This window comes from Onychostoma macrolepis, chromosome 02 (genome assembly GCF_012432095.1).
Source record: "Onychostoma macrolepis isolate SWU-2019 chromosome 02, ASM1243209v1, whole genome shotgun sequence".
NCBI classification, from domain to species: domain Eukaryota; kingdom Metazoa; phylum Chordata; class Actinopteri; order Cypriniformes; family Cyprinidae; genus Onychostoma; species Onychostoma macrolepis.
Genome location: NC_081156.1, coordinates 16,298,082 through 16,442,260, shown reverse-complemented (window position 1 = coordinate 16,442,260; position 144,179 = coordinate 16,298,082). Strand labels below are relative to the sequence as shown.

The window sequence follows — 144,179 nt, the reverse complement described above, 5'->3', positions numbered from 1 at the left end:
AAAGAAACCTCCACAAATCAGAATAGCAACAAGCAAACCATGCCAAAAAAAAACCTTAGTGTCTATCCATTCCCATTAAGTTTTTTTGACTAAACATAAAAAATATTGTTTCTCTATATAATCAACATTTTTAAATTGATACTTTTATATTTCTGCATAGGTTTTAATTTCATTGTCTTTTGCAGTGCTTCATGGCATTGTAGTTTTTCCCCCTCATCGAAGCCGTTTTCTCTTTTTCCTTTATTTTCAAATATAATTTTTTGCTTCAAATCAATGTTTGTCATGTAATCATCTCGTAGCTGGTTGGTTTGGTTCATGGCTTATATCTCCTAAACAAAGACTTAAAAAAAAAAAAAAAAGAAAAAAAAAGATAAAATCCCTATGGAAAAAAAATAATTAATGGGGACATGTCAATCTAGTATCTAGGCAACTTTTTAGGTCTACAGCTTATTTCTTTGTGTTAATAATATCTAGACTCACTGTACATATGTATATTATTATATTGCCATATAATTATTACGATGCTTATTTGCCTTTGAGATATTTGTTGACCGAAATCATTGAATATTCTCTTGTGTGTTTCCTCAGAGGCTCGGCTGGATACTGTTTTGTGGAGCTGGCAGACGAGGCCAGTGTTGACCGTTGTGTGCAGAGGCTTAATGGGAAGCTGGTTCCAGGATCTAATCCGGTAAGATGCCAAACATTTACCAATTAGATTGTGTAGTTTTGGCATCTATATTTGATTTCAATACATTCATATCTATAGATTATTATAGGAAGGCATAACCAGCATGGCCCCCACCTGATATGAGACATTTTAATTATTACTCCATATATTACTAGTGATGGGCGAGTTACAGAGCTCAATTTCTTCCCTAAGGAAGGTGGTTGAGGCTGTTTTTAAAATGACTTTGTTTGAAGCTGGTGAATAAACTCTGTTAGGAACTAGCTGACGAATGGGATAAAGCCAGTACTGATTGGTGGAGGTATGTGGAAATAATAGCTTCCTTACTCAAATAATATAACTCTATTTGTCAGCGAATTGTCTCCATACTACAGGCACAGTATCATTTGATTTGCTCAATGGTTGTATTTTGTATGCATTTCAGCCCAGGAAGTTCAAGCTAAACTATGCAACATATGGGAAAAGGCCAGAGCCTGGGTAAGCGCACCATGTACTGAAAAACATTTTAGTTGCTGATCTCTTGTTGAGGAACCAAAAAGAAAGTAGCTGCTGAAAGTTAAATATTACATTTTACAAACTGTGGAGGTTTCTTTCACTTTACACTTTCACTTTCTTCCTCAGCCCAGAATTTTCAGTCTTTGTTGGAGATCTCACATCAGAAGTGGATGACTACCAGCTTCATCAGTTCTTTCTGAAAAAATTCCCTTCATGCAAAGGAGCCAAAGTTGTCACTGATCCCTATGGGAACTCCAGGTATGACATTTTTCAGCCACCAGCTCTGTACTGCATAACCTTACTTGGCTTTCTCTGACAGTTTGACCTACTGATGTTGACCAAAGATGAGGTAGTTGAACTAGAAGAGGTCTCCTTTACCTTTTTATTTTGTATTTTTTAAAAGCTTATTTTCAGTCAAAACTCTTTACCCTCCCTCTCCTAAAAAGGGCCAGACAATACATGGATGTGATTTGCCGTTGTTACAAATCTGCTAAAACTATTGTTTTCCCCATATAGGGTAAGCAAGAGCAACTCACAATTGAAGTGATGCTACTTCATGTTAAAAGTAAAAGAGAAGTTTCAGTTCTACCATCAAATTAATTATTACTTTCTGAATACATATTGAAATATGCATATACTGCATGATGAGGCGCATGAAGCATGAGGGAGCGGGTGCTGATAATCTAGGTTTTTCACATGTACAGGGGTTATGGCTTCGTGAAGTTTAGTGACGAGAATGAACAGAAGAAAGCCCTTGAGGAGTTTCAGAATGCATCAGGCCTGGGAGGAAAACCCATCAGGATAAGCATTGCCGTCAACAAAGGGTACATTTCATTTAAGTTTTATGTGGTCAGTGAGACTTAATCCTGATATTTAAACAAATTTTACAAATCCATATGAAATCTCACCATATTCTTTCTTTTTTCATTTTAGCAATAAACCAAGCAGTTACCACAACCAGAATAACAGCTACAACACCAACTATCAACAGCAGTACTATCAACAGCCTTACAACAATTACTATCCACAGTGGGGTTATGATCAGTACAGCAATTATAACTACGGCTACAACCCATATGCTACCCCACCTCCAGTTCCACACGGGATGATGGGACCACCCCCACCCATGGGGATGCCCCCCATGCCCCCTGACATGCAGGGATCCACAGAGGTATTTTTAATAGTGATTGATGAAGTTTAATGGTGTTTTTTAAAAATATGAATTTAATCCATTTCTGTTCTGCAATTGACTTTTTTTTTTTTTTTTTTTGTATTGCTTCGGCAGTCACATGATGGCACAGAGGATGTTGAGGAGGACCCTGCTGAAGGTAATATTTTGTAACATTTCATTTGGCTCTTTAATTGACCAAATTGTTGATTAGAGCAAGATCACACATTAGTAATAACTCGCTATCTTTCTTCTCCCTCAGACCCAAACCCACAGGTGGATGTGGAGGCATTAAATAAGCAATACATGGAGCGCAGTGAGGAGCTCTACGATTCGCTTATGGATTGCCTCTGGCAGCCTTTGGACAGTGTCACATCTGAAATTCCTATGATGAACGGTTCCTGACTGTCTGAACCAACCACCATCCGGGATTATTATACTTTGTGAAGGAACATGCCTTTTTATAATGCTCTGAGTTGTTCAGAGAATGTTTTTCTCCTTTTCAGCCTTTTATTTGGAGCTTTATTTGAGCAGGCAAGATGTTTTCTTCATGTGTGTCCATCACCTTTTTTTCAAAGTTAGGTAGTTATGGTTTTGTTGTACAGATTTTTTTTAAAAGATGGATTGGAAAGAATCTCCTTCAGTACTATTGTCATTTTTAACCAGGAACTATTCCCACTCTTGCCTTATTAAACTTTTTCATTAGAACTTTGAAGCATGATTTGTTGTAGGTACAAATCTTGTGTGGTTCAAATAAGCATCTCTTATACCTTTTTTGTCTGTTTTGAGGCTTCTGATGGTTTTTCATTTGTGAAAGCTTTGTTCAAGAGGTGGTTCATGATTAGAGATGTTTGCAATATGAGACAACTGCATAAAAATTTATACCAACCACACTGACCCAGAATTAATTTTCTCTGTCTTTAAATTACATATGCATTTGGGCATAAATGAATCACAAGTTTCTTATTTAAGGCTGAGCTTTCCAGAAATTCTGAATATTTTTGTAATAAAAATTAAATTGAGATTGTCAAGGAAGAATCTAATAAATCAATATGATGTCTCAATTGTGTCTTCATTTGTTCTGTAATCATGGTTTTATGTGTGAAACCAGTTCTGTGCAAATGTTCAAACTATTGCCAAATATATTTAAACTTGAACCTGACAAATTTTGAAATAATTAAACATACAGTTCACCCTAAAATGGAAATTCTGTCACCATTTACTCAACCACATGTTGTTCCAAACCTGTATAACATTCTTTCCTCTGTGGAACACAAAAGAAGATATTTAGAAAGTCGGTAAAATCCAAAAAACAGTCATACAGCTTTGAAGGACATTTTTAGGTGAAGTACCTTCTTGACCATGTTATTCAATTTGAGTGAGGATTTAGTAAGCACACATTAATAAAATATATAAAGACCAGCAATTTTGATAAATAATTTATCAAATATACATTCATCTTTTATTGGTAGAGATTTGGCTGGATATTCTGCAGTTTTCACAGGTATACTGCAGCACCACTATGTGTAGTTAGTCCAAATTCTACCAAGTGAATTGCTCAAGCCTTCTCTAGTTGATCTCTTTTGCATTACTTTCACACACTGACTCCGATGTCTCTTTCTGTTCGCTCTGTGTAGACAAAAGTCCCACCCCTGGCCTCCCAGGGCAGTACCAACTAGGTCCAAGTCGGTACCAGCCCTGATACAGCGCTCTCCAGCTCAAACAACCCAGGGCACCTCCCAAAAGCTGAGTAGGAAACTGTGGGAAGTAAGCCAGCAGGCAGAGCAGCAGGAACACCCAGAGACTCAACAGCAGGACGCAGAACAGGAAGAGGATGCGCAGCGGGGCTCCAGAGGGTCCACCCAGGCTCAGGTAGGGTCCAAACACTGCAGTCTCCTCAGCTAGAAGCAGGCAGCACAAACACAATAGGAGGGCATCTTCGGATACTTCATAGCCACGCCACAACATGCCAGAGCGGACACAGGCCTCCTTTGTTTCACCTTCTCGTAAAAGCAGTAAAGGTTGATCTCCATTGGTCCCTGAAGCCAACTCAAGAGTGGACCTGAGGGGCTCATAGCAGCTCCCAGTGGCATTTTCCAACAGACAAAGCAGTTTGCGAAAGCCCAGCCACAGTCCACCTGCCACAACTAGCCGAGAAAGGTGTCGCAAGGAAAGTGTGAGTGAGCGACGAACTGAGAAAGACAGGACGAAGACAAAAGAGCCAACAAAGATGCAGGTCCAGCCCCAACCTGAGCGCAGGAATACCCTAAAAATGAATGGTGAATGACATATTACTGTATTAATATTAAGCACAGTGTATCCTATATATTTTTTGCACTCAATTGCAAGTATACTGTGGCTGCATCCAAATATGCATACTTTCCTTATATACAGAGGAGAAAACCAGTATGTGAAAAGAGTAGTATGTCCAATTTTACAGTATTCATAAAACAGTAAGCGAAAAGTATCTGGTGAGATTTTGAAGTGCACAACTAATGGACACTTTACTATTGCATGAGGTCAAGGCAGATGATTTGTAGATCACATGACAATGAAAACATGACCATTGTCATGGCCACACACTGGATTTGGTTTGTTCTACAGGTATTGACATTATTGCCTCTAAAGGCTGACATAGGTATCTCTGATCATAAACTGATTGAATTTTCTTGTAATTTGTATACTCCAAAATCTGTTGCTAAATCTCCGATTGTTTATCGTGCTTGGAAGTTGGTTGATCCTCTGCTGCTCTTAGTGATTCCCCCCTTTCTGGTTGCTATAGTCTTTCCAGTGCTGAAGACATTGTTAATCTCTATGATGAAAGTATTTCTACTATTTTGAATCAATTTGCACCCTTAAAATTTAGACAGGTCCTTCCTCGCGCTGCTCCCTTGGTTCAATACTGAGCTTAGGGCAATAAAACCAAAGGCCGGCTAGAAAGGCTTTATAAGAAAACTGGCCTTGTTGTTCACTCCTTGGCTTATACTGAACACATTAAGCAGTACAGGAATGCTCTTAATGCAGCCCGTTCATCTTATTTCTCCACTTTTATTAATAAGTCCGTAAAAACAGGCCTAGAACATTATTTACTTCAATTAAAAAGTTAATTCAGCCTCCTTCACGGTCTCTAGAAAGCTCTGATCAAATGTGTGATGCTTTCCTGAACTTTTTTCAGAGTAAAACATCTTATACCTGTCTACACCCTACCTCTGCTCCCACTACTGAACTTCTCTCTTCAAGCCACGCTCATAGTCTCCCTAGTTTTGACTCTATCGCCCCCACAGTGGTTGATGAGATGATCAGGCTGTCTAACTCCTCTACTAGTCTTCTTGATCCTGCACCTACCCTCTTACTAAAGAATTGCTTGCCTGCCCTGTCAATACCCATCACTCATTTCATTAACACGTCAATGTCATCCGGAACTGTACCTTCCAAGCTTAAGATTGCTGCTGTCACTCCAGTTCTTAAAAAGCATGGTCTCGAACCATCTTCCCTAAGTAGCTATAGGCCTATTTCTAACTTATCCTTTCTCTCTAAGATATTAGAAAAGTTGTTGCCTCCCAGTTACAGACCTACTTAACTGAACACAACCTCTATGAGCCCTTCCAGTCTGGTTTTCGCCCATTACACAGTACGGAAACAGCCCTGGTTAAGGTTATCAATGATCTTCTTTTAGCTTCTAATTCTGGTGCTTTTAGCACTCTCCTTCTATTAGACCTCAGCTCAGCTTTTGACACTGTTTCTCATGAGATACTCCTTTCACAACTTTCAGAAATTGGAATTACTGGCACAGCCCTTGATTGGTTTTCCTCCTATTTGACTGGGAGGCAACAATTTGTTATATACCAGAATCACAGATCATCTACCAAATTCATCAGCTCTGGTGTACCTCAGGGTTCTGTTTTTGGCCCTCTCCTCTTCACCATTTATATGCTACCTATTGGACAAATAATTAAGCAATATGGGTTTAACTTCCACTGCTACGCAGATGACATTCAGATTTATTTTAGTACACCTTCCACTTCAGTGTTTCCTCCGCCTTCATTAACAAATTGCATCAAGGAACTCAAGCTTTGGCTAGAGGCAAATTACCTTAGATTTAACTCTGATAAAACTGAGATAATTCTGATTGGCTCTAAAGCTGTTGTATCAAAGCATTCTAGTCAACTGCTGGATCTGGATGGTGATCTGATTATGCCCTCCACTAAAGTTTGCAATCTTGGTGTTCTCATTGATTCTACTCTTTCATTCAATGATCATATTGGTAAAGTGGTTAAGACAGCTTTTTTCCATCTACGTAATATCTCACATATTCGATCCTCTCTCAGTCAGCAGGATGTTGAAACTGTTATACATGCCTTTGTTACATCCCAATTAGATTATTGCAATTCACTTTTTTGTGGCATCTCAACTAATAATATCAAACGACTACAGTATGTTCAAAACTCTGCTGCTCGCTTGATTACTCACACTAGAAAGAACGATCACATTACCCCTATCCTTTATCATCTTCATTGGCTTTCGGTTTCCTTGCGTATAAACTTCAAGATACTAATTCTCACTTATAAAGCCCACCATAACATTGCTCCTTCTTATTTATCTGATTTACTTCTGCCATATGTTCCTGCGCGTTCATTAAGATCTTCTAGTGAGGGATTGTTAGTCACCCCTAAGTTTCGTCTGGTGACAATGGGAGCTAGGGCCTTCAGTGTTGTTGCTCCCAGATTGTGGAATGCTCTTCCCCAAACCATCCGTCAGGCATCCTCCCTTCTCTCCTTTAAAAACCTCTTAAAAAAACATTTTTTTTCCTGACTATTACTCTTCAAGTCATTGACTGTGAACTGTACCCTGTTATGGATGTTTCTCTTCATTCTTTTTTTTTTTTGTGTGTATTGATGTCTATTGTCTCTGTTCCTTAAGCCTGATTTGTAAAGTGACCTTGAGTGCTAGAAAGGCGCTATATAAATAAAAATGATTAATTATTAATTGTATGTCCGGATTACATTCATACTACTGGCGTCGACCATTTTTATTTGGGCACAAGTCCCATGAATCACTGTTGATCTAATCCAGGGGTTATCAAACCTGTCCTGGAGGCCCCTCAGCACTACACTGATCTAATCTGTGAGAAAAGCCCCGATACTATATAGAATTTACTTTTTAACGGTAAATATGTAAATGACTGAGAAGCAGCCTGTAAATTCAGAGATAATACTCTTTTCAAATACAGTTTTTTTGCCTATTTTCAGCCACAATCTTTATGAGTGAGTCATTGTATCATTCACTCAACTGATTAGTTCAAAAACTCTGATTTATTTAGGAACGCTATAGACCTTAGTCAGGTTAGACTGTATTTTGAATTTAATGTGGAAGAAAACAACACTGAGGGATAGACTTATAGTGTTTACAATGACATGCACTGTATAAAGGCCTTAGATCACATACTTTTCACAACTTACAACTTTAGTCTACTAAAAGTTTATTCTGGAAAGATGTTTTGTCAGCTGAACAATTTATGTTGTTAAACGATAGTACAATCCACTGAATGAACTACGCCTATCCCTCACAGCCTTGTTTTCATTTGTCAAAACGTAAATATGGCGTTATCCTGACTAAGTTTATTTTGTGTTTAACAGAGATGCGAATGTTTGATTCTGCTTTGACTTTGTTTGGAATTTTTTTCTTTTTTCTTTGGTGGAGCAAAATTAGACAAAAGAACTGTCAATATTGTCTAAAATGTATTCAGTATTAACTTATTGGACTGTTTTATAAAGCACTGTCACACTCACTGCTGTTGTAATTACCTGCAAAACAGCAGCACTGGTGTGGTATTACTTAATTGAATATTCAATTGCACAGATATGATTTTTTGTGTCTTACCTGTAGAGAAAGTGAGTCCTCTTTGCAAAGACACTATAATGGGAAACCCATAGGCTCAGGAGGGGCCCAAACAAAAGCAATGCTGACAGCAACAAATGAAAATGACGTCGAAATGATGCATTGCCAAGAAGTCCAGCTGCCAGGTCAGTAATGACCACAAGGATAGAGATTAGAAACATTTGTATCGTTTCCTTGACTACACCAGCAAATTACAGATAATATAGATTGGTTGCTGTTAAAGTCCAGTCTCTTTCAGAATCCAACAAAACTTCCTCAGTGACTGCTGCAGTGTGTTGGTGTTGTAAAATTCCCCTGATGTAAATGTAAAAAAAATTCACAATTTATGTAAGCTTGTCCAATGACCAATGCAAGTGTGTTTTTCAGTTAACTGTTCGAAAAAGGGTGTTCTCATTCACTGGAATCACTTTTCTGGCAATGTATGTTGTAGATATGCTTCTGTAATTACAGTCACATATATTGTTGCATTCAATCCAGGTATAAAATTGGCATGTGCTACTTTAGTAGTTTCCGTTTCTTACACTCTGTGTCCTTCAAGAGTTTTTCACGGCCTAGCTCTCCTCTGATCTGTATCTTTCCGGGATCTGCACTCCGCCTTTATGTTCTCACAGCCAACAACTTCCGTTTACTCCTTGCATCCAAGAGAAAGAAAATCCTGTTCATTCCTGATTTCCATGTTCTTTGTATCCGTGGGTCTCTTTCACATTTCTCTAGCAGCACAACTGCTCTAACAGAGGGTCTCTTGCACCTTTCACATGGCCCAGTCGCTCCCCACCCCCTCAGAACAGAAAAAGAAATGTTGTCGCCTTCTGTATGTTGGTGTTGGCGGGTGTCATGTTGCAATTAGACAGTTGTGTGTGAAAACACAGTAACTGTATTGTCGCTGATGGACCAAATGACCACTGTTCAAAAAACTGGACAAAAATGACAAGTGCATACACGTTCACAACAGCTAATATGAATTTCATTCATTCTTAAACCTCTAGATAATGACACATTTTGTTTGTCTTTTCAGTGGATGAACAGAAAGCACTGCTAGTAAAATGTCAGTGGTTCACTGCTGTATAAATGTCACTAAATGCTGTGTACAGTTACTGGGGTGCTTTTCAATTCAGCCATATTTAGCTCTAACCTTTGTACTGTATCTTCATTCCTCTCTGCTGCGTTCTCCATTCTTAGATTCAGCTGTTGGTGCTGCCTGTCTCTGTCAATCACGGAGTCCCTCTATGGTCTCCACTGTCTGCACCAACTACGTTATCTTTTCTGTCTCTTATAAACACCAGTCTGCTCTCTCTCCTTGCTGTCTTTAATTAGCTCCATATTAAGATAAATATAGTGTATTTGGTATGTGTTATATGAGCATGTAATGTGATGTATTCCTGTAAATAAATGTCCCTGTCCTATTGTTCTTGTTGTAAAATTCAAGACACTTCTATAATTCCTCAACTAAAAGATTCCAAGTGATCATGGAGTATTTTTAGTATCAAAATGAAAAGTAACCTAAAGGCCTAGACCAGGGATGTCCAATCTCGGTCCTGAGGGGCTACTGTAATTTAGCTCCAACACAACTGATTGGAAGTTTCTAGTATGCCTTTTCTAGCATGCCTGGTAAGACCTTGATTAGCTGGTTCAGGTGTGTTTAATTGGGGTGAGAGTTAAACTTTACAGCACACCAGAACTCCAGGAGCAGGATTGGTCACCCCTGGCCTAGACTTTAGTCCAGGGGTGTCCAAACTTGGTCCTGGAGGGCTACTATCCTGAAGAGTTTAGCTCCAACTTGCTTCAACACACCTTCTTGGAAGTTTCTAGTTTGCTTAAGACCTTGATTAGATGGTGCAGGTGTGTTTAATTGGGATTGGAACGAACTCTGCAGGAGCTGAATTTGGACATCCCTGCTTGAAATCTTTACAACGGCATGTACTGTATGAAGGTCCAACATCATATGTAATTGTAACAACTGACCACTGTTTTACTGAGTTTCTGTCCATTGAAAGTCTTTACTAAAGATGTTTCATCAGCCGAACAATTGCCACGTATCTCTGTCTCTCACAGCCTTGTTTTCATTCCTGTTAAATATTAAAATTGGCTCTACCCTGACTGAATCTCTAGTTCCTGTTATTGAAAGCATAATGAACATGTTTAGTAAGAAATTTGACCTCTTTAATAATGCAGTGACTACAAAACATTGAAATCTTCAAAATGATGATCAAATTGACATCATTACGTAGGTTATTACACACACACACACACACACACAAACATTTCAGTATATTAGTACATTGATTTTATTTCAGGTTAATGATATTTTCTATGCCGTAACCCAAGACCTACCCCTAAACCTACCCATCACCGAAATGTGCAAAACACTAGATTTAAATAAAACCATGTTTTGTCCCATTTTAAAGCCTTTTTAACTATCAAGGACCAGTAAAATGTCCTCACTAGTGAGTTCTCACAATTCAGTATATAAGTGAGCACATTTGGCCCTCACAGGTATGGTTAAACAAGTACACACACACACACACACACAATTTTTAATGTGTATGAGTTTTTGTAGGACAGATTTACCTCCAAGAAGCTGTGCACACCGAGTCATGGCTACAGTACCCAGTATAAGGTACTGCTTGTGTTCAATGTGTTCAACTGTTTACCAGAAGGGGGCGCTTTAAAGGGGTTTAAAAATAACTCTCTTCAACCAATTAGCTACTCCTTTGGTATCTTATCCAATGACGCCCCCTGGTGCTTGAGTTGAGGATTCATGGATATCATGTTAAATTTGAAGTTGCACTGTATAAAGGCTTAAATAAAATCTTTTAAGAAAAGTTTTTTTTTTCTTTTTCTCTCAGAGAAATTGTAATTGATGTGTACACAAATTCTTCATCTGTAAGATCTGATGAGATCAGTAAATACATTCATTTAGCAGATATTTCATGCTTGCACAGGAAGAACAATAGGATACTTATACAGAAAGTAATTAATTTGATTAAATTGACTGTCATATTTCTTTTAGGTTAATAAATATATAAACCAAAAGGTTATATATATATATATATATATATATATATATGTATGTATGTATATATGTATGTATGTATATGTATGTATTATGTATATACTATGTATGTGTGTGTGTGTGTGTGTGTGTGTGTGTGTGTGTGTGTGTGTGAATGTCAGAATGTATTTGCCATGAACAAATAATGACACTGATAGGAATACGTCCCAGGCGTTGACTGACTCTTAAAATGGGCTCTTGGGAATGACCGGAGTCACAGTGTCATTCTCATAGAATGAACAGCATGTCTGCGGTTTATCAGCTGTCTTTATGTTTTTAAATAGCCACACAATAGAACCTTTTAAAACATCCTGTAGTTCTACAATATACAACAACCCATCACACATTCTAATGCTCATTTATGACACATTAAAAGTAAATTTTACCTTTATTGCCTTTATATAATATTCCTAGCCTGTGACCTTTTTATAATCAATACAGGCAACATTTTAATCATTACAATAATAGTTCTACTATAACTGGCCTGTTTTCATAGTAAATGCTCCACTGTTGATCACTACTTACATTGCAAATCTCGAGGCTCAAATCATTAACAGGATGATTGGAGGCCATTTTGCTTCATAACTACATCTAACCTTTTAATAGGTTCTTATGATACCCAGATAAAATATGCTTTCTGTTCTCTTGACTGAAGAGCACAGACATCCCTGGCACTTATCATTAATCCTCTGCTAAAGCTTTGATTGACATCCAGGGCAGCTGCACGACTGGGTGTGCTTCATCCCGCCACTGGGCTAAAATAACTGCTAAATCCATCCAGTCCAGTACACTTAAAGGCATTGTCTCAAATACTAAACTTTCGAGATGAAAGGATCCAATGATGTAGTTTAATTTGGTTCATTAAAAATAGTATTGACAATGAATCAAAGCTAAATAAATCTGGCGATGCGCTAAGGCCACTTTTATTATATTTATATGCAACGTAAATTAGTATATATTTAAAAGAGTAAAAAAAGCCTACCTCACTGCTAAAAGTTCTTGACCTCAGATGCCACTTTTCATTAAAAGAACCTGTAGATCTGTAGTTTATTTAGATCTTTACTAAGAGTTCAGGCAACGTGCTAATAAGAGACATTCACACTATTCAAGCGCTGCTCTTTGTGCTCTCAGACATCCTGTTTATTAAATGGGGGGTGGGTTGACATTGTTATGACAACCTGTTATCCTGTTACTTTTTGTTTGGAAATAAACATTAGGACTGTTCGACGGCCATATATTAGTAGTCTATTGTGTCTATGTGCTGTTCGAGGAATGGTGTGACTGTGAGACCTCTCAGGAATGAGGAATGCACAATACTCCAATGGCTAATAGCCACCAAATATATGTTACATCTAGTACCTAGTTATCCCCTACCTAATGCTGTCAGAAACCTTTCAATAACTACTTTTATCACAGCTGTCTCTTGTTGAAGCTGGAATGATGGATGCCCTTACATGTTGTGACTCCTTTTAAGAAAACAGGTAGGCCTTTTTTTTTTTTTTTTTTTTTTTTGATTTAGTAAAACTTAAAGTTGTACAGATTAACATTAGTTAATAAAATAGTTAATATGTTCTAATTTAATAATACTAATAATGGTCAATACTTTTACAGCATTTATAAGTGTTAAAATGATTTATTAATTATTATAGTGATGTATTATATTTAATATCTTGGTTAATGTTCATTTCTACATATACTAATACATTTATAACATTTACAGTTATAGATGTTGTATATACAGTAACAATAACATGTATATTTATAAATTATAGAGAAAAAAAAAAGCATTATAAAAAGGTTTAAAAATACCTTCTTTACGGCCTTAATCTTATTGTAAAGTGTTATTCAGTTTTGAAACGTTTTATCTGCATAAGAGTTGGTTCAGATGGATTTCCAGTATTGGTTGTATTATTCTAACTGTATTATTACAAATTCTGTCTTATAGTCAACAGATTCATCCCACAGTTTGCTGATATGAGTTTAGCCATAATAAATGTCATTACCTCTGCTCTGGAGTGACAGGAACATCAACAAGGTGTTGAAAAGTCTCTCAGGTGAACATACCAAGCTGGCTGGGAATCTGCTGCATTAGTGACGTCTTCTGATAATGTCCTCTGCTAACAAGAACCATCAGCACCCCTGCCTGCCGCCATATCCCTGGAACTATACCATAGCCTCCAATGAAGCCTTTCTATTTTAAAATTCACATACTTTCCAGTATCAATACAAAACAATGCAAAAGGCAATGGTATTGCTGTTTAGGATGCTGGATTTTGTCATGTCAAAACAGAATCTTATGTTTGTTATCTTAAAGAAATTTAGTGCTTGCATTACCATATATAAAAGTTTGGGGTAAGATTTCTTGTTTTGTTTTAAAGTTTCTTGTGCTCACCAGGGCATTTATTTGATCAAAAATATAGTAAAACAGTAATATTGTGAAATATAGAAAAAATAAATAAAAAAACTGAATTTTCAGCTGCCATCATTGTAGTCTTCAGTGTCACATGATTCTTCAGAAATCATTCTAATATGCTAATTTGGTGCTCAAGAAACATTTTTTATTATTATCAATGTTGACGATATTTATAATGCTTGATTTCTTTTTCAGGAGACTTTGATTAACAGAAATTTTAAAAGAGCAGCACTTATTTGAAATAGAAATCTTGGTAACACTTTATAATAACTGCACGCTATGAATCATTAGTTAAGCATTAGTAAATAGTCAATTGATCCTTTATAAAGCATTGTCCCAACATTAATAGGCATTAGTAAGCAGTTTATAAATACAGCTATAAATGCCTTGTTCTTGAGCATATCTATAATGTTTAATAATTGTATTTTCATACTTTATTAACGATCAGTTTATCATTTCTAAATTAAGTATTACATTATTAAATAAACCAGTTATTTAGGAGTTGTCAATGGTCCATAAGATCATTTAGAAAGTGTAAGTAAATGATTAATAAACTATTTAAATGTACATTTATAAATCTTATTATTTAGACACATGACAATAGTTGCTCAGTGTGTTAATAAATGCTTTATTAACACATACCTGCTGTGATTCATTATTAAGTCAGCTAGTTATAAAACATTTAGTAGTTGCCAGTCATCTGTTTTTGTGAGCTCAAAGTGAGGACAATTTATGCCTTGTAAAGCATTTACAAAGGAGATCTTCCAAACAGACACAAACAAACACAACACAGAGGGATACAGAACACAGAAATGTTTTTCAAGATGCAAAAAATGAAACTGTACAACTGTACACTTGATAAAAAAAATGAAAAATAAACCTCTGCAATGTCATAGAAAAAAAAATCAAGTGTTGTACAGTTTCATGTTTTTGTATTCTGTATCCATCTGTGTTGTGTTCGTTAATTTTTTCTCTTTGGAAGATAACTGAGCCTTTAAATCTCCTTTGTAAGAGATTTGCTTATAAATCAAGAACAAGGCATTTATAGCTGTATTTATAAACTGCTTAATAATGACTATTAATGTTGGATGAACTGACTATTTACTAATGCTTACCTAATGATTCATAGCGTGCAGTTATTATAAAGTGTTACCGAAATCTTTTGTAACTTATAAATGTCTTGACTGTCACTGATCAATTTAATGCATCCTTCCTGAATGAAATAAAATAAAATAAAAGTACTGACCTCAGACTTTTCAACAATAGTGTACACTCGTGATTTGATATGTATATCTAATGAAAATTTTAAATTAAGATGGTTATTGGTCATCATTTACTTACCTTCTTGTTCAAAATGTGTATGACTGACTTTCTTCTGCAGAACACACACTCAGATTCTGAATTTTGCACAGTCTTGCTGTGTAGTACCATATAATGTTAAGTAATTTGGCATATTATGGCTGTAGCTGTATTGCGCTGTAAATAGAGCAGTAAACGTGACCTTGGACATTGCGGTATACGTGCTTGGATGTGTCCATGTGAGCTTGAGTTCTCTGGAGTACAGCAGTCTAAAGCTGATGCTGGGCCTGTTCAGCTGACAGGGTGAGGCACAAGAGGAGAGAGACAAAAATGAAAAAGACTAAAGCACTTGGCTTGATTTAACCACAGTATCAGCATAGTGCATACTGAACCTGAGGAAAGGCCAGACCCCCACACCTCCGAAACACAGTGTCCTGGTCTGGACCATAACAAAACTACAGATAAGAGAGGGGCCTAGATAAATAAATGAGTGAGTGATAGGTGAAGGGCCAAAGAATCAGAGATGGAGAATAATTATTCCTGTGACTCACATGAAAGATATTCAGCACTCCTGGCCATCAGCCCGAAACCTCACAATGGTGCACCTCTAAGTGCCAGGGCACCTAAAGATTGGCTTGTTTTAGTGTGTTTGATGTGCTTACGCCAGGAGGGGGGCTCACAGGTCAGCTGTCCTTGGCCTTATAGGGTTAGGGCAATCGAGGTTATAAATCCCATCGCTGCTGTTTGTGCTGAATCTCAGCATCCTGTCCATTGGTCCCAGTGGTTTTTTTTTTTGTGTGTACGTACTTTCCTAGAACTATTGTGCTATTGCTGTAATGTTTCTAAGCTATATTCATCATTACATATAGTTTATAGGTGTATTTTCTTTGAATTTTAGGTGGAATCACAAAGACCTGGAGCCTCCATTAGCGTCTGCTATCTGTCAATAACGTAATTGGTAATTTATGTTAGTGATGCAAGCACTGGGTAAGACTGAAATTGATTTAATCTGCATTCTTACAAGTTCTTGTTTTTTCAAATTGAAGGTTAACTATGGGTGATGCTGAAATGGCGGTTTTTGGGGCTGCAGCCCCTTACTTGCGGAAGTCTGAAAGGGAGCGTCTAGAGGCGCAAACTAAACTCTTTGACTTAAAGAAGGAATGCTTTGTTCCGGATCCAGTGGAAGAGTTTGTTAAAGCCACCATCACAAGTCGAGAGGGTGACAAAGTCACTGTGGAGACACAAGGAGGGAAGGTCAGTGCAAAAAGAACACAATTTTCAATCTGTTATGAACTTGTGAAAAAAGTCAACACCAAAGTTTCTGTGAAAGTTTGATCAGCAACTATATAATTTAGATATTGTAATATGATCTGAGATCATTACTGATATGAACTACTTATACAAAGATATAAAACATTTAATATGTTTACATTTAAAACCATTGAATGTGGTTGCATTTTTAAGGAGTCTTCAATTCTCGAATTCTTAAAATAGGCTACATTATTATCAAGGCATTGAACAGATTAACAGTATACTAACTTTATGCTGAACATTGTACATTTAATTAAAGAACAATCTAAACCAGATTTTTTTTGACAAACCTTGTTGTTAGTTAAAGCTTCTGAGAAAGTAAATGAGTAAGCAACACCAACTTATGAATAATTTTCATATTAATATGATTAAATTTTATTAAATATTTAATTCTTATTTTTTAATTAATTTAACATCATCTCATGTTATTTGAAAGCAATTGAAACTATCTTTAATCAGATCAAATGTTTTGATTTTTATACATTTATGTTTATTAAAAATATATACATTTTCATTCAGTTTAATTTGCCATTGACAATTTTACAGTCCTGCAATTCTCTTTGGTTGTTCAGTTTAAAAACCTGCTTTACACCGTTTCCTTTATTTGTACAGACTATCACTGTCAAAGAGAGCGATGCTGTGCAGCAGAATCCCCCCAAATTTGATAAAATTGAGGACATGGCAATGCTGACCTTTCTCCATGAGCCAGCTGTGCTGTATAATCTCAAAGAGCGCTATGCAGCATGGATGATCTATGTGAGTATACAGGAGTCTCAGCTTCTTCTTTGAAACCAAACCTTTAATTGAAAACTCTACAAATGTTTCTGTTCTACAGACCTACTCCGGGCTGTTCTGTGTCACTGTCAACCCTTACAAGTGGCTACCAGTGTACAATCAGGAGGTGGTTATAGCTTATAGAGGGAAGAAGAGGAGTGAAGCTCCTCCGCACATCTATTCTATCTCTGATAACGCCTACCAGTACATGTTGGCAGGTGATACTCACAAAAATAACCAAACCAAACAAAAATGATAAAATACAAAAATAATGAAATAAACACTGATAAATAAAACCGTATATTTCTGTTATTCCGTACAGACAGAGAAAACCAGTCTATTCTTATCACGTAAGTGACAAAACATACAGCATGCAAAACATTATTACTACTTTTGAATTTCTGAGTAAATTTACAGAGATATAGTAGTCTTTTGACAATGTATTAAAGGGATAGTTTGCCCAAAATAAAAATTGAGAAATTTACTCACCTACTTGTCATTGAAACCCATATGGCTACTACTTCTGCGAAGACATCTTGTAGAAAGTCTAGGTGTCTCTTGTCCATACAATGAAAGTGGACTCTAAAACTGTTATATAACTATATCACAAATGTAACAAAAATAAAATTGACCTCTACACCCTGCAAATTTAGAACACATTCATATGGACATTGTGGTCATGTCATCCATTTCTCACCATAATACTGTTTTTATTACTTTAGTGGAGAGTCTGGAGCTGGGAAGACTGTGAACACTAAAAGAGTCATTCAGTACTTTGCCAGCATTGCAGCAAGTGGGGGGAAGAAGGACGCATCTGCTCAGAATAAGGTTGCACGTTAATGAAGGGACAAATATAAATGCGTTGAATAAGCTTTTCAACCTGTTTTAAAAATGTTTCACTTTCTTTTGTGATTTGATCTTCTCATCTAGGGGACCCTGGAGGATCAAATCATCCAGGCTAACCCTGCCTTGGAGGCCTTTGGTAATGCTAAGACCATCAGAAATGACAACTCCTCAAGATTTGTAAGTGAATGTGTAATAAATCTAAATTGCTGAGCATAGTCAATTTTATGCAACATGATGTAAGATGGCTAAGATGGCTCTTCTATAAATCTTTTTAGGGAAAATTTATTCGAATTCACTTTGATACAAGGGGGAAACTGGCATCTGCTGACATTGAAACATGTATGTCTTTGCTCTATCTTCACAAACAATCTTAAATGATTATTTAAAGGGGTCATCGGATGCAAAATTCACTTTTCAAGTTGTTTGAACATAAATGTGTGTTGGAAGTGTGTGTACACATCCATCCTATAATGATAAAAATCCACCCAGTGTTTTTTTTTTTTTAAATCCCTGTTTTAAAATCCCCTTTCTCAAATCAGGCTGTTTTGAGATTCCTGTCAGAATGACGTAGTTCTGTACAGGCCCCTCCCACAATAGTTGATTGACACGGCTGTTTTACCTTAGACCCGCCCTGAGTGAGCTGTCATCCGTCCACCATTGTGTCGACTCCGGTGTGGGGGAAGACACAAATGTCTCCAGTTGAGCGATTGAGGTGTTTTGTTGTTCGATGTAATCAGGGTGCGATTTGTGAAAAATCCAGAGTTGGGGGATGATTTAGAAAACTTTTTATAGGCGTAGGCTATAAAACTATAGGAGTCGGAGGTTGACCCAACTACACTGCTTTTAATACGACGGAAACTGTTTTAACGTGATCACAGTTTAGTAAAAACTGTACGTTATTCAAACAATTAACAAATTATATAGAGAAAGCGAGCAAAGAACAGTATCAACGGAGCTCAGTTAAACTCCAAATCAGTTAAACCATTGCGTCGCAAAATGATTCACTGTTTCGAAGTGCTCCAATTGGATCGCATATGGCAAATGATTTGATTCAGATCGGGACTTCAAAGCGTGAATCATTTGATTCAAATCGGGATTTCAAAGCACTTATCGCGAATCATTTGATTTAGATCGGGATGTCGGAAAGGGTGGGCGGGATGTTTTTATCCTCCCGGGCAGGAGGCAGGGATGCATAGACCAGAGACCAGACATCCCCCTCTACAAATCACACCCTGGATGTAATAATGAATAAAGCAGTCATCATTTAATCTCGACATCTAAGCCGCTGAAGACGCAGAGGATTAATGTTACTTTCGTTACTTTGAAGTGAATGCGCCGATCCCCGATCTACATAAATGCGTCTATGTTCGCGCAAATCATTGGTGATCCAGCTTAATCTACAAAAGTGAGTATAATGTTTTTTGCAAATCGCCTTTCCTAATAACCTGCTAGTTAGCCAGTTTCGCAGCTAAAGTAAACAGTACTGCTTGTAATTCCACAGAAGAGAGGGGCAGGGCGAGCAGAGCTCATTAGCATTTAAAGCAACATGGACTAAAAAAAAACGGCTTGATGAAAACAGAGCTGATTTTGACAGGGTGAAGAAGGTGTTTTTTACACTACCATTGAAAAATTTTAACCAAAGTATGTTATAGACTTTTCATTAAGACCTTAAAGAATCATATCAGCTTGTGTAAATGGGCATCCGATGACCCCTTTAATAAGTGAAAATGTAAATAATAGATTAAAGTGTACTACTTCATAAAACTATGTTCTTTCTATCTGTATAGATCTCCTGGAGAAGTCCCGTGTGACCTTTCAGTTAAAGGCTGAGAGAGACTATCACATCTTCTATCAAATGTTATCCAACAAAAAACCTGAGATCCTTGGTGAGCAAATTAAGCAACCTCAGATACTCAAATTCAAAACAGATAGACTTGTAATCTTTCACTCTTTCTCTTCTACTGAAACGGTATAAACAGAGATGTTACTAGTAACATCAAACCCCTATGACTACGCATTCATCTCTCAGGGAGAGACAACGGTTGCTTCCATTGATGATGCTGAGGAGTTAATGGCAACCGATGTGAGTAACTGGTTAAAAACCGTGATGATATTTGGCCACATAATAGTAATGTCATGCTTTAAAGCAGTCAAATACCCAAGTTTTCTACTTTCACAGAGTGCCTTTGATATATTGGGCTTCACGCAAGAAGAAAAGAACTCTGTGTACAAGCTGACTGGAGCCATTATGCACTACGGCAACATGAAGTTTAAGCAGAAGCAGCGTGAGGAACAAGCAGAAGCTGATGGGACTGAAGGTAAGGAATGGAAGCTTGCAGGAAATTCAAATGGCATCACCTTTGTGAATAGCTGTATTTCAGTCATGCTTTATGTAAGGAATCTTGATTTACAGATGCTGACAAATCAGCATATCTAATGGGTCTGAATTCTGCTGACCTCATCAAGGGTCTATGTCATCCAAGGGTCAAAGTTGGAAATGAGTGGGTCACCAAGGGACAAAATGTCCAGCAGGTAGTCACAATTCAAGCTGACAACAATGAGAGAATGAAAAAGCAATCAAACAAAACTTTCATGAGTTGATTATTGCAGGTATACTATGCTGTTGGTGCCTTATCAAAAGCAGTGTATGAGAAAATGTTCCTCTGGATGGTGGTGAGAATCAATCAGACTCTGGAGACAAAGCAGCCTCGCCAATACTTCATTGGAGTACTGGACATTGCTGGCTTTGAGATTTTTGAAGTGAGAACTGAATGCTTAACTTAACACACAATACATTACACCTCAGCATTTCAAGTATCTATATTTTTCCATGCATAAAACTGATGCTTTTACAAATTCATTTACAGTACAACACCTTTGAGCAACTCTGCATCAACTTTACCAATGAGAAACTGCAACAGTTTTTCAACCACCACATGTTTGTGTTGGAACAAGAGGAGTACAAGAAAGAAGGGATTGAATGGGTATTCATTGACTTCGGTATGGATTTGCAGGCCTGCATCGATCTCATTGAGAAAGTGAGTAGGCAAAATTTTACAACAAGCATTACAATTAAATTATATATGCGTTTCTTTGACTTCATCATTTCTCCATATTCCTGATTCCTTCAGCCTATGGGCATCATGTCCATCCTTGAAGAGGAGTGCATGTTTCCTAAAGCTAGTGATGCAACCTTTAAAGCAAAGCTTTATGACAACCACCTTGGGAAATCAAGCAACTTCCAGAAACCAAGGATAGTGAAAGGGAAGCCAGAGGCTCATTTTGCCCTGGCTCACTACGCTGGTGTAGTGGACTACAACATCAACAACTGGCTAGTGAAGAATAAGGACCCCCTTAATGAAACTGTGGTTGGACTGTACCAGAAATCTTCAATGAAGTTGTTGTCTAATCTGTTTGTCAACTATGCAAGTGCAGAGTCAGGTGCGCATTTAATGTCTTTACAAAAAATGACACGAATTAATGTGAGGTCAATGTGTGCGTCAAAATCAAGCTATAAAGCAATAGTGTCAATACTGTGTCATAGAAATCTTTACATTTTAGCTCTATCGTTAAACCTTTATGAATAACTCCTAATTTACAAAAATTCAAACCTTTGATTTATATTTTGTCAAGCCACAGGGGACAGTGCAAGCGGGAAAAAAGAAAAGAAGAAGAAAGGGTCATCATTCCAGACAGTGTCTGCACTTCACAGGGTATGTCAAAGCCTGCCAATACCTAAAATGTCTAAAAACTCTTTGATCTGTGTAATATATCTTGATAGGAGGGAAATTAGGGAAGAGGAACGACAGACACACGCTCTATATGCTTACTTGCTTTTACTGAGACTCACGCAAGAGAAACACCACTCACGTACATACCAATGGGGGCGTGGTTTAACAATTCTCACTCAGAACATCTATTACAATCTGTCATAGTCAAATGTGCTAACAAGTGTTTCTTTACAGGAGAATCTCAACAAGCTAATGACAAACCTGAGATCAACTCATCCTCACTTTGTACGGTGCATCATCCCCAATGAGACAAAGACTCCTGGGGTGATGGAGAACCCTTTGGTCATGCATCAACTGCGCTGTAATGGTGTACTGGAGGGCATCAGAATTTGCAGAAAAGGATTCCCCAACAGAATCCTGTATGGAGACTTCAAACAGAGGTACCAAGAAAAAAAAAGAAAGAAAAAATGACTAGAACCCATAGGAAAAATGTATTGCTCAGTGGTTGCTTTTCCTAAGCTCAGGAGACTTAAATGAGATTCTCATATATCTCTCATTTTACACTGAACAAAATTATAAACGCAACACTTTTGTTTTTGCCCCAATTTTTCATGAGTTGAACTCAAAGATCTAAGACTTTTTCTATGTACACAAAAGGCCTATTTCTCTCAAATATTGTTCACAAATCTGTCTAAATCTGTGTTAGTGAGCTCTTCTCCTTTGCCGAGATACTCCATCCACCTCAGAGGTGTGGCATATCAAGATGCTGATTAGACAGCATGATTATTGCACAGGTGTGCCTTAGGCTGGCCACAATAAATGTGCAATTTTACTGTATTCGGAGGGTCCGAAAATCAGTCAGTGTCTGGTGTGACCACAATTTGTCTCTCGCAGTGCAACACATCTCCTTTGCATAGAGTTGATCAGGTTGTTGATTGTGGCCTGTGGAATGTTGGTCCACTCCTCTTCAATGGCTATGCGAAGTTGCTGGATATTGGCAGGAACTGGAACACGCTGTCGTATACGGCGATCCAGAGCATCCCAAACATGCTCAATGGGTGACATGTCCGGTGAATATGCTGGCCATGCAAGAACAGGGATGTTTTCAGCTTCCAGGAATTGTGTACAGATCCTTGCAACATGGGGGCGTGCATGAGGTGATGGTGGTGGATGAATGGCACAACAATGGGCCTCAGGATCTTGTCAAGGTATCTCTGGCATTCAAAATGTCATCAATAAAATGCACCTGTGTTTGTTGTCCATAACATACGCCTGTCCATATCATAACCCCACCGCCACCATGAGCCACTTGATCCACAACGTTGACATCAGCAAACCGCTCACCCACATGACGCCATACACGCTGTCTGCCATCTGCCCTGTACAGTGAAAACCGGGATTCATCCGTGAAGAGAACACCTCTCCAAAGTGCCAGACGCCATCGAATGTGAGCATTTGCCCACTCAAGCCGGTTACGACGACGAACTGCAGTCAGGTCGAGACCCCGATGAGGATGACGAGCAGATGAGCTTCCCTGAGACGGTTTCTAACAGTTTGTGCAGAAATTCTTTGGTTATGCAAACCGATTGTTGCAGTAGCTGTCCGGGTGGCTGGTCTCAGACGATCTTGGAGGTGAAGATGCTGGATGTGGAGGTCCTGGGCTGGTGTGGTTACACATGGTCTGCGGTTGCGAGGCTGGTTGGATGTACTGCCAAATTCTCTGAAACACCTTTGGAGACGGCTTATGGTAGAAAAATGAACATTCAATTCATGGGCAACAGCTCTGGTGGACATTCCTGCAAGTCAGCATGCCAATTGCACGCTCCCTCAAAACTTGAGACATCTGTGGCATTGATAAAAACTGCACATTTTAGAGTGGCCTTTTATTGTGGCCAGCCTAAAGCATACCTGTGCAATAATCATGCTGTCTAATCAGCATCTTGATATGCCACACCTGTGAGGTGGATGGATTATCTCGGCAAAGGAGAAGTGCTCACTAACACAGATTTAGACAGATTTGTGAACAATATTTGAGAGAAATAGGCCTTTTGTGTACATAGAAAAAGTCTTAGATCTTTGAGTTCAGCTCATGAAAAAAGGGGGCAAAAACAAAAGTGTTGCATTTATAATTTGTTTCAGTGTAGTACCAACAGCATTTCAGATGTTTCTCCTAAAATTCCTTAGGAGAAGTAGAAGTAGACACAACTGAGACATGAGAAAGTTCTGAAAGAAAGGAATCCAAAATAACAATGGGAGAGAAACGTGTGAGAAACATGGGAGATCTCTTTACTTTCTTGCTGTAATCTCTTGCAAGACTCCATTATAAAAATGTTTTACTCTTAAGAAGTTCCTTTCTTTTTGACTGCAATGTGGTTTTTCACCTTCAATGGTCAGGACAGTAGGAGTAGAGACAGGAAACAATTGGACTGGTGAGAAATGAACAGGAGAAGGAAAGTACCTTTAGCTGGGATTTGAGGTGATTGATTTCTGAGGTGCAGTTGTGCCTTCACGTCGATGTGCTGCCCACAAGGCAATGGCTCTGACAGAGGGTACCCTACACTCAGGATACTAAGGGGTGGTTCTCTTATATGTCTCATTACATGTCTTCAGTTTTATTTTAGGAGAAACGTTAAACTTTTACTAATATTGTAAATACTAAAACTATCATTTAAATAGCATTAAACATTTCAGAATATCAAGGGTTACTAGTTTAAATGTTTAAATTTATCTTCAGTGTCCAACATTGTATATACACCACATTTTCCAAACACACTAGAAAGGACTTACAAGTGCAAGATGTTTAGTATATGTGCAATACCTTTTTTTTTTTTTAACAAATGTAACACTAGTGTACCAGTGTTTGTTTATTTTTTGTTTGCTTTTTTGCTTTGTTTAGTATAAAATTTTGTCTTGTACAGCCCATTTTTGCATGTATATAAATATAGGTTATGGTTTCCTCTTTTAAATCATTGTGCAATAAAACACTGTCTACATAAAACAACTTCAAATATGACAATGCATGTATTGTCTTTGATTGAAATGGTGTGGATAAATAACATTGAAGCTAACCAGAGGGAAGAAAAATAAAATAAAAAAGAGATCTTTTTAACATTTCAAATATTTCTCCTAGACAGAAATAAGGTTACTTTAAGATTGAATGGAAACTTTTGCTTGAGTCTCCTGCTTTTCAAACTTGTCTTCTGAGATGAAAACTCTCACAATGGTCTCCTTTAAAGCTTTAGAAGAGATCTCAACAACTTTACACATTGTGTTTAGATTTTTCTCCTACACTAAAGACTCGGGAGCTCTCACATTTGTCTCCTCTAAATTTCAGAAGTGATCTCAATAACTTTACAAAGTGTGCACCAAGTCGAATGCCTCAATATGAGCCCCCTAAGCACAGTGTGTGAATAAGAATAAGTTAACGTACTTGCACAGTTACTTACAGTCAATAGAGTTTCTGTTGGGACACCATCACAATAAAGAGTTAGCAGATATGAAGCAGACAGTCTACTAATATTCTAATGAGAGTTAGTTGACATGCAGTTGCAGCATTACTTAGTGTCAACAGAATGTTCAAAAGGGACCATCAAAATAAAGTGTTACCAAGTTTTTGTCTCAGGAGACAAGTTTGAGAAGCAGGAGACTCAAGCAAAAATCTCCATTTGATCTCATTTCTGTCTAGGAGAAATATTTGAGATGTCAAAGAGATCTCACTTTTGATTTTTCTTTCCTATGGGAAGTTACTGCAAAACCTGCTTGTTTTATTTTTAAATACTTCTTTCTGTGATTCTGCAGATATCGGATCTTAAACCCTGCAACTATCCCTGAGGGACAGTTCATAGACAGCAAGAAAGGAGCAGAAAAACTGCTTGGTTCTCTTGAGATAGACCACCAGCAATACAGGTTTGGACACACTAAGGTAAGTCTCGTAAGGCCACCTTCTGGGAATGTGCAAAATGCTGTGAAAGAAAAAGGTTGTGAACTTAATGTCCATTATTATTCCAGGTATTTTTTAAAGCTGGTCTTTTAGGCCAACTGGAGGAGATGAGAGATGAGCGTCTATCAAAAATAATCACTGGAATTCAAGCTAGATCTCGAGGTCTTCTTTCAAGGGCTGAATACCTAAAGATGGTAGAACGCAGGTAACAATTATCCCATACATTACTTTTACGTAATCTAGCAATGTGTTTATGTTCTGCAGAAATGTTCTGTTGAATTTTAAAAGGCATTTGATTGTATTTTTTATGTATTCTCCACAAATAAAAAAGGGATGCCTTGCTTGTGATTCAATGGAATGTACGTGCATTCATGAGTGTCAAGAATTGGCCCTGGATGAAACTCTTCTTTAAAATTAAACCATTACTGAGATCTGCTGAAGCAGAAAAGGAAATGGCAAATATGAAAGAGGAATTCTTGAAGCTTAAGGAAGCCTATGCAAAGTCTGAGGCTCGTAGAAAAGAACTTGAGGAAAAAATGGTTACTCTTCTTCAAGAAAAGAATGACCTCCAACTTCAAGTGCAGGCGGTATGTTTGTAAAACTTGGAATAGATTGGAATAGACAGTGATATGTATCCTTTTTTGCATGCATCTTTTGAACCTTTTCAATGCAAACAGGAACAAGATAATCTCTGTGATGCTGAAGAGAGGTGTGAAGGTCTGATCAAAAACAAGATCCAGCTTGAGGCAAAAGCCAAAGAGCTCACAGAACGACTTGAGGATGAGGAGGAGATGAACGCAGAGCTGACAGCTAAGAAGAGAAAGCTGGAGGATGAGTGCTCTGAGCTGAAGAAAGATATTGATGATCTGGAGCTGACTCTGGCTAAAGTGGAGAAAGAAAAACATGCCACTGAGAACAAGGTTTAATACAAACTGCAATTAAATGTGAAAAGGAATGTCTATCTCTCATAAAACGTTTAACTAATATTAGCTTTATATACACAGGTAAAGAACCTGACAGAGGAAATGGCAGCTTTAGATGATATTATTGCCAAGCTAACAAAAGAGAAAAAGGCCTTGCAAGAAGCTCATCAGCAGACACTGGATGACTTGCAAAGTGAGGAGGACAAAGTCAACACCCTCACCAAAGCAAAAGTAAAGCTAGAGCAGCAGGTGGATGATGTAAGTAATTATTATTATTACTATTATTATTAAGTAAAATGCTGTTGTTGTTGGAGCATATTTGTTGCAGTAGATTAAGCTTTTTTGTTAAATCTGTTAGCTTGAGGGATCTCTAGAGCAAGAAAAGAAAATCCGAATGGATCTAGAAAGAGCCAAGAGGAAACTTGAAGGAGATTTGAAGTTAACACAGGAAAGCTTAATGGACCTGGAGAATGACAAACAGCAACTGGAAGAACGAATGAAGAAGTAAGACCAACTACTTTATTAGCATATTACTGTTGTTTTAGATGTTTGAATATCCTAATGATAAAGGCCATCATTTCTTTTTCAGAAAAGACTTTGAAATCAGTCAGCTCAACAGTAAAATTGACGATGAGCAAAACATAATTATACAACTACAAAAGAAACTCAAGGAGCTGCAGGTATTTTATATGACCATAATTAATGATCTCTTCTGTTGATCAATGCACTGTGCATTTTAGAGTGAAAAAAACCCTCAACTTCTGTTTTGTGCTAGGCTCGAGTTGAGGAGCTAGAAGAAGAGCTTGAGGCAGAAAGAGCTGCCAGAGCCAAGGTGGAGAAACAAAGAGCAGATTTGGCCAGAGAGCTGGAGGAGATCAGTGAGAGACTGGAGGAGGCTGGAGGAGCTACAGCTGCTCAGATTGAGATGAACAAGAAACGAGAAACTGAGTTTCAGAAACTTCGCAGAGACCTTGAAGAGGCCACTCTACAACACGAGGCCACTGCCGCCACACTGAGGAAGAAACAAGCTGACAGTGTGGCTGAACTTGGAGAGCAGATAGACAATCTGCAGAGAGTCAAGCAAAAACTTGAAAAGGAAAAAAGTGAACTCAGACTGGAGTTGGATGATGTGGTCTCCAGCATGGAGCATATTGTCAAGTCCAAGGTGAAAAAACAAGGTTTCTCTTTTTTTTTTTTTTTTAAACCTCTGTCTTACGACTATACTAATGCAATTTATTTATATAGACCAACATGGAGAAAGTTAACAGAACTCTGGAAGATCAAATGAATGAATTCCGAAACAAGTGTGAGGAAACTCAAAGGTCCCTCAATGACTTTACAACCCAGAAGGCAAAGCTTCAGGCAGAAAATGGTAAATGAACAATTTTGTTGTAACTATAAAAGGGTGACAAATGTATGATAACAACAAATTTTTTATTTTTTTTGCCTGTTTCTTTCAATACATAAGATGAATATGCAAGACAATTAGAAGAGAAGGAATCATTAATCTCCCAGCTGACAAGGGGTAAGAACTCCTTTAGTCAACAACTGGAGGACCTGAAAAGGCAGTTAGATGAGGAAATTAAGGTAACAGATACTTGTCCACGTCTCCTATATTTCTACTACTGCTTGTACATCAAGTAATTTATAATCTTAAATAACAAAGTAATCGAACTAACCTTTTTTCAGGCGAAGAATGCTCTCGCCCATGCACTGCAGTCAGCTCGACATGATACAGATCTGCTCAGAGAGCAGTATGAGGAGGAGCAAGAGGCCAAAGCAGAGCTACAGAGAAGCATGTCTAAAGCTAATACTGAGGTGGCTCAGTGGAGAACCAAGTATGAAACTGATGCCATACAGAGGACTGAGGAACTGGAGGAAGCCAAGTAAGATATGAAACCATTACATCTCTATGGACATGATAGAGATGTAATGGATATTGGGACCCACTCAGAAAGACCCAGCATTGACTGCCCCATCCTACTTCTGTTTCCTGTGTTGATCTATACAAAGAAGTGAAGGCTCAGTGCATTTTATCTGCTCTGCCATGTTTTCGTGAACTTCAAGTTCTACTTTTCAAAAGTCTGTTCTTTTAATTACTTCTATACAGGAAGAAACTAGCTCAGCGTTTGCAGGAGGCTGAGGAGGCTGTGGAGGCAATAAATGCTAAATGTTCTTCCCTTGAAAAGACTAAACACAGACTTCAGAATGAAATTGAAGATTTGATGGTGGATGTGGAGAGAGCCAACATTGCTGCTGCAGCTTTAGACAAGAAACAAAGAAACTTTGACAAGGTAGTATTTAAATGAGACTAAGAAAACATTTAGACAAGATTGATAATTGTATGAATTTATCCATATAAAGAGATAGAAAGAGATTTCAGAATATATACCAGTCAAAAGTTTGAACCTACTTACTCATTATTTATTTTATTATTACATATATATATATATATATATATATATATATATATATATATATATATATATATATTACACTTTTAGATTAATAGTAAAATCATCAGAATTATGAAACAAAACAAATGGATTTTTTGACTTATTAAAAAAACATTAATTATAAAAATGAAATTTAACAAAAAAATTATTTTTAGGTCTTATCTGAATGGAAGCAGAAGTATGAGGAGTCTCAATGTGAACTGGAGAGCTCTCAGAAGGAAGCCAGATCTTTGAGCACAGAACTGTTCAAGCTGAAGAACTCCTATGAAGAATCTCTGGATCACCTGGAGACCATGAAGAGAGAGAACAAGATTCTGCAAGGTTTCTTCAATGCTATTTTGCATACTTGCACAAATTACAACTATGTATGATGATGTCGAAATGGTAATGTTATTTTTTCTTATAGAGGAGATCTCTGACCTGACTGAACAGCTTGGTGAGAGTGGAAAGACAATCCATGAGTTGGAGAAGGTCCGTAAGCAGCTGGAACAAGAAAAGGCTGAGATACAAGCTGCTCTGGAAGAGGCTGAGGTAGGAGTGTGGCCACAAAAATTAGATGAAAATAAGTGCAATGATGACACGAGTAAGCTTATTCTGTTTATTACAGGGCTCTCTGGAGCACGAGGAGGGTAAAATCCTTAGGACCCAGCTAGAATTTAACCAAATAAAGACTGACATTGAGCGCAAGCTGACTGAGAAAGATGAAGAAATGGAGCAAACTAAGAGAAACCTACAGAGGACCATAGACACCTTGCAAAGTGCTTTGGAGTCTGAAACTCGTAGCAGGAATGAAGCTCTCAGGATAAAGAAGAAGATGGAAGGAGATCTAAATGAAATGGAGATCCAGTTGAGCCAGGCTAACAGACAGGCAGCCGAGGCTCAAAAACAACTCAAGTCTGTTCAGGCCCATCTAAAGGTAAAACAAATGTGTTACTATTTCATAATTAACTTTGTGTGTCTATATATACAGTATATATAACCCTGACTTCCCTTAATGAAAAATTTTGTAGGACTCCCAGCTTCAGCTGGATGATTCTCTTCGGGCCAATGATGATCTGAAGGAGAACAGTGCCATTGTAGAGAGACGTAATACCTTGCTTCAGGCTGAACTGGAAGAGCTTAGGGCTGTTCTGGAACAAACAGAGCGTGGGCGCAAACTTTCTGAGCAAGAGCTGCTGGATGTCACAGAGAGAGTACAGCTTTTGCATTCTCAGGTAAATCATGAAGAGTCTTTATGGATATTTGTTGTAAGGTTACATTATAAAAGGTCCATGTAACACAAACTTACAAAATTTCATATATAGAACACCAGTCTCATAAACCAGAAGAAGAAGCTGGAGACTGACATATCCCAGCTTCAGAGTGAGGTGGAAGAGGCAGTGCAAGAATGCAGGAATGCAGAGGAAAAGGCTAAGAAAGCCATAACCGATGCTGCCATGATGGCCGAGGAGCTGAAGAAGGAGCAGGACACAAGTGCTCACCTGGAGCGTATGAAGAAGAACATGGAGCAGACCATTAAGGACCTTCAGCACCGCCTGGATGAAGCAGAACAAATTGCTATGAAAGGAGGAAAGAAACAAGTCCAGAAACTGGAGGCTAGGGTGAGTTCACAGTCCACTTGCTCATTTAAGACAGCATAAATGAAACAATGTCTAATGCACTTCTACTGTATCACTCCTAGGTAAGAGAGCTGGAATGTGAAGTTGAAGCTGAACAGAAGAAAAGCAGTGAATCTATTAAGGGAATCCGTAAATATGAACGCCGCATCAAGGAACTTACGTATCAGGTGGGATTGGATGATTTAGACCACATGAGCAAGTGTTTAAGTCTAATAAAGATCAGAATAAATAATGTACACTGAATTAATCTTTAGTTCTATGAACCTAGACTGAAGAGGACCGTAAAAACTTAGCCCGTCTTCAGGATTTGGTTGACAAGCTGCAACTAAAAGTCAAAGCTTACAAAAGAGCTGCAGAGGAAGCTGTAAGTGATGTTGAAGTTCAGAGATATACTAGACAGTCGGTGTGGATTGTATTGTCTAAAGTATATGGGTAACTTATGTGTCATGCTTGCCTCCTGTAATAGGAAGAACAGGCAAATACTCACCTTGGCAAATTCCGTAAGCTGCAGCATGAACTAGATGAAGCAGAGGAAAGGGCTGATATTGCTGAATCTCAAGTGAACAAACTACGTGCCAAAAGTCGTGATGTGGGCCCAAAGGTACAGTGGACACAATTAATTAATCATTAATTAAAATGTTAAAAAGCTCATGATAAAGTTGCTTGATTTCGGTTTGCATGGAACATATCCCACTCTTTTAATAGCCAATGTGTCAGACAGGCACCGTGATTTGCTACTTGCTAGGCAGTGGTAGACATTTATTACAGGGAGGGGCAATCTCATTCTAGAGAGCATCTGACTGGGCACAAATCTTTTAACTACAGATTAAGTCATATTTGGTTTATTAAAAGAGAATTAAGTATTTCATAATACCTTTCCTTTTCTCTCACAGAAAGGGTTTGATGAAGAATGAAGTCCTGAAAATCCTCTGAAATCACCTTTCCTTGCTTGCCTTTCTCTACACTATTGTGTTCCCTCACTTTCATGAAATAAAGTCACTCTGCATTTAATCTGTTGTCTTGTGTGTATGGAAATTACTGTGCTATTTTTATTTGGTCCAAGTTACCACATCATATACAGTTGTGATCAGAATTATTGCTACCCTTGGTAAATAGGATCAAAAAAGGCTGAGAAAATAAATCTGCATTATTTATCCATTTGATCTTTCATTTTAAAAATGTGAAAGATCTAACTTTTCATTGGTGAATAAGAATTTATTTAATAAGTAGTGTCTGGCAAATTAATATGTTGGAGTTTGTTTTTGGTTGAGAGCATTTTTTACTTAATTTTTTCTTGAAACCCTCCCAAACAACTTGTGATGATGTAGGTGCTGTTTGAAATTAGTTTTAGGCTTTCCAACCCCAAGACTCAACTATTTTCTGCAATTCTCCAGCTGTGATCCTTGGAGAGTCTTTGGCCACTCAAACTCACCTCCTTCATTTGCATTAAGACATAGACACAAGTCCTCTTCCAGGCAGATTTGTAATATTTTCTGTTGATTGGAATTTTTTTTAAATTATTGCCCTGATGGTGTAAACTGGGATTTTCAATGCTTTAGCTATTATCTTACAGCCACCTAATTTGTGAAGCTTAACAATCTTTTACTGCACATCAAAACTATATTCTTTGGTTTTTCTCATTGTGATGAATGATTACGGGAATTTGTCCTTCGTATTACCTCATATTCCTGAGAAATAGTAAAGTCATGGCTGGATAATTTCATGTTCCTAGTCACCCTGGTGTGCTAAAATAAATAAATAAATATGAAAGAAAATATACGTTATAGTTATTTTACTCATAAGAATTTCTAAGGATAACAATAATTGTGGCCGTTGTGTATTAGAGAAAATTATTTATTTCATAATTTATCTCATTATAAATTATTTTATTTTATTGAAATCAAATGGTCAATAAACAATGCAGATTTATTTTCACAGCCTTTTTTGATCATATTTACCAAGGGTACCAACAATTCTGACCAGGACTGTAGAAGAGTATTTTGAGAGTAAGCTATTTTTAAGACAAGGTATATTTCATATTTTATATTGGTTTATTGGTACAGTTTCAGTGGTACAAGTGGTCACTTAAAACATGAGAAATAATTTGTAATAATTTTGAAAACTTGGTAGAATCCAAGCTAAGTGCTCTTTTCGAAATTTAATTTCACGTAAGTTAAGTAACAATTAAGCATTATTAATCTGATCACACATTATATAAAAAATTCATACCCCCCCGAGATATATTTGATCAAAAACTTTATAGGTTCTATTTATCAAAAGATACACAGTGATGCTTCAGTGTATGAGAGTTTCTCAGGCTCTTTTGTAGCTGTGCCTCAAACATATATCACTTTGGGCTCTAATACTAAACATCTCCTGTGGAAAGTGTAAATAATAAATCACAACCCTTGGTTTTCAATGTGTTTCTTAAATTGCCTCATTGAGAGATATGATTATATAGAATTCTAAATCGAGAAGCAATGTAACTGCAATGTAACTTTTTTATGTTGTAATTTTCATATGTTGTATTTTTAAAGGTAAATAATGAGCATCATGAACTCAATGTACTGAGCAGAACTTCACTGCACATGCTACATCACAACAGGGATTGAGGGTTTTATGTGTCGGATAGAGAAGCGCTATATGTATAAAATGGAAAGACATATAACAAAGCCTTGGGTTCTCAAAATAGATTGGACAGAAAGAGGAAAGCAACTCTGAAGCACGTATGCATATAACCACAGACAGCTGCACTGATACTTCAGTGTGCCAGACCATCTTAGATGCATTTCACGTACAGATATTACAAAAATGTGCACAAACTACCAAGGGCTATCATGCTATAAAACAGAAACACAAAAGCTAAAGAAAAATTACTTCTTATATAATGTAAAAGGATAGTTTTATATATATATATATATATATATATATATATATATATATATATATATATATATATCATTTTATATCACTTCAATTTTATATTGAACATATTAAATACACAAGTTGCATATGTATTCATAATTCTTGATAACATGGTCAATAATGTCACATTAAATTATAAAACTGGCAACACAGTTTGGGGATATCTGTGTAATCCCATGACAAGTGTAATTAAGCAGCCAGCTATTATAGTTACACATTCACAGACAGTGGTGATTTCATTTAATGACCAGTGACAACAAAATGAATTTTAAAGCACATACCTGTAAGTCAGAATGACGTTCCTATTGTCAAGTGCTGCTCTGACTTTGGAAAAGAGAGGTCATCGTTATCTTTACTGAGTCTTCAGCAATGGCTTGGCATTTCTCACTTCCTTTTGCACTTTGACGCCAGTCATCGTTTAAAAGATGTGGCTGGGTGTCAGAATAGAACAGTCTTATCACTTGTCATAGGCACTTAACTCCTTGTTTATCTGTTGACCCTTTCTGTGTGGTAACTGTCAAGGGTACTCACCTTCAGTTATGTCTGCCAGTTGTATCCAATCATACTCAGTTGTATTCAAGTACTAAATGGACAAACAGTTAGAGAAAAAATAAACCATTTTGATGACAGTAACTTGACAATATTATTATAATTATGTACTTTTGTACTTGCATTTAAACACAATTTCAGTGTTTCTGTCTGCATTCATTTGTACTATATGAACAGAATGTCCATCCATGAGGCCTATGGATTAGTTCCCCTTTCATCATTTGCAACAAATTCCAAGGACATCGGCATGGAAATACCAACTTGTGTACCCTCAAAAAAAGAATTAACATGAGTACAGGACTCTATACCATTACAAGAATTTTAGCATACCATAAAATATTGATGGGTCTCTATGTAGACCTGTCACTTGGTTTTATTTATGAGGAAAGACACCTAAAATGGCCAGGTGACGGGCTATAGTTGATCCCAGGCAGAGACATAAAGTAAGGTCCAAAGGCTCACAGTATGATGTGGTTTCACTCCTCAATCAGTGAGATCCACTCTGCAGGAATTTCACAGGGTTATCTTTGTCCTCAAAGAAACAATGGGTTGTCAACAGTACGGGTTGTTGTGGGAGACACTTGCTGGTGGTGGATGATAATGAAGGATGGCACGGCAATAACCTCAGTCTACACTGTTCTCTACCCAGGGGACTCCAGTTTTTATCTTTTTTTTACTGAATTTGAGGTATGACACCTGTGAAAGACCACTGTGTGTGCTGTTCAACACTTGTCGCCTGGATAATCTCACAGACTAAGATGCTTAATATAGATGCAGACTCAGAGGGGATCTGATATTGTTGTTTGCGTCTCTGCAAAGACTGACAAAAAACACAATGTTGCATATTAACCCCCCATAAGCTCTCTGGGTAATTGAGAGCCCACATGGCATGCAGTTCAAATGTATCACTTTACTGAAATCTGATACCTTCTCCTGAGTATTCTAAACAATGTTGGATGATAAATATAGAATTCCATCTAAAGTTTGTTAAGACATCCAGCATTTGAATCCCTTTGTTGCCAGTTAAAGCCTCGAGTGGCACTAAAGTAATGCATTGATGGCTTACCACAAGAACAGACAAATGGAATTTTCTATAAATATCTTGCTCCTTTGTCCCAAGTTTTGGAGTAATATTCACCTCAGATGTCTATTCTTCAATGTACAACTTCGTCTGGCTTTAATCATTCACATTTCATTTAAGTGCAAACCACTTAACTCTTTTAGCTGACCTAAATTAGTGCTCTGCTATCAACGAGAACCTAATATGGAGCACTAACAAATCTAACAAAGATAAGACTTAACTCACCTAGCAGGTTCTTGTTTCTCCCTAATACCCATAACTACCCTCGTTGCACCCTAACAGTGCTCAGACGCAATAGCATTCCTGCCTTGTGGGATGCCTTCCCCAAATTTGGGAGGGTGACTTCCTTTATAAAGAGATCTCATGGTTGGTCTCCAGACAAGTCAGAGGTTTTATCTGAGGGTAAGATTTGAACCATAACTGCATGATGTTACATTTAATAGAAAATGATACAAATTTGTTCTAAAATCTGTTTTACTTCTTATTGTGTTGCTTTCTTCTGATTACATCTTTTAAGTAATGGGTTGTTTAGTGATGTAACAAAGTTTAAAACATTAAGGAGTAATAATGAAACAATATTTACATTGACAGGTTCTTCTTTAGCCGCCACACCTGGTGCACATCAGGTAAGAGTCATGCATATTTTCTATGTTTAAGAACCTTTTCTAGATTTATATTTAAAAGCTGGTTTTTATATGATCATATGGTAGCAAACTGTAAGGAAATGTTCAGCTATCATAAATACAACTGCTTGATCATAGCAAAATTGTAAAAACATGGACTTAACCTACCTTATTATCTCCAGACAAGGCAATCATGGCGGACGCTCAGATGGCAGAGTTTGGAGCAGCGGCTTCTTACCTGCGGAAGTCAGATCGAGAGCGTTTGGAAGCACAAACTCGTCCATTTGATATGAAAAAGGAGTGTTTTGTGCCTGATCCAGATGAAGAGTATGTGAAAGCTTCAGTCATCAGTCGTGAAGGTGACAAAGTCACTGTAGTGACTGAGAAAAGAAAGGTAGGTTCAAATAATTGAATAAACATGATCTGAAGAAGCATTTTGAGAGTAAGCTATTTTTAAGACAAGAGATATTTCATATTTTATATTGGTTTATATATATTGGTACATTTTCAGTGGTACAAGTGGTCACTTAAAACATGAGCAATAATTTGTAATAATTTTGAAACTTCTAATAACCTGACAATAAAATAAATAAAGGTCTAAATCAAAATGTTAGCTTCAAAATTATTTGATTTTGGAGCAATGTTACAATTGTAAATTTGATGCCACTTTTGCATGAAAGTATTATTCTAATTCTTTTTTTCTGCTTCTAACAGACTGTCACTGTAAAGGACGCTGACATTCATCCCCAGAACCCACCAAAGTTTGATAAAATCGAAGACATGGCAATGTTCACCTTCCTTCATGAGCCAGCTGTGCTGTTCAACCTCAAAGAGCGCTATGCAGCATGGATGATCTACGTAAGAGCAGACCAGTTCAGTGTCACTTGAGAATATATCCTAATTAGCTTCAATTACTGAACTTTACTTGTCCCTTTCCCACAGACCTACTCCGGGCTGTTCTGTGTCACAGTCAACCCTTACAAGTGGCTACCAGTGTACAATCAGGAGGTGGTTATAGCCTATAGAGGGAAAAAGAGGAGTGAAGCTCCTCCCCACATCTTTTCCATCTCTGATAATGCCTACCAGTACATGCTGACAGGTATGGACAAAGTCACAAATCTGCTCTGCTCTGTAGATCTGAGAGTACTTGTATTCTAGCTGAAAGCATTATCAAATTAGGCAAGGGAGGTGTAGACTTTTGTGAAGGTTTTTTAATTCTGCACTAATCTCTGGATGAGCATTATCCTAGTAAAGATCGACAATATAGAAGTCATAACTCAAGAATTAGTAACGTTATAGTCTTCTCCATTTCAGACAGGGAAAACCAGTCAATTCTGATCACGTAAGTAAAATTGCTTATCTTTTAATGTCATTCCTTAGTTAATTAAATATTTCTTGTCATGCTAAAGGTTTAAACTATTTATTTTTATGTTCTATGTTACTGTAGTGGAGAATCTGGTGCAGGAAAGACTGTAAACACAAAGAGAGTCATTCAATATTTTGCAAGTATTGCAGCTGGAGGCTCAGCAAAGAAAGATGGGTCAGAAAAAAAGGTAAGTGTCATTTTCATAACTGTCATCTGTTTCTACATTCATTGAAAATAAACTGATTGAAAAGACAACTAAACATTTGCTGTTTCATTACAGGGAACCTTGGAGGATCAAATCATCCAGGCTAATCCTGCTTTGGAAGCATTTGGTAATGCGAAGACCATCAGAAATGACAACTCCTCAAGATTTGTAAGCTTCAGCATTGAACATTTATGTAAAACTTGTAGTGAACATGTAAATAGTTGTCCAATTTCAGCTAATGTACAGCATGCATGTCACAATGCTATCACATATATAGTGTGAGAATACCCTCTGCTGGATAAACCAAAATGATATAAAGAGAACATAGGGTTGGCAGATGGAAGACTGCACCCTGAGCCATCATAAATGTGATAGTATATCTTTAGTATTTATATAATTATGATATAAAACATTCAAATCAGCAAAAAAAAAAAAAAAGCCTTAGTATCAGATGTTACTGCAGTTAAAGTTATTTGAATCGAGTACTGAGTGTCTCTCAACAAATTTTAGGCATTAGGTACTTATAAGACATACTGATTCATTTTCAGTAGCTTATACAATTATTAATTCATTCATTGTTTAATTTCATAATATTATAATTTTCAATTCTCTTAGGGAAAATTTATCCGAATTCATTTTGGTGCCAGTGGCAAGCTGGCCTCTGCTGACATTGAGACATGTAAGAATTCAGTCAATTTTTTTTGGTGTTACAAAAAACAGAAGATCAAAAACTAACATTTAATTATTTTTTATATTAAATATCAGATCTTCTGGAGAAGTCAAGGGTGACATTCCAGCTTAAAGCTGAAAGGGACTATCACATTTTCTACCAAATCCTTTCTCAGAAGAAACCTGAGCTGCTGGGTATGACGCAGTATATATCCTGTAATTAAAGGCCTTTACAAAGTTTTACAAACTGACGGTTCTTTTTCTCTCTTAAAATAGAGATGATGCTCATCACCAATAACCCCTATGACTACGCTTACATCTCTCAAGGAGAAACAACTGTAGCCTCAATTAATGATGGCGAAGAACTACTCGCCACTGATGTAAGAATGAATTGATTTACCTCCTTTTTTTCTGTTATTGTGAAGCTCTCATATGACACCTCCAATTCTGTAAACTTTAGGAAGCGTTTGATGTGCTAGGCTTTACTCAGGAGGAGAAAAATGGCATCTATAAACTGATTGGAGCAATTATGCATTATGGCAATATGAAGTTCAAACAAAAGCAGAGGGAGGAGCAAGCAGAGGCTGATGGGACTGAAGGTATGTAGAGTATAATTAGAAAGTAGCAAACTAAATTCAAACATATCTGATTAAAATCTTAATAATTTTACAGATGCAGACAAAGTTGCATATCTGATGGGCCTCAACTCTGCTGACCTAATCAAAGGTTTATGCCATCCAAGAGTGAAAGTAGGAAATGAGTGGGTTACCAAAGGGCAAAATGTCCAGCAGGTGAGTTGGAGTGTCAGTATTGAAAGGATGCCCATTTATCCATGTAATAGAAAACCATACAAATGCTTCTCTGTGCTCAGGTGTACTACGCTATTGGTGCACTGTCCAAATCAGTGTATGAAAAAATGTTCCTTTGGATGGTTGTAAGAATCAACCAGTCTCTGGACACTAAACAACCTCGTCAATACTTCATTGGAGTACTGGATATTGCTGGTTTTGAGATTTTTGATGTAAGTCTTCGTGGATAAATCCTCATGTTGTCAAGTTCAAAATGCATATTATTGTCTAACTTATACTTTCAATTCCTTTCAATAAACATAATAACTACAGTTCAACACCTTTGAGCAACTCTGCATCAACTTTACCAATGAGAAACTGCAACAGTTTTTCAACCACCACATGTTTGTGCTGGAACAAGAGGAGTACAAGAAAGAAGGGATTGAATGGGAGTTCATTGACTTTGGCATGGACTTACAGGCCTGCATTGATCTCATTGAGAAAGTAAGTAGTGCTAACGATAAAGTCCCCATACATAAATGGTGCTCTAACTGTTTAACAAGGCTATCTGCTATGTCAGTAACTCAGTCTTATCAACTTCTTTATTCAGCCTATGGGCATCATGTCTATCCTTGAAGAGGAGTGCATGTTTCCCAAAGCTAGTGATGCAACCTTTAAAGCAAAGCTTTATGACAACCACCTTGGGAAATCCAACAACTTTCAGAAACCAAGAGCAATCAAAGGGAAGCCAGAGTCTCATTTTTCTCTGATTCACTATGCTGGTACAGTTGACTATAATATCAACAACTGGCTTGTGAAGAACAAAGACCCACTGAATGAGACTGTTGTTGGACTCTTTCAAAAGTCTACAGTCAAGCTCCTGTCAATGCTCTTTGCTAATTATGCTGGGGCAGAGCCTGGTATGTATGTATGAATTATTTATGCACAGCAGAATCTCATATGCACTTGTGAGTGTTTTAAATACTACTGCTTTACAATAATTTCTGTACCTTGTTTTGACCAACTCAAGAGAATGCTAAGGGAGGTAAAGGTGGTGGAAGTAAGAGGAAGGGCTCCTCCTTCCAAACTGTGTCTGCGCTTCACAGGGTAATTGCATTTCAGACTCAAATGCTCATACACAATGAAGAAGTAAAAAAAAAAGAAAAAAAAAAGATAATGTATGCTAATGTGATGAAGGTGTTTCCAGTGGATCTATGTCAGTATTTTTTTGGGGGGGTAATTGAAAGTACTCCTTAACATAATTGAATAGCTTAAATTGTGTGTACATTCTTCCCTACAGGAAAACTTGAATAAGTTAATGACAAACCTAAGATCAACTCACCCTCATTTTGTGCGCTGCATCATACCTAATGAGACAAAGACTCCTGGTGCAATGGAGAACCCTTTGGTCATGCACCAGCTACGCTGTAACGGCGTACTGGAGGGCATCAGGATTTGCAGGAAGGGCTTCCCCAATAGAATCCTCTATGGGGATTTCAAACAGAGGTTATTATTATTCTGTGACACAAACTCTAAATTCACAACAACTCTTTCCATTATTAGAGATGTTCTATACTTACAGGTACCGAATCCTAAACCCTGCAGCCATACCTGAAGGTCAATTCATAGACAGCAGGAAAGGAGCTGAGAAACTCCTGAGTTCACTGGATATTGATCACAATCAATATAAATTTGGACACACAAAGGTGAAAACTCACATTAATCTGAAGAGTGATGTTATATCTATTATTTGATATGAGAGCAAAGATGACAGTGATCACGTAAAACTGAGTAAAATGCATGTTTCTATAATGAATTCTGCTTAGGTGTTCTTCAAGGCTGGTTTACTGGGTCAATTGGAAGAAATGAGAGATGAAAGACTATCTCTAATTATTACTGGTATTCAAGCTAGATCCAGAGGACTCCTTGCAAGGGTTGAGTTCCAGAAGATAGTTGAAAGAAGGCAAGAATTCTATATATTACGCACTGCCGTAACAATTTGCTACTTTTTGTGATATTTTCTGACATAAAAATGGAATGTCCTCACAGGGATGCCCTACTAGTTATACAGTGGAATGTCCGTGCCTTCATGGGAGTGAAGAATTGGCCCTGGATGAAGCTATTCTTCAAGATCAAACCTCTACTAAAGTCAGCAGAAGCAGAAAAAGAGATGGCAAATATGAAAGATGAATTTGCCAAGCTTAAAGAGGCTTACGCTAAATCTGAAGCCCGAAGGAAAGAACTAGAAGAAAAAATGGTATCTCTTCTCCAAGAGAAGAATGACCTACAACTTCAAGTCCAAGCGGTCAGTTAATATTTTGTGCCTTTGAATTGTAGAAGTAAATGTGTTTCTGCAGGATAGAAATGATTTTAAAACTATTCAGTCATTTAAAAACAGGAGCAAGACAATCTCTGTGACGCAGAAGAGCGATGCGACCAGCTCATCAAAAACAAGATCCAGCTTGAGGCAAAAGCCAAAGAGCTCACAGAGCGACTTGAGGATGAGGAGGAGATGAACGCAGAGCTGACAGCTAAGAAGAGAAAGCTGGAAGATGAGTGCTCTGAACTGAAGAAAGATATTGATGATCTGGAGCTAACTCTGGCTAAAGTGGAGAAAGAAAAACATGCTACTGAGAACAAGGTCTGGAATGTTTTTCTACACAACACACACACACATGCACAGTTATATTGTACGAACACTCAGAACTTAATACTCTTTTGCAGGTGAAGAACCTGACAGAGGAAATGGCAGCTTTGGACGACATCATTGCAAAGCTAACCAAGGAGAAGAAGGCCTTGCAGGAAGCTCATCAGCAGACACTGGATGACCTGCAAAGTGAGGAGGACAAAGTCAACACCCTCACCAAGGCAAAAGCAAAGCTAGAGCAGCAAGTGGATGATGTGAGTTTTACAATTTACAACTACGTTTAATATTCTTGATACAAGCAAATGACCATGCAATCAATGTTGAATTATTTATACCAGTTGGAAGGATCTCTTGAGCAAGAAAAAAAGATCCGGATGGATCTAGAAAGAGCCAAGAGGAAACTAGAAGGAGACTTGAAGTTAACCCAGGAAAGCTTAATGGACCTGGAGAATGACAAACAGCAGTTAGAGGAGCGTCTAAAAAAGTAAATCAAATTCTTCCATTCTTTTACAGTCCAATCTGTATGTTCTAAGGACTAAGGCTAAGGACTGTAAACATCTCTTTTTCAATCATAGGAAAGATTTTGAGATCAGTCAGCTCAATGGGAAAATTGAGGATGAACAAACTATTTGTATTCAGCTACAGAAAAAACTGAAGGAACTTCAGGTAACACACACACACACAAATAGCATATTGACATGGAAAAAATTAAATGAGACATGAGAGACAACTCTGACATATTTATGATAATAGGCACGTATTGAGGAGCTGGAGGAAGAGCTTGAGGCAGAAAGAGCTGCCAGAGCCAAGGTGGAGAAACAAAGAGCAGATTTGGCCAGAGAGCTGGAGGAGATCAGTGAGAGACTGGAGGAGGCTGGAGGAGCTACAGCTGCTCAGATTGAGATGAACAAGAAACGGGAAACTGAGTTTCAGAAACTTCGCAGAGACCTTGAAGAGGCCACTCTACAACACGAGGCCACTGCCGCCACACTGAGGAAGAAACAAGCTGACAGTGTGGCAGATTTGGGAGAGCAAATAGACAATCTTCAAAGAGTCAAGCAAAAACTGGAAAAAGAAAAAAGTGAACTCAGACTCGAGCTGGATGATGTGGTCTCAAACATGGAACATGTTGTCAAGATGAAGGTATTATTAATACAAGTAGTCATAAATTAGAATTTATATTCGTTTTCTTTCTGGGATGTAATTTTCTAGCCAAATTATTTACTTTGCTCAGGCAAATCTTGAGAAGACCTGCAGGTCTTTGGAAGATCAAATGAATGAATACAGAACGAAATATGAGGAGGGTCAGCGTTGTATCAATGACTTCACAATGCAAAAATCTAAACTACAATCTGAAAATGGTAAGGCTGTCAAATAACTTTTTTCAGTCATTATGAGTCACAGAACACCAACAATAATAAAATGCATGATGACATACCCAGGTGAACTTTCAAGACAGCTAGAGGAAAAGGACTCTCTTGTCACCCAGCTAACTAGAAGCAAGATGTCTTATACTCAGCAAACTGAAGATCTTAAAAGGCAATTGGAGGAAGAAACTAAGGTGTGAACGGAGTATGAACATTGTCTGATTCATATTTAAAAAATTGATTGCATTCTTTTTGTTGATCTGCTAAATAACAATGTGTCCTCCACCAGGCGAAGAATGCCTTAGCCCATGCTGTACAGTCAGCCCGTCATGACACAGATCTGCTCAGAGAGCAGTATGAGGAGGAGCAGGAGGCCAAAGCAGAGCTACAGCGAGGCATGTCTAAAGCTAATTCTGAGGTGGCTCAGTGGAGAACCAAGTATGAAACTGATGCCATCCAGAGAACAGAAGAACTGGAGGAAGCCAAGTAAGATATGTTTCTATTTAGAATTTCATATATGTTTGGACTTTTCCAAACTTTTAACTTTTCTACTGACAGATAAGCTTTTTGTTTGTGTTATGTTTCTTTTAAAATGTAAGACGAACAAAAAGTTTTTCTGTTAGTTGGCCAAGCTTCCCCAAACATAAGGTAAAAATATAATAAAATGTCTATGCATTTCTTTTAGGGTATGCAAACAAAATGATCTTATTAATATTGTTCTGTTTTCTAAAATAGGAAGAAACTGGCTCAACGTTTGCAGGAGGCCGAAGAAGCTGTTGAAGCCATAAATGCAAAATGTTCATCTCTTGAAAAGACCAAACACAGACTCCAAAATGAGATTGAAGACCTTATGGTGGACTTGGAGAGGTCTAATGCAGCTGCAGCAGCCTTGGACAAGAAACAAAGAAACTTTGATAAGGTTACCAAACATGGTTCTTGATTTGGGATTGATCTTAACAAAATATTTTTGATTATGTGATTCTAAAATCTATTTACATTAAAAATAAATTGCTTTTAGGTCCTGGCTGAGTGGAAGCAGAAGTACGAAGAGTCACAGGTTGAGTTAGAGAGCTCTCAGAAGGAGGCCAGATGTCTGAGTACTGAACTTTTTAAGCTGAAGAATTCCTATGAAGAATCTTTAGATCACCTGGAGACCATGAAGAGAGAAAATAAAAATCTCCAAGGTAACTTTGCAATTAATCTTAAAACAAATTGTAATAAATAAATGTAAATATTGAAAAGACTTTATGGTTTGTTTAAAGTGTGGTTGTGGAAGATGTAGAATTTATAGATAGCACTGTAGAGACATTATCACTAAGGCTGGAGAAAATAAGGCAATATGTTAAAATGCAATATTTTTTTATCTAGAGGAGATTTCTGATCTCACTGAGCAACTTGGTGAGGGAGGAAAGAGCATTCATGAACTGGAGAAAATGAGAAAACAGCTGGAGCAGGAAAAAAGTGAGATTCAGTCTGCTCTGGAAGAGGCAGAAGTAAGTTTTAAGTATGAGGCAGATGCAGCTTTATTCCTTGACATGTAGATGTCAGAATTTCATGCAATTATGTGTAAAATTTATTTTCTAGATTATTTTATTAAATTCTATTCTTAAAGGTTAATTGTCTTGCAAACCAAATAACAGATCGCAATCTTCTTTGAAAGGCCTCGTTGGAGCATGAGGAGGGTAAAATTCTGCGAGCTCAGCTAGAATTCAACCAAATAAAGGCTGATATTGAGCGCAAACTAGCTGAGAAGGATGAAGAGATGGAGCAGAGCAAACGTAATTTGCAGAGAACCATCGATACTCTGCAAAGTTCTTTGGAGTCAGAAACACGAAGCAGGAATGAGGCCCTCAGAATAAAAAAGAAGATGGAAGGGGATCTAAACGAGATGGAGATCCAGCTTAGTCAGGCAAATCGACAAGCAGCAGAGGCTCAAAAACAACTCAAGAGTGTCCAAGCACATCTGAAAGTAAGACACACAAAGAATGGGAGCTTTTGGAGGGTTAGAGAGTTGTTGAAATGTTTGTCTTAATTAGTTTGCACTCGTATTCTAGGATGCTCAGCTACAGCTGGATGACTCTCTGAGAACAAATGACGATCTCAAGGAGAACATTGCAATTGTAGAGAGACGCAACAACCTTCTGCAGGCTGAACTAGAGGAGCTGAGAGCAGCTCTTGAGCAAACTGAGAGAGGCCGCAAGCTTGCAGAGCAAGAGCTGCTGGATACCAGTGAAAGAGTGCAGCTACTGCACTCCCAGGTATGCGACTTGGGTATTCTTAATTCTGAACAGATCCATTTATTCAGCTTCTAATTCAATGCAAATGCCTCCTTTGTCCAGAATACAAGCCTCTTGAATCAGAAGAAGAAGCTTGAGACTGACATATCCCAGCTTCAGACAGAAGTGGAAGAGGCAGTGCAAGAATGCAGGAATGCTGAAGAAAAAGCAAAGAAGGCCATAACCGATGCTGCCATGATGGCTGAGGAGTTGAAGAAGGAGCAGGACACAAGTGCTCACCTGGAGCGTATGAAGAAGAACATGGAGCAGACCATTAAGGACCTGCAGCACCGCCTGGATGAAGCAGAACAAATTGCTATGAAGGGAGGCAAGAAACAAGTCCAGAAACTAGAAGCTCGGGTGAGTGACCGGCCATAAATCCCAACAATGTTTTCTGACTATTGCAAGTGGCACTCTGTAAGCTCTTTCACACTGTGCCAACAGGTGAGGGAGCTGGAGAATGAAGTAGAATCAGAGCAGAAGAAGAGCAGCGAGGCAGTAAAAGGAATTCGCAAATATGAGAGACGTATTAAAGAACTGACCTACCAGGTAAAAAAAATAAATAATAATTTCACTACTGAATACACCTATAGAAAATGTGATGACAACGACATTCTCATTCAACAAATTCTCAAGTCTCTTTGCTATAATTTGTCTTAAAAGACTGAGGAGGACCGCAAGAATCTGGCTCGTCTGCAAGATCTTGTTGATAAGCTTCAGCTAAAGGTCAAGGCTTACAAGAGGGCTGCAGAGGAAGCTGTAAGTATTAGCCCAAATATCAAACTTTTTTGATAAATAATACTATTAAATTCAGGCTCTAATCTCAGAATTGATAATCCTAGGAGGAACAAGCCAACACACATATTAGCAAGTTACGGAAAATCCAGCATGAACTTGATGAAGCAGAAGAAAGAGCGGACATTGCAGAGTCACAAGTCAACAAACTGCGTGCTAAAAGTCGTGATGTCGGTTCTAAGGCCAGTGATTAAGCAGACTGATATTTCTTTGCATCTATTCCTGATTCAAGCCAATTGTTGTAATTCCCACATTTTTCAAGTGCTCATTTAAAGTATATATTTGCTACATTGATATGCAATTAATTTTTAGAGAACATATGTAATTAAAATATTTTACCACAACTGATAATCTCTCCCTTTCTTCTTTTTTATACAGAAGGGACATGATGAAGAGTAAAGCTCAAATGGACCTTCTGCGTGTCTCATATTTGTTGTTTTAGTTATCCACTTGGCTCTTGTTCAGCCATCCAGTAGAATAAAGTTTAATTGCATTCAATCTGTGCTGTGACTGATTTATTATGCATTAAAATGATTAACATTACTTTGTAGGAAAAATGATTAGGGAGTCATCGAAAATATGCAGTGTTCAGGGTGTAACTTTTTTATCTTAAAAACAAAATAAATCATTAAATGGCTATTATTTATTATATTTTTGAATTATACCTCAGGGGGTAAATTTAGGTCATAACAGTTCATCTATCAAAACCACTGCTCTGAAACACAAGGATATCCATGGAAGTGTTGTTTCTCAAATGAATTATTGTTTTCATATTAGTAATAACCGGTTAAAACTATTTCTATGTCAGTGTGTTAACATGGATTTCAGTAGATCATAATAGCTGGAAGACATGGAAATCCATATTAGAAATCCATTTAAAGGATTAGCAGTACCTTCACTTGCTCTTTCCATCCACTCTCTCCAGAAATATTATGTTTAAAATGTATCCTTACTTTGCTGAGACCTAAAATCTTGAAGTTTGTTGACAAGGCTGTCTTCACATGCAAGTCGTCGTCTTCAGCATAGAGACAGCGGAGCTCAGCAGCTTATCAAGTGACTTTGTGTAAATCCTATTGCAATTGTATCTCTTTCTGTTACATCCGAAGTAGCCTAATGAGGAAAGATCAAGATTTACGGAAAAGTTCGTCCTCACTTTCATTCAATTATGAATTAATGCATTTCATAAAGGGATACACTGAAGAAGACATGACGACTTTATCTGTGACAAAATTAGCTATTTTTACAGTATTTTGTGGTGAGCTAACATTGACCACTTCAGAACTGAGCTGACTGAGACCCACTTACCAGTGAATTTCTACCAGTAAACAAAAATTGCTTCTTATTTGTCATCTTGTTCTATTAAACTGAATGTGCCTTTCAGCTAATATGGTGTTAATATGGTACGTTAAAAGTCTGACGACAACCATAAATTTTTGAATTGTGAGTGAGCGCGAATTTCCGCATAAACTAAAGTAATGCTGAGTTGTGGAGCTTAACGTACTATACTAAAGTGCACGGAAACACACTAAACACCAGTCATACAGTGTCAATTACAAGTTTTAAATTAAGGGACTACAGTAATAGCCTACAGTAGGCCTACTGCTACAACTTTTCCATCTTTTATTGTGCAGTACAACATCATTATTCCTAAACTACTGCATAGAGTAGCCTAAAACGATTTATTTCGAAAAGAGTCTCTGTTTCAGCAATGATGAATACTGTATGCCTCCTTGCAGATGACATGCAGTGCTGTGGGGAAAAAAACAACAACATTTTGCTTGTTTCTTTTTTATTTATTCATGATTAAATATCCACATCACTAGTTAACAATTAATCACAATGACCTCTTTCATCCCAAAAAATACATCTTAAATCAGGGGGGAGACATTAAATCCAATTTAGGACTGATGTCTGTAGTCCATTGTTGTCAGCATGCTCTTTTGGTGTGTTCTATGGGTAGTACACACATTGTGAGTCCTAACAGACACACTAGGGGGCTCTTTTGCTGCCTAATTCCAGTGCTCTATCTACTTTTAAACATGCCGATTAGTATACCAGTTACAGTTAGTCTCATACAGATGTGCGGCATGGATATCCAAACAACATTCAAGGTCTATGTGTCAGGTGCAGTTTGTGGGAGGAATCATTGTTCCTGTGGTTACTGATTACCTCTAAACTCTCGACCCACTTTCTGCATCCTGTGTCAGGCTACTCAAGTCATTACCAGAATGCTGTGCCTTTTTTTATACAGAAGGACATCTTCAGAGTCCTTTGAGTTTTTCCATCCTTAGGCAAAATCAATCACACTCCTCCTCCTATTGATTACAATGTATTAAGTATGTGACCTGTGATGACAAAGAGAAAAAGTTACACGCATAATATATATTCTTTGCTTCCTGAATACAATACATTTTAAAAACATTCTTGTTTGCCAGCCCTTTTTTTCAAAAAAACAGGCAGACTCACTTAAAGAATAAAATACTGTCTGGAGAAATATTCGTAGATGCAAAATCTGAACTTTTCTTCTCTATACAACCCAATCAAGAAGTGTTTTCCCCCTGCGGGGTATAAAGTGTGAAACGTGTATTTACAAAACTGCGTTGAGCGGACGGGTGTGGGGAATGTGAGAAGTGTACTAACATTGTGAGTGTTCATTCATTATGGAAATGACAAAACAGAGCTGTCTGAAGGCATGAAAGGTTATGATCACTGTATCAAGAGTACAACACTGAAAATTACTGGCATAGCCCCTGAACAGTACACACACTAATCACAAAAGGAACTACAGACAGGACAGTTTGGCCAAGCGCAGCTGCTCTACACTAAACACACTTGCTCACACTCGTACAAACTGTATTTAAAGACTGCTCTGTGAGATACAGGTACATGTTTTGCATTTTTGAGTAACTAGGACTCTTTTTGAGGGGATAAAATTTAGGAAAATGTGCTCAATCAATCTTATCGCTCTTGTTGTAGTATAAAACATCCATCATAAAGTGCATTTCAATTGCTCATCAGCTAATTATTTCAGAGGATATTTGCATAATTTATTACTTCCTGGTCTCTGTTGTTCAGTTTTATGTGGGATTTTCTTTGATGTTATAACATTACCACCATCAATGGTCTACCATGACGTCACAGTAAAATACCAGGGGGAAAAAAACGATTATTTCACAACATGTAGTGAATCAAACCCTGTATACAAACATAACCTTTTAACCAACAACAGCAAATTGTTTGTTTTTCTGCAGGCATTGTGCAGCTAAATATATCTAGAATAATATTACTACCAATAAAGTGCCCACAAATTCACTGTTAAACAGTGTCACTAGTCAAGAGTTTAAAAAAAGCAGCCCTACAATAGTAGGTTTGGAGAGTTTAAATCTATGATATTCAACTACTTTGTGAATAATACATCACTTGGTAAGAAAACCAAATAGCATTTGCTACTATGTTAGATTAAATAGTAATTTCTAGACAACAATTTATCAATTGCCACTGAATAAATAATAGGGAAAGGGACTGTATTGCAATGCTTCATTAGGATACATTTACTGTTAATGTAATGGGCCCTCGCACACGTTATTTACTTCTTGGATTTAGAGGTACAATACTTAATTGAAAGTTGGGATGATCTGGACCTTTGAGCAAATAATCATGACCTGTACGCGGAGTGTAAACACATTTCCATTTTAACTTTCTGACATCTTTCTTTATCCATCTATATTTCTTCCTATCCTGTCTGTTTAGTTTGCGTGCCATTTCGTTTTTTTCTCTTCCTATATCATGCTGTAGTTTATGTGTGTCGTGTTTTGGTGTCCTATTAGTTCACAAGATGCTTTGAGAGTAATGGAAAGTGGAAAATGTAATCAGATGGTTAGACATCATAATGATACAGCTCATCGTTACAGGAATTTACGCAAACACGATACAGCAAACTCACTGAAGTTGTAAATATGCTATTGTTTGAACAACCTATACGTTTCAAATGATTAAGTGCTCATTTAAATACTGAGGGAGATAATTCATGTGAGGTGGACAGGGTCAGTGGAGCAAAGGGAGCAGATGGATGGATGGTGGCTGATTCGTCCCTTTTGACTGGGATTTAAGACAGCCCCATTTACTAACAATACAGGGAGCGTAACTGCCATAATATAATGTAATAAGCTACATCTCAAGTGAGTTCTGGGGTTCCCATTGGAGAACATCTACTGCCAGATGCAGACAGAAAAGAGGGTGTTACCTCTAAATTTAGGTCTGTCTAAAGGGTAGCACAGGCTCGTAGGAAGTTTAGAAGGAAATGCTGTGGTTTAACAAAGATGACAAAATTGAGCTACACGGCTGGAGCATCCATAACTCCATCTCCAACCATCTGGAGACTTCAACCCAAATCTAGCCTCAAACCAAACCCTGCATTTGAAAAGAAGAGCTTTAAATTAAGCCAGAGCCTGGATCTTGACCAAAACATCTCACAGGTGCTCTCCCAACCAAGCAAAAAACTAAGAAAACTGTAATCAATAGAAGAATCTAATGAGAAGATAAGTTTTAGAGGGACAGGCTGTGCTGAAATCAGAGTCCTTCTCCTGCTAGTGTACTGGTTTGCACCCATCTCATAGCCGAGTGAATGGGACAAGCTGGGTTGTGTGTGAGGACATGGCGGACCCCAGAGAAACACTGAGAGAGGTGCTGCGATGTGGGTGGGGGTGGCTGCCACTCAGGGAGGACCAGGAGATGATTTGAGCGCCGTGGTCCGTGCGAGCTCGTGCTTTCTCGCGGAAGTTCAGCTTGTAGGACTCAATCTGGTGGCAAAGAAATGGAAAAGCTGTTAGGAAACAACATAAATAGCTGGACATTGTACGTTTTCATTGAAAATAATTGACGTTTCAAAAAACCTATCTGTTTCCAATATAAACCAGGTTTGTTCAGTATTTAGTTCTTGAATTTGAACTGGGGTAGCAAACAGGATGTAGAATTTAAAGCCTTGTTTGAAAGTTTTAAAAACAGCACAAGTTTTTAGTTCATTGCCCTTATTGTCAGAGAGAATGACAGAACGGTAAATAGATATGTTTGAAATTTGAATTTAGTTTATTCAGTTATTTTATCCTATTAAATTAATGCACTTTTTTGCACCAGGGTTTAAGAAGTCTACATTTAATTGTAGACTTGTCATTCCAAGTCAAATTCTTGAATGCTAATATACACAATATATTGTATCTCTTCAGGTTTCTCTTTTTAAGGAGTCATATATAAGGGCTGAATATGCCTAGTTTGCACGCACTTGTCCCAGGGATGCGCTTGTCCAAGCCCTGGGAGTCCCGGGGCCCCTCTCCCAAAGAAGGTACGGGAGCAGGAGAGTGCTCTTTCAGCCCGTTCTCCTTTGCCCCATTGCCTGCCTGCACAGGTGGAGAGACAACAGGGGGAGATGGGCTTCCCTCAGATTTCTGCTGAACCCCCTCAGCCTGGAAACACAATGCAAAAGCAATGAATTAAAAAAATATGGTTCCCAAAGACAAAAATGCATTTATGTGAGTGTGTTCATTGGAGATGAATTGTTGAATAAAGTTGTTATTTTTTGTTTTCTTTGCATACAAAAAGTATTCTCATAGCAGATGGACTATTTTGATGATGTCTTTCATACTTTTCTGGGCCTTGACAGTGTTATTTACTTGGCAGTCAATGGGACAGTCACAAGCCTCCCGGTTTTCATCCAAAATACCTTAAATTGTGTTCCGAAGATGAACAAAGCTTTTACAGGTTTGGAACGACATGGGGATCGTTAATATTTTTGTGGAAACCACGGTACATTTTTTTCAGAATTAATAAAAAGTTAAAAAGAACAGGATTTATTTGAAACAAATCTTTTGTCTTTACTGTCATTTTTGATCGATCTAATATAAGTATTCATTTATTCAGTAATTTATTTATTGTGCATATATTGTGCCTTATAAATTGCAGAATTTGCACTATTTATATCTATACAATCTATAGTAAAACTACAACTTCTCAAATGTATCCTTTTAAAATGACTCAAAAGTTTTCTCTTAAATAACACTACAGGAACTACTGTATTTCAAACTTTCTAGCATATTTGCTAGCATTTTTCTCAGCTGTTCAGGTAGATGTAGTTCTCTCACAGAACATCCATCCACTAGGAAATATCAAATATCATTATAAAAAAAAGCAATGCTCAAAACCACTAACAAACACACAAACTGCTGCTCAGCCATGTGAGATGTCATAAAAACCTAAGCACATTTCCATACGCTGAGCGGGTTGAATCTTATAAACTACATGCTTGCTTCTGAAAGACCTTCAGGAAAATGTAATATCAATAATAAAAGAGACAGATTCCTAATATGTAATATCCTCTTAAGCTATTTACTACCTTGCCATTGCCACCTCCTGGTTCCTGGCCTACATTGTCCATTGATCCCACTTTGGCCTTGGCCTTGACATTAACCTTCTGGGATTCAATCTTCACATCACCACCACCTGAGAGAGATCAATCGTCATTCGCATGGCTATTTATTGCATGCGCTCACAATGAGACTGCATTTAGAGTAACAGGCAATATTAAAATTGATCCATCGCCTACCTGGCTTGTGCTTTATGTTGTCCTTGGATCCACATTTAGAGGTCACTTTGCTCAAGTCAACCTTTTTATTTAAAATCTGAACCTACACACCAGGAATAAAGAGCTGTTAGACTAAAGTGTCATTTGTTTTTGATAATGGATGTCCTAAGAGAAAAGAACATTTAAGACATGTACATACTGTACATGTAGCTCTTTGCTGTTCTAAGCGTCATATGATGAAAGGGTTAATTCACCCAAATATGAAAATTCTGTCATTCATTGTTCACCCTCATGTCATTCCAGACCCGTAAGACCTTCATTCATCTTCAGAACACAAATTGAGATATTTTTGATGAAATCTGAGAGCTCTTTGACCCTTCAAAGCAACTACCACGCTCAAGGCCCAGAAAGGTAGTGAAGACGTAGTTAAAATAGTCCATGAGACATTAGTTGTTCAACCGAAATTTTATGAAGCTTCAAGAATACTTCTTGTGCACAAAGAAAACAAAAATAAAAGATTTTTTCAATAATTTCTTCTCTTCTATGTTAGTCTTTGACGCGCATTCACGAGAGTACCACAAAGCATGCATGCGATGCAAGAAGTCGGCATTCTGATGTAGAACGTTTATCTCTCTTAGTTCATTGTCGGTATATTCTGGTTCGAATAAGCAAAGCAGGGCAAAAATGGCAAGTCGTCCTTTCTGTCGAAATCTTGCATCAGCAGCATCACACACATGTGTCGTGGTACTCTCATAAATGCGCGCCGAAGACTGACACGAAAGAGAAGAAATAGTTGAATAGCTGTTGAAAAGTCATTATTTTTTATTTTTCGTAGCTTCATAAAATTGCAGATAAACAACTGATGTCACATGGACTATTTTAACGATGTCCTTATGACTTTTCTGGGCCTTGAATGTGGTAGTTGCATTGCTGTCTATGGAGGGTTTCATCAAAAATATTTGTATAGAGTTGTTAAGCCAATATGAAACTGTACACTTACATTTCCTCCACCAGGAATATGCTTGATATTGTCCTTGGAGCCACATCGGGAGGTGACATGGCTGAAGTCTAGCTTTTTGTGGACTATCTGAACCTAAACACAGCACAACAGCACAAAGGACAGATTGTCAAAGGTTATTCTGCTATTACATATGCAAAAAAACAAAAAACAAACACAAATGCTATGAATGTGTTAAACAATGTACTACTGTAAATTAAAAGTAAAGAGTAGCACGATGCCACTGAAGACACAAAATCATCATGTTCATGTCAAGTAGTGTTGAATGATCAAGCTACTCATTTATTTGCAGCAAACTGTTATTTTCGACTCTTGTGTTTGAAGTATTAAGTTGATTCCTGAACATTTTATGTGGCAGCCATATTAGATTCAAATGTTCATTGTCTGTTGTGCTGTTTGGTGCAGGATTTATTTGTGTGACTCACATATTTGTTTGGACAGAGTAACAGCAAGCCAGGAACACTCTGTCTGACTCAGAGTGTGTTTTTCACAGCCTAAAGCTCACTTTATTGCGTTAATCTTAGGTAATGCTTAAACACTTGAGGGGCTACAGTCTAACTCTGTTTCATTTGACCTGCAGTGACAGACCACTCCAGGAAAAGCAAATGTAATTTGGAGATAACTGCAATACTGCGTAGCTTGAAGGCCGTGCCGAAAACTGACGAATTTCCTGAAAACAAAAACATGACCATGATGATTCTGTGAGCAGCAAAGAAACACCAGTAGCACTAAAGTCTACTAAGTTATTGACATGCAAAGCACTGTTGAACAATATCCATGGAACTGCATACATAATAGAGTAGCAGATATACAGAGGCACAATTTCTCAAAACACACATCTGACATTGTGAAACAGCAGGAGGCCGTAGGTGATCTTGGGAGTGAAAACACAGCAATTTTAAATGCAATGAAAACAGTTTTTAACCATATACCAGTAACGGATGTTATGCAAGACAATATAATAGAGGTTCTCAATCTTTTGACTCAAAGGCAATATTGTCTAATACAATATTCAAAGGCTCATTGTATTTCTGTATAATACAATAACAACAGATCTATAACTATAATACATTATCATCGATATTAGTATTGATACAGGTAAATAAATAAATTAACCACAATTCATTTTGTGATTACAGAAGTTTCAAGAACATTCAAGTTTATGTCATTCAAAAAAGATAATAGCTGCTGACGAAAAGAAGAAATACAATTCCAGTTAAAATCTTGAGTTTATATTTATTATTTTATAAATAATTTACAAATTTGAACTCTACCTGAGGCCACATTGGAAGTTTTCTGAGGCCCTCTGGTTGAGAACCACTGATAATATAATATAATTAATAATATAATATAATATAATATAATATAATATAATATAATATAATATAATATAATATAATATAATATAATATAATATAATATAATATAATATAATTAATATAATATAATATAATATTTAGCCTATAAAATAAATGTATAGTTCAGTTTTTAATTTCATACTATATTAAGTTCCCCAAGAATAGCCACAGTCTCCTGTGTGGAAAGCTGCAAGAAAGGTGATATATATATATAGCACATATTATATGCGCAGTGGGAAAGCATTTTTTCCTTAAAAGCAAAAGCAAGAGTGCAAGTATGACAATCCATTGTAAGCTAATAAATTAATTGCACCACAGAGTGTTGAAACTATTGCTGAGTCTGTACAACATGCAGTTATGCTATTTTTAGATGGACGTGGTTAGTGCAGAGTTTAAGAACAAAAACACTATGACAATGATCTGGTAACAATTGTAAACCAGACTCTGTGAATATTCCACAAAGAGTGGCACAATGATCATGGGTGAACTACTGAGAGACAGAATATGGTGGTGTTAAATTCACAGAAGACATACACAGACCAGGCTGCATTGTTTTAAAAACATTCTCTAACACATGTATGTATGTGGACATGTTTATATACAACAACAACAACGTGCCTGCATGTTTCCTTATAATTCAGAAAACCACTGTAACCTAATTTTAGTACACAAATTCTCTGATATTAGGAGTTTTGCGAGTCTGTGTACACTTGTAAAAATGTGGGTTGCATAAACAGGTTTCTACAAGATCTGATGATCTTTGGAAAGACAGCGAGAGTAAGAGCAGGAGAGAGAGTGATATTGAGGCAGTGAGTCAGGGAGATGTCATTGGGAGGGACTCACTTTGCCCTGGCTGGTCTTTGGCAGAGCATCGGTCTTGCCCTGGGCTGCAGAGACCTGAGGAGACAAGTACCCCTTTAGTCAGTGCAGTGCAGGGAGGAGGTACAGAAAGCCCAGGGTTGAAGGTCTCAGAGAGGGAAGTATAGGATGTACCACAATAAGTGATTCAGTAAGCTAAGGTTACTTTGAAATTTGAAAGAATCAGCTGACGGTTTGTGTGTCATCAGTTGCACAGGGGAAAATGGTATATTTAAATGTGTCTGTTCTATTAAATACAAAGTCAATTGAAACTTAAGGGATAGCTCACACAACAATGAAATTTCTGTCATCATTTATTCACTCTGTCATTCCAAACCGGTACAAGTTTGTTTTTTTAATATGAAACAGAAGATTATATTTTAAAAACTGTTTTGGTGTGTTTTTATCCATACAATAAAATCAAAAACATCACTCAAAATATATTTTTTTGGACAGAAAGTCACACAGGTTTAGAACAATAAGATGATGAGTAAATGATGGCAAATTTTTCAGTTTTCAGTGAACTATTTAAATATTAATGGAAAACCCAGAGAGCAAACATCTTTCATGGAGGGTTTCATAAAAAGACATTTTAATTTCAATGATGCATTGTGGCCTGTAGTTGAAAGTCACCATCTGTATTACAGATGGTGTAAATATGGAAACAGCCTGACCTAATGCATCGCGTTTTCTAGATCTTCCCTGAAAAGCGAAAACCCTTTGGGGAATCCTGTGACACAAGGTCTTTTTTATTTCAAAGAGATGAGGAAGGATAGGTGGCTGGGCGACGGCCATGGAAGACAGACAAATCAATTCTACAGATTCAGTAATAAAAGTGGGGGCTTTGTTTTCCACTGGCAGGTGGATGTCAATCACAGAACACTGTTGAAAGCAGTGCATCAATGAGCTCAGCCAAAACTGACAGTATCTAAAAGTTCAGGATCAAACAAATGAATTATGGCATTTACATCGATCAGCAGTGACATGAGACGTACGTATGAGAAGCAACTATAACAAAATTTTAAGTTTCATAATGTGTTTAATAGCAGCAATTGTGCAGAACATGAGCTTATGATAATGTGTTGCCAAATAATGCATCAAATTGAATCTAAGTCTGTAAAGAAATGAGGTTGAGTGCAGTATCTATGTGTGTCTCTAAAGTCTATATTATTTCATTCCTTGCGCACATGCAAATTCTTCTGGTTTTCTTTTGACCAGTCAACTCACCTTGCCTCCTCCAGGCTGGTACTTCATGTTATCAGTGGAACCGATTTTGGAGCGCACATTTTTTAGATCTGGCAGTGGTGCGTTGGTGGGCCGGACGTTTCGGGGGGCTCGAGGTACAGGAGGCTTCTTCTCTAGGGGAGTCTGCTTGGGTACGGGGGGTTTGGTGATGCGGGAGGGACGAGGGGTCGGGGTCCCATTGGTGGCTGCTGTGCTGGTGGCAACTACCACGGTGGCTGATGGTGTGCGAGTTGTTCTTGGAGTTGTTTTAACTGCAAAACAAAATGCAAGTCACTTTATCAGCAAACAGCACAATACAGGAGGAACAGGTGCATCTCAATAAATTAGAATGTCGTGGAAAAGTTTATTTATTTCAGTAATTCAACTCAAATTGTGAAACTCTCGTGTATTAAATAAATTCAAAGCACACAGACTGAAGTAGTTTAAGTCTTTGGTTCTTTTAATTGTGATGATTTTGGCTCACATTTAACAAAAACCCACCAATTCATTATCTCAACAAATTAGAATATGGTGACATGCCAATCAGCTAATCAACTCAAAACACCTGCAAAGGTTTCCTGAGCCTTCAAAATGGTCTCTCAGTTTGGTTCACTAGGCTACACAATCATGGGGAAGACTGCTGATCTGACAGTTGTCCAGAAGACAATCATTGACAAGGAGGGAAAGCCACAAACATTCATTGCCAAAGAAGCTGGCTGTTCACAGAGTGCTGTATCCAAGCATGTTAACAGAAAGTTGAGTGGAAGGAAAAAGTGTGGAAGAAAAAGATGCACAACCAACCGAGAGAACCGCAGTCTTATGAGGATTGTCAAGCAAAATCGATTCAAGAATTTGGGTGAACTTCACAAGGAATGGACTGAGGCTGGGGTCAAGGCATCAAGAGCCACCACACACAGACGTGTCAAGGAATTTGGCTACAGTTGTCGTATTCCTCTTTGTTAAGCCACTCCTGAACCACAGACAACGTCAGAGGCGTCTTACCCGGGCTAAGAAGAAGAAGAACTGGACTGTTGCCCAGTGGTCCAAAGTCCTCTTTTCAGATGAGAGCAAGATTTGTATTTCATTTGGAAACCAAGGTCCTAAAGTCTGGAGGAAGGGTGGAGAAGCTCATAGCCCAAGTTGCTTGAAGTCCAGTGTTAAGTTTCCACAGTCTGTGATGATTTGGGGTGCAATGTCATTTGCTGGTGTTGGTCCATTGTGTTTTTGAAAACCAAAGTCACTGCACCCGTTTACCAAGACATTTTGGAGCACTTCATGCTTCCTTCTGCTGACCAGCTTTTTAAAGATGCTGATTTCATTTTACAGCAGGATTTGGCACCTGCCCACACTGCCAAAAGCACCAAAAGTTGGTTAAATGACCATGGTGTTGGTGTGCTTGATTGGCCAGCAAACTCACCAGACCTGAACCCCATAGAGAATATATGGGGTATTGTCAAGAGGAAAATGAGAAACAAGAGACCAAAAAATGCGCTGAAGGCCACTGCCAAAGAAACCTGGGCTTCCATACCACCTCAGCAGTGCCACAAACTGACCACCTCCATGCCACGCCGAATTGAGGCAGTAATTAAAGGAAAAGGAGCCCCTACCAAGTATTGAGTACATATACAGTAAATGAACATACTTTCCAGAAGGCCAACAATTCACTAAAAATTTTTTTTTATTGGTCTTATCAAGTATTCTAATTTGTTGAGATGGTGAATTGGTGGGTTTTTATTAAATGTGAGCCAAAATCATCACAATTAAAAGAACCAAAGACTTAAACTACTTCAGTCTATGTGCATTGAATTTATTTAATACACGAGTTTCACAATTTGAGTTGAATTACTGAAATAAATGAACTTTTCCACAACATTCTAATTTATTGAGATGCACCTGTATAATACAGTATGCATGAGAGGTCACAGACAGATAAATCTTCTTGTCATTGACCTCATGACGGCCCTCATCTAAGGCCGTTGTGTACTCAGAGATGTAGAGAGGAGTTGAAGGTTCTATCAGTGTGATGTTTTCAGACAGGCCTCTGTGAGTAAGTCTATCCCTGACTATGTCAGCAACTTCAGATCTGATGACTAACAAATGCACCAGTCAGTGTGTATTAGCTCAGAACTGCTGTGTTTTCAGGAAACAGTAGAGGTAAACTTCTCACCCTGCTCTTAAAGCCTCCACCAAATCAGCATTCTGTAACAGCTACAGACAAGTAAGCACCTTTATTTGCACATAAGCACCTCTGCTGACCGCTGGAAAGAAGATCTCTCCACTCTTGAATCTGTTGGACAGTTGGTTTATTTAAATTGATTCAATTTCATGTAATGGGTGTTATTCAAGTCTCTGCTAATTGAAATGTTTGTCTTAATATTTTGATGACTTGTTTGTGGTATGTTGGGGGAAAAAAAGATATTTCAACACACAGTTTACACACTTTATATTACATCCAGTCACATAGCCTTAGATGGTATAATTATTCATATATTTCACATAAAAATGGTGAGAACTTTTGAAAATCACAAGTTCCTATATTCCTGCCTGTCATAAAGCAACTTCTGAAATTTATTAGTCCACTGGGAAATAAAGTTTTGTTTACAATGTACAACAATGCTACAATAAGCCAAGAAACAAGTACAGTCTAGTGCAAGTGCAACTGAACACAGACAAGAACCATAACTCATATTTTCAGCAATTAAACCAGAGCAATATGATATAATATTATACTGTATGTAAATACCATTGCCAGGAGATAGAAGTAAATTTAATATACTATGTGTAATTTATAACAATGTCTATTTCTAACTGTATGTAAAATATTTCTCTGAATAAGAAAATTGATTCATTCTCACCTGGTGTTGTCTTTGCACTTGTCTTTTTCACCTCTCCTGCTTGGTTTTCAGTCTTTGTAGCTGTGAAAACACAGAATCAAATTAAACTAAGTTAATTTAAATGTCATTACATGATTATCCTGACTTTAAATCACTGAATGCTTAACCTGAGCTCCTACAGACCTTAGTGCAATGTAAAGAATCAAAACGAAGCTGTGAGGGACAGAAGTGCAAAGCACTGTTGGATTGTACTGTTGTTTAGCTATTTGCCAATTTTTTGACTGATAAAACACCTTTAAAAATCTTTCAATAAACAAAGACAAAAAAAAAAAAAAAAAATTTATAATATATATATATATATTTATGATCGGGGACCTTTATACTATGCACACAATTATAAAGACTGTAAGTCTATGGCTTGTTTTTCATCATTATAAAATGTAATTAATCTACCCTGACTAAGTTCTGTATGGTGGAACAACTCACCAGAGGAGCGTCGGGCAGAGGTGGTAGTTGGAGTGCTAGTAGTGCCGTTTTTAGAATTCGTAGCAGATGCAGCTTTAGCCTTTGGCACTGGAGGGCGACGCTGAGTTGCTGTCTCAGAAGACTGAAGAAAACAGTAAGACATCAGAATGCTGAACAACCATGAACGAAAATGAGTTGAAGTCAAGAGGTTGATTAGATGAGTTACATACATAAGGGTGGCGTAATGTTTGAGGGTGATTGTTCAATTTAGGCAGAGTTTGACTACTTACAAATCTTGACAAAAAGAAATGTTTCACGACATAACCCAGGTGAGAGATCTGATATTGGCCTTGATCAACTTTAAAGTGGATTGTGGTATATTGGGAATTGGTGTGGATCTTTGATATTGCCTGTGATTGTAATTGTAAAATCTTTAATTTTCTAATGCAACATGTTACCTAGCAGTCAATGAACTAAAATAAATCCTTTGTTCCAAATTAAAATGTAAAGCATATTATAATATACTACTATAATCTACTAGATTTTCTCTTTATAACAATAATAATAAAAATCTCCCTTAACTAATTGACAAAAATTTCCCCTAAATGAAAAATCACCCATGTAGATAATGTGCAGAGAAGACATGACACTAGATAAAAAGGTGAGAATGAATTATAGATTCATTATCTACAAGCACCATGCATGAAAGTTGGAGAAAAAGTAATTTACAACCTGATCTGAAGAGAGAGGCATATAATTAACCCTGTCAAATTAATTGATATCTGTCCTTGCGGAATATTTAAGAGGCAAAACAAAACTGCACCTTATATTTTATTCAGTAGCCTGAAAACACGCTTCTCTCTTGAGATTTTTCTGGTGATAGAACATCGTGAGTTGACAATGACACAGAGGGCAAGCCATGGGCTGATTTTATGGGAAGAGAGATGGGCACCCGAGAAAGTCGCAAATGATCTCCCCTGTGGATTGTAGGCCGGGTGCCAAACCACATATACAGGAAATGGCATTAACTCACCTTGGCCCTAGTCTCAAGAGTAGATGTGGTGGTGGGGGTTTTCTTGGTGCCAGCAGTGGGGGTTGTTGCCTTGGGCATAGGGCTTTTTTTATTGGCAGAGTTGGTGGTGGGAGAGGTACGTTTGGTGGCACCTGCACTGTCTCCAGTGGACAGCGAGTTTGGTCTTGCTGAGCTTTGTTTGGTTGACCCAACTGAAGGCTATATGCATGTATTTACAAAAAGCACAAAAGAAAAACTAGATGCAAACATGGGAGCATGACAAAATCAAAGTAGCAGCAATGGCTGTACAAATTGTTCATAAATTATAAGTTGTGAGTTTGGGTAACTGATCTTTATTCTTTATAAAGATGGAAAAATGAGAGCAAACATCTCTTTTTCTCAAATGTGGCAGTTTAAATCAAAATAGCATATCAAATGAATGAAGACCCTTTGTTTTTTAGACTTACCTTGGCCTTACTATCTGGGCTGGTCACCTCCTTGCTGCCATTAGCTGTTGGAGACTTAGCAGGTCCTTTAGCAGCCGTTGCATTCTTCTCAGCTTTGGCTGTCTTGTCCACTTTTTCTCCTTTGTCTTTCTTCTCCTCTTTCTCCTTTTTTGTCTTCTCAGGTTTGTCTACTTTCTCAACCTTCTCGTTTTTCTCAGCTTTATTATCCTGTTTCTCCTGTTTCTTCTCATCCTTGATTATTTGCTCACTCTTCTGAGTCTTATCCACACTGTCTGCTTTCTTTGTTATTTCATCTTTCTTGTCCAGGTGATCAATCTTCTCAATTTTCTCAGGCTTGTCTTGCTTCTCAAGTATGTTGATGTTGTCCATCTTCGGAGCATCTTTCACCTTCTCCATTTTCTCTTTGGCTGTCTTATCTTCTTTCACTTTGAAAAGACAAAGTTGAAATTCTCATGTTTAATCAAGCGAATGTGTATCATCTTTCTCTTTGTAATTGTCATTATGATCAATGTAAATTTGTTCACACAAGGCTTTTGGTTGTAGCTTGTTATAATATCCAAGATGTTTTGGAGACACAAATTAGCAGTAAGTTACACTTTATGCCTCAGTCTCAGTACATTCTGACAAGAAGAATGAAAGTAGAAAGCATGAGAGGTCATGGAAAAGGGCACAGAAAGTGACAGTGCCTTGAGCGGACAGACAGAAAAGCACATTGTCAGTCTGGATGCCTTATGTAACTTGGCACCATTCACCCCACAAAGTGAAAAATCAATGGCCAACGGAAGACCAAAACACCAAAAACCGTGTGTGTGTGTGTGTGAGAGAGAGAGAGACAGAAAAAAACAACAAAGAAAAAAGAAAGGACAGAAAGAAAGAGCACACTGTTCCTGACAGAATGATAAATACTCATTGAAAGTTGTGACAGGCCAACATAATGTCAAAAGCATCCAGTTTATTGTTATTATTCAATTTTTTAATTCTATTTTGGCAATATTTTGGTAAAGTATATTTTTACTATATTTTTAATACTGTGTCCTTCTTTGTTATATTGAAATGAAGAACAAACATAAGTCTGTTTCCTTTTGATTTAAATAAAATAAAAAATAAATTAAGGTCTGTTTTGTCCTCTATACCAGGGCTCTATATATTCACACACTTTTTAATAACATTACTGATGAATAAAATGCTTTTAATTCTTGAAAGATCATTAGTTAGAAATTTGTAAACAGTTAGCAATGTCAAGAACATTTAGTATGTTTTCAATTTATCTTCTCCACGGACCCCCTAGGGTACCTTCAGACACCCTGGATGAAAACCATAACTCTTCTTCTGAAGCTCTTCGCACATTACAGATGGATAAATGGATGGTAATATGCCAAAGTGTATACGTGTGAAACGTGGGCTCATCTCAGTACAGCAAAAGCAAATTATGACAAAAGGACATCCAAAGGTTACTCTGTTGATATTTTTGTGTATCCCTGCAGGCGGCGAGTGGCACACACAGCAAATCTTATCCATCTTTCTGTCAATCTCATAACCGTATCTATAACCTCTGCATCTGGCAATCTGTCTTCATCAGGTGTGTTAATACACAGATATGCACATACACAATAAAAACAGCACACCATCTGCTGGAGCATTTGAGGAATCTGTTCTAACAGTAAAACCTCTTTCAATAAACAAATCTTGAAAAGTGTTTTAAAATGTAGAAAATGCATATATGACAAGATGTCAGCAGATTAAATCCACATTAAAGAGTTAACTATTCAATGCTAAATAACAACCCTAAACCTTTCTCTCTTTATTTCAGTCTATTAGCTGTGTACAATATAATTTGCAACAACAACCATCTATAACAGATGTCTTTGAGTGAAGGTTTGCCACAAAAACAAAATACACTACCATTCGAATGTTTGGGTCAGTAAGATTTAAAAAAAATAATGATAATACATTTATTCAGAAAGGACACATTAAATTGATAATAAATAAATAAATAAATAAATGGCAGTAAAGACTTTAACACTGTTACAAATGATTTGTTCTTTTGAGCTGTATATTCATCAAAGAATCCTGAAAAATGACAAAAATATTAGGCCATTTTAATAATAAAGAAATGTTTCTTGAGCACCAATTCAGCATATTAGAATGATTTTTGAAGGATCATGTGACACTGATGACTGAAGTAATGGCTTTGCCATCAAAAGAATACATTACATTTTAAAATATATTCAAATATAAAAAATATTATTTTAAATTGTAATAATATTCACAATATTTCTGTCTAATATTATCAAAATGAAAAATATACATATATCTCAGGACCCCAAACTTTTGAATGGTAGTGCATGTTCAGCTCTGTCACACAGATAAACTGAATTACATCTGTTGATGCAAAGACACAAGTATACAACCAGAGATCTAGAGATCCAACAGATCCCAATCCTACACTGGCACACACCACAGAGATCACAGCAGCTGATCTCACCTACCATTACAGACACCTTTAGGCTGAATGTCAGGGGATGAAACAGCATTTCCACTTCCCGATGGCTGTGGCGGCAACTGTATCCTTTCAGAAATCTGTGGCACACCAGCAGGCTGTTCTTTCTTTGCAGTAGGGGCTGATGGGATACTCATGGATGGCAGAAGACTCTGTTTGTCCTCAACGGTGAAGTATTTGATGGCGGTCTGGGGTGGCGGCACATCCTTGCCTGGATATTTATCGGGCAGCTGAAGGCTAGCAGGCACTGTCAGGTGGGTACTGTCTGACATTGTGCGCTGGACCATTCGGTTTTGTTGCACGGGGGGTGACCTGGGTGGGCGTGGTTCCGTTTTGCCCTCAACTTCGCTTTCCACATAGCTGTCATTCACCACGCCGATCACGCAATAATTCAGCGCAAGGCCTGTTTTCGAGATGCTGGGGGGTGGATCCCAATCGCTGTCTGAGGATGTCAAGACGCCACTCCTCGGTGAAGGTCCTGATGTCACCCCATTGGTGGAAAGGTCTTTCCCTGGAGACAGGGGTGATGGAGAGGATGAGACGCTTGTGGGACTTTCTGCTGCACTGCCCAAATTCTTCCCACCCCTGCTGCTCTGGTGACTGGTTACCCGTTGGTCCGCCTCCTGGCTGAGTGCTGTCGACTTGGTGGAAAAGTCCTGCTTGTCGTCCTCTAACAGTCTGGAGGATTGCAGACCGCCTGGCTGCCCCTGCTGCCAGTTCCAGCCCTGGGCAGCTGTTGACGATGCCAAGCCTGGCATGGAGGGTGGCACTGAGCACAGGTCTCTGCACTCTGAGCGCTGGGATGACATCCTTACAGTCCTTGTCTCTCTAGCTATATTTGTTCTGTATCAAGGTGTCTATCCGTCAGTAAACGGCATTGATTTAGATGAGTAAGTCTACAGCGCTGGTCTCTAAACCTCCCTCAATGCCGAGGCTGAGATGACTCTGCGTCTCTCTCCCAAATCCCCCTCCTCTCTCTCGTTCTCTCTCTCACCCTAATTCTGTCCGCACATTCCTTCCAAGTCTTCGATCACGTGATCACGCGAGCCGCGTCCTTATTGGATGCTCCGCACTGAAAACCCTTGCTTTTAGCATCCAGCGTGTTTATAAATACCCCATTCTCTCTCTTACTCACACATTGTCTTGTTTTGTGCTCAGAATGTTCTAGCAGACACAAGTGTGCACCTTTACCCTTAGTGGTGGTGACGGAGGATGTAATCATTGCCTGGTCCTCAGGTGCTGTGTCCCTCACTCAACACAGTAACATCAGTATCAATCACATTTAGAGCAATCAGCTGAACCATTATATTCCTCCGTCTCTCACGTACGAGATTGATGGAAGTGTGATCTCTGTGTACTGTGCCTTTCATTCTCTAGAGAGTTCTTATTAGTGTGTATTAAAGGTGCAGTTCACCCAAAAATGAGAAGTCTATCATCATTTACTCACCCTTGTGTTTTACTAAACCTGTTGGACTTTTTCGTGTGGGAAAAAAAAAAAAAAAATTATTCTGATACTCCAACTGTTCCATTTAATGAACGTCTTTGGAGTCCAAAACCACGTTGGACGCCACTGACTTTCTTTGTAAAGACAAAAATATACAAATTCTTCAGAATATCTTATTTTGTGTTCCACATCAGAAAGAAGTCATTCCATTTTGGAATGTCAGGATTTGACCAAGAGTTCAAGCATTTCACCACAGTGAGGATCCAGAATGCATGCACAAACCAGCAAATGCAATCAAATTTCCAGCCTAAATGTGACTGTGCCAATGCCTTAGTTGATGTTTTTATGCAGTGGTTTTTAAATGTTGGTTGGCGACCCAAAAATGGTCTGTTCTAATAGGACTGCGTACAGCAGAGAGAAACAATGGTAAATGCAAATAATTTAATGGAACTACATGCAGCAAAAAAAAAACAAAAGGAGGAGAAAACACTCTTTTTTGTTCATGATTTCAAAAGGTGTGTATCCAATCAAACTTCAAAGTATTTACCAGTCAAGCCAGTAAAACTAGACCAATGCCAATGTAGACAGGTAACAGACATGTCCTCATCCTTAAACACCATGAACAACACAAGCCAAAAGAAAATGTGACCCAAAATACCCATATGTTTACTTGCTATGGATAAACATTTTTTGTGCAGATCACAATGTGTTTGTGGCTCTTGAGGGCAAAAAAACATATTTTCTTACACTCAAACAGATAAATCAGATGTCAGACACTAGCCCTAAAAAAAAGAAAGAAAACAAATCCTTTCCTTCCAGTCATTAGACACATCAGTCCCATTCCAGTTCATTTATGTCCTCTCACTGTCTTCTGTCTTTAAAAAAATGAAGTTTTTATGGTGACACACACCTGATGATCATATCAAGCAAGACAATTATTCATGAAAAAGGAAAAAAAAAATCATTAAACATAAATAGGCTGAGCTACATAAATCACTTCCACAATCGGTCACAACAGCAGGGTTCTGCATTATTCAGCACTTTACTGTATGTATCTGCACAGAAATAGCACAAACATTTAAACCTCTATATTAGGTAACCTACTAGACCAGTTAATTACAGGCATCCTAACATGAAAAATGTGAGCAGTAAAAATCGTGGTTTTAAAATTATATCAGGGGCACCACAAAACCAGCATTACATATTACTTTTCTGGCTCCCACTGCATACGCCCTTCCAAACTTGAGCAGAGGCATGTGATGTCGTAATTCATGTGTAGTCTGATTGGCTCAGGCACCTTAATTAGAATGAACTTCACACACACACAAACTACAATGCATCAGCTGCAGTGGCCTTCCAGGCCAGTGACGGATATAAAAGAAGTCTTTTTTCTCTCACTGTCTCATTGCTGTAATGGGCCAGAATCTTGTGAATGGGTTTTGTTGCATAAGGACATGTCAGATGCAATTTACTGTATACATTCCTCTAAGAACACATTGCACCACAACATATGGCTCATTTCATCCTGTCATTTCATTGCATTTCTTAGTGCATTTTCATCTTAGTTTCAATTCCACTAATTAAATTTTGGTTATACTTTATTTTAAAGTGTCCTTTACAATGTAATTATACACTTAAGTACTGCGTAATATTAATTAACTACATGTATTTACTATATTTACATTTACATTTAGTTATTTAGCAGACGCTTTTATCTAAAAAAAAAAAGAAAGGATGTAATAGGTATGTAATATATAAGGTTAAGATTAAGGTTACTTGCATGTAATAAAGTACTGCCATTTTTGAATTCAAGAAGTTATTGGTTATGATTAAATGTTATTATATTATTAATCATATAACAATGTACCTATAGAATCAACTTAATTTTAGAGTTTCATGATGACTATAACCAGAGCTTTTGAATAAATGGAGCCGTTTTATGCCAGTGCCAACCTCTATATTTTGAAATCTGTTCACAATAATTAAAATATCACAATGTAATTCTCAGTAATGAAAACACAGCGTCAGAAGTGCATTTCACACATTTAGCGTGGGACAGAAGATGCATGTTCATTGAGTAATCAGGAAGCTATGTCACAGAGTTTCTATTTCTGGAACATATCCTACAGTTACACCCTAGCTTGTTCTTTGGCAGGTCCTATTTGCTGTATCACCAAGGAAACCGCCTCCCATATCCATGGCAACAATCTCCCGTCAATGCAGCTGCTGATGTTAGGGTCCTGTGTGGTCGGAACCACCCGAGGGGAGGGAGAGGAAGTGAGTGAGCAAGGGCAAGAAAGGACGAGAAGGCTGATGCGAGTAAAGGAAGGGAATAAAGGGTCAAGAAGGGCATCTCCTATTTCTGCATTTAAAAGACTGAAATCCAGAGAAGACCAAGTGTTGTGCTTAAAATCTAGATGAATAGCTGGATGAATAAACCTGAACAGCTGAAAAACAGCGTCATTCAAGACGTCATCAGGGATCTCTGTGTTAGCTTTTAATCTAAAGCTACCGCCCAGTACTCAATATCCCTGCTGGAGTGCAGCACCTCTCAAACGCCTCTGAACACACCCTAATCACTCGCTATAAAAAGAACAACTATATGAGTCTTATATAATGGCGAATGGCCCAGCCATCAATTTTACATGAGCTGCTGCAAGTGGATGGGAGAGATAGGAGGAGATGTGTGTGCATTTGTGTGAGAGAGAGAGAGAGAGAGAGAGAGGAGATGAAAGACAGAGAAAGCCACAGAAATACTATAGGGAGTATGAATTCAACCTATAAATATCACCAACTAAAAATAACTAATCTTGACTATTCTGTTATTGCATCAACTTTTAATTTGATTAGATAAACATCTAGTAAATGGAAATTTTTAAAGGATTAGTTCACTTCCACAATTCAAATTTCCTGATAATTTAATCACCCCCATGTCTTGCAAGATGTTCATGTCTTTCTTTCTTCAGTCAGGAAGAAATTAAGGCTTTTGAGGAAAACATTCTAGGATTTTTCTCCAAATAGTGGACTTCAATGGGGACCAACGGGTTGGAGGTCCAAATAGCAGTTTCAATGCAGCTTCAAAGGGCTCTACACAATCCCAGCCGAGGAATAAGTGTTTTATCAAGCAAAACGATTGCCATTTTCTAAAAAAAATAAAAATGTATATACTTTTTAACCACAAATGCTCGTCTTGCACTAGCTCGACTTCACACATTACGTAGGAAAGGTCATGTGTGATGTATAGGTGGAAGTACCGACCCAGTGTTTACAAAGCGAATGTGCAAAGAAAGTCAAACGAACTTTACAAAAAAGGTAAAACAACGATGTTGGATGATTCTGAAGCTGGATAAGAAAATTAAATGGAGTTTCTCACCCTACCCTACCTTTCTGAACAGAAATACACAGACAAAGAACTAACTACGTGTGACCTTTCCAATGTGACTACGTAATGCATGAAGTTGAGGATGTTAGTGCAAGCAGAGTTAGTTCAAGACGAGCATTTGTGGTTAAAAAGTATATACATTTTCATTTTTTTCGAAAATTGTTTAGCTAGATAAGACACTTATTCCTTGGCTGCGATTGTGTAGAGCCCTTTGAAGCTGCATTCAAACTCCAGTTTGGACCTTCTGGTCCCCATTGAAGTCCACTATATGGAAAAAAATCAAGAAATATTTTCCTCAAATACATTAATTTCTTTTTGACTGAAGAAAGAAAGACATGAACATCTTGGATGACATGGGGGTGAGTAAAGAGGCTTTGAAAAGTAAACATTATACAATGTAGCCTTACTGACAACATTAAGTTTAGATGATTAAGAGATTAAACTAAGCTTGGAAAAAAACTTTTCTGTTCTCAATTATTTGTTTGGTAACACTTTAAAATATGGAAAACTTATTAACTACGACTTTTCCCTCAATAAACTCCTAATTTTCTGCTTATTAATAGTTAGTAAGGTAGTTGTTAAGTTTAGATATTGGGTAGGATTAGGGATGTAGAATAAGGTCATGGAGAATAAGGCATTAATATGTGCTTAATTGCTACTAATAAATGGCTAATATTCTATTAATATGCATGCTAATTAGCAACTAGTTAAGAGACCCTAAAATAAAGTGTTACCATTTGTTTTATTGATTTCCAATAGGGATGGATGTTATGGCTAAAAATAGATAAATTGCTTAAAAGGCATACTAATAAGCAACTACAGTCATGGCCAAAAATATTGGCACCCTTGGTAAATATGATGAAAGAAGGCTGTGAAAATTAATCTGCATTGTTAATCCTTTTGATCTTTTATTTAAAAAATTCACAAAAATCTAACCTTTTTATTGGATAATAAGAATTTAAAATGGGGGGAAATATCATTATGAAATAAATGTTTTTCTCAAATACACGTTGGACACAATTATTGGCACCCCTAGAAATTCTTATGAGCAAAATATCTCTGAAGTATATTCCCATTCATATTCACAGTTTTGAGCATTCCAGGGTCATTATGAACATGAAATTATCCAGCCGTGGCTTCCTGTTTCACAGAAATATAAATAGGAGGGAAAACAAAGCCCAAATTCCTTAATCTTCCATCACAATGAGAAAAACATTGTGAAACAAAGAATATATTTCTGATGTGCAGCAAAAGATAATGGAGCTTCACAAATTATTGAAGTGGCTTTAAGAAAAGAGCTAGAGCAGTGAAAATTCCCATTTCCACCATCACGGCAATAATTAAGAATTTCCAATCAACATAAAATGTTACGAAACTGCCTGGAAGAGGACGTGTGTCTATATCGTTTCAGTGGCTAAAGACTCTCCAAAGACCACAGCTGGAGAATTGCAGAAAATAGTTAAGTCTCGGGGTCAGAAATCCTTAAAAATAAATTGTCAAACAGCACCTACATCACCACATGTTGTTTGGGAGGGTTTCAAGAAAAATTCTCCTAGCTCATCCAAAAACAATCTCCAGCATATTCAGTTATCAGACACGACAGGAACTTCAAATGGGACTGGCTTCTATGGTCAGATGAAACTTTCTGCTGGAGGTCCTGGACATCTTGTTTAGATACATAGCATCATGGATTCTATCAAATACCAACAGATAAAAAAATCAATAAGTGACTGACTCTGTTAGAAATCTTATAATGGGCCACGTTCGGATCTTCCAACTGTACAACAATCCAAACACAAACCTCAAAAACAACCCAAAAAAGGGTCACTGAACACAAAACCAAACTTCTGCTATGGCCATTCCAGTCCTCTGACCTGAACCCTATAGAAAATGAGTGGAGTGAACTGAAGAGAAGAAGCACCAACATGGAGCTGGGAATCTAACGGGTCTGGAGTGATTCTGGATGAAGGAATGGTCTCTGATCTCTTGTCAGGTGTTCTCTAACCTCATCAGGCATTATAGGAGAAAATTTAGAGCTGTTAAACTGGCAAATGGAGGTTTCAAAAAGTATTGAATAAAAGGGTGCCGTTAATTGTGGCCAATGTGTATTAGAAAAAAACATTTATTTCATAATGATATTTCCACCCATTTTAAATTCTTTTTATCCAATGAAAGGTTAGGTTTTTGTGATTTTTTTAAATAAGAGATCAAAAGGATTAACAATGCAGATTAATTTTCACAGCCTTCTTTGATCATATTTACCAAGGGTGCCGATATTTTTGGCCATGACTGTAGTTGCTTATTAGTATGCCTTTTACGTTCTGGCTTTTTATTAGTAATTATAAAGCACATATTTTGCAAGACCATATTCTACATTCCTAATCCTACCCATACCTAAATTTAACAACTACATTAAGAAACAGAAAATTAGGAGATTATTGAGGCAAAAGTCGTAGTTAATGGTTTGTTAATAGCAAGTATGGACCTTAAAATAAAGTGTGACCAAAAATGGATATTGATTTCAGATTTCACTTATTTCAGTTTTTTTGTTTTTTTTAAAGAACTGTAAGTGAGCATTAGATGACAGCAAAGAAAATCTAAATATATTGTTACAACCCGGGGTAGCACCTGTTCCCTAAACGGGATCTGTTCGCCTCTAGGTGGCGTTTTAGGTTCTGGTTTGTGTTTTCTTTCCTCTTCCCCTTTTGGGGTTTATTTTTAGTATGATTTACTTTAATAAATGTTTATTTTGAGTTAACTGATTTTGTGCGTGGCCTCCCCATTATTGTTACACTGCCCTGAGCCTGGTAGTTTGAAACATTTGGGGGCTCGTCCGGGATTAACTGGAAGGAATGACCAGAATTCTGGATCGTTATTTGTGTAGATTCTAAAGTTTTGGGGAGAGCCATGCAAATTTATAGGAAGGGTAATGTTTTCTTAATTTGGAAGTTAATCTTTTCCTGGTGTTGGAGAGGAGAGATCAAGTAAGCAAATGTAGATTTGATAGAGCTTGCTGTGATTGTTTGATTCGGGGTAAGTATGGCATTGTGTTGCATTTGTTTGATCGAAAGAAATGAGGATTGTGCGGTTTAGACTGCTGGAGCTTCGTGTTAGCCCCGTGTTAGGTATAGAGCGATTAACGCTGTTTGTTATTTTAGTTTTTTGTATTCGTTTTTTTTGTTTGGTGTGTCGGATGCGGGTAGACTGCTGGTGGTGGCAGTTGAGCTGCATGTGGGCGCACCAAAGAGGTTAGGGTTGAGTTTATTTGTTTAAGTTTACGGGGTAGCTCTTTAAGCTCATTTTGAAATTGTCCTTTATGATTTGCAACCTCTGCCAATATCCCATTAATCAAACATAAGATCAGGAAGATATGGTGACTTGATTTTATATGATTAGTTCCTAGTTTTTTTGGCCTAATTCATAATTTTTATAATGGATAATTTGGAGGATTTTTTAGCTGCTCCTATGGAGGAAAAACTTGACGGTCTCACAAAACATCAGTTGCGTAATGTGAGTGAACATTTTGGTATTGAATTGGCTTTACCTAAAACAGCTAAATTAAAACAACTTCGTAAAGCTGTTTAAAAAAAATTTGTGGAAAGGATGATTTTGACTTTAGATACGCAATCTGATGTGGAGGTAGTGGCACCAAAAGGAGCTTCAACTCTGCTTATGGCAGAGGTAAAAAGTGATTTGGGAAATTGTAATTTAACGTTTGAGCAGCAAAAAGAATTGTTAGAAATTAAAAGTAAAGAACGTGCACTAGATCGTCAATTGGAATGGGAAAAGGAAAAAAGTAAAGATCGAGAATGTGAGTGAGAGTTTGAAAAGTTTAGGGTTCAACAAGTTGGAAGAGTTGCAATTTGCGCAAGAAACGTAACGTCTTCGATTGATCGTTGAGGGGAAAATGCCAGGTATTGCTTCTGAAAATTTCGCAAATGATCAACCAGGTTTAAATGGTCAGTTCTCCAATATTACAAATATGGTAAAATTTGTACCGAAATTTAATGAAAAATATATATAAAAGATATATATTTTTTCGTTATTTGAAAACGTCGCTGAGGATAGAGCGTGGGATGATGCGGAGCGCACTTTCCTTTTGCAGAGTGTTTTAGTGGGCAAGGCACAAGAGGTTTATATTGCCCTATCAAAATCTCAGTGGAAAATATGATGTTGTAGAGGAGGCTGTGCTTAAAGCATACGAGCTTGTCCCAGAAGCGTATAGACGACGTTTTAGAGGTTGGAGGAAAGGGGAAAAACAAACCCATGTAGAAATCGCAAGGGAATTAACGGGTCATTTTAATCGCTGGTGTGTTTCTGAGGGAGTGGACACTAATGGTGTTGGAACAGTTTAAGAACATAGTTCCTGATCGTGTAGCCACTTACATAAATGAGCATAAAGTGAAGTCTGCAGCTGAAGCAGCCGTTCTTGCGGATGAGTTCGTTCTAACTCATAGAGGCATTAATGATGGTAATCGCTGGGAGTTTCAAAATGTTGATGTAATTCGATCTGCTAATTCGAAAGTTGATCAAAATCGAAAAGTAGATCCGAGTTCCACGTGCCCTCTTATTGCCTTGAAGAGGGACATTGGAAGAGGGAGTGTCCGGTATTTGCAAGGCAAGAGTAATAAATCTATTCCCAAGTCTGTAGCTTTAGCCTCTGGGAAATTGTGTCATTCTGATACATCTGTCGATTCTCTTATCGGTAAATCTGCGACAATGGTGAAAAATGGATGATGTGAAACTCAGACTTCTGTTGAGTTATCGATGTCTGACTATGGCCCTTTCATCACAAGTGGTTTTGTTTCTTTGGTGAATGATTCTATTAAAGTGCCTGTTAAGATATTGCGGGACACTGGTTCACTAGAATCGTTTATATTAGAATCTAGATTACCTTTTTCTTTTGAATCAAGTGTGGGTAGCAGTGTGTTAATACGAGGAATTGGATTACAGACTTTCTCGGCACCCTTGCACAGAATCCAGTTGTATTCAGATCTTGTGCAAGGTGAGGTTGTGATGGCCTTGCATCCCTTTTTGCCAGTGGAAGGAGTGGATGTCATCTTGGGTAATGATTTGGTTGGGGGACAAGTTTGGCATGATGTTCCACCACCTCCTGTTGTTAGGTTGACCCCCTCATTTGCCATTAAGGATGATAAAAATGCTTCTGATTTTCCTAACATGTTTTCAGTCTGCTCCGTAATGCGTGCAAAGTTTTTGCCTCGAAAGGTTATGGTGCGTTCATTTTGAGATATAGACGAGTCATCTACCTGATTCTCTTTCCTTTACTTTCATTCAGATATCCCTTTCTTATTTTTTCAAGGCGCCTGAAATATTCGAAGAGAGGGGTGTGTGGTTTGGGGGGATTGTGGGGTTTTTTTGTGGGTGGTCTTTATATATATGATTAGGCTATGCATTTTATGGTTAATTTATTTAGGTTTAGTTGGAGAAATGAGAGTTTGGTCCAGAGACTTTGAGTAGTCTCTGTCTTGAGTGGGGAGGTGTTACTACCCGGGGTAGCACCTGTTCCCTAAACGGGATCTGTTCGCCTCTAGGTGGCGTTTTAGGTTCTGGTTTGTGTTGTGTCTTTCTTTTGTCTGTTTGCAGGGTGGAAACGAGCAGCAGGTGCAGTGGATCTCCAATGATGAGTTGACTGATTTAAGGATCTCTGTCCTATAGTGTGGTGTGCCCCGTTTGAGCTTGACTTCTCTCCAGCACCAGACTTTGAGCCTTCTTTAATTGTTTTCTTTTCTCTTCCCCTTTTGGGGTTTATTTTTAGTATAATTTACTTTAATAAATGTTTATTTTGAGTTAACTGATTTTGTGCATGGTCTCCCCATTATTGTTACGCTGCCCTGAGCCTGGTAGTTTGTAACAATATAAACTCCACATAAAAATAGCAAAAGAGCTTAATGAAATAACTTAAGTACTGACTAATTGTGCATCCCTACTCTCCAAATATATCAAGAACGCTTCAACTTCGTATTGTATGTATATACCTACCTGGTATACAGTGGGCTGTACCCACAATTCACAGTGAGATAATGAGATATTTTCTTACCTGTTTGACATCCAGTATTGTTCAAACAGTGATTAGCATGAAAAGAAGAAGAAAAGAACATCATTAAAACATACTTGCAAAACTTTCTTCTGCTAGAAATAAAAGGTTAAACACATCTAAAGATAACAATTTCAAAATCTATGTGTAGCAGGTGAATTAGCAGACAGACCTCTTAATCTCATAAACATTGGATTGACAGTTTTAAACAAGACTAAAGCAGAATAAAGAGTCATATAGCATAAGATGGCAAGGAGTGACATACAGAAAGCTGTTCACCCACAGAATGATTAGAAAATGTACAATCCCACATAGACAGTTGACTAGTTGACACACATCTACAAGATATGTGCATTTTGAGGGATGCTGTGACCAAGAGAAATCTGAAAATCCAGGGGATGGTAAACTAAAGAATAACAGTTAGTTAGCTGCCAGTCGTGATGCATAGCGATCAGTGTGTTATGACTGCACTGAAATGTTAAACAACTTTATTATAAGAATGGATTACATGCAGCAAAGGTCCAAGCTATATAGAGGACTGACACAAAAAAAAAAGAAAGAAAGAAAGAGAAAGAAAGAAATAAAGAAAGAAAGATAGAAAACGAAAAACATGGAGTACTTAGTGTCTTGCTACAGTATTTTCTGCTAGAGAGATAGCTAAGCAGAGGAGGGCCCACTTCATTGAGCCATGCATTATGTAAATCATCTCCATACAGTCTTCATTATCACCAACCTTCCAGTAGGGGGGGCTGTGCCGACGGGGGCTCCTGCTGCTCTGTTTGTGAAGGGATGAAAGGCGTAGCCTCGGGGTTTAAGTTCACTGCAGTGCTGGGGGGAATTGTTGGGGAAGAGTGACTAACAGCTGGTGCACTCTGACAGGCAGGGATGTCTGTGCCGATGGACAGTGGGCCAGTGGTCAGATCAGGAGCAGCCTCTGGGGCAGTGCTGTGAGGGATGGGGGTTTTCACTGGGGTGCTCTGGGATGGGGGGCTTGCATCTGGGGTCTGTGCCTGTAGCACAGAGTCAAGGAACATAACAGTCTGAGTTGGACTAAGGGCAAGGGTTGACTTCTGGTCAGGATCATTTGGGTCCTTGGGTAACTGATCTGAAGGGTGAATACCAGGCAACTCTAGGTTAGACTTATTGATATCATCTTTAGTTGATTTATCCTTCTCCAACATATCCTTGTTAATTTTGAGAGTTGAGTCATTTATGGGATTCGCGAATAAGGAGGTTTGCGCTTGCCCGGGCGGTTGGGGTGTGCATGCTTGGGTGTCCGTGAGGTTCAGAGTTTCAGGTGTGAGTGAGGGCTGTGCACTTCCCTGATCTATGCTAGTACTGGATGGGGGTTTTGAATCACCCAAATTAGGGCTGCTACAGTCCATTACAGTTGAAGGAGCACTCCATTCTTCTGGTAGCTTCATCCTGCTTTTACTCTTCTTGGCCTTGATGCGTCCTCCCCCTCTTTCTTGGATCTCGCTTTCCCACATCTCTTCGTCCCTACTAGGAGGTGAGGGGCAGCCGTGGTTGGAGCTTTCAGAAGGAGTCTCTTCTGAGTCAGGGGAACCAAGACTGTCCAGAAGGTCATACATTTCTTCCCTGTTCTTGCGTTTCTTCTTTTTTCGCTTCTGCTGCTTTTCGGTTCCTTCCTCGATGGACTTTTCCTCACCGGATGCTGCATCTTGACTCTGGGAACCCAAGGCATCAGTTCGACTCTGTTCTGCCTTGTTGGAAGCATGGGACTGCTCCGTAGAGAGCATTTCCTCACCTGTCCAAGGGCTTCCCCAAACTTCTTTGTGTACAGAGAGGAAGAGGAATTGTCACTGACTACCATACAAATCATCGGACAACAAAATTTGTGAATCTCCAACTCATAACAGCTATTAAGTGTCCAAAGAGACATTAGATTAGCTACCTATGAACCACTGATCACTTGCATCATTTGGTGCATTACACCAGAAGATGATATGAAGACAGACACTATCGACTAATTCACAAATTCACAATGAATAGCATCATCCAGTTCATCATAGTTATAAACTCAGAAGAGATTAGCATTAGCCATGGGTTCCCTTGGAAATTTCCAATGGGTTTTCGGAGGATTTTTTATTTTTTTAATGATTAAATGATCTCTCATCTCAGATTAATGTTACTTGATGAAGCTTTCACATCAAACTAAATATACATGCTACCCATTGTGTGGAAATTGCTGATTCTCCAGCTTGCATTGTGTGAAAAATTACAATGGGAGACTACCACCTTATGAGTTTCTGGTCCCGAAAATCTGTTTGTTTTTTTTTGTTTTTTTTGCCTTTTAATTGTGATAGGACAGTTGGTTGACAGGAAGTGAAGCGGGAAAGAGAGAGGTGGGCATGGGATCAGGAAAAGTCCACGAGCCGAGATTCGAACCCGGGACGCCCAAAGCGCAATTGCGCTATATGTCTGTGTGCTGCCCACAAGACTATTGGCACCAAACCAAACCTCTGTGTTTATGAAGCATAAGCAGTCCTCATTTTACTCCATGATTACAAATGCTAAAAATTGCACAAAAATTAATCTATTTTTCTTCAGAACTTGCTAGGTTAAACAGACATTTCATGAATTATGGCTTCTGTAAAATTATCAGGTGTTCAAGGGCTTACAACTTCCCTGACTGCCAAAACTTGCACTGTATACTCCTGTTGCCAGCTAGTTACTAAAAAAAGACTACAACACGCATGTGTAAATATGCTTGACAAATTGGACGTTGTATTTCCTATTTAACAACATATTTTCAGTTGAAGTATTTAACTTTGGCTTCAAAATTCTAGTCTGAGGTATGACTGTTTGTAATTTGCATTGCAGAACAAAAGAAAACCCAGTGGAAATTCTCCAGTGGCAAATTAGCCTTCAAAGTTAGCCATATAAACTGAACAGCTCTATAGAAAACAAAATGGCTTTTCAATTCTTTGGATTATGTTACATCCTGATAAAGGCCCATCACTGATCTTTGCCAAATAGGTAGTTTACCCAAAAATGAAAATTCTGTCATTAATTACTCACCCTCGTGTCGTTCGAAACCCGTAAGACCTTTGTTCATCTTCAGAACACAAATTAAGATATTTTTGATGAAATCCGAGAGCTATCTGACCCTCCATAGACAGCAGCGCAACTACCACGTTCAAGGCCCAGAAAGGGTACTGTGTGGTACTGTCATGAACGTGTGTCAAAGACAGAGAGAAGATAGGAAATTGTTGAATAAAGTAATTATTTTGCACACAAAAAGTATTCCCATAGCATCATAAAATTAAAGTTGAACCACTGATGTCACATGGACAATTTTATTGATGTCCTTACTATCTTTCTGTGCCTTGAATGTGGTAGTTGCATTACTGTCTATGCAGGGTCAGAAAGCTCTCGGATTTAATCAAAAATGTCTTAATTTGTGTTCCGAAGATAAATGAACGACATGAGGGTGAGTAATTAATGACAGAATTTTCATTTTTGGGTGAATTATCCCCTTAACGCAAGATAACAGATCTGAGGATATCATGCTCATACTTGCTGCAGAGGGCAGTTAAATGGGTGTAATAGTTTCAGCAGTGGCTGAGAGAGAATGTGCTGAGACTACGATGTGCTCACTTGAGAGCACATCAAGTGAAAGTGCAAATGGGCAAATGAACTCATGGAGAAATAACAGGCACGGATAACAACAGAGGCAAGTCACAGAGAGACTGACTCAAAGAAAAGCTACAGAGAAGAGTCACATGACATGGAATACCCAGTATAAATCTCAGCACTGAGGGCAAATAAAGGTCACTGAAATAAACCGAAATCCATGACAAGACAAACACTTAACACACAATGGTTGACAACATCAAAACACATTACATTTAGAGGGAAACAAAACCTACTGCTAATTGAATTTGGATCATGTTTACCAGGGCCATAGTCCAGCCATCAAAGCATAATAAGATGAAAACTAAATTAATTTCTAGACCCAACCAAACTCTTTTTCTGTTTTAGATCATATGATTTTCTATTTTGCATGCCTTTCTTCATTCACTAGACTCAGTGCCCTTCATTGATCAAAGGGTTATAAACAGTCACTAGGAGGAAGTGCCAGCGGCAGTAACATCTATATTTCAGATATGAGGTCTAAAATGTGAAATGGCTTTCTAAACTGGCTCTGGGCCAGAAGACACATTTCTCTTCTAAGTTTCACAGCCATCACACTCAAAAAGTAATATTACAGAGTGGCCGAAGATAAATCTTTAAAATGCCTTCCACCATAATGCACACTTGAAGACATAGTGCACATGGGCTAGTCAAAGACAAACTGTGAATAATGATCATTGACCATTATGATCCATCATGTAAAATGATTTGGAATGGACATTTCAGACTGCAAGATATTTAGTCTAGTCACTAACTAACTACTTTTTCACTACCCCTATTTTTCAGGTTATATACAGGTGCATCTCAATAAACTAGAATGTCATGGAAAAGTTAATTTATTTCAGTAATTCAACTCAAATTGTGAAACTCGTGTATTAAATAAATTCAATGCACACAGACTGAAGTAGTTTAAGTCTTTGGTTCTTTTAATTGTGATGATTTTGGCTCACATTTAACAAAAACCCACCAATTCACTCACTATCTCAACAAATTAGAATATGGTGACATGCCGATCACCTAATCAACTCAAAACACCTGCAAGGTTTCCTGAGCCTTCAAAATGGTCTCTCAGTTTGGTTCACTAGGCTACACAATCAAGGGGAAGACTGCTGATCTGACAGTTGTCCAGAAGACAATCATTGACACCCTACACAAGGAGGGTAAGCCACAAACATTCATTGCCAAAGAAGCTGGCTGTTCACATAGTGCTGTATCCAAGCATGTTAACAGAAAGTTGAGTGGAAGGAAAAAGTGTGGAAGAAAAAGATGCACAACCAACCAAGAGAACCGCAGCCTTATGAGGATTGTCAAGCAAAATCGATTCAAGAATTTGGGTGAACTTCACAAGGAATGGACTGAGGCTGGGGTCAAGGCATCAAGAGCCACCACACACAGACGTGTCAAGGAATTTGGCTACAGTTGTCGTATTCCTCTTGTTAAGCCACTCCTGAACCACAGACAACGTCAGAGGCGTCTTACCCGGGCTAAGAAGAAGAAGAACTGGACTGTTGCCCAGTGGTCCAAAGTCCTCTTTTCAGATGAGAGCAAGTTTTGTATTTCATTTGGAAACCAAGGTCCTAGAGTCTGGAGGAAGGGTGGAGAAGCTCATAGCCCAAGTTGCTTGAAGTCCAGTGTTGTTTCCACAGTCTGTGATGATTTGGGGTGCAATGTCATCTGCTGGTGTTGGTCCATTGTGTTTTTTGAAAACCAAAGTCACTGCACCCGTTTACCAAGAAATTTTGGAGCACTTCATGCTTCCTTCTGCTGACCAGCTTTTTAAAGATGCTGATTTCATTTTCCAGCAGGATTTGGCACCTGCCCACACTGCCAAAAGCACCAAAAGTTGGTTAAATGACCATGGTGTTGGTGTGCTTGACTGGCCAGCAAACTCACCAGACCTACTGTCAAGAGGAAAATGAGAAACAAGAGACCAAAAAACGCGCTGAAGGCCACTGTAAGAGAAACCTGGGCTTCCATACCACCTCAGCAGTGCCACAAACTGACCACCTCCGTGCCACGCCGAATTGAGGTGGTTAAAGCAAAAGGAGCCCCTACCAAGTATTGAGTACATATACAGTAAATGAAGATACTTTCCAGAAGGCCAACAATTCACTAAAAAAAATTTTTTTTTTATTGGTCTTATGAAGTATTCTAATTTGTTGAGATAGTGAATTGGTGGGTTTTTGTTAAATGTGAGCCAAAATCATCACAATTAAAAGAACCAAAGACTTAAACTACTTCAGTCTGTGTGCATTGAATTTATTTAATACACGAGTTTCACAATTCGAGTTGAATAACTGAAATAAATGAACTTTTCCACGACATTCTAATTTATTGAGATGCACCTGTATACTCATAGCATTCAATACCAGAGTTAACAACCTATTTCTTATCACATCAGTAAAATCATACTCATAATAAGTGATATCTTGAAGACCATGAAAAGTATGAAGCAATTATCTTGTGACAAGATATTGATGAGGCATCCATGCCTTGACCGGACAGAGTGGAATGATATGAGAGCTGAGATCATAGGACATTCTGTGACATAATAATCAATCAGTATCTTAATGTCTGTGTTTAAAGTCTGTCTTACCTGTTCTAGACTGCAGTGAGGTGCCTTAAGTGGCGATAGACTTTACCTGTAGAATTTTCCAGGCTGTTACGAGGGCTTGTATCACTCAGATGAGCAGTTATCTGGGATGGTTTGGGTGGTTCATTGGCAAACAAGGGTGAGGTCTTCTGAGGTTCACCCATGCTGGGGGGTTTGGAGCTCTGGAAAGGGGCCATGCCAACATTCATATTCATACCAATATTCATTCCAGGCTGAGAGAACCCTGAAGCACAGAGCAGCAGAGCGATAGCGCATTAAAACTTAACAGAGCCTGAGGAAATTAACTGAATCAAACCCACAACCTTAAGTCAGCAAGATCAAACATTGCAGAGGTTACCCAGAAAAGAGTCCATGCTGTTGTCCTTCACAGTAGATCCCATCTGCTGGTTTCCTAATTGGACAGGCTTTTCAATCATTGATGTTGGGCCTGGAATTAGAAAGACTTGAACTAATGTCTAGCAGCACATAATTAGATTTTTTTTGGTGAACTATTTTATTCAATTTTCTTAAGCAAGCTTAACATACTCAATGATCCCACCTGATTGAAAGTCATTCTTATACATATATTGTCCAGGCGGGCTGGGATGGATATCTCCCTGAGGGTCCTGACGTTGCCCTCCAGTCTGGCCTGCAGACAAGAACCCAGACCCTGAGAAAAGAGAAGACAAACTGACTCTGTATAAGTGCATCAACACTGTTAGTTTTTAAAACTAAAGAGTAAAGGATTTATGCAGGAAATGCTGTAAATGCTTTATTCAGCGAGTTATTCACTAAATAATACAATCCAAGTAAGAAAATGGGTGGAACCCTTTGAGCTAAATTTAATGGTAACACATTTTTCTTCTATAAATATTACAGACTGAAGGTAACACTTTAGCATAGGGACCAATTCTCTCTATTAACTAGTTGCTTATTAACATGCCTATTAATAACATATTGTCTGTTTAGTACTTATAAAGCACATATTCTGCATGACCATATTCTACATCCCACCCAATACCTAAATTTAACTACCTTACTAACTATTAATAAGCAGCAAATTAGGAGTTTATTGAGGCAAAAATCATAGTTAATTGTTGGTAATAATGAGAATTGGACCTTAAAATAAAGTGTGACATGATTTTTTACTGAGACATCAGTAAATAAAAACAACCGCATACAGGAGCTACTGTATTATATTTTAAATATTAAATATTTTTTATAATTATATTTTATATATTCAACTAATCTGTTAGTTAAATATATAAAATATAATTATATAAAAAATATATATATACAGGTGCATCTCAAATTAGAATGTTGTGGAAAAGGTCATTTATTTCAGTAATTCAACTCAAATTGTGAAACTCGTGAATTAAATAAATTCAGTGCACACAGACTGAAGTAGTTTAAGTCTTTGGTTCTTTTAATTGTGATGATTTTGGCTCACATTTAACAAAAATCCACCAATTCACTATCTCAACAAATTAGAATACTTCATAAGACCAATAAAAAAAAACATTTTTAGTGAATTGTTGGCCTTCTGGAAAGTATGTTCATTTACTGTATATGTACTCAATCCTTGGTAGGGGCTCCATTTGCTTTAATTACCGCCTCAATTCGGCGTGGCATGGAGGTGATCAGTTTGTGGCACTGCTGAGGTGGTATGGAAGCCCAGGTTTCTTTGACAGTGGCCTTCAGCTCATCTGCATTTTTTTTGGTCTCTTGTTTCTCATTTTCCTCTTGACAATACCCCATAGATTCTCTATGGGGTTCAGGTCTGGTGAGTTTGCTGGCCAGTCAAGCACACCAACACCATGGTCATTTAACCAACTTTTTGTGCTTTTGGCAGTGTGGGCAGGTGCCAAATCCTGCTGGAAAATGAAATCAGCATCTTTAAAAAGCTGGTCAGCAGAAGGAAGCATGAAGTGCTCCAAAATTTCGTGGTAAACGGGTGCAGTGACTTTGGTTTTCAAAAAACACAATGGACCAACACCAGCAGATGACATTGCACCCCAAATCATCACCTACTGTGGAAACAACACTGGACTTCAAGCAACTTGGTCTATGAGCTTCTCCACCCTTCCTCCAGACTCTAGGGCCTTTCTGTTAACATGCTTGGATACAGCACTCTGTGAACAGCCAGCTTCTTGCCCGGGTAAGACGCCTCTGACGTTGTCTGTGGTTCAGGAGTGGCTTAACAAGAGGAATACGACAACTGTAGCCAAATTCCTTGACACGTCTGTGTGTGGTGGCTCTTGATGCCTTGACCCCAGCCTCAGTCCATTCCTTGTGAAGTTCACCCAAATTCTTGAATCGATTTTGCTTGACAATCCTCATAAGGCTGCGGTTCTCTTGGTTGGTTGTGCATCTTTTTCTTCCACACTTTTTCCTTCCACTCAACTTTCTGTTAACATGCTTGGATACAGCACTATGTGAACAGCCAGCTTCTTTGGCAATGAATGTTTGTGGCTTACCCTCCTTGTGAAGGGTGTCAACGATTGTCTTCTGGATAACGGTCAGATCAGCAGTCTTCCCCATGATTGTGTAGCCTAGTGAACCAAACTGAGAGACCATTTTGAAGGCTCAGGAAACCTTTGCAAGTGTTTTGAGTTGATTAGCTGATTGGCATGTCACCATATTCTAATTTGTTGAGATAGTGAATTGGTGGGTTTTTGTTAAATGTGAGCCAAAATCATCACAATTAAAAGAACCAAAGACTTAAACTACTTCAGTCTGTGTGCACTGAATTGAGTTAATACACGAGTTTCACAATTTGAGTTGAATTACTGAAATAAATCAACTTTTCCACGACATTCTAATTTATTGAGATGCACCTGTATATGTAAAAATGCAGCACAGTCAGGTTTCATACAAAAAATAAATAAATAAAAAGAACTATATCAGACCTATTAAATTTCCTGCCAAATTATAAAATCTCTTCTAAATTAAAGTAGCAAGTGCTATTTCTGACTATTTTTTTAAAACATGATCTGTTGGGTAAAAGCCAGGACACAGAATCACTATAAAACATTTCACTAATCATTATTAACCAAATAACAATAATAACCAACTTTTTGGCAACAAAAGGTCTTTAAATTTAACTTAAATCTATGTGGTAAAATTTCGACATACTCTATTTATTTTCATGTTGTTTTCATGTTATTTCCTATGATCTGTTGAAATTTATTCTATTAAGTATATTTTATTTTTTCATTTTAATTTTGAATGACACAAAAACATACCCATAAATGATTTAATAATAATTCTGTACAGCAATTTTATGTATGAAATGCCGAATTGCTCAGATACAATTCACAACACCCACCTGAGAATGACCCATCTGTGAATACGAGGAGTGTAATATTTAACTGCGAGATGAACACATCTTCTCCATTCGTAACTTTAGTGATTTAATGGCATTTATTAGGTCCCGTAAATGTCTAGTTTAATGTGTCCCCTGTCAAAGGCAGTGGGGAGGGGCATCCCTGAAAAAAAGCCTGCTCCCATCCATTCCAATATTTCGCCTTTATGAGAAGGGCAATTGGAGATGAGTGATGCTAAGATGATGGGACAGGCTGGGACTGCAGGCCTGTTACCGTAGTTATACAACCAGCTGAGGCTGCTCTACGTTCCCTAGGCAAAGCACTCTGTCAGCATCAAAACTGACTGACATGAGGAGCCAGCACTGAACCAGCATTAGCTCAGATACCAGCCCTGGATTAATGATCGAGCTCCCACAGGACTGGGCTGTTCCAGCTCCATGCAATTATCCTCTTTGTGGAACAGGATCAGTGTACATGTCACTCCGAGTCACACTGTGTCTGCTATATTAGCAAGGATGCAATGGGAATCTGTTGGCCAGGCCTTTGTGTTGAATGTTGATAAGGTAGAGAGGGCCCGAACTTAATGGGTGATTTGTGCGTTTATGCCTCAAGTACCATGTTTTCAATCTTCTTTATGCTCCAGGATGCTGATGGTGCACTAAAATAAACCCCAGCAGAGCAATGGCCACACAAAGAGAAGCATATGAACTTGAAAACAAGCTTCAGTTAAAAGCCAAAAAATGGAAGAGGGACTAAAAATAGTCACTTTTGTCCCAGACATGAGGCACTTGAGGTGCAGACTGCCAAGTCATGCTGTGGTAGAGATCCTCCTTTTGCAGTTTAAGGGGGGAGCAGACATCCTATTCAGCACAGCATCAGTTACATAACGTCATAAACCAGTGCTGTACTGTGAGTACCAGCAGCACAGACAAAGAACCAGAGAGTCTCTAACATGCAATATGGTTACAAAAGAGCACAAACATGATAGATAAACTACACAATTTGTACAGAAATATTGTTAAAACTAAACAGCTAATTATAGAAGATATTTTGAAGAACGTTGGGAACCAAACATCATTGGACCCCACTGACTTCCACTATACAAAAACATTTAAAAAAACTCTTTTGTATTCCAGAGAAGAAAGAAAGTCATACAGGTTAGGGTGAATAAATGATAACCAATTTTCCACCATTTTTGGGTGGAGTATTCTTTTAAAGCACACTGAAATGATACAAAAAAAATAATTCTACTTGAATCTACTTAATGTAATTTGGATTATTTTCCTTTATTTAGTAATTCATGTTTATATACCAACTACTCAGTCGACACAAGCTTTTTCACAAGTCGTATTTCAATAACAACTAGATATAAATAACAACCAAGTTTGTTTTTTTTGTATATTCAAAGACTACAGATTTAATATATCATATTAAAGATAGTGATAAGAGATTGCTCATACGTTTTTTAGATTTTGTGACAAGTGATGAGTTTTTCTACATCACCCTTCCCACAGATCTCACAACTAAAACGAACAATAAAACAAAATGGTAACCCATGTAAAATTTATTATAGCGATATATTAAAAATAATAAACTTATTGCATAATGAAAATAATCATTTCTAACCCAATTTAATACCCTTGCTGTCTGCAACATGCAACTGTTTGAAAAGGAAGGTAGTGTGAGAGCAAAATAGGACAAGAGCATTGCAAATAATGAGTAATTTGCCAGAAAGCAATAATTTCTACAGTTTATTAGATGTAAGGCGATATAAAAATTTTATGACATTAAAAACGACATTAATGAAAATATATAGAATAATGGACCGCAAGTGTAATTTTATTATGATTCCAAGTAGCTGCACAGCCTGTAATAGCCAGCATAGTTATTGATTAATCATTTTAACTTGTACTTTGTTCTTTAGAAATGAGCCTCCAAGCGCTTGTCAACAGACAACTTACAATTTCCATAAATCTTTATTACTTTGTCAATACACAAGCTTTATTATCTCACACAATCTTTTCAGTGGAAAAAGTGTGGCATGCAGGAAATATATCTTCCTTGCTTGCTAGCTGGCCATGATGTTTTATCAATACTGACAACTTACACTTAGTAATTATTTCTCACAAAAATTTCAGTTCCAGCAATGATCTGATGAGAAGCCACTACAGAAACACAAGCTTCTGCTATATGCCAACTATGAGATGCTACAGCCTTATGATACCGAGAGTGCAAGTCTTTACAGTAACATCAAATAAATGGCCATTTCTCTCTCTTAATGGAGGCGGAAATTTAATCTCACTCATTTGGATCTTTGGCTGAAGCTATTAAAAGTATCCGTCACATCTGCTGTAGACAGATCTGCCGATCTCAGCATCCACATACATGCTCACTGATGCACACATATACACATACCTTGCTGTTGTTGAGAGGGCATCCTGCTGTATTGATGTCTAAGCATTCTGTCAAGCACAAGCCCAATCTCATACTGTAAAGGTCAACATTTCTGCATATTATCTTACATGTAGAAAACAAAACAAACACTTTAATATGATTAATGCAAAGAGAAATATAAAAGGATGGCCTAATTCCAAAAACCAAACACTCAAAAGCTTCATCAAAGTTCATCTACCCACAGATATTTCATAGTCTTTATGTGACCTTTACTAAAATTGTTTGTTTCTAGATGTTTTACCAATGACTAACTTCCAAAACAATACCAAATTTAGCATATTTCTTCAGTAGCCTAGAATCTATTAGTGCTCTCATGCATACCAGGTGATTAAACTGTAAAAATGTGCCCCAGCAAATTATAAACACTTTTGAGAATAAATAGTGGTGATGGTTGTAACCCAAGAGGAAGGATGGTGTTCGCTTAACTGAACCTAGAGTTCACTCTGGAGGCTTCTTGGCAGAAGACAGCATGGTTTTAGGCGGCTGGCGAGGCGAGAAAAAAAAATCTTAGGGGAAATTCTTAGATCTGAGATGTTGCCAACCATGATCAGGCGTATGTCCTAGGCAAACAAGCATAAAAGCAACCCAAAATACCTTGGAATATCAATGAGTTTTTTCTCATGAAACCAACTTGAACAGGATGTGATACTAGAGGAAAGGAATAAAATGTGCTTCTGCCACTTGCCATTATACATTTTGGCAGATAGAGAAGAGAGAAACACAAATAAACAACCACAAACAGCATCTACTTCAGATTAGATACATCAGATTACAGCCCAATGCAAAAGGAAGACAGTAAATTACAAAAGTGAAAGTGAACTAATGTTGCTTTGTACTACACAATATAACCAACATATCTGCATTAAACAAAAAGAAGCAAATAGAAGCAGCAAATAAATACACTAATGTTCAAAGTTTGAGGACGATATTTAGGTTTTTGAAAGAAAAACAAAAACGCCAAAAAAGTAAAACCTGTAATACTGTCAAATATGAACAAAATTTAAATGAACTGCTTTATTTTTCAAATATATTTCAAAATATAATTTCATTATTTAATTTATTAGTCATTTTAATTTATTAATTATTCCTGTGAATTTTCAGCAACCATTACTCCAGTCACATTCTAATATGATGATTTGGTGTGCAAGGGGGAAAAAAATCTTATTCTAATCAATGTTACAAGCAGTTGTGCTGCTTAATATGTTTGTGGAAAGTGTGATACATTTTGTTCCTTTGGTGAATAAAAAGTTTAAAAGAACAGCACTTATTTGAAATTTCTGTAACATATTCTAAATATATGTCACAAATTATATACTTTTATGGTGTTTTTTTGAACCATTTGGAAGCTTATTGTATGAAAAAAAAAAGTTGCTTGGACATTAAATATCCTTGATCAATCATATCCTTTTTGTTTTCAATTAAAGCATTTTGTTATTGAATAACATTAAGAAAAACACATACCTTCCCTTTTGCCATCCATCCCATCCAGAAGGGGGCGGTAGTCTGTCTTCCCAACAGTCTCACCCACTTTATCATCATAGGTCTGTGCCTCCAACCCAGCCACAAAATCCCTCTTCAGCAGGCTGTCCTGGGTTGCCTTAGGTGCCCCATCTGTGAAGGCATCACGTAAACTGAAGTCCATCCTCCTGTAGAAAAAAAAAGTGAGGGCGAGCAGTGAAAACAAAGCAGGCCTCAACACAATTACGAAGTCATGCAGCTGAAAGGGCATTATACTCTCCATATATCTTGCCCTAGATAATCCTGCAATAAAAATCGAATGGCCTGTTTTCGATCCCTACAACCGACATTCATAAAGTTAATAGATAACAATTCATATCTTCAAATCAATTACCAATTTAGGATACACTCAGAGGGGCCATACACTCAAGAGACTTCTCGTGTGAAGCTTACAACACACAAACATGGCCAGATGTTCAGACCCAGACAAATCTGATCTGCCTGTGCACCACGTATTAAGATCAGCAGCCATTTTGAAGGATGTGGCTGAATGCCAAATGTACAGCTGTCATATAAGTCATACTTTAAAAGGTTAAACTGATGATTTCCTTTAAACAGCAGAACACAAGAGAAAATGCTTCTATAAAACACGATTATATATTACGAGCATTTGAACCTGTTTAACATCAGGTGTCACTAGACTAAAATTCAACTTCTTGATTTGCTCAAATTTATCAGTTCAAACAAAACAACTACGTATTATGCCAATAAACAGTGTCAGTGAGAGAAAATGAAGGAAAACTCAGAAAAGGATAGTGAGGGAAAGAAAGGGACAGAGAGCTTGTCATTGTGCACTAGCCCAAGGCACGTGTTTGTTTGCCATCGCATGAGTTTAACTGTGTCTCATTGTTTCTCTAGCCGTCACACTATCCACATTCAGAGAACCCAGATTAACACAATTACACACTGTCCTGTTCAACAAAGGTCCAAAAAGCAGCAACGCTGTTGCGTGACGAACATACAAACCAAAAATCAAGCCGTCGTGCATTTTGACAGCGGGGGGCAAATGATTTAAGAGCCAAACAAATCTCCACAACGGTTTTGATCTATCCAGTATAGACGTTAATGTGATTATGCAAGTCTGTTCAAAGCTAAACATGGGATTAAAATGCTGCTGCCCCAGAACCTAGCCAGAATTCATCTCCTCTTTCCTATTCACTTTTATTAGTTATCCACAGCTTTATCTTTGCATTTCTTCCACCCCTCCTTGTTTTCCCCATCCCCCTGTATGTGGATGGATGTAAAGTGTAATTCTGTTGATATCCTGATGGATGGATGGTAAGAGGCCCAGCTGGTCCAAAAAATGAAGGGATTAGAGGTAGAGTGATTCCCCCTCGTATTTGTCAGCCAGACTGAATCCCCTGCAGACGTCACAAAATCATCCCAAAACACTTACTGTAATCAGCTGTTTCTTTACAGCGGCACACACTGATGTACAGTAACATTAGACCGTATGAACATAAACTAAACATCTGACAAAACAAACTTGAGTACTATAATCCAGAGATCTTTCTTCATTGTCCCATTCAATTTTGTTGATAATTCGATATGTAAGCACATTTTCATGAATGACCTTCGTTCAACTTTGGAACACAAAGATATTTTTGATGAAATCTGAGAGCTTTCTGACCCTCCATAGACAGCACGTTCAAGGCCCAGAAAGGTAGTAAGGACATCATTAAAATAATTTTTGGGTGCACTATGCCTTTAAGTGTTTCATATAATATTTACATTTTATTTAAGCTGTATTTCAGTTACCAAAAATGATCTTTGTTACGTTTTAGATTTGGTTAACAATAACAATACTGTATTATTAAAGCCAGAGAGAGAAAAAAACAGGTCATATGGCTGGTCATATGGTGTGGTATCCTAAGGCTTACTCATCAGACCGTGGTAAATGAGACAGGTACATCCCTGCACTTTTACTGCTCTGACTCTGACATGGCCCTGTCCTGCTGTGATTCAGCAGTTTTTCTTTGCGCCCTGCGTGATGTCACCAGCCCTGGCACAAAGTGGCATCTCACAGAGTGCCATCACTCTGTGTTTCGGAGGGACACTCTTGTTGGCTTAAATCATCCGTTTGATACAAGAGGCCTGAACTCTGTGGGTGGGTGTATGCGTGTGAGTAAGTACAGTGTTCATCCAAAAGTCTGAGACCACACTGAACATCTGAGGCTGTATTAAAGAAACTACTTATCTTAATTCTTGACTATTAGAAAATAATTCTACTTCTAAAGTTGAATTACCATGGCTACTATGCAGATAGGATAAGTCCTGTAATACAGCCCCTAGGATGGAAAGTCTAATTGGAAATAAAAGCTTTGAGATTTAAAAAAAAAAATTAAAATGAGTAAATGTTAATAAATTAATTTACTACATTTAAATTAAGATATTCTGCACTGTTTTAGGACACTAATCAAGTAAGTGAATGTGTGACACTGATCATTTGACTCTTTGTACAGACAGTCAGATGTTCTTCTTCCACTGAAGCACAAGATGCTCTTTGAATCATGCTGGAGAACATGATCGTCAGGTTTGACACACTCCACCCAAAAATTACAATCTGTCATAATTTACTCACCTTTATGTAATTCCAAACCTGTATGTCTTGCTTTCTTCTGTGGAACATGAAGATATATTGAGAAATATTTTTGTCTATAAAATGACAGTCAGTGGGCTTCAATGCTGGGTTCACAATGTTCCTCAAAATGTATCCTTTTGTGCTTCACAGAAGAAGGAAATGCATACAGGTTTGGAACAACATGAGGGTGAGTAAACAGTTCATTTTGGGGTGGACTATCCCTCTAAAGTAAAAAAGTAAGATTACTGGGACATTCTTAAATTCATGTGATTTTTTAAATTCAAATTGTTTGAGCTTGTGTAAATGTGTCTCTTCAAATGTCACTAAATCCAAATGCTCCAAAATCTACACAGAGTCTGACAGAAGCGCACGCTCTGTCCTCGTGCGGTTTAAAGGAGAATGGCGAGCTCACAAGAGTTTTTGAGAAGAGATACTGGGCTGGCATTTGGCAGCCATTTGTGTTGCTGTGTAAACGCTGTATTCCAACCATTCCTGTATGAATGCACACAGAACGTGGGATGGGGGTCTGGCTCAATGTGTTCCATTGTGTGCCAAAGCCACTGAGCATGCGGTTACTGGCTGCCACTCATTGTGACAGGGTTTATGTATCTGCGCCGCTACCAGTCTCTGTCTATCTCTTCTGAGTAAAAGTGAGGCATCCAAAAATAAGACACCTTAAACTGTCAAACTGCTGAGTTGGATTGTAGTGTTACATTATTATCAGCTAACCAGATATTTTTGTAACAAAATATGATCTTGTATATTTCTCACCCTCAGCTTACATCATCATCCTAAAATGGGGAGAGTGCTATTGGCCCCCCTTATAAACAACATCCTGCCCATGGTCACAGCACAACAGCGGAGGGGGGGTGTCTGTGCGGATTAGAGTCAGAGGCCATCAGTGAGGGGAATGAAGATTATGTATGACGGGACGCAGGGCATCACAACAGGCCGGCAGGCCCTGACCTGACACCCCAGAATCATGGCTGTCCAGAAAACAGCATGCCATCTTACAGAGCTTCCCTTTCCCAGCAACATATGATGACACTGTTGATTCACCCTATAGTTCACCCTATATTTACATAAAACTTTTTTTTTTTTTTAATTTACTGAATGATTTACGGGACATTTTCATGTTCATGATGGAGCACATAACATTTTTTTTGTGTGTGAAATTACAACCACACTATGTGTAAATGTATTATGTAAATAACAATTAACCTCTTAACTGTCACCCCCTTTTTGAATATAGACATGAATGTGCACTATCCAAACTTAAATTGTTAAAATTCATTAACTAATATGTTTTATAATATGATTTTAAAGTACCATTTCCATGGTAATGCAATATTTGATTTTAAAAAGGTTTTAAGCTTTCATTTGATATATAGCTTGTCATGATTAGATTAGGATTTAATTGTAATATAGTGAAGTAAACTTAGGTGTCCATCTGAGGGGAAGTGTGACAGTTAAGAGATTAATGTAAGTTCTATAAAAAATAAATAAATAAATAAAAAATCTGTCAAATTAAGGTCTATATCCCCACTGAAAAAAAATGTCATATCAGTTTAAAGTGCCCAAGATCATTTTTGGAGCTGGGTTGTTACCAGTCTGACATTGTCTACCAGCTTTATCAAGGTCTAGCTTGATCTAGACCCCAATTTGGTCTAGTTAGAAACCGTGTAAACCAACTACCATCAGAAGCATAACAGCGCCAACTACAATTAGGCTATTATGAACTATGTAGATTTTAAATGTTGCAGCTCATAAAAATATGATGATTAATGATCATAATCCATGAGAACAGGTTTGAAGTTTACCAAGCAAATATAGATTGTTTTGCAAAGCCAAATCATCAGTTAAAATGCACAGTAATAGTTGAGAGTGATTTGATATTATTTATACAGGCTTTTGTCTGAGAGGAACATTTTTATTTACCAGTGTATTGTTTATGTGCTTCCTAAGAGCATTTACATGTTAAAGCGCAATCATGTCAGGCAAATGAAAACATTTGCAGAATGACAACAACCTTTGTGGCATTAATCACTGCTATATTTAATCCTGATATTTAAAAGCGAATCGATCTTTAAACATATTTGTCCCAGTTTACATGCAAAAATAAGAAAATACAGACAAGAAAACAGACTCAATAAAGGACACCTCCTTGTCCTTCACACCAGCTTTACCTGAATAAACACCACTGACATTTGTTCATGACCTGTATGCAAAACAAACAAAGCCAGTCACAATGCAAAGAACGAGAAATAACATGCAATAACTAAATAAGGAATAAGACTTAAGGGGGGTGTGGTCAACGTGTTGTTCCCCTGTCCCTCTAGAATGCAACAATTCAGAATATCAAACGAGAAAAAGAGGCCATGAGGGAATAGCCACGTTTCATAACACATATGAACGTCTCCCACAGTCCCAGACATCCATGCATGACCCTCAATGCGTCGGTTCCTGATCGTGTGTCCCATTTCAATTGCATTTAACAGCATGACGCATGTCCATGAGACATGTTGAAGAGGTGCACTGCAGAGAGCCGAGCACGCGATGCACAGACCCAGTATGAATGAGAACAATGCGATGCGACGCGACAGACTAGACCGCGCTTATTACAATCAAAGCAGCTTCGTTTATTATAACAGACGCGTTCTGGTTTGTCGCGTCGCACGCTTGTAGTTTATATGGGGTGCAAGCTAAAAACGTCCTTTATAAGGAACCTCGCACGATTTCATCATCCACAAAGTCCACAATGTTGAAGCAATATGTGGCACTGTAGGCTACTGAAGTTATGTAACTAGCGTAGTTTTCTATAGAGGTTTGCTGCTGCGGAGGACACCTGTCCTGAGCATCCAAACTGCGGCAGTGCCCAAACAAAGAAATCTCGACAGGTCGACGTGTTTGGGAACGTTTGGGAATGAAAGAGCGATGAGTCACGGACACCCTTTATTTACATCGCATGGTTATCTCGCGTATATGTAACAATAACTAACGCCTGTCAAGCAGGGACTGCGACTGCATCACAATCTACGCGTGCGCGCCGATTCGTTTTGTCTTCATTACGTGTAGGCTATTTTAATGCATAGGCATTTCCTATAGTGAGGTTGTATAATGTGAGCGTTAATCACAATGCCAAAGTGCACTTACCCGTTGTTGTTGTTTTTAAAATTCAGTACGCTGTAGTGTTGGCCGATGTGCAGAGTCAGATCCGCCCTCTCGTACAGTGCGCCTCTGTGATCTCAGGGCGACGCCCCGCCCCTTATTCCCCTCGACCAATCACAATTCAGGATAATTGTACTCGTTCCGCTATTTTCACTATATTCACTATGCTGCTCTTGGACTTGAGCATCCTCTCGGTTCTTACATGCGTCCCCCACCAGTATTGATGGACAGCTAATGGACACAATGAGTATGCTGATGACTGATGAGAGGCAGGGAGATTCGCCAATCAATACATCAGCAACAGCGCGCTGAATAGATCTATTTGGGCATCAGACCAGATGACATTGTATCGAGGAACATCAGACTGTCCGATGAGACGTGATACCCTTGTAGTTACCTGTCCTTTATGCGAAAATGCATCTGAAAATCCCCTGAATGTAACCTCATACATTTATGACACCCTTACAAAAATAGGCTGCGAGTGTAAAAGAGCACCAAGTGTTGTGGAAGGACGGAATTCCTCTATTGTGTTGTTTATCCGGTTCTGGAACATGATTAAGAAGCATAAATATAAAAATATAACAATAATAGGCTAAGTGCAGGACTCCCTTTATTTTTGTAAATGGGTGTGTCTCTTTCTGCTGGTTTCCTATTACACTGAACCTGAGTTTCCTTTTAGGAGCTACGCTTGAATAAACAGTTCAATGAATTGTCCTTCTTGCTATGTATGCTATAGTGGTCTTACAGTCATATTGCCAGGTTGAACTGTGTTTACTGTATGGATATGCTTCTATTTTAAAAGTTTAGGTGGGCCTTTTCCTGTCTGCCAGAGCTGGAAGGGTTTGTCTTCATTTTGCCTTATTATAATGTACTCATAAAGTATTTTGGTATTTCTTATACATATTTGATGCTGAAAAGATATTTCAAAGGACAGAGATTAGGTTGAGAGCAAAACAAGAAGTAATGAGCAGAAGGATACACATTACTTTTAGACTCACACCAACTTCCTGTTTTAATTTAGCAGTACAGTGGAATTGGGTAGAGAGAGACTTTCAGTTTCCCCCTCTAGTTCTATGGATTGAATCCACTGACATAAATATCAAAGCCTTGAAAATGGATTGCATTGGTGTTTGCTGGCAGCAGCACTGCAGAGGTGCTGGCATTTAGAAAAAGAAAAACATTATTTTTGACACCAGGGAAACACAAGGAAAGGTTGATGGTTCTCTTTCATTCAGTCAGACGTGATAGAGACGTGATTCATAAACTTCAGAAGACTTTTGAATTATGTGAATTAATTTATTCAGTGTGAATTTGATTATAAGTTACAAGAGAAAAAATCTGCACAATAATCTATTTATAGTAAGCTAACAATAAATATTCCTACTTAGGATTGCAATAAATTACATGTTATAATACATATGAACATTCCAAGCTATACTCTTTCTATAAATCACATTCCTTATAAATATATTTCACATTTATAGTATGGCTTACTACTGGATGTGTTTGGCATGAACCAGTGCTAACTGATTATATTATGTATTATATATGTATATTTCAACACTAATGGCAATAATGATATGGATTATGATCAAAATGGATTTTCGTTCATAAACTGTCTAAATCATATTTAACACATTATGACCCCTTGGCCAAACTGATATTATATATTTAGAGTGAACATATTCTCAAAGGAAAATCTGTGTAATGGATGGCCTTGAAAGATATAAACACATGCTTTCAGTCATGTAAACTGCTGGCATGTTATTCAGCAGGATTCACTGTTGTTCCCTGGAATCACTCACTCTGAGGTATTTCAGCTACTAGAGATTAGCTTCGGGTTCCTCCACCTGAGAAAAAATTTCCAAATGGCCATTTAAACCCTAATAAATCATTCTCTGATGGGACTTTCTAGTGTATTGCTACAATATGTCCAAGACGTCCAAACAAACAATCAATTCAACACAAAATCACACTCACATTGACACGTCAAAATAACAAGAGAACACTTTCGTAAAATAAATAAAACGTTTTCAGTGAGAGGCAGGTAAAAACCACAAGTACAGTTAGACCAGCTAACACAAATGTACCAAACTACAGGGACATTAATGATGCCATTACGTTAGACTTTCTGAGGTAATTAATATGAACCTGATGTAGAAGGTCTTCAAAACATTCTGCCAACATTGCTGTGGTCCATCAGGATGCATGCATTGTTTTCCACTGAGATGCTGAACAAAAGTTGCAATCTTAACACCCAGGATTAGAGCCATGCCGTTTTTGGATTGAGGAATCATCCTCTACGTGATGTTGCACTGGCAATGATAGGCGTCTTGAAGACTCCAAATCTAACCTCAGTCCAGATTGTGGATTGTGAACAGGTCCAATAGGCTCTGCATCTAAAAAACTATAACTACCTTGATCAGCTATGACTGTTTGTTGGTGATCAGTGTGAGCTGTAAGATAATTAGGGACATTTGCTGAATTGTAGCCTATGCTATGTGGCAGTCGTCCCATATAAGCCCCAGAAGCAGTCTCAGAGGAGGGTTGTAAGGAAGAGTCCCTGAGCTGGAGCTCCATTGCACCTGACAGACTTTCAAAGTCGTGGGGTTCAAGTATCTAGGAAAAGTCCAAGAGAATGAATTAAAGACTCGTATGAGATTCGATGAAAATTGATGACAGTGGTTTGTGAAATACCTCTGAGAGAATGGCTGGCGTTTCTGTCTCTAAAGGGTTGACAGGATGGCCCAGTTTCTGGCCTGGTTTGGGTGGATTTGGAGATGCTTTTATAGGGGACGTCACAGAGCTGTAGGCTGGTGGAACCAGCACCATCTGCCTCTGAAGCAACTGCATTATGGCCCCCATGTCTGTTGACATGCGCTTCTCCAATCTTTAAAAAAAACAAGACGACAAACACAGCTCAAGGTATATGGATAAAGAGTGAAGGATGCCAAGATAACAACACTATAGTGGGATCTTACCGGTGGAGCTGTCTCTGCAACATTTCCAGTCTATTCTCTACCTCACTGCAATGACGATGGGTAGCACTGTGCAGGACAGTATTAGAGGTCACCGAAGATGAGGGTAAGGACATGCTGTGGCTGGGTACTTCCTGGTACTGATGACCATGACTGTCCCCCCAAAAGCTGAAGATGTTAGAAACCCCAGAAAGAGCACCTAATTTAAGATAAGGGTAATGTCAAAATTGTGCATTCACTGCAAGAGAAGAGTTCACCCAAAAGTGAAAATTTGGTCATTATATTTACACATGCTCATGTTGTTCCAAACCTGAATTTTGTAAGAATATCCTGATGAGTTATTTCACTGGAGCATCAAGCACCATGAGTCTTCTGGAGTCATGCAATTTATTTGTGTGGAAAACATACTGAATTTAAAGTGGTTATACAATGAAAACTAGCCCAAATGATTCATTCATGAATCATATCTGGTTCTTGAGTTCACACTGACTCAATGATCTGGCCGCAATGGTTAATAGCTCACTGGTTTGAAAGATTATCAGTGAATTATGACTTATATTTTAACAATATTTGTGTGGTGCTTCTGCATCCTTTCGGAAACTTGAAACCTTCAAAACCTTTAGGTTAAGAGTGACCACTACCTTTGTGATTTTGTTTTTCACAGAAGAGAGAAGCTTATTCAGGTTTGGAACAACATGAGGGTGACAAAACTTTCCTTTTTTTCTGAATGTATCCTTTAAAAGTGTTAGCTCAGCCAAAAAAAATAAATAAATAAACTTCTGTCATCATTTTCTCACCCTCATGTTGTTCCCAATCCATTAGATTTTCACCCATCTTCGAAACACAAAAAGATGTTTTAATGAACCTTGAAAGATTTAGGTTACTCATCCTTCAAAAATCGAAACGTAAATCCATATGAATCAAACAGTTTAATCAAAGTCTTCTGAAGAGACACAATCCTTTTATAAACAGATTTAATTAGACATACATGCATCAACACATACATACAGCGCATCAAATATGGCAAAATTGAAGCACAAACATGCTTGCCTGACATGTGAGAACCAATGTTTGTTCTTGTGTGTCATGCAAGCATGTTTGAGATTCTGGTTTACCGTGTTTGATGAGCTATGTGTGTTGTTGATGTGAATAAAAGCTTTTAATTCATTTTAAATCATCATTACGATTGTGTCACTTCAGAAAAGATGGACCGCTCAATTTGAATGGATTTCTTTTATATCTCTCAATGAACTTTTTGAAGCATCAAAGTTTTTAGTAATGGAGTTTCAATCGAGGTGAGGGACAAAAATCTCTTCAAAAATATCTTCATGTATGTTTCAAGGATGAAGAAAAGTCTTATGGGTTTAGAACGACATGAGGGTGAGTAAATGATGACAACTTAAGTTTTTGGCTGAACTAATTTCTTAACTGAAAATGAATCCAGTTATGTCATTCAAATGAACATAAATGTTAAAGGGTTAGTTGACCCAAAAATTAAAATTAGTCCATCTTTTTCTCACCCTCAAGGCATCCTAGGTGTATATGACTTTGTTCTTTCAGATTAATTCAATCGGAGTAATAATCAAAATTGTCCTGGCACTTCTAAGCTCTATCATTGCAGTCAGCGGGTGTTTGTTTTACACAGCCCAAAACACGTCAAATAAAGTGTGCGAATCCATAAAAAAAATGTGCCTCACACAGCTCCGTGGGGGGAATAAAGGCCTCCTGTAGCGAATTGATGAAAAATCCATATTTAAAACGATATAAACAGTTTTGTGTAACTTCCGCTATCTGTCGTGGGCGCGTTCACAAGAGACTGCCTTTCCGACGGATGACATAGGACCAGAGGAAAACCAGTCTCCTCATGGCTTATATCGAAATCATCCGACATTTTTCTTTACAAATCCTCGTTTTGTGTTTCTAATTCGTGACCGGTGTTTTGTTTTGTTCTCTCTCTGCGCTCGTCACTAATCACGCAACGCAGACGTCCTACGTCATCTGCCGGAATGGCCTCAGCTTATGACAGTAAGATAAAGTGAGAGAGATGTGTTTATTACATTTGAAATATGGATATTTTTCTAACAAAAACGCATGGATTCATCCCCCGGAGCCGTGTGAGGCACGTTTTTTTATGGGTTCGCTCACTTTATTTTAAGTGTTTTGGACTGTGTAACAGAAACACTGCAATGATAGAGCTTAGAAGAGCCAGGACAATTTTTAATATAACTCCCGATTGGATTCGTCTGAAAGAAGAAAGTCATATACACCTAGGATGGCTTGAGGGTGAGTAAATAATAGGATAATTTTCATTTTTGGGTGAACTAACCCTTTAAGATCTGTGTAATTCTTTTCCTCATTTTTTTATTCCTAGTCCACTTTTTTTTTTTTCAGGTAGGTAAGCCAATACATAACACTTATATAATACACCTATTGTAAATTAGACAGTAAGCCAGTATTAACCGATTAGTCACAGTTCACATTATCAGAATCCTACCTGACAGTGCATTGAAAGAGTTGCTGCTGTTGTGGTTCTTGTCTCTATTAGCATTGCTGACACTAGCGATACGGCTCTGAGAGCAGTCTACTATCGCAGTGGGCCGTCGGGTCTCTTCCTCTTCATCACTGCTGGATTGGGAGGCAAAAATGTCTGAGTCCCGATGAGCAGCTCGTCTATCTTTGTGCTGCTTGTTTGAATTCTGAGTTCTGAAAGTCATCTTATTGAGATTTTCTTCAGTCTTCTCTTTACCTGCTACTAAGAGAAATTGCAGTAGAAATGAAATCCAAGAATCTGAAAGAATCTAGAAGCTATCACAAAGTGTTTGCTCTTACCTTGTGGGATAGAGTTTCTTTTGGACTGGAAGAACAGCTTTGCTCTTTGTGTTTGATGGTCAAGACAGCCATGGTCAGAATCTTCAGTGTCACTGCTCGTTGACCCAGCTTTAGCGTTAGTCTGTTGAGAAGATAAAGACAAATGTTCAAAAGCGCACCTACTATTAAAGTACTATTAAAGCGCAGGCATGTGCGAGCTTACGTCTCTCAAGTTGAAGGTGATCTCCAGGTTGCTCCAGAAGTAGTCTGAGAACTCTGGATACATGTCCAAGACCTCCACTATATCATCTCTGTGGATTTTATGCAGGTCACAGTACGTCAGTGCTCTCACATCAGAACATGACTTTCCAGGACGCGCATATAAGTTAATTGGCTCTCCAAATATATCATTCTTGCCTGAGTATAAGCCAAAGGAAGAGATTTTGAGTCACATAATGCATCTTTCCTCAGGTAAAAGACATTAAACACTTTGAATTCATACTTCCACCCAGTTCTATTTTTGCAATATAAGGCAGAAAAAGGCTGGTAACAGTAAAGGGCCAATCACACTACACTATTCGTTCCATTGATTTAATTTTTAAAAAGACACTGCAGAGTGTGACGTCATGCCACGACTGTTGAGGGTCCGAAGGAATTTTGCATGCTAGTGTCTAGTGTGTGTCTAGTGTGACTACGGCTTAAGAGTAGTATGCAGTATGCTAGTAAGTTATTCCAAATTCATCCTTAGAAAACAGATGGTTTTTTATGCATCAACAACAGATGGTGCTGTGTGTCATTTAAAAAAAAAAACTAGCACGAAAAATAATAAAATGTCCACAAGATGGAGCCATACAACAACAGCTTTCTCATTTCTCAAATGCACTAAGGATGAATAAAATAAAATAAAATAATTAGTGACGTTTACTGTTCTATTCTGCATTTATAAGTGCAGTCACTCTGCAGTCATAATCCATAAAATAATCAGAATTCATTTGTTTTATTGCTTCTCCTCAAGTTCGTATATCTTAAAGTACTCTAATGGTGGGTAGAAAAAAAGATAGTGTCACTGTAAAAGTCTTTAAATATGAAACTATATTCATACAGTATATAAAGATTATCAGAGCTGTTGTAAAACAAAAAATCATATCTGATTACATTCAGCATGCTTCTGTTTTTCAAAAAATAAATAATAATAATAATCAAAACATAAAATAAAGTCAACAGACCAACATACATATTGGACGAAGCTCATGTGTATTAAATATAAAGATGTTTACTCTAACTGAACATAGAGATTCATGGAAGACATTTTTTCCATAATTTTTTAAAGCATATTACCATAAAACTGCGTGATCACCTAAATATGAACTAAAAACAACATTTTATCCATACAGTCTTTTTATTTAATGTTGAAATGATCAAAAGTATTCTAATAGTAGGTAGAAAAAAGATAGTGTCACTGTAATAGAATGTATACAAATTGTAGATAATATTTTACATATATTCATAATATTGAAAAGGTCTTTAAAGATGAAAAGATATAGCTGCTTTTATATTTTAGGAATGTTTTTTGGGGGGAAGAGCTCAATGGAATGCCCTGATATATGCAGTCGGACTCATAATCCAAAGGTTGTGAGTTCGAGTCTCGGGCCAGCAGAGATTGTAGGTGGGGGGAGTGAATGTACAGTGCTCTCTCCACCCTCAATACACGACTGAGGTGCCCTTGAGCAAGGCACCGAACCCCCAACTGCTCCCTGGGCGCCGCAGCATAAATGGCTGCCCACTGCTCCGGGTGTGTGTCGTATGTCACGTCACTTTCACTTTGACTTATCACTTACCCAAAATGGCCACTACCACATCTCCCTTTAAGATCTCAATGGAGCCACGAGAAATGAAGTACAGCGCTGAAATGACATCACCAGCGTGGACCAAGGTGTCTCCAGGTGGAGCATGTGTAGTCTTGAACTTCATAGCCAAAGCACGCAAGCAACCTTTAGTGGAGCCCTTGAAAGCTTTACAGTTCTGCAGCAGTGTACGATTCAGATGCAAACAGATGTCTGCCTGTAAGCACTCTGGGAACCCCTTCAGCACCTGCAATGTGATAAAACACAGGTTGGTACCACGTTACATGCTCTGTCATGTGTGCATGCAAAAATAAACAGAGTGGAAAAATAGAGTATGCCCAGGTGTTCACAAGAGGGCTATTCTGTATGTGGCTCTGTGACTCACAGCATTCATGTCAATGCCGTTAGTGTACGACCAAGCATGCTGAAAATACTCCTCCAGCCTTTGCCTGAGTGGGTTGGGGATCTGGTGGAAACGGATGAACTCCCGAACCCGCAGCATCTGAGTATGGTAACGCGCGGTGCCAGAGTACAGCCTCTGGATGATGGCTGACACATTTCCAAATATGCTAGCATACATCAGCGCTGTGAGGAAAACAACACACAAACATTTTCTTTCAGAGCAGTGTGTTAATAAACTCAGAAAAGACTGATCCACTTTAGTCTTCAAAATGCATGTACTAATCAAGTTTTGTGGGGAAGTTTACTATTATTGATTCTTTAAAAGTAGGGCTTTTATCCAACCATAGAAATTTAGTTTTATTGAAAGATTTAGATTTAGACTAGGGAGTTTTAAAGCAAAAACCCCCAAATATGATAATCTCCTTGTGAGGGACCCCCTTCCTAAAATATAAATATTGTGCATGAAAATATCAAATATTAATCATAAATGATAAATAAAAAAAATTATATTATATTATATTATATTATATTATTGTGATACTATTCACTACTGTTCAAAAGTGTGGGGTCAGTAATATCACTTTATTTTTTACTTATCAGATCTGTTGCAAAACAGAAATTCACATCTCAGTCCACTCAGCATGCTTCTGTTTTTCTCATAAAACCAAATAATCAAAACATAAGATGACGTCAACATACCCACACATATACTGGTTGAAGCTCATGTTCATTAAATCTAAAGATGTTTACTTTAACTGTACATAGAGATTAATGGAGGACATGTTTTCCTTCATTTTTTAAAGACTTTGAAGCATACTGCAAGTTTTTTTTTCGCACAGTCTATTTATGTAATGTTGAATATATCACTGAATCATGTAAATACGAAATGAACGAATATCACCATCATAAATAACGACAAGTCGCTTACATTTTTCAAGACTACTGGTTTATTTTTGCAATGTAACGAAGAACACTCCATTAATAACTAGCCATTTTGTCATTTGTGTGTATTATGACCAGCAGGGACCACATCCACCAATCAGGTTCCCGAATCTCCAGAGATTTTTTTGTGTGTGTGTGTGTGTGTGTGTGTGAATATTTTGCCCACGGGATGGACTGGAGTAATGGCAGCTGAAATATCAGCTTTACCATGACAGGAATACATTACAATTTAAAATATATTAAAAAAGAAAACTGTTATTTTGTTATGGTATTTTGATCAAATAAATGCAGCATAAATAAATAAATGCAGAGCATAGAGGTAAAAAAAAAAAACTAAACGTTTGAACATCAATGTACACCTACATGATGTATTGATGCCAGAGAAGAAAAAAAAAAAAAAAAAAAAAATATATATATATATATATATATATATATTTATTTCAATTTTTTTTTCTTTTCTTTTTTTTACTTTTAGTGGACCTCATACAGTAACACCCAATTGTGGATCCCAATTTGGAAGAAAAGTAGATCATATGAATATACACTAACCTCCAATAAGCATGACACAGATGGAGAAGATTTTCTCAGAGTTGGTGTTTGGGGAGATGTTTCCAAATCCCACGCTGGTGAGGCTGCTGAAGGTGAAGTATAGGGCAGTGACATATTTATCTTTAATAGAGGGTCCTGATGCAGGATTCGTCTTATTATACGGCTTCCCCAGCTGTTCACCCAAAGAATCAAGCCAACCAATCCGAGATGGGCCGTTCCTCTCCACATTCCCAATAGCATACCAGATGCAGGCCAGCCAGTGAGCAATTAGAGCAAAGGTGCACATGAGGAGAAAGAGCACCGCGGCTCCGTACTCAGAATAGCGATCGAGTTTACGTGCTACACGCACTAATCGCAGCAGCCGAGCAGTCTTCAACAGACCAATCAGAGTCGTCGTCTGTCAATACAGGAAAACAATGAGGATTGAAAGGTTAAGAGATGGTTAGCAGAAGCTATAACGGCATAATAAAAAAAAGAATACTTCAAAATGAAATTTTCTGAAAATGAACTGTACAGATTTGAAGATATTTAGCATTAAATCACTTGTTCACCAATCGATCCTCTGCAGTGAATGGGTGCCGTCAGAATGAGAACGCAATATTACAGATAGAAAACTTGTATTTTAGCCAGAAGTAATGGTTTGAAGTTCAAAATGTCTTGATGGATTTTAACAAACTTTTTTTGGTCTCCCATTATTGTGATTTTTATCAGCTATTTTTAATCTCATTCTGACGGCACCCATTGACTGCAGAGGATCCATTGGTGAGCAAGTAATGTAATAATGCTAAATTTCTCCAAATCTATTCTGATTAACCCTTGTATGGTATTCAGATCTGTGGGACCCGTTTTCATTTTTTATCAAAAGAAAATTAATACTATTAATTTTTTTTTTCAAACTCAGACTTATTCGCCTTGGCTCATTTTCTGTGAAGAACATATATCAGAACAAATTTTCAATGACCACTCACTGTACACCCCCACCCCCCTACACACTTATATTACATACTGGATGTTCGGGACCCGGGGGTTATAAATGAGTGGGTCCTGTGTAAAATTGTAGGTCCTGTGTACCTTCACTCTGTCCTCCTACTGTCTGGGACTGCTATTAGCTTGTTTATGTGTGTGTGTGTGTGTGTGTGTGTGTGTGTGTGTGGGAGAGAGTCTGTAAGAGTGTGAGTATAAGTGTGAGTTTTGTGTTTCTGCCCCTGCCACTCCCACACAAGGTTGAAGCACTTTAATTCATAAATGTGATCTAACAAAGGTAAAGGGCAAATTTTGACCATATATGCTGTTTATATTGCTTGTAATTGGGATGAAGTAAACATCTGTTGAGTATTTTAACATATAATTTTTGATTGTGTTGAATTAAAAATCCAAAACTGCAGCAGGTCCACCAGACCCACAAACACTGGCTGAGTAACAAAAATATGAACACCACACAAGGCTTAAGAAACAAACGCGTCTACATCTTCGATGGCCATGGAATTTTCAGCAAATCTTCATTTTTTTGTGAACTATTCCTTTAAAAACCAAAATTACCCATAAGTTCACTCACATCTTCTACAGAGCGATAAATGAGCAAGTCGAAAGGAATGGCAGCCACCATGTCAATGAGGAACCAGCCTTTAAAATAGTGGATGGCTATTCGGCCGGGCTGACTGACCACTTCATCGTTGCTATTCACGTAGGTTGTGCGAAAGTTAATCACAATGTCAACTACGAACATGATATCCACAATGAGGTCCACCACGTTGAGTGGACTGCAAGAGTAACCGCAGCGCTGCATGGCGGCCTCTTCCTCGTCGCTGAGCAGAAACGCAGCTGAATAAGGTGTAAAGATTGCCGTATAGATGACCAGCAGCAAGATGACCCAGTCCCAGACTGCTTTGAAGGGGCTGTAGTGTAAAATTGTCCATTTGTGGATTCGGGGAGCCTGGAGCTTATACTCAGGAAGGACATCCGCACCCAGAGACAGCACCTGAGGAGAAATATACTTCAGAATGAGATCTCTTTTCAGATTATGAGATGAATTATGACTGTTTATATGTCGAAGTGCTTCAGATAAAAACACCTGCTGCTCAAAATATGCAGCAAAAGCATTTGGACAATTACAATGACATTATATATGTTTTTTAAAACATGTTTTAAACAAACAATGACCATTTTTGAAAGAAATTAAGCAAGGATACATTAAACTGATCAAAAAGATCAAAAGATTTATATTTCAAATGAATGCTGTTCTTTTGTGCTTACTATTCATCCAAGTTTCACAGTCTCCACAACAGCAACAACTATGTTTTTTTTATTATTATTATTTCTTTACTCATTTATTTTTGGTAATAAGAACTTTGAGCAGCAAATCAGCATAAAAGGATCATGTGACACTGAAGACTGGAGTAATGGCTACTGAAAAGTCAATAATTCGAATAATTTAATTAAATAATTTAGGTTTTTAATTTGATTTTAGTATAATACAACCAAACATCACAGATTATTTGTGCCACCAGTTTTCATACTGAAATGCTGCATAAATGTAAAAAAATATATAAATAAATTGGAAAAGAAAAAAAATGGCATATATTATGTTCTCATAAGAATAAAATCCAATTAAAACTTATTCCTAGGACATGCGGAATTAACAACAGTTTTAAAAAATCTCACATTTTCATAGACCAGCCAGTTAAGCCATAAACTGTTCAGTCAGTTTTCCCCATTTTTCCAAACCTCTTACAAAGCTCGCTGTAGGACAGAAATATTATCATGTTTCTGACAGGACCTGAGTGGGCCGTAACTCAGTGTGGGTGAAGTAATGAAGCCGTGTTTAGTCTCTGAGATATCCACTGAGTACACATCCCTGCAGGGAGAACATTAATGCTTTACACTTGTAAACACCCTCTTAGGCGGCAAATTTCATCTCATTATTTTTTCCAGGCCCCTAAAGAGGTGACCGGCGTTTAGTCATTTGCTCAAAGCTCCAGTGAGAGAGTTTTAATCACTCTTATTTGTAATCTACTGCCTTGATTAAACTAACAAACACACCAACACACAAATATTATTCATAAGAATATTTAAACTATTCTTCAGAGCTCATAGGTACAAATATTTGTATGTATTTAAGACTAATGTAAATAAAAGTTAAAATGACTTTCTGTTTCACGACAGCCTTGAACTTAGTCTACCAAAGGCCAGGGAAGCAGAATCATAATTCATTTATGTTAATCTAATACTTCTCTTGCTCATTATGTACTATTAGGATGAAGAAATGCATCCGCAGCAGATTGAAAAGCAAGTGGGAGAAAAAACAGATCCTCTAGACTTTTTTTAAATTTGTTTATGGAAATCAAAGTCAGCCTATTTTCTTAATCAAAAGACCTCATCCCACTGACGCTTGTCCTCACAAATAACGCCTGCACTAAATGGCTCATAAAATCAAAATCAAGCGAAACATGGACAGACAACAACATCTGACCCTCTAAACTAATAATCCACATAAATAAATAAATATTTCAACCTTAAAGTCTCTGGCTGCTGGCTCTTACCTCTTTGCTCTCCTGGCCAAGAATGGGACTCGTCTTGTCCCAAAAGCGGAGGCTCTGAGAGCTTTGTTTGCAAGGCATGTGTGTCTGAAACAAAGGCTGAGGCTGAACAGAAGATGCACAGGACTGGAAGAGCTTGTTCAATGGATTCAAAACCAAGGTCAGAATCATGATCCACAAATAATATTCCGACCGCCACTGCTCACAGCTGAAGTGGCAGAATCCCTGACTCCTCTAGCATTCCTGGAGAACGGTGAGCGCAGGAGCTGCTCTCCTCAGGATCCAGGACCTGTCCACCCCCTATACTGTATCTATGCCTCTTTTCTGCTGACTTCTACTTCCACTTAGTGGTTTCTTCTTCTGGTTGGTATCTTGCAGTCCATCTACTGCTATGCTCTGTGCTGTGTAACTATTGCTCTAAAACAAAAAAGTTTTGAGGTAAAGCCATTTTTGAAACTGAATGTCCTGTTTATGCTACTGCTCTGATTGAGATGCAGAATAGCTGCAAGTCACTTAAATATAAATACAGAGAGAGAGAGAGAGAGAAAAAAGAAAGCAAGAGAGAAAGACCATTGGAAGAGGGCGCACCAAACTCTTGTGATTTAACTTTCTTTTCCATTACTAAATAAATAAATAAATAATTAACAAAGTTGTAAAAATGATGTGTGACCCTGGACCACAAAACAAGTCACAAGTAGCACGGGTATATTTACAGCAATAGCCAACAATACAGTTTATGGGTCAAAATTATCGATTTTTCTTTTATGTCAAAAATCATTACGATATTAAGTAAAGATCATGTACTGTAAATATATAAAAACTTCATTTTTGATTAGTAATATGCATTGCTAAGGACTTCATTTGGACAATTTTAAAGGATTGATTTTTTTGCACCCTCAGATTCCAGATTTTCAAATAGTTGTATCTCAACCAAATATTGTCCTATCCTAACAAACCATACATCAATGGAAAGCTTATTTATTCAGTTTTCATGTGATGTATAAATGTATTTCACAAAATTGACCTTTATGACTGGTTTTGTGGTCCAGGGTCACATTTTATTATTTAAAAAAAAAAAATGGCAGCGGCTATTTGCACTGTGTAAATAGCGAAAGAGGCTATTTACACTACATACAAACAGAAATAGATGCTATTTACACTAAGTGCAAATAGCAATGGATTCTATTTACACTAAGCGGAAATAGCATTTTTTTGTGATATTTTGTTTACACTAAGTATAGATTCTAATTACATTATGTTAAAATAGCAGGATTTTCTACTTATTTATACTACTTATTGCAAATAGTGGCAATTATCTGCACCTCATTATTGTAGTACATTATAAAACAGTATGCAATAATAACATATTGAGTGTAAATTATAATTTTAATTCAAATTACTAAATGGGTGCCACCTCATTGGGACAATAAAGCCCTCCCTATACCCTAACCCTACCTGTTAGTTTATTTATTTGCAACTTTTTGATTATTTCCTTAATTTTTGCTGAAAATAAATGTCTTTCCGGTGTGATCTGAGATTTGAAAGGGAGGGAAAAAAGTTCAGCAAACCTGCCAACAAGGCGGGTTATTTGCACTTTATTTGCACGGGTTATTTGTAACTATACGCTCTGAAAAAGAAAAAAAACCTTGCCTCTTGCAAGTTCCCCCGGCCCAGTATAGTCACATACATTTAACACAGGTCTTATCTGGGCAGATTTATTATTAAAGTTCACCCCAAAATGAAAATTCTGTCATTAATTACTCACCCTCATGTCATTCCAAACCCAGACAGAATTTTAATTTTTGGGGTGAACTAACCCTTTAAGTGACTTACAAGAAAGAAGTTGTTCCATGAAGAAATATAATGGCAAATAAGGAAACAAACATAAATACTTTGATACACATGAATGACAGTATAAAAAAAAAAGAAATGCTATTAGAAAAGTGTTAATTTTTTGGCAAAAATGAAATGACTTTTCTCTTTGAAGTTCACCCATTAAGCTGTTCTGCGAAGATGCTAATTGTATTTTATCTCTAGTAAAAAGCTTTTCTTCCTTGTTTTATTAATATCCAGAGTATAGGAGGAGTTAACTTTGAGAACTTCAATCAATACTTCAATTCTCTTGAAGATGAACCTGCAGAAATGTGCATTACCATTATTGAATTGCTGTCACCTCAGATAATATATCACACCAAAATCCTTCTGTGTTGCTCATCTCAAGGCCTTATTTACCCAGTACTGATTATCCAGCATCATCTCACATGAAATTACAAGGCCGCTGGCTCCAAAGAGCACCATTTGATATTTCTATATTTATTAATTTATACTCCTCATCACCACAGTTGGTCTGTAGGAAAAAAATAATAATTTAATAAAAAACTTTGCAGTGTATTTGCTGCAGAAACACAGTGAGGTTTAGTGGTCTTAATGATGCAGGATGATGATCTGATGGTGAACTCAGTCCAAGCTTATTATACAGTATAACAAGCAATAATTATATATTGTTCTTATTATTCTTCTGTTTTCTATCTGAGAGGTTATAGAAGTTATTTGGGTCACTTTTTCTAGATGAACTTTTCCTACAGATTTAATTGAACCTTCCCTCAAAAATAACATAAGTGGGACGGTTTTTGCACATGAAACATGCTATATGTCATTGCTACAGTCGGGTGTGCCTCACATGTCCTGAAAAGTGAAGCTGCGGGCTCTTTAATCGCCCCCTGGTGGCAGTACAGGTCATAAACCCCACCCTCTCCATGTGTTGAGTCAAAATAAAAAAATTAATTACACTTCCAATACAATTTTCCGAAATATGGTTTTGGTCATTTAAGGTAGTTGTTATCACGCTGATATATGTTCAATTGTTCATTTTTGTGATGAGTTCAATTTTAGCTAGTAATTTGATGCTATAAAAACGGGGCGTGTCGTTATGGTTGATTGGGTCTGCGGGAGTTTGATTCCGCGGCTCCACCTCACGACTCTACTGCGCAGACTCGGGCTCCAAACGAATCTCTACTGCGCAGACTCAGGCTCCAAATGACGTCATTTTCTCAAGATGGCAACTGCCTTCACTTTTCTATAGTGGAAGGAGGCGGAGACACGTCGTCCATCTTTTTTTACAGTCTATGGCTACAATACCATTTTTGCTTTCCACAGGTGTGACCAGCATTGTAATGTAACTGCTGTAAACAATCCACTTTATAATTCAATTCTACTACTTGCATTTACATTTAATCAAAACATTATATTTCACATCATGTTCGTGACAAATATATTTGGCTCCTGTGGCATGATTACACTGTCCTTGTGAATTAGCTGTGTGTGTTTGCCGGGGTGAAGGGGTGGACATGTCTGTCCAAGGCCAGTGTGACATGAGAACACAGCAGGGGTAGGAAAGGGAGAGGATGTGAGGGTGAAGGAACCGGCCTTGGGACTCAAAATAGCCTTCTGGGACAGAACCGCAATGAAGCTCCAACAAACCATAAAAAAACTGTTATCCTTACTGGCTCCTTGTTCACTGACTCACCAGACAATTTACAGCTTTGATCTACAGCCAAGACAGAATATTAAACTATGCTATATCCATCCCTTGTGCGTTGTTTCAGGCTTACACATGCTTCAAAGCGAAAACTTTCCTGATCTCCCACCTCGCACCAGCTGTCCACCAATGTCATGACATGAAGTCCTCACGCAGAAAGACCCTCCATTAAAAAAACATTACTGAGGTACATAATAATCTCCCACAAATCAATTAACAATGCTGCTCAACAGCCTTCACACAGCAACCAGCCGATATCCAGCTCCAGAGTATCCTGATCTGACTATGAAGAAACATCTCAGGTAGAAGGTTTAGACGTATTTAACTGAAGAAGAGAGCTGTCATTTGAAACATAGAAGTTAATCTCACAGGGAAGCAGTCAGAAAGGGCAACCATCGATCAAGTAAGCTACATCCTATAGGGCACTGTCATTTGCAGTGAGCGATAGTCTCAGTGCCTCACAGACGGTGGTGTGGCAGTCAAGGGCATCCTTGTGTTGAGATGAATGTAGGGTGCTTGACCTGACTGCTGTGACTGTGGTGAGCAGAGCCTAGTTCTGACACCACAACACCAATCTTACACGCCGCCAACACAAGGCTCTGGGCAGAGACAAATGCCAGTGTTTCTTTCATGTGCCAGTGTTCATGTCCTGTGTTTTCATCACATTAAATACAGGAACAGGCACATCCTACTGTAACCATTTACAGTGGATAGTTCACCCCAAAATAAAACTCTAGAATCATTTACTCACCCTCATGTTGACTATTATTTTTGAGTGAACTATCTCAAGTGCACAAGGAATTAATAATGTGAAATAATTAAGTCAAATAATTAAGCAAAATTGCAATCTTTTTTTCCTTTCTGTGAATTCACTGCAGTGAATGTGAAAGGTTAACATTCACATTTTGTTAACATTCAAAAATTTGATTTGTAACAATGATAATGATAGGAATGCTTTTATATACGCTGTCCAGAATACCTCAGTAATTCCTGAAATAATGCTTCACTCCAGTCTCTCAAAACTGGAGACAAATCACACACAGACTACCATTAGATTACAATTAATTTAAGAATCAATGTTTCCTTTTACTTTAAATATACAGAACATTACAGAATTCCAAAGAATTTAACTATTTATAGTCTGAGTTTACCAATACTTCAATGTGAAATACTCTACCGTTTAAATGTTTGGAGTCGTAAGATTTTTTTAAAATGTTTTTGAAAGAAGTCTCTTATGTTCAGCAAGGCTGCATTTACAGTGGGGGAAAAAGTATTTGATCCCCTGCTGATTTTGTACGTTTCCCACTGACAAAGAAATGATCAGTTTATAATTTGAATGGTAGGTTTATTTGAACAGTGAGAGACAGAATAACAATTAAAAAATCCAGAAAAAAAAAGTTATAAATTGATTTGCATTTTAATGAGTGAAATAAGTATTTGATCCCCTATCAATCAGCAGGATTTCTGGCTCCCAGGTGTCTTTTATACAGGTAAGGAGTTGAGATTAGGAGCACTCTCTTAAAGGGAGTGCTCTAATCTCAGTTTGTTACCTGTATAAAAGACACCTGTCCACAGAAGCAATCAATCAATCAGATTCCAAACTCTCCATCATGGCCAAGACCAAAGAGCTGTCCAAGGATGTCAGGGACAAGATTGTAGACCTACACAAGGCTGAAATGGGCTACAAGACCATCGCCAAGCGGCTTGGTGAGAAGGTGACAACAGTTGGTGCGATTATTCGCAAATGGAAGAAACACAAAATAACTGTCAATCTCCCTCGGTCTGGGGCTCCATGCAAGATCTCACCTCGTGGAGTTTCAATGATCATGAGAACGGTGAGGAATCAGCCCAGAACTACACGGGAGGATCTTGTCAATGATCTCAAGGCAGCTGGGACCATATTCACCAAGAAAACAACTGGTAACACACTATGCCGTGAAGGACTGAAATCCTGCAGTGCCCGCAATGTCCCCCTGCTCAAGAAAGCACATGTACAGGCCCGTCTGAAGTTTGCCAATGATTCAGAGGAGAACTGGGTGAAAGTGTTGTGGTCAGATGAGACCAAAATCGAGCTCTTTGGCATCAACTCAACTCGACAAAATCCCTCCTGAGATGTGTGAAAACCTGGTGGCCAACTACAAGAAACATCTGACCTCTGTGATTGCCAACAAGGGTTTTGCCACCAAGTACTAAGTCATGTTTTGCGAAGGGGTCAAATACTTATTTGACTCATTAAAATGCAAATCAATTTATAACTTTTTCAAATGCGTTTTTCCGGATTTTTTTTGTTGTTATTCTGTCTCTCACTGTTCAAATAAACCTACCATTAAAATTATAGACTGATAATTTCTTTGTCAGTGGGCAAACGCACAAAATCAGCAATATTTTTTCCCCCCACTGTAACTGAATAAAATTACAGTAAAAAATTATTCTAAATAATAATATTAAATAAAAGTATTTATTGAATAACAGTAAAAAAATAATACTGTGAAATGTTATTACAATTAAAAAGTTTTCTGTTTTAATATATTTTAAAACATATTTTATTCCTGTGATGACAAAGCTGAATTCACTCCAGTCTTCAATATCACATGATCCTTCAGAAAACATTAGAATACTGTATGTTGTGATTGGGTGCTCAGGAACCTTTCTTATTATAATACATTAAAAACAGTTGTGCTGTTTTATTTTATTTTTTCAGAATTTTTTTAATGAATAGAATATTTAAAAGAACAGCATTTATTTGAAATAGAAATCTTCTGTAACATTATAAGTATTTTTACTTCACTTTTGATCAGTTTAATGTGTTCTTGCTGGATGAAAAAAAATAATAATAATTCTTACGGACTCCAAACTTTTGCACAGCAGTGTATATCAAGTAGTAAAAACAAATTGTACCTTCCTTTGGAACTCACCTCTTGTGCGACAATACTAGAGATGCGAACAGCCCTCTTGACCCGTGTGTTTTTCCACTCATTGCTCCCTTGTGCCCCCTCCTGTGGAATGCTGCCTCTGGCACTAAAAGACATAGTTCTGCCCCATACAGATGTCTAAACCCCACTGTTCATCTCACCTACTGCTCGCAGGAACAGCCAACACTGTCATCCTGTGAGGTGGACCGCTTCGGTTCCATTGGTCTGAACGCTTCTCTTTCAGAGTGTATCTCTTAAGTGACTTCCAATAAAAGCCTGATTGGTCTTTAAATTCTGCACACTTTTTCCATCCTTCAAAGTTGGAAAGCAAATCATCCAGTCTTTCAAGTCCTACTGCTCAGCACCTTTCCCAGCTGTTTCGGTCACTCCAAATGAATCAGCACAACATGTATAAACTGTCCATCTTCACATTCGATTCTTGCACAAAAATCAGAAAAGAGAATATGAGTCTGAACGGCAGCAGCATGGATCCATCGTCACGCTGTCAGAGCAGCTGTTCCACTTTTTGCACGCTTTGCCTTTTAAAGAGAGTAAACTGCCTGTGGTATCCCTCTCCATCCCTCCCTCCCTCCCTCGCTCGCTTTCAGAACACTGTGTTTGTGTGTGTTCCTCTCACTCTTTTTCTCTCTCTCTTCTCTGTGGAAGTCCCACTCGGGAAGAGATGTAATTGCAGCTGGCTGTCTGATCCACCTCCTCGCTCTCAGTAGCCCAGCTGCAGGGCTTGATGGATATCCTCTGTTCCCCTGATGAGCACAAACACACTCAAAAAAAAAAAAAAAATGTTTCTCTATGTGCCCACCTCCCAGGCAGACCCTCACCTCTAACTCGCTTCTTTTATGATAATTTTCACCCACATTAGGTTTAATCATGCTTAAATTACATGTGTGAAATTAAAGCCAAGCCAGTGTATGCCGTTAATAACCGCTCTCTACCAAACGTTGGTCATTGCTCACATATACACATCGATAGGGAACACTTTACAGTAAGCTTCAGTTAGTTAACATCAGGTATCATGAACTAACAATAATAGTAATAATACATTAATTCATACAGCTTGAAGTGCTAAAAATGTATTAATTTACACTACTATTTTAAGATATTGAAATAGAAAGATATTTTAACACTTCTACATGTGTAAGATATTTTAACGCTTTTAAAATGTCATTTATATCCATAGTTTTCAGTGTTACATGATCCTTCAGAAATCATTGTAATATACTGATTTGCTCCTCAAGAAACATTTTTTTATTATTATTATCAATGTTGAAAACAACTGCTTAAAGGTGGGGTATGTCTATTTATGATGCAGAGGAGAGAGTGCTCATCAGTGCACATGACGGACATTAGCCGAGCCGAGCGATGACAGAAAGATAGATTTGGCGGATAAAAAACAAAAGAGGAAAATGTCTGTGGGACAAAAGAAGGCTTATGTCTACACCGGATGCGACAGTTGTCAATTGTCATAAATAGAACGTAGCAGCAGTTTACTGTCGTGTCGTGATTATAATGAGTTCTATAGTATTTTGTCGCTGTTTTGTTTGGCTACCAAAAATTACTTACCCCACCTTTAATATTTTTGTGGAAACTACAGACCACTTTTTTTTTTCTTTTTTTTTTTTTATGAATAGAAAGGTCCAAAGAACAGCATTTGTTTGAAATAGAAATCTTTTTTAACATTGTAAAATGATTACTTAACTATTAAAACAAAGCTCTACACCATTCTAAATGCATCTCTGACCATTCACTTATTTTTTTGGTATGTGCTGGTTAGCATTCGCTATGAAAACAATTGATCGGTAGGTCATGTGTTTACTCTAAATGACCCCTGACAACATAATTACTTGCCCATGACTGACATCATGCATGTTAAGTCACCTCTCACATGTGTCACCAAAGATCACACTGAGAGCCATCTAGTTCAATTAATAATGACACTGCCAGAGGTGGGTAGTAACGAGTTACATTTACTTCGTTACATTTACTTGAGTAATTTTTGGGTGTAACTAATACTTTTAGAGTGTATTTAAAGATGGGTACTTTTACTCTTAAGTACATTTTTAGGGAAAAAAACTGTATTTTTACTTCGTTACTGTGGGCGACGCTCCTCTCGTTACTTTATCTTAAAGGGGCCATATGATTTTAAAGATTATTATTTTGTGTATTTAGTGTAACAGAATATGTTGGCATGCTTTAATGTTCAAAAAACACATTTTTCAAATACTGTACATTATTGTATTTGCTCTATGCAGCGCCTCTCGCAATCGCGTCATTTTCAACAAAGCTCCTCCTACCGACAAGGACAGTCTGCTCTGATTGGCCAGCTGACCCAGTGCATTGTGATTGGCCAAACACCACAAGCACGCATCGGAAATGTAACGCCCCTTACCATAATCGCGAGCTTCAGCTTTCAAAGCAAATATAAAGACAGTTAATAATGTCCTTAGTTTTACCATCAGTTCAAGCCCAAGAGGGGAACAGAGTCGCGTGACAGACACAGTGATGATACTCGTATGTAAAGGTTAAGACAGCTGACTCCACTGTGATGTGACCCTGTCTCTCTCTCTCTCTCTCTCTCACACACACACACACACACACAACGAGTTACTACGCTGTGTAAAACTCCGCATTTGAACAGTCATTAACAAATACTTAAACTAACAACAAAACATACTTACAGTAGCTGATTCAGAAGCGCCAGATTGTCATAGCAAAGTCGGAATTGACCCTTTTTTTTTTTTTAGAAATAGCCTTTATTCACAGCCAGCCTTGTACTCTCCGAGGTTCACAAAACTGTCGTCCATAAAATTTGTTGCACAAATTTGAACATTTGGGTTGTGCTGTTCTGTTGTAAATAAATCTTAACCAATGATTCCTAATTGCATCTACTTTCAGAAGGCCAAATAAAGTGCTTTTGCGTTCGCACAAAAACACACAGCGTCTCCCTGACATGGCTGCATCAACACTACTGCGGTTACTGAAACCACGCCTTCTTTCTTTGGTGAACATTTGGGTGGCATTACACAAACTTTTCCACATCGTGACGTAGACGTGGGGGTGTGTTTTAATGAAGCGTTTTAGCCTGGTCTGGATCAGCCTTCTCTTTTAGATAGAATAAATCCTTTTGTGGGAGACTGAGCTTTGTAACTCTGCAGATCTTATACTGAACATGCACAAACAGCTACATAACACACTAAAGAAAAGGAAAACAAGAAATCGCGTCATATGACCCCTTTAATGCAATAAATGAAAAATGCATTAAAAAATGTTAAAAAATGCATCAATTTATTCCAAACGCGCCATCTACTTTTCTCTGGGCAGTGAGCGATGCCCATTCACGAATTATTCACTCTTTTGAGTCAATTCTGTTCAAAGGCTTGATCAAACCAGTTGGTAAACCAGTGAATTGGTTCGCGAATCAGTTTGAATGATTCCTTCAGTTCCCTGCCGCACACGCCGAGTCGTCTAAAGCGGTTCTCACTCAGAGTTGTAACATCAAGAGCGTTGAAGACATGGCTTTGGATCTACAGTCAACTGAAAGCAAATCTGCAAAGGCTATTGTTTGCTAGCTATGAAGATCTTTATTAGATGAACACCGCGTGTGCTGTCTACAGTTCCACAGGTATAGATAGGATATACATTCGATTACAGTACACGATACCAGTATGACATTGTTGTACATGTACATGTACCTTATACATTAAATACAATGTATAATTTATACATTAAATAAGCTGTCACAGTGTATGAAATGAACACCCGCCAAACCTGCATTAGCTCTGTGCAGCGGCACGCGACCTGTTCCAGGAGGAATGCCTATTTTCACAATATACACTTGTTTACATTTTGCAAAACAGACGGAAGAAGATCCGTCAATGTGCATTTGTTTCGTCATGTTCAGATGTTCGGTAGCGGTCATGTGAGGAGTTTTCACTCTTCTCCGTGTCAGAAGTTATATATACATATAATACATAATTAATGTATGCAAATCAGAATTTTCATCAGCTGTTACTCCAGTTTTCAGAGTCATATGATCCTTCAGAAATAATTTTAACAATGTAAAAAATGTATCATGGGTCTTGTAATTTTCATTAAAAAAACATTAAGGTGATAATTAAAAATAGTGTGTATATTTCATTAAAGAAATTGTGATTCAGTGTTGTATAGAAAATATTACATATAAAAGAGATGTGTTTTCCTCATTTTTTTTTTTTTTTTTTTTTAAAGTAAACTTAAGCAGTGAGGAACTGATTAAATTAAAAAAAAAATAAGGAAAGAAGGCTACCTATTTATTTTAAGAGAATTAGCTCAATTTTGCCATTTTATTTTAGAGGTGATTGTTAGTTCCCAGCATGCTTTGCATATGGCTGGATATGGAGAGTAAATTTCGAAATTAAATGCTATTTAATGTGTTTTAGAGTGAAGGGAAACTTCTATTAATGTTTAATGTTCAGTTATGTTTGACATTTGAAAGAGTTTCTGTTACATTGAAGTTTCCATTGTGCAGTGCAATCGTTACCATTGTGCAGAAGAGTAGAGCTTATGGTAATGGATACTACTCCTCTAAGGCATAAAGCCTTGTTCAATGAGCAATAGCTTTGCTAGTGCAGTACTTTCCAGTATTTCTCAAGTATTTTCCTACTTGAGCTGTTTGGCTGTATACAGTCTTTTAAATGTACAAAATAACTCAAAGTCAAATACAAACAAGCCTCACTCAAAATCACAGACTTAAAAATTTAAAATAAATTAGCACATTTCACTAATTATATTAAATTCATTGTGTCATAGATTAATTAATTTAGGAGATTTTACATGATTTAATTACTCAAAAATATTAAGTGTAATATTGTTACCATATTTTTTTTTTAAGTAAATAGCTTCCATTTTTTACAGTGAATATATTGATTTATTACCAGTGTCGGAAACAGTTTTGCTGCTTAATATTTTTTGGAACCTGTGACATTTTGTTCAGGATTCTTTGATTAATAGAAAGCTAAAAAGAACATCACTGATAATAAATCAACATATTGGAATGATTTCTGAAGGATTATGTGACACTGAAGACTGGCGTAAAGGTTGATGAAAATTCTGTTTTGCATCACTGAAATAAATTACATTAAAAAAAACATACATACATATATATATATATATACACACACACACACACACACACACATTACATAAATTTTATCTATATATCTAAATAAAAATAGACTATAGATATACAGTATATGATTCAAAGTAACTAGTAACTATCTACTTGGGTAGATTTATTATCCAATACTTTTTTAGTCTTACTCAAATAACTTTTCAGACTATTACTTTTACTTTTACTTGAGTAAATATTTCTATAAATACTTTTACTTTTACTTGAGTACAGTTTTTGGGTACTCTACCCACCTCTAGACACTGCATATGAGACACAATGTAAAAATAGCTATTTACTAGACAATAATACAAAGACATCAAACGAAAATGCATCGTATGTCTGTTTTCTGAGTCATGATGACTAACTCCTGTCATTAACGTGAGTCAAAAAAAAAACCCTTGGCAAAGATAATAAGATTTCTTTGAATATACTACCACTTTAGGCTGCTTTGAACGTGACTTCAGATGTTTTCTCTCTGAAGGCCTTTCATGAAGTGTGACAGACACTAAGGTCACTGAGCTGATCGTAAAGATAGTAAACCTGGACAAAACTAAGAAATAATTTTATGCCACTACAACAAACAATACTTAATATCAGTGGGAATTTCTCATGCTCCCAGAATAATGCATAATCATATCAGGCTTGGGTTTATGAATAAAGACAGAAAAGAAGAGCAGGCTGTTGTGAAGATAAACAGTATATTAAAATGAAGATGCCTGAAGTCATTATACATAATTCTAAAGGAATGATAAATTATTCAAACTTCAAGTCTCCACAAACAGTTCTTTGAAAAGAAATGGTGTTCAAGTATTTTTATTACGTCACAGTCTTTGTGAATTTACCATCCACTCTGCTGAGTTATTCCCATGGGGCATTAGGCATTGTTTTCAGAATACATAATTTGGATTCATATCAGAATTTTAAATTTGAATGTGCTAGTGTTTCAATATCAGACTTTTGTGTAAATGCCTGCTCTCAAACTATCAATATCTTCTTTCTACTTTCAATGTCTATTCTACCTAAAAGTCTCATATTTACTTAATACTTTAAAGGAATAGTTCACCCAAAAATTTAAATTAGCTGAAAATTGACTCACCCTCATGCCATCTACGATGCAGGTGTTTTTTTGTTTTGTTTTTGTTTTTGTCTTCATCAGAATAGATTTGGAGAAATTTAGCATTACATCAACTTGCACTTGAGTCATTACTTGGGGATTATTGTGATGTTTTTAGCAGCTATTTGGACTCTCATTCTGACGGCACCCATTCACTGCAGTGGATCCATCTGTGAGCAAGCGATGCAATGCTAAATTTCTCCAAATGTGTTCTGACCAAGAAACAAATTAATCTATATCTTGCTGGCCCGAGGACGTGTTTTTGGGTAAACTGTTCCTTTAATTTTTTTTTTTTAACAAGATATCCAGGACTCCTACATTTGCACAGATGTTCACTGCTGACAATCATTTAAAAACTAGTTAATCATATAATTATTAAACCCCCATACAGTTTTAACTGCATGTTTACTGTTAAAATAATAAAACCCTTTGCAGTCTGTTGGGAGATGTACATCATTCAAAGATGAACAACATGTCTAAAGGCACTGAATAGTCATTGTTCTAAACCTTCTCAGTTAGACACACGAATTTCAACTGACCTTGCACGATATACTCATAGCTAATGGCACATTTCATGATGACTAATGGCAAACCTTGCACATCCATCATGATGTATTATGGAATGAGGCACTGTTCAGATAATTTTGGTGAAACAATCAAATAATTGCCTCTAAAAGGAAACTTAGCATGCTTTCCGGCAAAAATCTTACAAAACTGCAACGATGAACACTACTTTTTGAAGTCCCTGCAGCTTGGTCTGGAAGTGATGGTTAATTGGAATATAACTAACTGACTGACGTTCAGTATTTCACTTCATTTCTTTATGATGTTTTTACATTACGATTGTAATTCGCCATTGCCAAGAGTCCTCTAATGTAGTTTTGCAAACTAATGGAGTTTCTGGATCCAGTCCAGTGCCATTCAGCGAGACAGCAAAATAAGTCTGTTACCGCTAAAGGATGTTAACATTATAGCACCCAGAGGGCAAAAACACTCAAAGTGCAATGCCTTTGATTTAATCATTTGATATAAACCTTTTACTTTATAGCCTTTATCGGTGCCATCTCTGCTAGTTATTGCTGAGAAATTCATTTATACTATAAATTTTATATTAAAAATTAGATGCATTAGTGCATTCATGCAAGATGAACTTGCAGTGGTGAAAAGATGATAGTAGTACTAACAAAAGCATTTATGTCTCTCCAGTCTACACAGTGACACTGGAACCATATTCAAGTAAGATAAGGCTTACATAATAGATGTTTGCTCTGTTTTTTAATTATATGCCCCATTAACTAGATTTGCTCACTCATTTATTAACAGTCTGCTCGGTGATGGTGTATTCAAGTGTACAGCCTCTTATAACCAGGAAGTCACAAACGATGAAAATGAAATATCAGTGCATTTGTTTCACCTTTCTTCCCCAAGTTCCTTACAGTCACAGTTTATTTTCTTTGAATACTTGAAGTTACTATGTACTGAGGTCATTTGTATCAACTACAGATATCCACAATGCAACTTTTGTTTTACAAACTTGAATCTATAACATTATTTGAACATTAAAATAATTATTCAAATAAATAAATGAACAAAACTGCTGCTCAGTTAAATTTATATTTGGGGTGTTAATTTAACGTGTTAATCTACTACAATTCATTAAAAAAAGTGCTCAAATATAAATTATGCCCCTTGAGCTCAGCGTAAATTTAAATTAATTATTTTCTACCATCAACGCAAGTACCATCAAAACATTTGTAATTTCTATTCTCCCCCTCCAGGTTACTCTAAGGAGATCAACTCCATACTTTCTCAAATTATCTGGAGTGATAAATGCCCCAGAATCAAACTTACCACAATACTACATCCTATACGCATAGGAGGACTGGCTGTACCAAATTTTGAATTGTATTATTGGTCGTTCCAACTTAAGGCTCTTTATAATTTGGTTGATCCTCAATCGAAAGTTTCATGGAGAGTGATTGAAGCTGACAAGGTTAAACCAAATAGACTCCAAGATATTTTATTTACTGGCACAGGGAAAAAAAGTGATAATTATAAATTTGGTCCAGTTGTGGCTAATTCTGTTAAAATCTGGAAAACAGTTGAACGTCTAATAGGAGGACCCTTCAAATTTGGTAACAGTACACCTTTATGGCAGAATTTTAATTTTGTATGCGGAAATCATCCATTTGTTCAAACCTCTTGGTCCTCTTTAGGTGTAAACACGTGCGGTGATATATATGATAACCAGGGCCTCTGTTCATTTCAGACATTAAGAACTAAATTTTGTTTATCAGCATCTGCATATTTTGTCTTTCTTCAATTACGTTCTGCTCTCAAAGCGTTCCTTGGGCATCTCCCATTTCCTCTCATCCTATGCGGGATTGGATTGCACCATCTTCTGGTCGGCCATCTGTTTCCTTAATATATAATAAAATTATTGATTGCATTACAAAACCTCTTTCTATTAAATCTATTTGGAACAGGGAATTATCTGACCTGAATTTATCTGTCGACTGGGAGAGAATGTGGTCTAACCTCAGCTTAACATCTAAAAACTTGGCTCATCGTCTTATTCACTTCAAAGCCATTCATAGAGCAAACATAACTCCTTACAAAAGACTCAAAATGAAACTACAACTAAATTTGAACTGCCATATGTAATACTGCATCATCAGATACTTTTCTTCATATGTTTTGGGAGTGTCCTATATCGTCATTCATCTATGGACACATGTAAACCTGGTTTTATCCTCCTTACTACAAATTGATTGCTTTGCTAACGCAAGTTTGTGTCTTCTTAATGATGATTCAGGTCTCTGTATAAGCTTAATACAAAAGAGAATGTTGTTTGCTGGTTTTACAGCTGCGAAGAAGACAATAATACAGAACTGGTTTACATAGCACACTTGTGGAAAAACAAATTGGATCCATAGCCTCCTGAAAATAGTGACTTGTGAATGTACAACGGCGTGAATTAATGGGGCCAAGCCTTCTACTATTGATGCTTGGCAGGGTTTTTCCTTTAACATACTTGATTGTGTGAAGGAATGACTTTGTTTTTTTTCTTCTTCTTCTTTTTTCCCCCTCCCTCTCTCTCTCTCCTTTTGATTGGACTTTTGAAGTGTTAATTGTATGTCTGTTGTTTTGTTTGTTTTGAATGGATGTTGGATGTGTGGAAATGAATACAAATTTGATTAAAAAAAAAAAAAAATTTGTAATTTCTACACGCAGCCTGGCCCCAGCTGTTGTTTAGGTAAGTATAAGCCTAAAAACATGAAAAAGATAGTCGGGAGAGCAGCCCAGTGTTTAAACACATCTGGGACAGCATTTCACCATTTGAACTGATTCAGTCAAAAAATAAATAAGGTCCGTAATGTATTTCTCACAGGAAATGCTTTTATCTGTCTGGATTCCACAGCAGAATCTAATACACATGGTGAAAACCATGAACTAATACTTATGAGTAACTGAAACATCATACACTGCCTTTTTTGAGTACCAAGGTGGGAGAGTTATAAAAGCAAAATCCTCTCTTGGAACATCTCAGAGCTAATAGTTACTAATCTCGGCGCAAACTCACTGTGCATCCCACACAAGCTGATCAATGCAGCATGTAATCATCTGCCATTGTCCACCTGGTTAGGAAACAGGGAATATGTCAAGAGCCTGAGATAAAAATAAAATGTGCTTGAAAAATGCTGCATTTCTGCCTTTCAATATGACTATATATATATATATATATATATATATATATATATAAATGTATTTGATGTACAGTACACTGTCATATAAGTGTAGGGTTGCAATTTAAAAGAAATGCTTTGCAATACACTTTAAAACCAAAGCTGAATTTTCAGCATGATTACATGATTCTTCAGAAAATCATTCCAATATGCTGGTTTGCTGCTCAAGACATTTTTATCATCAATGTTGAAAACAGTTGTGTTGAATTATTTTTGTGGAGAGAAATCTCTTAGAATTCTTTCATAAATAGAAATAAATTTAAAAAAACAGCATTTATTTGGAAAAAGTAAATACACTTACATTGTTACAAAAATTGTCACTTTTGATCAATAGAGAGAAAAAAAAAATTATTAATTTCTTTAAAAAACTTTTTTGAACAGCAATGTGAAACATTACATTGTTTTCTAATGGTCACTGCAACATTCACTGTTTTTTAAGCATCTTCCTTCAGGAATGCTGCTTTAAGCCACTGTGTGTCAAGTTAAAAGGAACTTTCCAACGTGATTACATAATGCGTGAAGCCACAGATGCACATCGCAGAGCTAGTGCAAGCCAAGCATTTGTGGTTAAAAAGTATATGAATTGTTTTTTTGTTTTTTTAAGAAAATGACCATTTAATTTTGCTAGATAAGACACTTATTCTTCAGCTGGGATCGTGTAGAGCCCTTTGAAGTTGCAATGAAACTGCAATTTGGACCTTCAACCCATTGGCAGCCATTAAAGACCACAACATGGAGAAAATTCCTGGAATGTTTTCCTCAAAAACCTTAATTTCTTTTCAACTGAAAAAAGAAAGACATGAACATCTTGTATGACAAGGGGGTGAGTAAATTATCAGGAAATTTTTATTATGGAAGTGAACCTTTAAAATGTTGCTCCATTCTATTTCACTCTGTCTAGGCATTTTTGAATGCAAAAAAAACATCCTGCAAATGATCTCCAGCTAGACCACAGCTGCTCAATGGGAAGGCCATTTAGTCACAACGTCACCTGAGTTGGCTTATCAGCTTCATTAGCTATTCTCCGTTTGCATGATCTCAGAATGAATGCCTATCAACATCAATTTAGGATCAGCCATATGGCTTAACTATTGACCTGCTACTATTTAAAGTTCACCCAAAAATGAAAATTAGCCTGTGTTTTACTCACCCTCAAGGCATCCTAGGTGTATATGACTTTCTTCTTTCAGACGAATCCCAATCGGAGTTATACTAAAAATTGTCCTGGCCCCTCCAAGCCTTGCAATGGGGGTAAGCGGGTGCTTTTTGTCTACAGTCCAGAAGACGTGAATGAAGCGTGTGCATCCATAATAAAAGAAATTCTCACTTCCGCTGACTGTCATACACGGAAGCTGTTCCGGCGGATGACGTAAGACGTATGCGTCGCGCGTGCGCCTCTGAGATATGCTAGTTTTGCGAGTTTGTTTAAAGGAGCAAAGGAAACAAAGGTTCCTTACCAAAGGAAAACCAGTCTCCTCTTGGCTTATATCAAAATCCTCCGACATTTCTCTTTACAAATCCTTGTTTTGTGCTTCTAATTTGTGACCGGTGTTTTGTTTTGTTCTCTTTCCACATTCGTCACGAATCACGCAACGCCGACGTCCTACGTCATCCGCCGGAAGGGCTTCCACTTATGAGAGAGATGTGTTTATTACGTTGAAATATGGATATTTAGCTTACAAAAACACATGGATTCGCTACAGGATGCCTTTATGCACCCCCTGGAGCCGTGTGAGGCACATTTTATTATGGATGCATGCACACGCTTTATTCACGTCTTCTGGACTGTTGACAAAAAGCACCCGCTTACCCCCATTGCAAGGCTTGGAGGGGCCAGGACAATTTTTAATATAACTCCAATTGGATTCATCTGAAAAAAGAAAGTCATATACACCTAGGATGCTTTGAGGGTGAGCAAAACACAGGCTAATTTTTGGGTGAACTAACCCTTTAAGCATTTTACAGAAGTTGGAGACTGAGAAGCTGTAAAAACGTCACCACATTGTCAGTGGGTGGAAGGGACAAATGTGTGCACATAAAAGACTGCAGGCGAACCTCTCATGAGTTTTGTCTACAATCAAATACAACTTGATCTGCGCCATAACATTTCCATATTGCATAATTCATTAACTAAACAAACCGTTTTTGTCATCCTACCCAATAATTCCAGGACCCACCACCCACACCCACTCACACATACAACAACAGAGAAATAATGAAGAGCTTCTGATGGAAAGAGCTTATTGCTTGGGGTGGTTGTTCCAGCAGGTCAGGCAAGAGCTCAGGGATCCTGTGAGTGTGCCAATGTGATTAATGAGCTAATGACACTTTAAGTGGGTTGGGGCTCTGGAGAGAAACACCAGAGAGATGCCACTTCTGTGAGGGGACAGACAGAGGTAGAGGAAGGGGACGAGGTATCCCTCTTTCCATACAGCATTATATTGACCAAAATAACACATCAATCCCTGTAAAGGAGAGTCAGAAGTTCCTCTGGCACAGACATCAGCAATATATTTAATCACAATTAATCGCATGATTGTTAACTTGTGATTAATCGCAACTTAATTGCACATTTTTATCTGTTCTAAATGTACCAGGGCAGCTCACATCTTCTGAACATGCAAAATGTACATTTATTATTTATTATTACATTTGTTTGCCTCTCTGTGCCCCATACTGTATTTTGATGCAACTAAATTCTCAAAACTGTTTGCATTTATATATTTTACTGTTGTCAGATAACGGAATGAATATGAAATAGTGACTGAAACGCGACCCATTAAGACTACAATAATGGTTATAACCAGCTCTCCCTTCCAAGATGTTAATCTGCACAAAAATCCTGATAATCGAGCCATCGTCCGATAAAATCAGATAGGCTACACATAAGATAAAGACAAATAGCTGTGCTGTGATTATATATATATATATATATATATATATATATATATACACACATATACACACACACACCAAAAAAGTATTTTAAAAGTGACAAAAAACTAAAATACTACAATAAAAACACGTTTTGTTAATTTTTAATAATATTTAGATATGTCAATGTATAAACTTCAATTAAAGTAAATTAAAACCTAAAAATGTGAAACTACTGATTATGTCAACAGGGCACTACTTTAAACAGTGACAAATGACTAAGCATCTCTGAACACACATCCACATGAGTGCTAATGGCTATTCAGTTGTGGAGATATAGATCTTTCTGTCATGGGGCATCCAGATAACTCAGCTGAAAATGGAAGGACACCTCGCGGCATGTGCCATGTGACCTTTGGCATGACCTCATTCCCTCTGTGCTCTGTTGGAACACCCTTCATGGAGGGCAAGTGTCTGTTCAGCCAGCCATGTGCAGCTGTCACCTATATGACCCTGACCAGGATGCTGCATTAACCCCAGGTATGACATATTCCCATGGGATAGTTATAAAAGACTGCACGAATGAACTGCATGTGCATTAACAGTTTTTTTTACATTGCTGTGGAGAATGCCCTCAGACCAGATATTAAAATCTCACCTAAATGACCAGTGCTACATCCATATGCATTACATAAAAGCTGTTTTTTACTGCCACCAACTGGATAAAAAAAAACTGTCAAAAACCACTGCATAATCTACTCCATAATATAAAGGAGGGTGAAATAATAATGACCCATGCAGTGACAGGCCTATACATCAGTCAGGCTAATTAATCGACTGATATTTTGCATTCTTATGCCATCCTCTACTCTGTCAGCTTGGCCAAATGACACAAGTGGTTATGAAATATTTGTGTGTACATGAAATACATGTGTGTGTGTGTGTGTGTGTGTGTGTGTGTGTGTGTTTGTTTGTATACTACATACATACATACATAGAACAAAATTATAAACGCAACCCTTTTATTTTTGCCCCATTTTTCATGAGCTGAACTCAAAGGTCTAAGACTTTTTCCATGTACACAAAAGGCCTATTTCTCTCAAATATTGTTCACAAATCTGTCTAAATCTGTGTTAGTGAGCACTTCTCCTTTGCCGAGATAATCCATCCACCTCACAGGTGTGGCATATCAAGATGCTGATTAGACAGCATGATTATTGCACAGGTGTGCCTTAGGCTGGCCACAATAAAAGGCCACTCTAAAATGTGCAGTTTTATCACACAGCACAATGCCACAGATGTTACAAGTTTTGAGGGAGCGTGCAATTGGCATGCTGACTGCAGGAATGTCCACCAGAGCTGTTGCCCGTGAATTGAATGTTCATTTCTCTACCATAAGCCGTCTCCAAAGACGTTTCAGAGAATTTGGCAGTACTTCCAACCAGCCTCACAACCGCAGACCACGTGTAACCACACCAGCGCAAGACCTCCACATCCAGAATCTTCACCTCCAAGTTCGTCTGAGACCAGCCACCCAGACAGCTGCTGCAACAATCGGTTTGCATAACCAAAGAATTTCTGCACAAACTGTCAGAAACCGACTCAAGGAAGCTCATCTGCATGCTTGTCGTCCTCATCGGGGTCTCGACCTGACTGCAGTTCGTCGTCGTAACAGACTTGAGTGGGCAAATGCTCACATTCGATGGCATCTGGCACTTTGGAGAGGTGTTCTCTTCACGGATGAATCCCGGTTTTCACTGTACAGATTTACATTGCTCAGATGTGATTTTGGCCCATTCTAGGTTCCATGGGCCTCTTCTATGAACTCTGATCTTTAGTTCTTTCCATAGATTTTCTATTGGATTCAAGTCAGGTGATTGGCTGGCCATCTAGCAGCTTTGCTTTCTTTCTCTGAAACCAATAGAGAGTTTCCTTGGCTGTGTGTTTGCGATCATTGTCTCGCTGAAATGTCCTGGTAGATGGCAGCAGATTTTTATCAAGAATGTCTCGGTACATTTTTCCATTCATCCTTCCTCCAACTATATGAATTTTGCCAGTGCTACACCATGATGTTTTGGGGTGATGTGCAGTGCCATTTGACCTCCAAACATGGTGTGTATTATGGCATCCAAAGAGTACAATTTTTTGTCTCATCTAAGCAGACTATATTCTGCCAGTATTCCATAGGCTTGTCTAAATGTTGTGCAGCAAACTTAAACAAGCTTCAACATGCTTTTTCTTTAGCAATAGAGCCTTGCGTGGTCATGGCCGTGGGAACTAGGGGTGCTGAGGGTCCTGCAGCACCCCCCGACGCAGGGCCGGGTCTGAGACTTTCCTTTTGCCCCCTGATCATCCCCAAGATACTTGACTTTTGTGATTATTAAACTGACCAGAAATATATAGCCTAGTAGTGCGGTTGTATTTTTCCTACATCTCCCCCTCAGAATTTCATGTGAATGTTCACGCGATATTACCGTAATTTTACATTCAGACTTGTAAAAACTCGCCCTCGTCCTTTTTATGAGCTGTTTTCCAAAGCTTTCTCGCTTCTCAAGACGGCCACCGTCAATAAGCACTGCTCTTTAATTGCGCTCTAGTCTCTGGTCAAACGCGCTCAAACCACTGCAGTCTAATCTGTAGCATGTAATCTATTAACTACGCACATCATAAGGTTTTAGGCAAGTAGGCTATCTATATTATGACAAAATACTTTAAGACTGAATTTGAATTTAACCTGATCATGTCCACTTTTATTCAAACAACGAACAAATTATACAAAGAACATTTACATTATCAAAGAATATTACTGAAGCGTGAGTGTAAGCACTTTAAAAAACTATAATCAGTGATGTTGTCTGCAGTGTATGATGAATTAATCTCTTACATCACACGCAAGTAGGCTACATCTGCACTTTGTTGTTTCTGATGAGAGAATTCGATAAAGTGCATTGACCAAAACTTTTGCATCAGCAATGTTAACATTTAATAAAAATCCCTTAAATAATAGAAATATTAAAGAAAAAATTCTTGAACTAAAATCACAAAAGCACAAATATATATTGGTTCGTATATAGGCTACATCTTCATTTGTATGTTAATCTATGAGAGTTTGGGCTATTTATAGAATTTTGTCAAAAATCCCCCACCTTGGCCCTGCCCTGCCACATCAAGCCCTGCCCCCTAGCACCCCAGATAAAATATGTTCCCGCGGCTATGTGCGTGGTGAGTGTGCATACAGGCCACGGCGATTGAGTGCATTACTTATTGTTTTCTTTTAATCAATTGTACATGCTAATTCCAGGTCTTTCTGAAGCTCTCCACAAGTGATCCTTGGCTCTTGGATAACTCTTCTGATCATTCTTTTCACTCCTCTGTCAGAAATCTTGCGAGGAGCACCTGGTCGTGGCCGGTTTATGGTGAAATTATGTTCTTTCCACTTCTGGATTATGGCCCCAACAGTGCTCATTGGAACATTCAGAAGTATAGAAATACTTCTGTAACCAATGCCATCAGTATGTTTTGCAACAATAATGTTGCGAAGGCCTTTAGAAAGCTCTTTGCTTTTACCCATCATGAAATGTTTCTTGTGTGACACGTTGGTAATGAGACACCTTTTTATAGGCCATCAGCTGGGACTGAAGCAGCTAATATTAATTTCCACTGACAAGGGGCAGGATTGCTTTCTAATTACTGATAGATTTCAGTCGGTGTCTTGGCTTTCCATGCCTTTTTGCACCTCCCATGTGTTCAATTATTTTTCTCTGGGTCCATTTTTTTGCCCTGATAAACTCCTTGACTGAACTGGCAGGGTGTTTTGGATCATTGTCCTGATGCAATGTGAAGCGCTTTCTGATGAATCTGGTGGCATTTTCTTGAATATTGGTAGCCAAGATGGTTTTGTACCCTTCTAAATTAATTCTGCTACTATCATCATACATTGGAACAGGCCCTCTCAATTTTAATGATGATTTAGAGACACCCATGCATGCCCATGCCATGACACCACCTCCACCGTGCTTTACAGATGAGGCTGTATGCTTGGGATCATTTGCAGTTCCCTTTTTCTCCACACTTTTGCTTTCCCATCACTTAGATAAAGGTTAATCTTTGTCTCATCTGTCCATAAAACTCTGTTCCAAAACCCTACTGGCTTTTGCAAACTCTAATCTTGCCTTTCTATTTTTGGAGCTGGTCAGAGGTTTGCATCTTGCTGTGTAACATCTGTAATTCTGTGTCAAAGTCTCCTGAGGACAGTAGATTGTCAGAGCATCACCCCAGCTTTCTGGAGGTCGTTGGTGATTTTACAGACATGTATTTTAGGGTTCATTTTCACAGCTTTTATAATTTGCCTGTCATCAACCACTGTTGTTTTTCCCAGCTGATCAGGTCGTTGGCTGCTGATGTCTCCGGTGGTCTCCAAACTCTTGATTTCTCCATGCCCTTTGTTTTTGCTATAGCTCTAATTGATTTATATTTATATATAAATATAAAACTGTTAATATGTCATTCCTGTGATGGTGATGCTTCAGAAATCATTATAATATGCTGATTTGTTTATTATCATTATCAATGTTGAAAAAAGTTGTGCTGCTTAATTTTTTATTTTTTGAAATCATGGTACTTTTAAAGCATCCTTGCTGAATAAAATTAATTTCCTAAAAAATATATCTTAGGTGACACTTCAGATTTAGGAAACACATATTCACTATTAAATTCACTCAGTATTAACACTATTAAGTTACTAAGTTAATAAGTCACAATGCTTTTTGCTCAGAAAAGAGTTTCAGCCTCACCTGAGTGACTTTCTCTGTCACATTATGGGTCCGGTCTATTAGTTTGCAGGGGGCGATGATGTCAATCTCACCCGGTGGAACAGCGATTAAGTGGTCTGGCTTCATATCTATTAAGGTGTGTGATATTCGGGGGCCCTGAGCTGTGTTCCGGAGCCGAATTAGATCTGAATCGGAAGTAGAATTCTGCAAGTTGGCTTTGCGATACATGGCACCTTGAAGAAAATAAAACAAAGATCTAATTAATCTCATCATCTATTACTTTGCATATATTTGTTTTCAATTATCACACATCTCTCTGGAATACTTCATTCTGATGGGTCAGTTGCAACTGTTCAGTGGTCATATTTTTTGCATAGGGACCATTAAACGGTTTACTTGACTGTAATCCATGTTGATGCTATCACTCTTTTCTTCACAACATAAGTTAGAATACTTAGTTGGCCGACTGGTTGTGCCATTACCTGTGCTACTGGGTCTGACAGGCAGCTTCCTGTCCCAGTTGAAGTCATTGGTGGAGGGTGAGGGCCGCATGCCACACAGGCTCTCGCAGGAGCGGCTGTGTGCCATGCTGCAGCTGGATGGAGATGCCTCTGAGGTGAGGTTGTGCAGACGAGGGGAGGACTGAGAGAAGCCCTGAGGCAGGGGAGGGGACGCTTCTGATGGCCTTGGCTCACTTTCAGGCTCATTCTGTGCCTTGTCTTCCCACAAAAACAGCTGAGATCCTCCCAGTGCAGAGCGCTCGGGCAGGGAGAGCAGTTTGTCCAGGGCTACTGACTCATGGCCCATATGGGGCATCGGCTGCATGTAGCCTCTTTCAGAATCTTCATTCACAGACTGTTTACTGCCACTCAGGGAGTGCAGCAAAGGCAGAGGCAGCCTGAGATGCCGTCTTCCTGCTGAAGAAATACCAAAGAGTAAGGAAGTTAGGTCTTTGTCAGACCATTGCTACATTATGCATAACTATACTGCAGCCTGAAAGCATCGTTATTGACAGTCATTTAAAAATAGGTGTGTAATCTGGCAACGTAAAATGTTTAACAAGCAGCATGTAAATGTTCCATTATAGATGCTTTTATAGATGCTTTGCTAGTGACTTATTGACTCCTAAAAGCATAAAATTGATTATGATTATGACAATATTTATGTTATTTTTACACTTTATTCACACTAATCAGTTCTTCAAAACTAAGTCAACCAATAAATGCCATTTTAGTTGAAAAGCATTCAAAAATGCCATTACGCAACAGCGGGTGTAACAGGAAACAATTGTGTTCACAGTAACCAACCCATTGTTTACATAAATTATTCAACATTTAAGTAAGAGCCAGTCATTCTGAATAATGAAATGAGTAATGGTTTGTCATTTTCTCATCATACAAAAGTGAATAATGATCAGTCTCAAATTTAAACATACAATCTTAGGAGTTACAAGCTACTTCTACTAAAGTACATGAATTAATTGTGCAACACAAAAAATTCCTGAACTAAAATACAAACTCAATCTAATGTACTGTAATATAATTAATCAAATCTGACAGTCCCATCTGAGTACCTTTAGAGAGCCATGGGATGGTGTGTTTATGGTTGATCTCTCTGGCCGGTGAGCTGTCGAGGGGTTGGTCCTGCTGATCTGCCAGCTCAAAATTCAGGATGAACATGATGACTAAACCATCCTCATTCTTAACTGGAACCACATCCACAAAGCACGGCAAACACAGACCTGCGAAAAGGGGAGAAATCTGAACTTTTCCAATAATGGTCACTCAGCATCTCTTGATACATTTCTGTCACCACTAGAGGGTAGCCTACAACAAAAGATCCCCGTTACACTGCAAACACATAGTTGATGCAGACAGGATTTAAGTGGATTTATTATTATTCACAACCTGTCCACCTCAAATGCTATTACAATCAATGAGCATGGCAAAGGTCTGTGTTAAGGTCTGCGATAACCAGCTTGGCAGATGTCCTGAGCCCCTGACTGTTCACTGTGGCAACTGATAGCCGTCCCATATTGGCACTGTGGTTCCTGTTCTCTCACAATGCCAAACCAATCAGCCCCTCTCTGTGCCAGTCTGATGGGCCAGTATTGATGGCCAGGAGTGCTTCACAGTGAGATGAACTCAAGGGCAGACAGGACAACAATGGAACCGGGAACATGATGCCATCTCTAAGGGATTATAGTGAAACACACTCCTCTATTCCTCTGTAAATCATTTCATTCATACCAGCAGCATCTGCTTCTGTAAAACACAGTCACGAAGAGCATGACCATCTGCTGCTTAACACCGGCATCTTCTGCGTCATAATCTTCAAAGGGCATAAGGTACCGTAAGGTACCAGACCAATACAGGTAAGCAGAAATGCCGATGTGTTATTATACACGCTAAATGCTCCATAAAAGCATTTTATATCAAAATTCCTGAAGAAATAACACTGCTAGTGAAAAACAAAAGGGTGTGACTTGGCCACTGATGATCTAATGTGTAAAACCAAGCCTTTTAACAGATGTCCGCACACATTCCCAAATGAATCTCACGCCCTAATTTGCAAATGTCAAGGTATGTCTGTTTACATCCATGAAAAAGGCAAGCTTTCATTTGCAAACCTTACAAACTAAATCGGATTTGGACTTTTTCAGTACCAAGGACAGAGGCGGCTATTAGGACGAGGGAGGTTAATGCCACCAGAGGAAATTGTATTGTTTTCATAAGAACATAAGCACCATAGAAAACTGAAATTAATAATGGGATTTAGTGGCTCTAAAGCCTGACACCCCCCCTCATCTTTCTCTTCCTCCTCTCCACCACATCCTCTCGTTAGGTTTAGATGCACTGTATCAATTGCATCCTGTGGTTTCGCTAGATATTCCAGAAAACCAACGAGTGCGATGAGAAAGCAAGTTGTTATAGTCTAAAAATACTAATTGATCGGTTTAAAACCCTTTTTGTGGTATTGATTTATCACAAAGGTTTCTCATTTGCAGATTAGCAAGGCTCTTAGAGTCCCGATGTAAACTATGTTGGGGATTTTCAATGTTTTCATTCCTAAATTTTCAAAATTCACACAATTGATTTAAATATGGTAAAATCAGCTAAATAGAGCACTAAACCCAGGAAAATCAGGAGTTATGATTCAGTCCGAGGAATCCAATGAATGAATGAACTGAATCTGTCAGATGACTACTGAACCAACAAATGACTCACTTTGTAAAATAAAGGTCCATGTCAATGAATCATTACTGCTACTGAATCAACATATGACTCACTTGCTGAACTGCAGAAAATTAATGTCAGTCACTTCAGTACATCCATTTGGCTGCTTTTACTTGTAGGGCCACAAAGAAGGAAATATATTCTCTCTTTATCTTACACATCTTTGTTTATGGTTCATTCATTCTTATACTATAAAAAATAAAGCTTCCAAAAAGGGGTTTTCACAGTAGCGCCATAGAAGAATCGTTTTGGGATCCCCATGAGTCTTTCAGTGAGCAGTTATTAAAATAACTTTTTTTTTTATTAAAATTTTTTTTTTTTCTTTGGGTGAAGAACATTCTGATAACCTGTAGAAACTTTTTCCACTATCACATGTGCAGTGGAGAAGTTCTATATGATTTAACAGCTCTTCACTGAACCATTGATGCCAATAAAGAACCTTTACTTTTAAGAATATACCATATCCATTATGTTGAATCAAACTGATAAATAAGACAATTATATAATATTTTTTTCATAATTTCATTTTAAAATTTCTCAAGCTCTCAAAGTGGGTTGTAATGGCGATCTATTCCTTACCGTTCTCCGCCATTTCCATAGAAACTGGCACAAAGGATTTAACGCATTAAAACCAAAAACTTGCAGTGTAAGAGTTTACTTTCCATTTGTCAGGATACAACAAAAATCAAAGTTAAGAACTATTAATTAGATATGGTTTCAAAGAATGGTCAAAGACTGTCTAACATCAAGCCTCTTCCTTCATCTTCAGGTTCAAACTATCAACATTTGCTAATGCATACGTATTATGTATGAAATTAAAATTGACCTATGAAATGTCACACATGCAATACAAATTTCACAGAATATGCAAACTGTATATAAAATAACAATCACTCTAAAAATAAAGAATATAACAAAAATAATATAGAAAAATATTACAAATGTAATATATAACATGGGTTCTAGCATTAGTCACCTAGTATTTGTTTCTGAAAGCACTATAAAATCAGCCAAAATAAACAAAATGTAACTGCAAAAATTCTACAGAACGGATTAAATATGGTACAATAAATACTACACTCTTATTTTCAGCAGAAAGCACTATCAAATTAGCTAGAATACTTAATAAATGCGGCTGAGTGACATATGTAACTATGTGAATGAGTTGCATACAAATTACTTCAGAAATTTGAAGAACTCTATAATTTTAGCTTTACTGTTTACATGGTGGCCAAGTATTTATTCTTGAGAATACCTGCTGCAATAAAGTAAGCAAGATGTTGCAGGCAGCTCTGTATCACCAGTATGTGTCCTCGTGCCTGCTATCCTCTTGATTTACTTGTACGATTTGAATATCATAAAACAAATAGCATGCAAATTTAGATAATAGCCTGGGGTTTGAGCTGAACTGCTGGCGTATTTGCGACTCCTCTTAGGAAAACACCAACTACAAGCCTGCCGGGGTTACACTGTCAGCTCTGAAAATACCTCGAAATTTGAGCAGTTTAACAAGTTTTGACCCTGTGGCAAGTCATAAAATAAACAACATTGTCAGTGGACAATCAAAAGGTTTAAATACAATGTTCTTTTAGGAGCAAAATAAATATAATAACTAAACGTTAAACAATTAAAACAGAATTGGACTAGAAGATTATTGTAAACACATTAGCAGATGATCTATTAACAATAAAGATTAAATGTATTTTCTGTCACTTGTAAAGTATTCATCAAGTTACATACAAACATACAACATACAAACTAATAAATCCATAAGGTCTATCAGCATCTGAAAAGTAAGTAACTCCTGATGAACGCTGAGGAGGGCTTTCTGGCTAGATTCTCCTATGAGAGTTCAGGGATGAAGAACGGACATTTAAATAATTAACTCCCTGAGATGGTTTCAGTCATTACTCTGTCTAATTATAGCTGAGGAGGCCATTACCAGAATATGAAGACTGATGAGCAGGGTCATCCTCGGTCTTATCTGTTGATCAGAGGTCTTCCATTGGATCTTTCCTTGTTACGCTCATAATTGGGTCATGTTTTAGAATTTTGGATTATTCAGTGCCTACTTATATTTTCTGTATCATTATAAAAAAAATACTAATTAAAAAGTTATTCATACTTCTGAGACAGTCCAGAGAAGATGGGCGAAAAATACTGGAAATACTTTGTTCGCCTCTTAAAGTGACAGCTGTTGTCTTAAACTGTTCATGTTACAATATTTAGATTCTTTATTTTACCTTTTTAAAGGAATAGTTCACCCAAAAATGAAAATTTGCTGAAAATGTACTCACCCTTATGTTATCCAAAGACAGAACAGATCTGGAGAAATTTTGCATTACATCACTTGCTCACCTATGGATCCTCTGCAGTGAATGGGTGCTGTTAGAATGAGAGTCCAAAGATCTGATAAAAACATCACAAATCACAATCCACACGACTCCAGTCCATTAGTTAATATTTTGTGAAGTAAAAAGCAGTGCGTTTATATGCGAAACAATAAGGCATTTTAACTTTAAACATTCGCTTCTGAGCAAAATACGAGTCCCTAATCCTTAATAATGCTTCCTCTATGCAAACAGTCCATCCCCTGTTGTCACCGACATTTGTTTCTAAGAGTTTTGGTCTGTGTTCACTTGTAGATGGTGATTGATTTGTGCATATTTTTATCCAGACTATTCAGGCGAAATGACTTGTCACTGGAAAAAGCAATATTATGGACTCATATTTTAGCTGGAATAAACTGTTTGAAGTTATAGTCTTAATGATCAATTTGTTTTATAAAAACACACAACTTTTCTTTTTACAAGACACTACTTGAACAACTGGAATTTTAATTAATGGAGTGGGTTACTTGTCATGTTTTTATCAGCTCTTTGGCACCCATTCACTGTAGATGATCCACTGGTGAGCAAGCAATGTAATGCTAAATTTCTCCAAATGTGTGCTGATGAAGAAATACCCTCTGGCCATCCAAGATGTAGGTGAGTTTGAGTATACTGTCCGAAAGTTTTCATTTTTGGATGAACTATTCCTTTAATGAAAATAAACAGGGACCATAGACTGTCAATCTCCAAAAAGCACTAAAAGCATCATGAAAAGTAGTCATACAATAGATTATGTGAGGACCAGGTTTTATTATGGGAAAGAGAAGCTTGGTTATTCCACTATAAATAATTATTGTTGAAAGCAACAAATGACGGACTTTTCAATTTGGGTGAAGTATTCTTTAAAAAGCTTTATATTAAAAAGCATCAAATATAAAGCTCAAACTAATGAGGCTCTGTTTTATCTCATTAAGGTAAAGAATTTTTTTTAGCAAGTTTTGAAATGGGGAGTTCCTATTAAAAGTCATCCCCAGATCATTTACTGCAAGAACATAATCCGCCTCAGGGGTCATCATTAAGTGATCATCTGCTATGCTTTATACAATTCACAATCATTTGCTCACAGATAAACCTCAGAGGACCAACAGGCTTTAAAGAGGGTTGGACATTCGCTAATTGGAATTGCTCTTTTGTGTTGGTGTATTACTGGTGCAACCACCATTAGTTCCACACTTTGCTTTCAAAGTCCTTCCCAAGGACTCTCTTAAGAGGCAAGGATCTTCGCCTTTACAGGAAAGCGGGCACTGGTGCACTGGGTAACATAATGAGAAGGTACTATTTCTTTAGGTTCATAAAACAAAATTATTTATGCTGATTATACTAGTTTTCTAATCGGAAATAGATTTTTGTACATCCCTAGAAGGTTTTGAATACACCCCACGGCCTTCCTGTGTATTGCAGTATTTCGCTGAAGCATCATTATCCTTCAAAGTTCCCTCGGAGGTGCTTTTTGTGTGTCCTTCCAGCAGGTAATTTGTGCAGAAACTTCCAGTAGTCCTCTCCAAACTGCAGGACGTTATTACTGACCATGACACCTTCATTACCTCACATTAGTTTTCAGTAATAAATGACCCTCTGGACTATAGCCATCTACACATTTATAACATCTTAGTTGTATTTATGGTTTAGAGTAACTAAAAAATCTTGGTGCAAAGTCCTGCTACTGATTAATACTCAGTCATTTTTAGGGTTCTTTTGGGATTGATACAAGCACATCTCTTCCAATACCATTTACACTGAATATTGCTGAATGTTGAAGGCTGTTCCATTTTTTCTTTGTGTATTATTTGCATGAAATATCTTTTGGAGTATTTTATTGAGTATGGTGTATTTTTATAGGTGACAATACATCCCATTTTACAAATAGGAAAAGCCATGATTTCATCAGTAATCATATGTATTTATATGTAAACTATGCTACTGACACACATTTTCGTACATTTGCATAGACATTGAATGTACATTTTCATAAAATGTAAATAAATATTTTATGTATGAACAACTTTAGAGACCTACAAATGTTTACAAACCTCCAAATTTCAGTTCACTGAAGATTTAATTTGTGGAAATAATAGATTGATTTCATTGTGTTTAAATCTATGAAATTATAATAAATATGTTAAATGTGATGGCATTTAGCATGTTTGAACTTTATAACAATTTCATTTTGGGCTGTGCGATTTCTGTTGCCGCATTTAACGCTTTTAGACAGACTTTGTCACTTTACACTGGATGCACTTTATACAAGTCAAAATTTTAAAATCTTAAATGACAATTCTGCCAACATTTAATCATTACTTAATCACTTGATTTTTATTTTATTTGCTGTGGCTACAAAGTAATTGACATACTGTATACACCCTAAAATGATCATAAAATCAATTACTGGATTGTATTTCAGGTCTTCAGGTCTGCACATGTCAATTATAAAGTCAGTTAGCTCTGTGTGAGAAAAATTACTTAATTTAATTTAGAAAAAAATCTTTATAGTATTATATTTTAACTAAAATGATTTATTTTGCAATTATCTGCCTATTACGTTTATGAAAAGGTAGGTTTAGGGGCTTAAAACAGTAAAATGTAACTACATTAATATATTCATGAAAGGTTTTCACATTTCTGCAGCATACATTAATAATTTTACATTTTAGATGCTGTCAATATATCCATAAGCCTCAGCACAAATCCAAACAAACAAACTGTCTCACTGAAAAATAGCTATTACAATAAAGCTCTGGTAACCGTCATCAACCTAATCTGTACTGGAAATGTGCAAGAAATTCATATAATGCATTTTACTTCATAAAAGATGCTTAAACTTTCAAACATGGCATCTGAACACCAACAATAGCTTATATTTATATTGCTATTGTATTCTGAAACACATACTGAACATGCCGTCCAATGACAATCCTGGTAGGCATAAGGTGATGGATTTGATATGTAGGTTACAGTGACACAACACCCACAGACCCCATGAGTCAATACAAAACCACAATTGTACACATATACTGTATATCCTAAATTATACTGTCACCAGTGACATACTGTAATTAAATGTACACACGTGGTCAGAATTGTTGGTACCCATGGTAAATATGATCAAAGATGGCTGTGAAATTAAATCTGCATTGTTATTGTTAAATCTGCATACTTTTGTTCTTTTTTTTTAATAAATTACAAAAATCTAACCTTTCATTGGAGCATAAGAATTTTAAATGGGGGGGAAATATCATTATGAAATAAATGTTTTTCTCTAATACAAACTGACACAATTAACCCTTTTATTCAATATATTTGAAACCTGCATTTGCCAAAATAACAGCTCTGAGTTTTCTCCTATAATGCCTGATGAGGTTAGGGAACACCTGACAAGAGATCAGAGACCATTCCTTCAAGATTTGTTTTTTGGATTATTGTACAGTTGGAAGATCCAAACATGGCCCATTATAAGATTTCTAACAGAGTCAGTCACTTTTAAATTTTTTATTTGTTGCTATTTGATAGAATCAAAGATGCCATGTATCTAAAAAGATGTCCAGGACCTCCAGCAGAAATATAGGCCCACATTTAAAATACAGCAATACATTTAATTATATACATGGGGTACTTTTTATCCCGGTGTTCACCAAACCCATCTTGAGTGTTTGCTGTTAAAAAGCTATTTTTTTGTCACATCTGACCATATAAGCCAGTCCCGTTTGAAGTTCCGTGTCTGACAACTGAATATGAACTGATTTTTTTTCTTTCTTGAAACCCTCCCAAACAACATGTGGTGTAGATGTGGTTTGATATATTTTTTAAGGTTTTCTGACCCTGAAACTCAACTATTCTCTGCAATTCTCCAGCTGTGGTCCTTGGAGAGTCTTTAGCCACTCAATCTCTCCTTCTCACAGTGCATTAGGATGATATAGACACACGTCCTCTTCCAGGCAGATTTGTAACATTTTATGTTGATTGGAAATTCTTAATTATTGCCCTGATGGTGGAAATGGGAATTTTCACTGCTCTGGCTCTTTTCTTAAAGCCACTTCACTAATTTGTGAAGCTCAATTATCTGTTGCTGCACATCAGAAATATATTATTTGTTTTTTCTCATTGTGATGGATGATTAAGGGAGTTTGGCCTTTGTTTTCCCTCCTATTTATATTCCTGTGAAACAGGAAGCCATGGCTGGATAATTTCATGTTCATAATCACTCTGGTGTGCTAAAAATTGTAAATATGAATGGGAATATACTTCACAGATATTTTACTCATAAGAATTTCTAGGGGTGCCAATAACTGTGCCCAACATGTATTTGAGAAAAACATTTATTTCATAATGAGATTTAGTTCAATGAAAGGTTAGAGTTTTGTGATTTGTTTTAAATAAAAGATCAAAAGGATTAATAATGTAGGTTTATTTTCACAGCCTTCTTTGATCACATTTACCATGGGTACCAACAATTCTGACTATGTGTGTAGATGACAGCAAAAGGAAGTCAAAAAACAAAGCGGTCTCATATTTCGGAATGACTAAATGTAGCCTGAGCACACCTGAGAAATTTAGGGTGGTTAGGTTACAAAGGGTCACACTGAGAAGTATTCCTAACATCCAGATCAGTGGAAAAATACCCTGTGCTCAGACATGCTGCCTAAACTCTAGGATGGATTATGTGCATGTTTATCCGCTCTGTTAACATGTTAGCATATTCTTCCCTTTAAAATAGTCATACAGGAGCATCGCTGGTTGCTCATGGATGATAATAAGTTGATGTTGATAACACTCAAATCCACACTGTATGCACTGTCCTCTGTCCTGAGCACCACTAGAGGACACAATGTTATGATGCCCTTATGCAACCATTTGGATAACTAGCATATAGCACTGGGAATTGATCTGGATAGTGAGAAATTGTCCTTTGCAATTATGTCTTCTATGACTATTGTTCCTATTCTCAAACTCCCAGCTGTCCTGGAAATCAATACATCATCCAGAAATGCTACCTTTAAATAGGAGAGGACAGAAATAGAAATAATTAGAATAGCCCTTGTACTGTAATCCTCATCTTTCAGCTGAGTATCCATAATAAAGGATGGCATGGGTAAGAGAGACTGCCACAAGACAGGCTAAACTCCAAGATCAATCATCAAGGGACACATCAAATGTCACAGAAGGATTCAGCACAAAAGGAATAACAATGTTTAGGGAGTAAGTATTGATGGGTCCAAAGAAATACAATGAGTGCAAGGTTGCAAGTCCCTGACAAACATCTATCAAATGAATGCAAGTGCATGAAATTGCTTGTGGTCATGTTATGCTTCTAGGTCAGTTTTTTTTTTTAAGTGTCACTGTAAGGACACCTATGAATGTTTAAATATACGAATATAAGAAACACCCCCAGAAACTTACCATCTTTCCTATATAGGGAGATCTCCACTTTCCTTTCTTCAGAGCCCAGTAAGGCTTTGGCCATCTGGGCCACCGCTGGTCGTCCAGTATGCGGTCCATACAGAAAACTGCAGGTACACGGCTTCTGCATGACCTCTGCACGTGTGTAGCCGCACATGCTGCAAAAACCATCATTGCAGAAGATAATGGCGCAGTTTTCAACTCGAGCATTGGCGATAATGAATTTGCGATCTGTTGAGGTAAAGCAAGAGATGCAAGACTTTCATAAATCACATTCTTGTAGAACCAAAAAACAAGCTCCCATTGTGAATGAAAGCATGTCAGTTTTACCTAAGTTAAAGGAAACTTACAGTAATATGCAACACAATTAAATGTTAAAATTAAAATTACACTTTTCACAGAAAAAAAAACTTCACACATTAATCTCATATATATATATATATATATATATATATATATATATATATATATATATATATATATATATATATATATATATATATATATATAGACACACACACACACACACACACACACATCAAAGTTCTGTTTATTTAGATGAAAAAAAATTAAACAATATTGGTGCTGTGAATTCTATAGTTACTACTAATGGGCAGTTTCTCCCAGTTATCACATATTCAAATGATCCAAAAAAACACATTTAATAATAATAATAACAATTATCATCATTGTCATCATAAACATCTTAAAAACATATTCAGTGTTCATTTAACGAAACAAGCAAACAAACAAAAGTCATTCACTTACTTTGACCCTCGAATTTCCGAATGATGGTGTCCAGGAAGGTGTTCTGAGGCGCAACGTGTCCCCGTCGAACAGGCATTATGTCCTACTTTAGTGGGGCAAAAAGTTCTGCAAGTTCCGGCTGAGCTTGTGTTTATTTTCAATAAGAGAGATATATTAACCGCGCTGCCAGGACTCACACATGCACACAAGCTTTACATTTACACCTCATCGACGTAAAAGCAACACGAGTGCGCGACTCTTTAAAGTCTCACCGTAATTACGCCTGAATCTGTCAGTGCGCGCATCCTCGCGCTCAGTAAATCATCTGTCTGTCCAATTACCTCAAGTCACCTGCTTCCTTTTTTTGCAAATGGATGCAAATCAACTTTGTGTCCCAGTCCACTCAATCACTTGCTCCTACACGCTGTGAAACAGCCCCTCTCTGTGTTTGGGAGCGCTTAAAAATAAGATTGAGTAGTAGCCTAGTGTATAGATTGGAGAGGATGGTTAGGGAGGGGAAATAGAGTCAAGGGTGTGGAGAACCGTATGATTCACTCATCCTGATGTTACCTCTCAGTGTGCCACTCTTCAGCGAGCACAAATCCGATTTAGAGTGGTAAGTTAGACCAGGTCGAGCGCGAACTATAATACAGTGGTAGAAGAAAAGCTAAGAAAATGGTCAAACTAGTTCTATTTGGATAACATGGATAGAGTAGCCTAACCTCCAGATGATTTCCATGTATTTGCAAATGACCTTTCTTTCTTTAAAGGTACAACAAGTATGTATAATTTCAATATAAAGATGTATAAGTGGATTCTTCGTTTGGATCCATTGTTTTCT

The 144,179-nt window shown here is 37.6% G+C and overlaps 6 protein-coding genes across 18 annotated transcripts in view; 3 read left to right on the top strand and 3 right to left on the bottom strand.

Moving 5' to 3' along the window:
* The window catches only part of trnau1apb (tRNA selenocysteine 1 associated protein 1b), a 4,475-nt gene extending 1,067 nt beyond the window's left edge, over nt 1-3,408 (top strand). Inside the window, exons 3-9 of the mRNA XM_058747910.1 lie at nt 589-688; nt 1,110-1,162; nt 1,307-1,438; nt 1,885-2,004; nt 2,114-2,351; nt 2,466-2,508; nt 2,611-3,408. Of these exons, the coding sequence (XP_058603893.1) occupies nt 589-688; nt 1,110-1,162; nt 1,307-1,438; nt 1,885-2,004; nt 2,114-2,351; nt 2,466-2,508; nt 2,611-2,753 (829 nt within the window). The 3' untranslated portion in view covers nt 2,754-3,408. The remainder of the gene's footprint in view (nt 1-588; nt 689-1,109; nt 1,163-1,306; nt 1,439-1,884; nt 2,005-2,113; nt 2,352-2,465; nt 2,509-2,610) is intronic.
* A 141-nt stretch (nt 3,409-3,549) lies between these two features.
* Nucleotides 3,550-15,410, bottom strand: fitm1l (fat storage inducing transmembrane protein 1, like). Of its 3 annotated transcripts, XM_058747923.1 has the most exons (5): nt 15,213-15,410; nt 15,053-15,086; nt 13,302-13,461; nt 8,229-9,129; nt 3,550-4,614 (listed from the first exon to the last, which is right to left on the bottom strand). In XM_058747923.1, exons 4-5 carry the CDS (start codon nt 8,405-8,407, stop codon nt 3,918-3,920), a joined length of 876 nt encoding a protein of 291 aa, XP_058603906.1. In that variant the 5' UTR covers nt 8,408-9,129; nt 13,302-13,461; nt 15,053-15,086; nt 15,213-15,410; the 3' UTR covers nt 3,550-3,917. The 3 variants fall into 3 exon arrangements, with proteins under 3 accessions (XP_058603906.1, XP_058603913.1, XP_058603921.1); XM_058747930.1 differs by lacking the exon at nt 15,213-15,410 and having other exon boundaries at nt 15,053-15,100; XM_058747938.1 differs by lacking the exons at nt 13,302-13,461; nt 15,053-15,086; nt 15,213-15,410 and adding an exon at nt 12,281-12,762 and having other exon boundaries at nt 8,229-9,160.
* A 108-nt stretch (nt 15,411-15,518) lies between these two features.
* Nucleotides 15,519-31,621, top strand: LOC131529898 (myosin-7-like). Of its 2 annotated transcripts, none has more exons than XM_058759903.1 (39): nt 15,519-15,809; nt 15,909-15,961; nt 16,057-16,264; nt 16,934-17,077; nt 17,157-17,313; nt 17,418-17,445; nt 17,818-17,923; nt 18,026-18,118; nt 18,217-18,280; nt 19,729-19,827; nt 19,921-20,024; nt 20,121-20,259; nt 20,355-20,473; nt 20,552-20,701; nt 20,809-20,979; nt 21,073-21,382; nt 21,581-21,654; nt 21,907-22,112; nt 25,471-25,594; nt 25,681-25,817; nt 25,944-26,199; nt 26,290-26,532; nt 26,617-26,793; nt 26,894-27,039; nt 27,125-27,215; nt 27,311-27,700; nt 27,781-27,907; nt 28,004-28,122; nt 28,225-28,421; nt 28,646-28,829; nt 29,147-29,312; nt 29,398-29,522; nt 29,599-29,907; nt 30,002-30,205; nt 30,296-30,592; nt 30,673-30,777; nt 30,879-30,974; nt 31,077-31,211; nt 31,504-31,621. In XM_058759903.1, the coding sequence occupies exons 1-39, from the start codon at nt 15,534-15,536 to the stop codon at nt 31,522-31,524; spliced, it is 6,150 nt and encodes a 2,049-aa protein (XP_058615886.1). In that variant the 5' UTR covers nt 15,519-15,533; the 3' UTR covers nt 31,525-31,621. The 2 variants fall into 2 exon arrangements, with proteins under 2 accessions (XP_058615886.1, XP_058615877.1); XM_058759894.1 differs by having other exon boundaries at nt 21,575-21,654.
* A 3,838-nt stretch (nt 31,622-35,459) lies between these two features.
* Nucleotides 35,460-46,395, top strand: myh7 (myosin heavy chain 7). Its single transcript, XM_058759913.1, has 39 exons — nt 35,460-35,567; nt 35,757-35,791; nt 35,971-36,182; nt 36,503-36,646; nt 36,731-36,887; nt 37,103-37,130; nt 37,236-37,341; nt 37,435-37,527; nt 37,975-38,038; nt 38,125-38,223; nt 38,305-38,408; nt 38,489-38,627; nt 38,701-38,819; nt 38,900-39,049; nt 39,150-39,320; nt 39,427-39,736; nt 39,847-39,923; nt 40,117-40,322; nt 40,399-40,522; nt 40,643-40,779; nt 40,866-41,121; nt 41,215-41,457; nt 41,541-41,717; nt 41,802-41,947; nt 42,039-42,129; nt 42,217-42,606; nt 42,698-42,824; nt 42,906-43,024; nt 43,120-43,316; nt 43,566-43,749; nt 43,849-44,014; nt 44,199-44,323; nt 44,491-44,799; nt 44,885-45,088; nt 45,170-45,466; nt 45,551-45,655; nt 45,770-45,865; nt 45,949-46,083; nt 46,280-46,395. Exons 3-39 carry the CDS (start codon nt 35,982-35,984, stop codon nt 46,298-46,300), a joined length of 5,817 nt encoding a protein of 1,938 aa, XP_058615896.1. The 5' UTR covers nt 35,460-35,567; nt 35,757-35,791; nt 35,971-35,981; the 3' UTR covers nt 46,301-46,395.
* A 4,128-nt stretch (nt 46,396-50,523) lies between these two features.
* Nucleotides 50,524-94,503, bottom strand: map4l (microtubule associated protein 4 like). 7 transcript variants are annotated; one of them, XM_058753018.1, is made up of 17 exons: nt 94,375-94,503; nt 88,584-88,768; nt 81,902-82,012; nt 81,701-81,790; nt 81,392-81,586; nt 75,826-76,884; nt 61,712-62,136; nt 61,266-61,463; nt 60,254-60,374; nt 59,789-59,848; nt 56,937-57,205; nt 55,695-55,748; nt 53,476-53,568; nt 52,497-52,578; nt 52,287-52,393; nt 51,180-51,360; nt 50,524-50,700 (listed from the first exon to the last, which is right to left on the bottom strand). In XM_058753018.1, exons 2-17 carry the CDS (start codon nt 88,762-88,764, stop codon nt 50,696-50,698), a joined length of 3,231 nt encoding a protein of 1,076 aa, XP_058609001.1. In that variant the 5' UTR covers nt 88,765-88,768; nt 94,375-94,503; the 3' UTR covers nt 50,524-50,695. The 7 variants fall into 7 exon arrangements, with proteins under 7 accessions (XP_058609001.1, XP_058609008.1, XP_058609017.1 ...); XM_058753025.1 differs by having other exon boundaries at nt 75,826-76,881; XM_058753034.1 differs by lacking the exon at nt 55,695-55,748.
* A 1,195-nt stretch (nt 94,504-95,698) lies between these two features.
* kcnh2a (potassium voltage-gated channel, subfamily H (eag-related), member 2a) lies at nt 95,699-143,950 on the bottom strand. Of its 4 annotated transcripts, none has more exons than XM_058764500.1 (16): nt 143,611-143,950; nt 143,360-143,482; nt 142,592-142,822; nt 133,145-133,312; nt 132,054-132,488; nt 131,593-131,804; nt 105,468-105,890; nt 103,913-104,309; nt 102,405-102,604; nt 102,014-102,266; nt 100,399-100,592; nt 100,197-100,317; nt 99,862-100,119; nt 97,371-97,566; nt 97,087-97,279; nt 95,699-97,008 (listed from the first exon to the last, which is right to left on the bottom strand). In XM_058764500.1, the coding sequence occupies exons 2-16, from the start codon at nt 143,433-143,435 to the stop codon at nt 96,640-96,642; spliced, it is 3,726 nt and encodes a 1,241-aa protein (XP_058620483.1). In that variant the 5' UTR covers nt 143,436-143,482; nt 143,611-143,950; the 3' UTR covers nt 95,699-96,639. The 4 variants fall into 4 exon arrangements, with proteins under 4 accessions (XP_058620483.1, XP_058620492.1, XP_058620475.1 ...); XM_058764509.1 differs by having other exon boundaries at nt 143,360-143,477; XM_058764492.1 differs by having other exon boundaries at nt 143,360-143,950.
* Nucleotides 143,951-144,179: the final 229 nt, after the last annotated feature.

Excerpts from the sequence above, each read along its gene's own strand:
- myh7 (XM_058759913.1), top strand. The coding sequence starts at position 35,982 with ATGGCGGACGCTCAGATGGCAGAGTTTGGAGCAGCGGCTTCTTACCTG. Across the intron at positions 38,820-38,899 it reads AAGGGCAAAATGTCCAGCAG|GTGTACTACGCTATTGGTGC; the intron begins GTGAGTTGGAGT and ends CTCTGTGCTCAG. Across the intron at positions 42,825-42,905 it reads TAAACTACAATCTGAAAATG|GTGAACTTTCAAGACAGCTA; the intron begins GTAAGGCTGTCA and ends TGACATACCCAG.
- LOC131529898 (XM_058759894.1), top strand. The coding sequence starts at position 15,534 with ATGGAGAATAATTATTCCTGTGACTCACATGAAAGATATTCAGCACTC. Across the intron at positions 20,474-20,551 it reads AGGGACAAAATGTCCAGCAG|GTATACTATGCTGTTGGTGC; the intron begins GTAGTCACAATT and ends TGATTATTGCAG. Across the intron at positions 27,216-27,310 it reads AGAAACTCAAGGAGCTGCAG|GCTCGAGTTGAGGAGCTAGA; the intron begins GTATTTTATATG and ends GTTTTGTGCTAG.
- kcnh2a (XM_058764492.1), bottom strand. The coding sequence starts at position 143,435 with ATGCCTGTTCGACGGGGACACGTTGCGCCTCAGAACACCTTCCTGGAC. Across the intron at positions 102,267-102,404 it reads ACGGCATTGACATGAATGCT|GTGCTGAAGGGGTTCCCAGA; the intron begins GTGAGTCACAGA and ends ATCACATTGCAG. Across the intron at positions 100,120-100,196 it reads AAGAAACTCTATCCCACAAG|TAGCAGGTAAAGAGAAGACT; the intron begins GTAAGAGCAAAC and ends AATTTCTCTTAG.
- map4l (XM_058753018.1), bottom strand. The coding sequence starts at position 88,764 with ATGGACTTCAGTTTACGTGATGCCTTCACAGATGGGGCACCTAAGGCA. Across the intron at positions 76,885-81,391 it reads CAGCCTGGAAAATTCTACAG|AAGTTTGGGGAAGCCCTTGG; the intron begins GTAAAGTCTATC and ends CTGTACACAAAG. Across the intron at positions 52,394-52,496 it reads CAACATAAAGCACAAGCCAG|GTGGTGGTGATGTGAAGATT; the intron begins GTAGGCGATGGA and ends GATCTCTCTCAG.
- fitm1l (XM_058747923.1), bottom strand. The coding sequence starts at position 8,407 with ATGTTTCTAATCTCTATCCTTGTGGTCATTACTGACCTGGCAGCTGGA. Across the intron at positions 4,615-8,228 it reads AGGACTCACTTTCTCTACAG|GGTATTCCTGCGCTCAGGTT; the intron begins GTAAGACACAAA and ends ATTCATTTTTAG.